The 144179-nt window shown below is 46.8% G+C and overlaps 1 protein-coding gene and 1 long non-coding RNA gene across 3 annotated transcripts; both read left to right on the top strand.

The window, feature by feature from the left end:
• Positions 1-33030: 33030 nt before the first annotated feature.
• Positions 33031-38371, top strand: LOC142556978 (uncharacterized). Of its 2 annotated transcripts, none has more exons than XR_012822689.1 (3): positions 33031-33445; positions 34198-34324; positions 36645-38371. It is a non-coding gene; the product is annotated as an uncharacterized LOC142556978 (long non-coding RNA). The 2 variants fall into 2 exon arrangements; XR_012822688.1 differs by having other exon boundaries at positions 33033-33445; positions 34198-34311.
• A 15715-nt stretch (positions 38372-54086) lies between these two features.
• On the top strand, positions 54087-142322 carry LOC142592808 (cAMP-dependent protein kinase type II regulatory subunit-like). The gene is made up of 10 exons (XM_075704491.1): positions 54087-54467; positions 104668-104700; positions 107130-107182; positions 110840-110923; positions 113126-113167; positions 118512-118835; positions 122043-122117; positions 126419-126484; positions 130062-130113; positions 136499-142322. The coding sequence occupies exons 1-10, from the start codon at positions 54194-54196 to the stop codon at positions 136696-136698; spliced, it is 1203 nt and encodes a 400-aa protein (XP_075560606.1). The 5' UTR covers positions 54087-54193; the 3' UTR covers positions 136699-142322.
• Positions 142323-144179: the final 1857 nt, after the last annotated feature.

Below are 144179 nucleotides of genomic sequence, written 5' to 3'. Positions count from 1 at the left end.
GTCTATTTGTCTGTTATTGATATTGTGAGCCCACTTCCTTCCAAACTTTTTATTCGTAACTCGTAACTTTATTCGTAGCTTAAAAAGACTGAAGGGGAACATGAAGTTAAGTAATGCCAGACTGGTAAATTGCACTTTTGAATAATCATAAATGCCATTCATACTATGAGCAGGGGTCTTTGTAAGCCAGAAAAGATTAAAGAAATAAGGATGTACTTGAACCTTTCATACCAGATCCTTGTGACATCATGAAATTCGGACAGTGGCTCTTTGCTTGGGATTTGTTAATAGTCTATCAGTAAACAAGGTTCACAGTGTATCCCAAAAAAACGAGGCTTTTCTGTTTAATATGTAGAAAAATAGTAAAGTAGGCTTTATTATAGTTAGTTGGGGTGTGGGTCCCAAAACACCAAGTATACATTACTTGGACAAGAACAGGAAACAAAACATGGATTTCAATATATATTTGGCTATCCCAAATCCTAAATACATTACTCAAACAAGAATAAAAGAAATAGAGAGCATGGATTCCAAGATGATTTCATATGTTGTGGTCACGTTTCTTAAAGGAGGCTCAGAAAACCCACTAAACTCTTTTGTCGCAATCTGTGGAGCCAAAGACTCAGCTTTGTGAGTTTTGAGAGCTTTTTAACAAAAATGGTCCTGACATACGGAAATAATTTGAGAGCCATGACATCGTACTAACATAACAGCACTGCAGCCGGCTTAAAATTCAAAAAGAAACATTGCTCTTCATAATAAGTATTCAATTTTTGCCAAACAAATTCAAATAAAGTCAGGAAAAGATACTTAGCTAACCAAATTAGTGTGGGCTCTAGTGGGCCGTAAACACAGTTGCCATGACAAAAGATGTCAGTGTGTTGATAGCTGTTGGGACCAATTGCATAATATGCTTGTACTGTAAAGACAGTGTAAAGTTTTGCAACAGGGCTCGTGCCGGTCATCATAGCACTAGCATCACAGGCTAGTGAGGACAACTGGAAGTGTTGCTTGCATAATTATATAGTTGACTCGCTAAGTGCATAATAAAGTGGAACATTTTGTCTCAAACTTCAGCCTTTACGAACAAATGAAGGCTAGATAACTAAATATTGCAAACAACTTTCAGGTGTATACTTTTGTCATAGAGCAATGATCATAATCCGTCTTGAGTTCATGTCCTTCCTGTGCCCCACTACTCTGTTGCCAGGAATGCTATAGGATGCTTAGTTACAACCACAGGAAGCCAACAGACATTAAAGCCAAGAAAATCATAAGGCAGGTAAAAAAAAGTGTTTATTGGTAAATTTTAACACAGGAATGAGAAATAATAAGGAAAGGAAAAAATGCCAAGTAGCAGGGAGCTAGGGTGGGATTGAGATTTCCTTCAGGGGTAGTTCGACCTTCCTTGAAATCGCCTCGATGGCTACCTGAACAGTTTGATGAGGTGTTTTGGTGAAAGAAAAAAGGTAGGAAAGAAACAAAGAAAAAGAAAGAATGGATACCATGACAATGCTGATAATCTTTGAAGAGACACTGCAACACTTTTTGAACAGGGTAATTAAGAAACATATGTAATCTGTAGACAATGCTGCCATGAACATTAGAGCCACATGTAGCAGGAAGCTGACAATTTTGCATAAAACCTTGCTTACTGTCTTGAAACTTTCAAGGCTTTCTCTTATTTTGCTGCCATTAGTGGTCTCGTAGACTGCATAAAAGCCCACAAACACCAGCCATCGGGTAGTTGTTGTTTATGAGCATTTTAGTTTCTCCCTAGTGGAAGCTCGTGTATGCAAGCCTACCTCTCCAATTTCTAGCAAACGAGGAAGTGAGAAAGTGGTGGTTGTTAATGTGCCCTGCTTACTTGCCCTGTCGCTGTTCCCTTGTCACTTCCTAGCACCTTTTCCAGACGCCAGCCTTGAAGGATTACCGCTTATGTGTGCATTGTATTAACTCGCGTTTGCTCCCTCACCCAATCTGCTCTTTTCTTATCCCTCAACGTTACACATGTCATTCTTCTTTCCATAGCTCAAATTGAGTACGACGCAACGAGCTATGGAAAGAAGAATGATGGGTGTAACGTTAAGGGATAAGAAAAGAGCAGATTGGGTGAGGGAGCAAACGTGAGTTAATGACGTCTTAGTTGAAATCAAGAAAAAGAAATGGGGGGGCATGGGCAGGACGTGTAATGAGGAGGGAAGATAACCGATGGTCATTAAGGGTTACGGACTGGATTCCAAGGGAAGGGACGCGTAGCAGGGGGTGGCAGAAAGTTAGGTGGGCGGATGAGATTAAGAAGTTTGCAGGGATGACATGGCCACAATTAGTACATGACCGGGGTTGTTGGAGACGTATGGGAGAGGCCTTTGCCCTGCAGTGGGCGTAACCAGGCTGATGATGATGATGATGATGATGATGATGATGATGATGGTGCATTGTAGAAAGGAGAAAAAGTAAGGAAGAAGCATTAGGTTGGGTGTTGACATCGGCATTGTCCGAGAGGAAACGTTGAGGAGGAATGGGGAAATAAAAATATTGTGCATTTGCCATCTCCTTAATTATTTGTTTCTTTTCAAAAAGCTTTTTCGTAATATAACCACTGAAAGCCATCGCACTCCTATGTGTTGTCAGCTTTGAAGAAGAGTTGTTGGCAGTGCCCCTTTAACGAGTACAGCTGTGATGGAGGCTAGTTGGGTAAACGTCATGGCTAGACTTGCTGCTTGAGGCGTAGCAAAGGGTTGGTTAGGGATGACAAGAAGGTAGACAAGGTGAAGATCAAACTTTATTTGACTTCTTATTGTCCTTAAGCAATCTGTTGTTACTCATTAGGCAGCTCTTCTAGCCGTGACCCTTTAAAGAGGCCCTCAGCCATCTCACAGGCTTAATGCACAAATTACCCAGGTAGAGCCTAAGGCTGTGAACATTTTGGCCAAGTTTCGTAGTTGTCCTTGGTGCATGGAGCTAACAGACTGCACCCTAAAGACAGCTCCCCCCCCCTCACCCCTTTCTTTAAGACAGGGCTCCTCCTCATAATGTTCATTAAACTCGTGGAGGTGGAGGGCTGGGCTAGTTTGTATATACTTGCGGTATTGAAGCACTTGTTTCTCGGTTTGCTGTGCATGTCTGCACTTGAATACCACAAATCATAGACTGTCATCTGGCTTTCCACTTGACTTCAGGTGGCAGCAGTACATACGTAGTCACTTGTCATTAGTGATAATTTTCACCACGCACACAAGCAAGCTTGTGCGCATATCCGGCCAGATCTGTTGGGGATAATCGCGAAACAAGAAAGCGAAGATCCACAGTTGATGTGTCTTGCTCATCCAGTTGCCACTCCTTTCTTTGCTCTTAGGCTGCTTTGTCCCAGGCCCATCCCAAATGGTTACCATAAATACCGAGAACGGAAAATGAAAAAAAAAAAAAAAAAGCCAGACAGGTTTGGCACAATAGGCCTGGCATCGTTATCGGCAGTTCCTGTGTTGAGAACAGATGAGTAGTGAGGAAACTGGGAAAGTAATTGTGCAGTCCTAAATTCTCTATTCATAGCAGGTCCTTTTCAAGTGTTTCTTTGGTACTACATTCAATTTTTTATAGAACTGTGAATTAAATTTAAGAATGTTATATAATTAGATTTTTTCATACAATTCAGTATTTGATATGATTTATTAATAATTAGATAAAATTCCAAAATATTTTTTGGGTATTGTGTGTGAAATGTGTTTTTCAAAGATGTTTCAGGGCCCGTTGAACTAGATCTGGTAATTCTCATTTGGCAGCATGCTGCAATGCTTGTGGCTGTGCACGAAATTTTGAGACCACCATCATTTTGTCTCTGAAACACTAAAAGATCATGAATTTGCTTTTTTTTTTTATGATCACATGTTGGGTTCCTTGAGCAGTGATGACATGTTGGCTTTCTGTTTTAGTGAACAATCTCGATTTTTTTATAGTTGTCCAGTGCCTGTGGTTGTATACACTTCACAAAAAAAGATGAAAAATACTGCAGATGTCCTTCATATCTTGATAATGTCCTTTGTGTCTTTATCTATAGCACTCACAGTTTTCTTCCTTTCTTTTTTTTGCCACGGTGCAAAATTGATTTAAGGTAGCTACCATATTTGGAAAATATTGCATTGCCTTTTAAATCCCGAACAGATTGCACTGTGCAAATCCACAATCTGTATCTGTTATATACTATGGAAGCACCGAGTTTCGTACAAGTGGCCAGTATTAATATTTCCAAAACTTCAGAATCCTGAAAATTATATGTTAAGCACCCACCGCTTTGCGGTCGCTACGACACCACTAGGGGCGATGACGAAGATATTCGCTTCATTGCAGTGGAAAGTGAAAGGCCGGTTTGGGGGAGGATAATGCAGATTGACAATGAACAGTCTTTGGAAGAAGACCCAGTGGTCACAGGGATTTTGTGAGATACAGAGCTTCCATGCAGCCGTTCTCACACTTCTCAAATCTGCTATCCGCACGATGCACTCCTACATCGTTGCTAGGAAGATTGAAGTAGTTGAGCTGCACCATGCGTCGGCAAAGACTCTGTGAGTGGGACTCCAAGTATGACGCCCTAAAGCACCTCAACTGCGGCAAGCACAGCTGAAGCGCGTCATGGATGGCGGGCCCGTCTTCAATAAAGAGTTGGATGATGCCCTCTTTGATTACCTTCAAACGGAACAAGATGCTGGCTGCACCATCAGTAACTCAGTGATAGGCTCCTAACAGGGGAAGTGCTGAGAATGGTTGGATGGCAACCAACAAATGCCTGGAGTAGTTCAGCCGCACTTGGGGTCCTAACACGGACGATGTTCGCCACTTACTCGTTATCAATGAAGTCCCCATCCACAAAATGAAGTCTGTTGTCGATGCAGCAGAAGCCGCCAGTACCGACATTGTGTATTTCCAGGAAGGTGTACAGGAATGCTGCAGCCTGCGGACATCTACTGGAATAAGCCATTCAAGGACTTCCTCCACATGTCATGGGCTGAATTCATGAGGAAGGGAGACCGGAAGCTTTTGCGCTAAAACGTGCTGAACTTTGTGTTGATAGTTTCGTCTGCTGTGTCTGAAAAAATGGTTGCGCGATCCTTCAAGGGCTGTGGGATCAGTGTCGTTTTGAACGACAGTGAGGACGGGCACTTGCATAACCGACTTGCAGGCACCGGACAACCCGTGGTCTATTCAAGTGGCGCGAGCGTCAGCGACAGATGCATTGACATCCTATTCTGCACTGACTAGGAAAAGTCATTCGCTGGGTCCAGTGATGATGAGTAGGCACTAGTGTACCCATCATTTACTATTTGAACACAAGCATGCTTTCTTCGATTCCATAGCCACCGTAGCCCTTCCTCAAAGTTTTTCGTTAGCCACAATCTTGGTTGTTACGGCTTCGACTGGACAAGTGCCCATATCTAGATTAAACAAATTTATGGTGAATGTGGGGTGGGCGCTTCGACGGTATTTTGTGGTAGTTATGTTGTGCTCTGTGGACCTTGCAAGCTAACTGTTTACGGGGTTATACACATTGCCCAGGAATTGAATGAATTTGACGTAAAATAGGGCCCATTGCTCACTGTGTAGACAAATTCATGACTCTTCGTAGTTGCTCTTCTTGTGTTTGACTTACGCAGCTTCTCTTTCCATTTTTTAATCTCATCGTTGATTGTAGCCTGATAGCAATACTTGTACTGATTGGGTGCTCAGCCTTTTTTAAAGCGAAGCTTTCCTTGCTTACCATCCTATGGTTCAGCCTTGGTCGGTTGGCGGTCTGTCACTCGGTTGGTTGGGTGGGTTCTCGTCATGTAGATTAAACCTCGCTTTAAAGAAGAAAAGTGCGTCTGGCCCCAGGATTTGAACCTAAATATACTTCTCTCGTGCTAGTACCCGCTCTGTTTTTAAGATAGTTGCCACATGTTGTTTATGATGATGACTTCCATACTATGGGCACAAGCCCACAATGGGGGATTACCGAAGAAGTGTTTCGCACATACTGTGACTATCTCTTTGACATGATCGTCACATGTTAATGATGATGATGATCGTTTTTATACTGTAGCACATACCCACATTGGATCATTGGCCAAGAAGCGGGTGGTACAAATTGTGCCACCTAGTAACTCTGAGATGATCACCGTGTGTTGATGATGACTGTGATTTCCTATTATGGCGCATAACCACAACGAAGGATCCGGTCGAGGAAAGTGTACCATACTATGGTACACACCTAACAACAGGGGATCAGCCAAGGAGCCTGTCTGTGCATTCATTATGATGATGTTTTCCATTTTATATGCCACATCCCCACAACGGTGGATCAGGCATGAAAGGCATTCACATGCTGACAATGATTGGGATGCTTTTCTTTACACCGAAGACGGAGGATCGAAATAGGCAGATGTATAGCATTTTATTCGCTGTGTCATGAAAGCTTTGCTTCACATAGATTCCAAGATGTGCGTTTAATCTGCATAATTTTGTGAAGCTGCTTTGTGTGGCAAATATAAAGTACAGTCCACCCTTAAAGGGACCCTGAAGCACTTTTCTAACTAATCATGCCTGACTATTGAAGGACGTTGTCTCGTGAATCTCCTGCCGCAGAACTTTTCTGATTCCTTCAGGTATAGGTTGAGTTATTGCACCAATACTAGGCCTTCTCCCTCTTTTCGTCTCCACTAGCATGCTGGAAGCTACAGAGAGGAGTAGCCAGGAGGGTAAAGCCTTACCCAAAACTTGAGTGTAAGAAGCTACACAGAGAAGTAGCCAGGAGGGTAAAGCCCACCCAGAAGTTGAGTGTCAGCATTGAGAGGGTAGACTAAGCTATGCAGCACACCGCTGCTGTCTCAGAGACCATGCACAGTAGACACATCTATACACAACTGTTGTGTGTAGACCAGCACTGCAAACATGAAATGACGTTTCTGTCATTTTGAGATTGCAGGCACATATATGTTCAAATGTACATTACTGAAAATGTTATTATCATGAAGTCAGCCAATAGCTGTTGGTAAATCCCACTGATTGCGAGGACGCCGCATGGTGACATTAAGGAAGCGATTTTTTGCTGCTTTCAACACGAAATTGCTAGTTTCTTGCTGTGTGCATTGCATTAATATTTGGCCCACATGTTCACAGGAGCTGTTTGTACAGATCAGCAATGCTTTCTTACTATGTTCAAAAAGTGTTCGAGGGCCCCTCTAAAGGGAAAGCCTAATTATTGTTTGACTATCAATCGCAGCTGAGATAAGAAACATTTTATTGTTCGATTTATAACGCAGCTGGAGAATAAGATTGATCGACCACAGAAAAATGTATACATAGGAATGGCTGGGCTCGTTCACGAGAGCCTTAACAAGCTGCTTCCTTATCACATAGGTTTTGCATAATTCAATACTGCGAATAGCCTTCAGGTAGACCAAGGGGCAAGAGTGTAGTATTTGACTTACATAAAGGTCACATAATTTTATTGCCATGTTAACACGCTTCCTTGTGTGTCCTGCAGAATTTTGCCCTGGTTTCAATAGCGCCGAGAACTAGAAAATGTTCAGGAATAAACTTGGATCATGTGCCTTTGCATGCTAGAAAAATATTATTGCTTTTGTTCTTTTTAATTGTGCAGCATTTGGAAGCTCATAGCCTGAGGGCGAACTCCGAATTTGAGCTTATCATGCATTGTTTTTATCAACGGACTACAATTATCAACCTTCAAGTGCCTCGTCCATTTAATAAGGCTTTCTTGGAGCATTGTTCTGTTCGCTTGCATTGACAATCATTGTCGATAGTTTCTGCAAAATTTTCGTTTACTAAAAAAACGAGACTTCAATGTCATGTATTTCATGTCGAACTACTTACTATAATGCACTTGGCAAAATCTGGAAAGTTTTTACCTAACCTTATAACCCCATCTTCTGAGGAGGCTGGCATGGCTACGCTGGATGCCACACGGCATCCGAAATGTCATATCTCGTTAAGCCCTTAAGGCAATTGTGGCGACCTTCCCATCATTCCCAGTTCTCCTTCAGCATCGCTGAGAGAAGAGTTGACTTATCTGGTCCAGCGTCTGAGGAAGTCTCCGCAAGGCCTGAAGAGCAGGCGTTTTCCAGTTGTCGAGCTTAACAGCTCTGGAGAAGCTTATGCGTGCAGGTGCAGCATCATCCTTCTGGTATTTACTTACTCGCTGAACGAAAATAGTATTTTCATACTAAAAAAGAAAAAAAAAGAACAAAAACTTGCTGACATTTACTTTCATTTAGACTAGCAGTTGCAGCGCGGTATACAACGCTGACCTTTGCTCAGGTTGCTTTGTGCATGCTAGCTGCCCTTCATAATATTTTAAGCCCCTGCGTACGGTGTAAATCATGCTTGTCTTGAGTAGTCAAGGGGCTGGCTGCGAACGTACTGCTCAAGCATCATGTGCAGTTATTTAGCTATAATATATGTACTGCTGTTACTGTTCTTGTTAAAAATAACACCAAACTACATTGTGTTATGTTTATGTCAAAATTACGCGGTTAGTGCAACCTTTGTTACCATGAGATAACTCGTCATCAGCAGTTGAGTGGTTAATTATGGAGCAAATGAAGACCAAACTGATATATTTTTTTAAATTTTGCACGCTGCAATGACTTCACTGTCCATTTTTTATCTTTTTTTCTTCGTATATTTGTAACTAGCAGAAGTTTGAGTCCTTCTCGGATCCCCTTATATTCTTGTTGCTCATCCCCTAGAGCTCGACATGGATGGCATCGATGTTGACTTCACGGATTTCACAGGATTTAATTGCATGTCTCCTTCTTGGGCTGAAAGACATAAGTAGGTTGCCGGGTTAGTTTTAACATGCAATATTTATACATGCAAATTAGATTTGTGTTTCTCTGGTTTAGCTCTGCGCCACTAGCTGGCTGCACCGTGCAGGACGTTCACGTTAACCATAGCCTCCTCTACTCTCATTAGTAGGTTAACGTCACCGCATATCCAGTAAGACGCCCAGTCTGCTTGCGTTTACCAGAATAACGTATTAACTCTGCCTGCCCGGTAGTTCCACGTCACGAACAGCACGCGCGTTATCAGCGTGGCATAGCAGTGTTGACAGGGAAGTGGCGAGCGCAGAGTTTTCACGAAAGGGAACGCGAGCAAGACGGGTGACGAGTGATTATTGTTTGGGGACAAGATGTTCCCTAAAGCGCGTAAACTGTCTTTAGAGTGCAGGTGCATTACCTGTGGCAGTGTTTGCACCGGACCACCAACCCGTTTCGAATTCCTCGAAAGGCTGACGTGGTCACCCGAAACGCGCGCTTCCTGCAGCTGAGGCGGCGTGAGCTCGGCGAGACACTCGAGACCGCGCCACTGACGTCGCTGCGCCTGTCCCCGTTTATTCCTCCGAGGACCCTCTAACGACAACGAAACCTGACCGTAATGAGGCAACTTAATCCCGGAAGCGAGCGCTTTCATTGCAACCGGTTCGTTCGGGTGGCTGCATGGGCTAGTGAGTTATGGCTTTGGAAAAAGAGAACACAGTTAAGCGGGCTCGAGATACGGTACGTGGCTCGCGCTGACGTCATCTTGGCCGTCAGGTTAAATGACTATTAGCGAGGGGAAAAGTAAAAGCTGAGCTTTTGTCCTAGCCGTTAAATAATTAGCGGAGTTTCACGACCAAGACCAGAGCGGCTAATTGGTTCTTCTAAAGTGGACTCGGCTCTAATGAGGGACATTCTAGATTGAGTTATTGATTGATTGATTGATTGATTGATTGATTGATTGATTGATTCATGCGTTGTTACGGCTTAACGTGCCGACGTAATACAGGGAGTATGAGAGGACACCATTGTTTCTTTCTATTCCGCCCCTATACAGAATGTGCACACGACCGTCCTCGTCATTATTATTTATATTTTTTTTACCATCCGTGCTCGTCGGAATGCGGCTGGGTACAAAAGTCACGACTTCGTGCTTAGAGCATGTCATGTACGTTGAGCCACCACGTCCAGGCCGGTATTATGTCCGCTTATTGAAGCCTGCTGCGCTTGCGTGGTGGTGGTGCTGCTACTGCTGGAGCTTATTTCTGTTGGTATCCTCTCTGAAACGAGGAGGCCGCAGGTAGTCATCTAGCCTGCTTCAGTTGATCAGGTTTTACCACATCTATCGCTGTCTAGCACTTTGCCTATCTCTCCTTGATCTTCTCTGTTTTCACGAAAACTTAAATCTACGCCTGTAACGAACTTGGATCTGTACATCTCTCCCCTGCTTTCATTCTGCCGATAGGATAAACGTTTCTTGCTTATCTCGAACGCTGACTGGCGAATGCTCCCATCAGCTTTTAATCCCAGCGCACCTGTGAGGTGTATGCGCACCTTTCCTGCGGGCCTTGTTGGGATAATATCTTGACATTCCATTACGATGTGCCTTGTCGTTTCCGGAATTTTGCTGCTGGATGGATGGATGGATGGATATAATGAGCGTCCCCTTTGGAACGGGGTGGTGGGTTGCGCCATCAAGCTCTTGTTACTATACTGCCTAATATCCTACCTAGGTTAAACAATGAAAAAAGAAAAAAAAAACAATATGAACTACCACCCCGAAATTTTCTGATCCCCTATTGCGAACTGTGCTTTTGTAAGTCTCCGTCTTTTGTCGTTTCCCTACTTCCACCAATTTTCCAGTCGCCTCTTACTAATGTCTAGTGCGGACATGTTTGCTTTACCACTGCTCCCTCTGAACCCAAGGGCTTCAAGGAGGCCAGTGGTGCCTAAATCGGCCGCTGGGTAGACGTCTTCACATTCTAATAAAACATGCTCCGTAGTTTCCCTAGCTTTACCACAGCAAGCACATGCTTCTTCTTCCTTCTTATATCTCGCTTTTTAGATGCGTGTTCTAAGGCATCCCGATCTCGCTTCGAAAAGTAATTAGCTTCCCTTTGAGTTATCATAAATGGTTTCTTGCCTTGACGGAAAAAGAAATCACACTTTTGGAAGAAAGATTAAAATGTTGTTGATTTGCAAATGTTTTTACGACTGATGTGCGCATGCCTATGCTGAAAAAGGTATAAATGTCCGGTGAATTTCAGATAAACTTCCAATTGGCAGTCAGCGCTTGTCTGTGGTATTTGTTTCCTTGTGTCCTCGTCTTTTTTCGCGCTGTTTCACCTCAGTTCTAGGTTTCTTTCCGCTGCAACAGACGCACCAAGCGCCACCTAGACGCCACGCATAATTCTGCCGTAAGCTTCTGCGCCGCTAGCGCTTCAAGGCCTGGCGGGGACGTGGCATTGCGCGCGCCCGAAGCTAAGCAGAGCTTGTGGTTCTGACCGCGGGGAATCCAGCACATTGCGAAGTGCTTAAAAACCTTGCAGCGTACGGTCTTCCACTGGGTCATAAACGTTGCCACGTCGTGTCTAGCTGTGTAGAAAGGCCACGTCGTGGCCTTTCTTTCCTTTTGGTTAAAAGAGAACGTCCATAGACATCATTTATTTCCTAGTGGTGAAGTAGAGGAACGCAGCGGCTATATACGTGCCTGGAGAGCACATTTATGACACCACGTGTGGATTCCGGTACGCACAGCAATAATCGCTGCATGTCGCGGTAAGTATATATATATATATATATATATATATATATATATATATATATATATATATATATATATATAAATATATACACACACACACACACGCAGTGAAGTAGACGCGCGTATGAAGCGGTTTATTGACGTTTCAGCCGGGGTCCGGCCTTCATCAGAATACATTGCATGGTGTCAGTACAGTTAATAACTGTACGAACCTATTTACCCGAACCCAGAACTGCTTTTTTTCATATATATATATATATATATATATATATATATATATATATATATATATATATATATATATATATATATATATATATATATATATATATATATATATATATATATATATTGCAGACTACGTACCACTACTGCTTCTACTACTTACAGTATCGACAATCGTCGCCCAACGTCGTGGGTTGGATTTCTTGCTGTGGTGGCAGGAATGCTGAAGTGCTCGCGTAATACCGACCGGCGTCCGTCATAGTAACCTTCTAGCCTCTATAGTCTCTGGGTCACCGTTTATAAAGCTGTGCTCTTGGCTTCACACGCCATCAACCATTATTATTATTATTATTATTATTATTATTATTATTATTATTATTATTATTATTATTATTAAAACTGAAAACTTGAATTCAGCTCAAGCAAAAAAAAAAAAAAAGAAATTGTGACGAAACAGGGTGGGTAGTCGGTGATTCGAGCGCAAATTCAGCGGGCACACAAATTCGAGCCGCCATAGATGTGGGAAAAATCTGTACACGGATGACAAAGTGCCTTTAGGTAGTCCTATTTTAAACACATATGTGCGCTTCAACCACGGTGTAAGAACCTATTCTTACACCGTGGGTTCAACGGAGCGCGGGCAGCTACGACACGGGTTCCGGTACATGCCCTGTGTACGGGAAGTCGTCGGGAGACCTCGGCAACAACAGGCGACAGCGAAGGAAGAAAACTCTTTTGCGTTACAAGTCCGTACGCGGAGAGGCATTCCGCCCCTGCGCTCTGCGTGGGATCATTCCGTGCAGCAGCGGCAGCCGCAATCGGAGTTGCTGTCGCTGACAGGTAGGTGCTTAGTCGGTGACGCAAGGAGCCGCCGCTCTTGGAAGCGGCGGTGTAGCAGCGGTGCCGTCTTGGCAGTCCGACGCAGTAAATGCGTGCAGCGGAGCGAAAGCCTTCGCTGTGCCTTCGGCCACCGAAAAGAGCGAGGAAGGAACACGGAGGATGCATGGCGCTGTAGCTGCTGGCGGATTCTATAGGCTTGCAAATGCATGCCCCGGCAGTTGCACCGACCAGCGTCTCCTTCCTCCCCGCCCGTTTGCTCTTCTCGAGTGTGGTACGACTGGCGATGCAGCGCAGCTGCTGCGCATGAGCCGCAAATGGCGCGGGATTAAGGTTAGCGGCGAACGTGCCGCGTTCAAACGCGCAGGGAAACGAAGCAAACAAATGCAAACAGACGTTCTGCTGATTGCCGCTCTCGAGAGTGATCAGCGGTGGGCGAACGAGGGAAGCCTTTGCCCGGCGCCCGTTGGTATCGACGAGGAGACTCGTCTTCGACTCCCCGACGAAGACGACCCGACAAGAAGTCTTGGCTGACGCAAGTCCTTGGCCAAGAGGATTGAAGAAAACTTTTCTGACCGACTCGCCGAAGACGGAACTCGACGAGGGATCTCGTGTGAGAAAGCCAGACGGTAAAGTGTTTTGTCTGAAGAAGTTCTTTGGCGTAGCCAAGTGAGAAAAGAAAAAGAAGAATGTTTTCCGAAAGTTCCTGCAAACAAGTCGACAAGGGAATCTTGCCTGACGAGGCCAGTTAAAATAAGTCTAGCGAAGTCCCCGAAGAGTCGACAATGAGTCGTGTCTGACGAATTCCGTTGATAAAAAGTATCGTCCGACGAAGTTCCTCGACGAAGGAAGGTCGACCTTGGATCACGAAGTCCCCGACGAGGGCAAGTCAACAAGTATCTTCTGACGAGGTCTCTGAAAAGTTGACAAGGGTTCTCGTCAGACAAAGACAGCCGGTTGATAAGGAGCGGTTTGACGAAGTCGCTTGGCTGTTGCGGTTATTTACTACTAGAGAGCGTCGATTTATACCTTTCGAGTGCCAATATGCACGTTACAAAAGTTGCCGTGTACACAGTGTTAGGAAGCACTGTGCGGCTTTTGTGATAGAAGCCGTGCAACATGCACACGCGAACGAAGAAAACGACGCTCAGTTCGCCTCTCGTCGTCGAGAACAAAAGAAACGGCAACTTGTTCGCGGAAAGACCGATTGCTCCTCACGCGCGGCGAGCTCTTCGGTTTCTCTTGGCAACGGCTTCACGCGCAGTGCGAAATGCATGTTCCGAAACCAGCCGAGTGCGCTCCGGTGCATTGTGCAAGGGAAGGCGATTGGCGTTAATTGCAGGCGCTGGATCTGTCAATCCTTGCAAAGGCACGCGGGCAATCGCTTCACCAGTGCGTTTCCTTTCTACTTTTGTGGGGCCGAGCGAGCCACAAAATTGAATGTGTCGCAATCACGTCACTTGTCATAAAGGGGACGCTAACGAGAAACACTAAATCAGTTTAGACTCATAAAGTGTTATTGAAAATTTTTTTTTCTCTCGTTAATTTCGCAATAACAGGCTCATTATTAGAAGAGTAAATGAAGGTCAGAGTTCCAGTTTCCGAATTTTGAGCAGGAATCCTGAAGGCGGTATATACGTCAGTGAGGCGTCACGGATATCAAAGTACGTTTTTTTTTTTTGCGTGTTGGGCCATTTTGGGCGGCGCTACAAGTTCTCTTGAAACTTACGAAGTTCAGTCATTACATTTTTTTGCAATACAATGCAGTCAGTCTTCAATGATAACGAATAAACTAGGCCCAAGCAGACGCTGTCGAAATCTGTGACGTCATGGCGAGCTTTCGCGGGGACTAGGAAAGTGGCGTCGCCACCCGCCTTTCGTTTCTCGTGCCTTTTCTGGCTCACTGAGCCTCTTTGTGCATTAAGAGTGACTTTTTTTTTTTTAGCATTGTAGAAGGCTAATTTACTAAGACCAATAAAGCGACGAGACGGTGCGAAGGTACAGGATGCTTGTGCTCCATCAGCTCCGCACCAAACCCATTGAGAGGTTGTCCTAATCCATGAAGCGATTGACTGTGTGATCAACAAGTACACTGCTCGCTCATCGAATCCGCATCTCTGAAAAAACTTCCCAGAGGCGAAGCATCCAGCTCCGGTAAGTCCAGTGCCTCTTCTGCGGGAAGGCTCATGGCCCACTCGACTGGTCGCTTTCTCAAGCGCTCTGTAGCGTTCTGACGGCGCACGTCGGGTGGTCGCCATCTAGCGCCCGGAACCCACTCGCCGTAGGTTCGTTCGTAGCGCTGCCCCCTGCAGCTGAGAGCTCTCGGAATCGCTCTGACCTTCGAGCATGGGAGCGCGCGACCGAGGGTCGGCGAAGTCCCGGTCACGTGACTCGTGCGATTGCTCCGGCCGAGAGCAGCCGAACGTTTGACCCGAGTATAGGCGATCTCTTCGCTCCGTCCTCGAGAAAGCTCCACATCGCTGCAAACTGTCGGCAGCGCTGTATAGGAACCAGTCGAGCGAAGCTTAATGTCTCGCGCAGAATCGCTCTGTACCTTTGAACCGGTCGAGGAGAAAAACCTGGGCTTGTTGTTGTGTTCATTGGAGTGTCATGGGTGCCAGTAACTGAGCATGTGTTGGCGGGCTAGTTGGTTAAGCATGATTACAAAGACGGCGCCGAATAAAACAACACACGAAGAAGGGGGACACGAGACAGCACGTAGTGCGCCTACGTGCTGTCTCGTGTCCCCCTTCTTCGTGTGTTGTTTTATTCGGCGCCGTCTTTGTAATCATTGGTGCCAGACAGAGCACAACAGAACGGGACGGGCAGCGGCGCTGTATGTGCTCGTATCTGAAAGACTGTGAAAACGACGCCACTTGGCTGGTCACTGTACGAGCTTGACATTTTCAGACAATGCGTATGTATTGTTCCGGCACAAAAGAAAGTGTCATCGTCATCGTCATCATAATCACTAATTTTTCCTTAAGGGCGTTTGTCGGAGTATTACGTACTCGGGCGGGGTTGGGGGTAACGGTACACAACGAATAGAAGCAAGACGTGGTTACGACTTTCCGTCAAAATTCAGGCTGTGACTACCTTTGAAAACAACAAGGAAGCACGGCGAATAAAACGCAAACGCGTATGAACAATAAGGCACAATATGGATCACTAATCACAAAGATGCTTCGAGATTTTCGGTAAGCAGATATTTAAAACGTAATGGGGTTGCGCCCGTTGTCAACTCTGTCTGACAAACTGTTCCACCGGGGAGTCGCGGAAGCTTACCACATCAAAAGCACGGTTGCAACTGTGACAGTTGCTCGTCAGTTGCCTTGTCGTCCAAACAGTTAAAACTGTCGGAATGCACGTGATTTTATACCGTCAATTTCTTTCTGCTCCAGATTCGTCACTTCTTGCCTGGGTTTTCGAGCACGCGCGAATGGGTTGTTTCGGACTGCCCATTTACGTCATTTCGACAAAACCCTTCAGCTCAGAAAGCGACAGTGTCTGTCGGCTTCTCTCGCTGCGTTGTGTTTGGTGCCCACGACACCACCGTCGCGGAGAGGGAGAGAGCCCCCTCGCTCTGTGGCAAACTCGGGGGCCCGTGGTCCAAATAACATATCCCATAGGTCACCGCGATCGTGACACTACGTACGCACTGCTAATTAGACAGTTTCAGTTTAGCGTTTGCAACCGAACGTAAAAGCAATACGTGCGTAAAGAAATGGCGTCGCCCTCACTGCGCATGCTCGGAACGTTATTGGGTTTCTGCAGTTTACGTGCGCTATGATAAGGTACGTTATTTGGCGAGTTTAACGTCCGTAATGTTTACGGACGCTAAGAAATAGCGTTGTCGAACATGGCGGCACCCATGGCTCCCGCTTCAGCGTGAATTCTCGTGATGGCTACGCTCTCACTGGCGCTGATTGCCGCTAAACAGCACGTCCATTTTGTGAGATCGTTCGGCGATTCTGGCGCCCGTACGCCTAACGAGACGTGGCCACATGGCAACAGCGCGATGGTTGCTAATTGATCGTCTTGGCTTGGATACGTTTGGCACGAGGCACCAGACGGCGCCCTGTTTTATGACGTTTTCTTCACGTTTATGGCTCCGTAAGGTAAACTAAAAGACTTGAAAGGACACGCGCCGTAACGTCCCGCAAGGGTACTTACGTCTACCGCACGTAAGGCGACAAACGCTATTCCGAAACTGTCTATTGACGGTCCCATATCTCGCGTCGCCAGGCCGCCGGCGTTTGGCGCTAACACGCGTTACTAATGCGCATTGTGTGGAAAGAGTGGTGCCGCGGATCGGCGAGCATTGATCGGGTTTCCCGCGTGTTTGCGTTAGCGACGCGACGACGATCGTGCCGTGCGGTTATCCTGACAAATGAATCGGGCGTGTATGTACGTGTGCGCACGTGGCTGACATTACGCTTGCCTGGGCGGGTCCGGCCCGCGTAGCGTAACCGCATATCGTCGGTCCCTTCTCGTTCGCTTCGTGTATCGCCTTACGTGCAGTATTGTGGATACGTTCCTGGCTTTCGTTTCGGTTTTGTACTTTTTTCCCCCCTTCTTTTGCTTGTTCTCTCCCTTGTCCCGTTCTCCGACTGACGCTTGCGCGCAGCTTCTTGACATATATAAACGCGGTGAAGCACAGATCGTGGCGTATCGTTATATTCACTGCGCGAGAGAACGCTCCGCTTTGACGCTACCTATTGTCCGTGAGGTTTAAGCAGAGACATACAGTTGCTGCCGTGAAAAGAGAATGATAATAACGAAAAAGCTTACCCCTGATCTGCTGTTGCTCAAATTTCTCAGCAGGATCGCATTTGATGGTCCGAGTCGTTTAGTACAAACACTTCGCAATTTTGCGCGCCTGATTTGTCAGGAGAAAAAAAGAAATGCGAATTTTCCTTCGTCGAAGTGAGCGATGTCCGAAACATGGCGGCTATATGACGCTACCTTGGATGCATCTGGCGTCTGCAGTGGGAGAAAGCATGACCTTCGAGATTAGTTTTCGTATTAATAAAACTTCTTGGGCAAGTTGGCGCGATTTGGAAAACATGATTTTAGGGCGCTAAGGTCACACAGGCAAGGGAGAAACGCACATTTCCGCCAACCGATTTATTGAAATAAAACAAGGGGGCAAGGTGCAATTCCTGCGCACGCGCAACACAGGCGATATGACGTGGCTAGGGTGGCTAGAAGGCCCTTCTAGTCACCCTAACGTGGCACTGAAGGATCTCTGCCGATACGTCAGTGTTTCAAACAAGTGCATCTCGATAGCATACAACGTGACTGAGACATCGCTCACACACGTGTGTCTCCGTTTCTCCCTTGCGTGTCTCTTTAGCGCCGTATACTTAGTTTGAATTCATATATCGTTGCTGTGCGTGTGGGGGAGGGAAGGTGAATAAGGGAGAGGGTGGGTTACGTGCGCGATATGGAAACGGAGAGTTGCGTCGACGAAGGCAGATGCGCATTTTCTTGACAATTCAGCCAAACAAGTAACAGTGCCCAGGTATTGAACGACCCTCATCATAAAATGAGATAGTGCTGCGAAATCTGAGTAAAACCGATGTGCGCGGTCAGGCGTTCAGCGATCGTATAGCGGCCGATGTGCTGTCGGCACGCCAGCTCAGATAGTCTGGTGCCGACTGTTTGTGCTCGCTATACCGTGTGTCACAGCTAACGTTAGCCAAGCTCTTGAACGAAAACAAATGTTTAAAAGAACGCGGTGCGAGACACGATTGTAAAACCTGCGGTGTACGGCCGTCAGAGATCTGACGACCAAACACATTCAAGTTTTGAAGTCGTATCTTGCACGGTGTTTTTTAAATCTTTGTTTTCGTTGAACAGCTTGGCTAACTTTAGCTGGGACACCCTAGACACCGCCATTTTCGAACACATTCGGCGACGTTCTGCAGGCATGACGAGAGTTTTGCGTGTCGCACGAGCACGATTCTTTTTACAGCGAAGCTGTAAATGGCTAGCCGATTCGTCCGTCCGTCTGTCGCCTGTACGCCGGAAACTCCTGCGGCGCAACCCCATGCGCGAAAAAAAAGAAAAGAGGCGCACGATTGGCTGCGCCAGTAGTGACGTCGTTGCTGTCCGTCGTAGCCGAGCGCGCGCAGCAGTTTCTGTCCGGCTCCAAAATGGATAGGCCATGCGTCATACGTACTCCTGAGGAGCAGGCAGGTTTCGATCAGCAAAGCCGCTAGCAAAACCGGGAACGAGTTCGCCTACGCCGCGCCGGAGCCCGGGCACAAAAACAGGCTCGTGCAGCCGAGTGAAAGCAGCAACTGCGCACCGAGAATCCGGCAGCCTACGAAGCCGTCGTTTAATGAACCGTCGGGATTAACCCAGGGATAAACACCGGGGCCGCACGTTTCAACTTCGCTGGTTAACCATCTGTAGGGGTGCTTGGGCGGCGATTTTTTTCTTTATTTCTTTTTGACGAAGAATATGTACTGACACCGTATCATGCGGGCCTACCTGCACGCACAAATTTGTAACGAGAGCGAGAGATGATGATGATGTGTGAAACTGTAAAATTTTATATCCTTGTAATTCTTTCACGGTACATGTACGTAGTATAAGGTCTTGCGCGCAGGCGTCGGCACCTTCAGTAGGCATCGGCTAAGACGCAGCGATTGCGCTTGGGAATCTGTACCGAAAAGGACTGCGTATACTTTCTTTAAATGCGCGTGTTCGTTTACCTCGAGGGCTTTTACCCTACAGGCTATTTACCGGTCGTGGTGGCCTAGTGACTATGACGTTGTTCTGCGGCTGCTGCTGTTTAGACATATTGCGACGGAGGCGGAATGTAAAAACGCTCGTATACCGTGTTTTTAATTCACATTTAAAATGCCCGATAGATTGTCAAGATTATTATGAAATACTGTAAAATGCCGTTTTGTCTCGTACTACATTTCATTTTCTTTTTCTGGTACTCTGCGGCCATAAAGATGATCAAATTTCTTCTTTCCGTTCTTTCCTCTTTGTTTCTTTTTTTTCTTTAACGTGGAGCACCACACGACTGATGAATCAGTCAACCAACAACTCATTGTGGGATACATGGCAACCCTGGTGCAAAGCTCTCTGTCGTTACGAATTGGGGACACACCGGGAAACGCCTCGCAGGAGAGGCGCAGGAACTTCCGATCGCTTTGCGCCCGCGTGTTTACAAGCAGTCGCGTCGCTTCCTGTTCCGTCTTATTTTCTCTCTTTCTCTTTCCTTCTTAAGAAGATATACCACTTACCCGCCGGAAGCCTCCGGGCGTTAAAAAGAAAAAAAAGGGCGATGTCTCTGTATAAGCGGAGGACCTCGGGGGGCCACGCCGCGTCGGATCGACTTGGCGTGACGGCGGCGACCATCCCCTCCCGCGGCGTATACTAACTGACCTACATGTTTCGAAGGAGGGCACCGGTGACGCAGAGGAGGTGTCGTCTCGTCTCCGATGACGTCATTCGGCGGCGCCCGCGTGGCCGCCCTCGCAGGTATAACACTCCACGGAACACGGGCGACCGACCGTCGCCGTACCGCGGCGCGGTTTTTTTGCTGCGGGTCGACGAGACTGGACTTAGGAGCGTAGCCGTCGAGGGCGGTCATTTGGTCAACGCGTGTGTATATATATATCGGGGTCACTTGTAGAGGTTGTACCCCCCTCCCAACACCCGCCTCGCGGCGGCAACGTAGCGGGCGCGGCCTGCCTGTACGCGCCATGCCGTAGCACCTCGAGCGATTGAAGCCGGCGGGTCGTGACTCTCCGCGGCGCGGACCATCCCCGCCCGGAGGGGTTTGCGAGGGCGATCCTTTCGGGAATCGTGCCGTTAACGCGCGCCCATGCACTGTACAGGTACCTGCGCGCACGCACACGCACCTGGCTTGTGCTACGTCGTCGTGATTGCGGGGAAAGAACGCGTCGGGCGATGCGTGCGAACCGGGTGTCACGCGAGGCGCAGAATGGAATGCAAATGAATTGGACAGCGAGGAAATACATAGACGACAGATGTCTCGTTGCAGAGGCTTAATTAACCTAGTTGAGGCTTATGCGAGACGAGAGACCTTAGCGTACATTTCCGCCTGCACGAATTCCTTTCCCGCGCAAGACGAGCATACCGATGAATGCTCCGATATTATCGCCCCATTGTCCTAAAGATGTGCTATAGGCGTGTGCATATGTTATACCCCTTGCGATGGCGTCACTGCCTATGTACGGCGTTCCGCAGCTAAACAAACACGAGGACGAGGGTACAAAATCGAACCGCAGTGGAGTACAACCATGTTGCATGAGGCCAAATGAAACTGAATGAATGAATGAATGAATGAATAAAAAACGCCCCTGCGTCGTTGTTCGTGTGGTCAAAAATTTATCCGGAGCCTGACCTTTTCGCAAGGTGCCTCTCAGTGTTTTGTTTTGCGACGTCACAATCAATCAATCAATCAATCAAATCATGCTGGTTGAACGTGTCACGAGATGTCGCCACCGATGCCCCGGGTCTCCGGGTCGCCGTGCTGCTGTCGGCATAGCGCAGTACGGTACCATTGTAACACGTGCGTCTTTGCCGAAAGTTTCGAAGCCACTTTGCGATAATCTGTTCGCCAAGCCTCGTTTCAAAGGAATTTCCGAGACTTCGCCGCAACGAAAGTTCTTCGGGAGCCCCGTAGCACCCGGCCCTGTGATCTGAGTGGAGTCAGATGTTCTCGGAAAAAAAAAAGAAAGAAAAGGGGCGGGGGGGGGGGGGGGTTAGTCGTAAACAGCCCCCGGTCGTCCACATGTTAACATATTCGAAGCGGTGCTTATTTGTCAAGAACATCCGCATTTGCCAGTTTGTTTTCTTCCTCTCTTGTTAACCGAGGCGAAACGTACTTTGTAAATTACCGGAACAGAAATATTGGAATTACGTATTTTGCCAGCCACTGTATACACTCGTAGTTGCACGTATGATCGGCGTGTGGCATCGTAGAGTGCGGTAATCATAAAATCTTGCGGTAGCAAGGACCGCGCTTGTACTTTTGCGACTAGAAGTCGGCACGCTGTGACAAAATTTACGGCGCATGGAGTTTTCGACCACCATGGGCGTTTTGGCAGGCCTGCTGAAGTTGTGTATCCAGCGTCGATTATTCGTTTATGTCCTATTCGAGTTGTCAGGTCGGCGTTTTAAAAAGGTTTGGCGTTAGAAATACTTGTCAGATGTAATCAAGCGTGGCAGGAGCGAGAAATGTGGAGCTGGAGGCATCTATGTGTATATAGCAGTCTTGTTTATTTTAAAGGGAGGAAGTTCCCTTTCCTGTGTACCTTACGCCACCTTGTGGGCTTCCGCATATTTTATTGGTAGTTTGCGCGCCGGAATGATGATGATGATGATGATGATCCTCACTTATGGCACGTAGCTACAATGAGGGGACAGTCTAAGAATCGGGCGGCAGGCGGTAGAGTAAATAATAGAATTTTTGTAATTAGGTAAAGTAAAAATGCGGAATACGCCTGAAAGCAATAGTATGCTCAAGTGCATCAACGGTTCGCCTAACAACCAAAATTATAAGAGGCGCTATAATGCTAGTTTTTCCATCTTCTGCGTCTTCATATCTTTATTGTAGTACTGAAACAAGCGGCTCGCAATTGGTGTGCCGAGATAACTTTGTTTTACGCGCGTCATCAATGCAAGGCACCTCGCAGTCTACCCCTTCCCCTTGTTCGCGCTTTCCTCTTTTTGACGCACCGGTATATCCGGAGTTTTGAGTAAGCGCGGTTTCTACTCACCGCGATATGAGCTGTTTTACTGAGACCTGCGCTGACGCCAGCTTGTGAGAGCGCATACGTGTATGTGAAAGTTTATTTAGATTGCGTTAGCTCGTTCGACGCGTGAGTCACCTCCTTCCCTCTTTCTTTCTTCTGCTATTTAGCTGTTGTGGACTCTTGCCTGGTTGAAGTTAGCGCTGCATTGAATGGCGCCAGAGCTGGGGAAAGCACGCGCTCTTCACTTCTTTCTTTTGCAGGAAGAGTTGTTATGGGCTTAACCTATGGCAGTCTGCTGCATTAGCACGAGGTCTTGGGTTTGACTCCCGGCAACGGTGACTTTATTCCCTTAGGGGCGGGGTGCAAGCAAAAACACCTGCTTACCGAAATTTTGGTGTGAAAATCAAGCGGTGCAAGAACGCCAAGCTTGGTCGACATTAGTCATCAGCCCTGTTCGGCGTTTCGTGAAGCCGAGTTTGTTACTTTGGCACTTTCAAATGAATGAATGAATGAATGAATGAATGAATGAATGAATGAATGAATAAGATGGCACATCACATGCGCCTCATGTTTATAGTTCTGTACGAGTACAACTTTCAGACGCCTTTGTACCCTGAAACTTGTTGAATTTGATCTTTCTTGTGGTCTCCGTCAACCGTGTTCCAGTGGTGATCATCTCTTTCGTGAAAAGCTTGCGGACCGAGGACAGAAATAAGACAAATGCTCTTGCAGAACGATTAACGGGTGAACGTGGGAGCCTCACGTGCCACTAGTAAGGACTATAGCTGTCAATTGACTGATAAGAAGTATTGACAGAGTGGTAGTCGGAGATCTCTGGGAGAATCCTTCGTTAGGTGCTGGACGTGGTTTAGGCTGCTTCTGCCGATGATGATGATGATGCACGACGACTCAAAAGCCCGTATGGACAGAAACAAAGCGAGAGTAACCAAGAAAAATGCAGGTTTGTTGGACCGATTTTCGGGTTCGCATAGCTGTCGCCGCATTTGTTTCGCATTGTTTCGATTGCCGTCTGTTTCGTTTGCCGCGAAGAATTCGGCGCTATCGGTCATCGGGGTGCTCGCTGACAGACGCGCATGCGCACTCGGAGCCTGTCTTCTGGCGTTGCACCGACTTTGCTCCCTGCATGCCGCGGAGCCGTGCTTGTTTTGCGAGCGAGCCTTCCCGTGCGCCCTACACACCGCAGGGTCTCGCTTTCTAAATTGAGGTCGCGAACTTGGCGCGTGCTCGCTGACTCAAACCAGCGTTGTTATCAGGCGACCAGACAAAGGTCGGCTGACGCACCGTCCAGGATAGCCGCTGGGTGTTATAGGTGTGTTGTGTGTGTGTTTTCTGTACGGGCTCCCGCTGACATTGGTTATTTCTGTCGGTCAGAGACGGCCAGGCACACTTGCTGGCGTTCTTCGTCCGGAACTGATGTGGGTGCTCGATATGCTCGCATTCCCCGGAGTTGTTGATGTGACAGACAGGCCGCTTACGAATAGAGCTGTTGTTGTGTGTCGCAGTTTGTCTTTTGTTCCCGGTGCCGCGTCAGCCAATCATGAATCAATCAGTCAGTCAATCAACATGAACGGAAAACTTTTTCTTTCTTCCATTTTCTCCGTTGGTAAAACGTTTTCGAACCGAAGGAATGAAGTTCAGCAAGGGTGATTCTTGGGCTAGTTGGTTTCGGTTTGCTCATAATTGCAAAGCCTTTAGCGCAATTCAAAAACACAGGGACGTAACAGAGACACAGGACAGCGCTAACTTTCAACTGAGGCAGATACAGAGGCAGATATGATTGTCCCAGCAAAACGTGCAAGCCAGTGTTCGGCGCATGTACAATGGAGGCCAGAAGCAAAGGCCGCTGCTTGCGTGAAATAATCGAAGCCCGGCTGATTCGCAAAAAGGGAGCAAACTGTGTTACTACACCTTCAGCTAATCTTTCGGACAAGGAAATCGCGTTCCTGGACGGTAATGGCGTGCGCATGCGTAGAGTGATTTATCTTTTGTATTTTTGTATCTTTCCATACCTGCTTCGCTGTATATCTACCTCTGTGTTTCAATAAACGTCAGTTGAAAGTTAGCGCTGTCCTGTGTCTCTGTCACGTCCCTGTCTTTTTGAATTGCGCTAAAGGCTTCGCCATATAGGAGAAGAAATGAAGTACACAGTCACGAAGAAATATATCACGAGCCTAATGTGAGTTTGTGTATCTCATTCGTGTTCATCTAAATAAGGCCCTCGCATGTAAATTACTGAGAGTTTCCAACGCCTTGGTTTGTATAGAGTACCCAAGGTGCGCTATGGGAAAACTGGATGGTGGGTTTTCAAGTAACGAGTGTATGTCTGACGCGCCACGCCGCAGCAGCGCTCTAGTAACAGAACAACAGCCGCTTTCCGGCGGCTATACGAAACGACCCGGCGTAGCAGCCTAGACGGCGTTGTATATCATTCTCGAAAGCGCCATCGATTTCATTTCGGCAAGAAAAAAAAAAAAGAACTTGTTATATACAACGAGATGGCATGACACACATATAGAGCTCCGCTTGTAAAATTGATCGCCGTCTAGTACAAGCGTTGCGTTATAACTACGATATCAATCAATGTTTTGTGTGGTTGGTGTATTCCTTGCACCTCACAAATTGCGGGTATACTTTATCGGACGTGAACAGTAGACGTCGTGCGTCTTCAATTTTTCTGCCGTAAGAACGGAAAGTGAGATCAACTTGTGTAACCTGTTTTGCGACTACCTTCCTGTAATTGAATGCGAAACCATTATGTGTCCCATGAGGCTGAAAAGCCGGCGTTGTCCGCAGCGAATGGTAAAAAAAATCGCCATCAGTGACGTCATCAGCGTCTTGTATGACATCAGTAGTAATACAGAATTAAAGTTAGAACAAGTTAGAGTAAGGTGATTTAATGTGGAGTAAAGACAATTAAGGGGAAGTAAAGTGATGGAGGTGGAATAAAGTGGATTAAGTTGTATTAAGGTTGTTACAAATAACAGCATGCAAGGTGGATTAGGGGGATTAAGGTTGGTACAAATGAGAGCAAGGTGGATTAAGACAGATTAAGGTTGGTACAAATTATATAACAAGGTGGATGACGTCACGTATCATGGACGTAAACAATTAGAGAAGTCATGCTTTCGCATTCAAATTGTGTATTAGGATACTTCAGTTACTGTGAATCCTTGTTACGGTACGACTGGACGCTTGTGTTCGCATATTAAATATTGTGCACCCTTTAGGATGTGACCTCCTTACTTAACGGTAATCGTCGCCATTCAATCACTCGCCTATGCATTTATTTCCTTCGAAAGGAAGCGCATACAACATTGTTAAAAGGGAAGCCCACACAAGATTGGTGACAATGCTCACAGTCATAGATCTAGTATAACTTAATCACCGTCGTGTAACAGAAGCGTACACCGTAAAGGGCGAAGAGTGCACAAAATCGGATTCATACCATAAATTTTCTCATTAAGATTCTTCGTAAGAGCCTCCGGGTCTCTTTGTTGCCTGCTTGAGGATCGAAGCGGGGGAGGGCAATGACGGGGCTGCGCGCAACGTTGGTTTACGTTCACTTCACTGCCTGTGGGCAGGTAGGGCCCTCTCGTGTGCGCAACGTGCATTAGCGGTGCTCGCAACGCGGGCCCCCGAGATCGGCCCCATTTCGCAGCTTCGCCGATCTTGAAAGCCACGTCCTCGCCGCCGCTTACGTTTTCTCGATGTCGTCCGGGAATCGCGCTAGGCCGCGCCCAGCGTCTAGCCAGAATCATTGACGATGCAGGGTCTTTAGACGGTTGCTCCGGTGTTCCACGCGCTTTGAAAGACTACTTTCGCCGCTTTTCAAGTCACCCTCGTGTGAGCGTTCTTTTCGGTGGCGCTTAATTTCACCCTTCCTTACGGTTTAGTGCAAATGCGAAAAAGCCTGTGACCCTTATCATCACCGGAAGTTTACCCCAACCGCTCAAGAGCCGTCGAAGCAAGAATGGTGATGCTTTTTTTGTGTTGCTTTTAACGCTACAGAAGCAACGTGACGCGGAAAGATGGAGAAAAAACTACTACAGTACTACTACTAGGGGCGTCTGCGTAAGCGGGCGTTTGGTGTGTTGCGACACCACGTGGCCGAGCGCATGATGGTTGGACCCTCCCGCGTGTAGGCGTGTCCGGGGAAAGGCGGATCCTGGGGGTTTAGCCGATGCCGGGTCATGGGACCTTTAAGGCACCCCGGTGGAGGCGGCACACCTCTTTGGCCTCTGCTTCACATAGATGGCAGCTCGAGACGCCCACCTGGAGGAAATCGGCAGTAGCCTTTTCCTGTCCCCTTCTTCAATCATTCTTTCTTTCTCCCTCACTTTTGCATCTTTCCTGTCTCATAGTCACTTCCCGCTTCCGAATTTCTGGGCGGCGAGGGGTAACATTGTCTGGGTGATCAAGCTATATTACAGCATATTCGGTCATAGCAGTTACGTACTGCTGACGTGTACACAGCTTACCCTTGTTATGCCGTCACGTCCCCTTGTTGGGCTCGGTGAGGGGTGGCAGGCATCGCCACCGAATTTACCAAGGCTTACATGGCAAGCGCTCGAATATCGAATTCGATATTCGAGCGCTTCGATATTCGATATTCAGTGTGCCCTAAATAGAGGGCACACTGAAGCAACTTTACAGTTGTTTTTGAAAACAAACGAATACCCATTTCCAAAGTAAAGGCAACACAACTGTAAGAATAGTGTCACCTTTCCTAGTATCCAAATGCTTAGCAAACACGATTGGACCTGGCTATAATGCCTCAAAGATGGCAAGCAGGGACCTTAATTCTCTTCGATCTGACAAAGAAATATGAAGTTGAAAAGATAGCTGAACTCGCCAGTGTCGGTGAGATTAACATGGCAATCTCTCCACATCGCTCGGTCAACACAAGCAGGGGAGTAATTTCAGATTTCCTGAACCTTGGTGACGAAGAACTCCTCAGAGCATTCCAAGATCAAAACGTAATTGAGTTACAAAGAATAACACTCCGACGAAAAGAGCAACAGAAACTTCCACGAAACACTCAAATTTGGTACCATTACTGTGCCCAGTTCACTTGACGCTGGATATTTGAGAATCAGCGCCCGACCATACATACTGAACCCGAGGCGGTGCTTCCAAGTGCTAGAGGTTCGGGCATGTGTCACAATCATGTGGAGGGAAAGAAACATGCGCGAAGTATAGTGCCAGTGACCGTGCTTCTGACAGCTGCAATGCTCCTGCACCATGCGTCAATTGCAAGGGAGCTTGCTCCAGCCTGCTCGCGGAGCTGCCCTTGCTGGGAAAGAGAAAAAAGAAATAATCTCAATCACCGCAAACAAACAAAAAATATTCGTTTTGTGAAGCGAGGAAAAGGCTTGGGCGCTTACCTCAAGTAAGCCATGCCAGTGTGACGCGGCAGGGGCCAGCGCCAGACCGGTTTCCGGTCCGCGCGCGGTATCCCTGTAGAAGCTCCATCCGCCCCTTTGGTGGCTGCAGCCAGTGCTGCTCCATCATCATCGAAGACGGGCCCGGCAGACCGCAGTGCCGCAGGGCCCGAAGTCGAACCGAACTCCACGGCCCGAGTCGCACGTCTCAGCGCCCGGCTCTCGATCATCCAGCGCCTCGGAGATTGCGATGAAGGTCGACCCGAAAACCCCGGCGTCATTGACGCCAAAAGATCCGCGCTCCTTGGAGCGCGCCAAGAAGGGCAAACTACTCTTGTAACTCTGCGAAAAAGGGACAGGTAACCTGATTGGTTACCTCTCCAGCAAGTACCACAACTCCCTTAACACATGTTACCTGTACCTTTGAATCCATACACATCAGTTAACATTCTCACTCATTGGAATTGCGGAGACCTGATTAAGAATTTAGGTGACATTAAAGACGTACTAAAAAACTCTCACCTGCAGCATTTTGCCTACTGGAAACAAGTCTAGACCCTAAAAATTTACAATTTCTTAAAGGTTTTGCTGTCGTATGAAAGGACCACGAACACTCCGGCCGTCTATCTGGAGGAGTCGCTGTTGTTGTGCAAGGCGGCATCTCCACAGGGAACGTTTTACTGAACACCGCGTACGAAGCTGTAGCCGTCGCCGTTTTATCACATCAAACCGTCTCCGTCTCTTCCCTGTACGTTCTTCCCCATGCCGATTTCACAACCCGAGACCTGGAATATTTAACAGACCAGTTGCCGGTGCCTTTTGTTTTAGTAGGAGATTTTAATACTCCTTAATGTACCCTTTGGGGCAGCGATTAAACTGAACAAAGATGGCAAGTTATCGAAGAGATCATTTTAACAACTAATATTTGTCTTTTGAACTCGGGTGCGCCAACATAATTTTCACCCAGCTTCCGTGATTTTGAGTCGCCTTAATTTAGCCTTTTGCTCACCTTCTGTCATTACCGATTTTAAATGGCAAGTATACTGGACACCTCATATGGCAGCAAAAATTTACCTGCTATATTAAAACACATCAACGCTGCCCATAATACCTCGTAAACCGAGCCGTTGGAAACTGCAAATGGCAGACTGATCTGTGTTCACGGAAAGTGCCAGGTAACTCATTTCAACGGAACTAAGCATTGATGAAATGAGAAGTTTACTCAGTGTATAATCGCCGCAGCTGAAAAGGCTATTCCTTAATCTTTTGGCGTTTTTCGGAAAAAGCTGAAACCCTGGTGGACAAACTGTTGCACGGAGGCAAAAAAGCAACATAATAAGGCCTGGGTCATCGTGCGTAGATACCCAACACATAGCAACTTCCTGAACTTCAAACAAGCTAAAGCGAAAGCCCAATACATCCGGAGACCAGCTGAAAGATTGTCATCCCTTATGAAAATGGATTTAGAGTTCCTTTAGAACTCCTAATGAGTTCCTATGGAGTCAAAAGGGACTCTATAGGAACTCGCGATCTATAGAGTAGTCTGCATAGAATCTCTATAAGAAGTCTATAGAAACCTTTCTATAGAAACAAGTTATTTCACACACAATAGATGTGCAATAGAGGGTGTATTGACGTCCTATGTACTGAATTCTATAAAGTAATTTTTATAGAATGTCTTTAAAACTTCTAACGCGACCTGTCTATAGAATGGCTCTCCATTCGTTCTCTATAAATGTTCTATAGAGAGTGTATTGATATCATATGTACTAAATTCTATAAAATAATGTCTATAGAAAGTTTTTAACACTTCTAATGCGGCTTTTCTATAGACTGACTCTCCATTCACGCTCTATAAGCAGTCTATAGAGGGTTTATTGTCATCATATGTACAATATTCTATAAAATAATGTCTATAGAAAGTTTTTAACACTTCTAATGCGGCTTTTCTATAGACTGACTCTCCATTCACGCTCTATAAGCAGTCTATAGAGGGTTTATTGTCATCATATGTACAATATTCTATAAAATAATGTCTATAGAAAGTTTTTAACACTTCTAATGCGGCTTGTCTATAGACCGACTCTCCATTCACCCTCCATAAATGTTCTATAGAGGTCGTATTGACATTTTATGTACCAAATTCTATAGAAAAATTTTTATTGAACGTTTTCAGAAACGTTCTATAGAGGTCGAATTATAGGTAGAAATAGGTCGAAATATAGGTAGAATTTGGCACATCTTATGTGCCAAATTCTACAGAAAAAATGTTTATAGAACCTTTTAAGAACTTCTAATGCGGCCTGTCTATAGAATGGCTCTACATCCACCATAATAATTCTATAGAGGTCGTGTTGACATCTTATGCACCAAATTCTATAGAAAAATTTATAGAACGTTTTCGGAACTTCTAATGCGGCCTGTCTCTAGACTGGCTCTCCATTGCCGTTCTAAAAATGTGCCATCATATGGCATATGTACTGAGTTCTATAAATGAACGTTTATAGGACATTAAAGAAGCTAAAGTGCGGCCTGTCTAAGAACGGCTCTATATTTTCATTCTATAAACAGTACCCAGTATCCAGTGCATCGCCGGATTATGGGTCCAGTGCCGCGCGCTGGATGCATGGGGCGCCGGGCAAGCGCGGCGTACTGGGAGGCGCTGGTTACTGGTGCGAAAAACAGCTTTAGCGCGTTAAATACGCGGTGCCTAGACACCGTATGTATTTTTTGAATAGAGAAAGCAACAGAGAGCGTTTTAGTGCAATGAAAAACGAAAAAAAGAACATGTAAAAACAGAAGTGCTCTGACCAGGATTCGATCGTCGCACCTGCAGATCCCCAGCCCGGATCACTACCGCTACGCCACGCCAGCATACGAACACAGGCGGATAATTTAGCATACCAAAATCGAGAAGCACTTTTAGTTTCACAGAGAGCTAGAAGTCTTGCACAGACGTGGTAGACGCGTTATCGCCCAGCAACTAAAACTCACGCCTGTACCACAAAGAAAAATTTGCTTTCCGTATTCAATAGTGTGCTCGGAAGTGCCATAACATCGACTTTCACTTGCGATTGGTATTTTAACTTCGAAAAAAGTCCTAAATGAACCACCGACCCTGGACGCTGCATGAATGGGCTGTTACTGCCGATTTCGATAGCCGTTTCTTGTTCTTCACGCGAGGGGTATGCTATGTTTTCTTAGTTCAGTGATGTCTTTCAGTCTACACGTCTGTCTAGTCATATATATTCGTAAGCGCAGGCTAGTGCTGGGAGCCTTCGGCGACAGCACATATACCTGCGTTTATGACGCGTCACATCGGCGCTCCTCACTTCTTGTGCTGGCACTGTAGACATGAAAAATTTGTTTATTTAAAAGCACCGATGCGAAATCTGAAATATAAAGTAATTTATCCTTGTTAGACTCCTTGATTCTTGAGGTTAGACGCGCCGATAGCGTGCAGACGGACTCGGCGGATACGCTATGCCTAAGCTTCGATGGGGACTGATCTCGGCGCGGGTAGCTGGCGAAAGCTAAAATGTGTGTATTTGAGCCTCAGAACTCTTTTTAGTACAATGGGGAAAGTGGAAGCGCACGAATCGCCTCAGCCTTGTTATCGGTGCGATAATATCAAGCAGCGGTAGGCTTCGAACTCGGGGTCTGTTCGAGCGCGTCTGAACGACTTCTGGATTTCATGTCCACTCCACAACACTGCGACAATGGCGATAACTCCCAATCATATGTTACGTGCGAACTACTAAAAAAGCGGCGTCCTCTGCGTTTGCATGGTTTCGTTCAAGAATTTAGCTATCTGCCTTGTCAAAAGGCAAAATGCAAAAAACGAAAGTGATTTTCATTGTCACATGTGCAGGAATAAACAAGGCAGCTCACGCACCTTTATTCCATGCTGCGACACGAAATAGTTCTATGACCCTAAGATATAGCGTTATTTAGGACAAGAGACTAGTATGAAGTGATGAAATTGTATAAAGCATTTAATATTCAGCAGCGCTCGTCCTTGCGTACTGGAGCCAGCGCGACACAAACACAACCAGCGCAGTTTCCAATGCGACCGTCTCTTCCAGTGTGACCCAGCATTGCCCAGCTCTTATCCAGCGTTCTCACTTGTCTCGAGTGAGTCCCAGCGAGCGCCAGCGTACCCAGTGCGATCCAGTGCTTAAAAAAAAAAAATAACAACGCGCTGATTTCACACTGGAAGGCACTGGAAGACGCTGGTTCTTGCAATCGGCATTTCCGAGGTTTTTTACTATGAAGTAAGAGCATCGTTAAAAAGACACTCATTGACGAAGGCAAACATCACACTAATCGAAATTAGGAAAACCAAAGAAATATAACGGAAGCGCGCATTGTGGTTTATATCGCATATGCAGGTAAATCACAAAGATGTATACCAAGAAACACTAAGCAAAACTGCGCCTTAGCAATCGCGTCATATCTATTTGCTGGCATGCAGTGACTGCAGCACTTGGGGCGGAAACACATCGAACGCCGCCGCACATTTCTGGCACACACCACTCAAATGCGACAAATGCACGCTGCAGAAACGATTTTTTTTTTTTTTTTTCAAGGAATCTTGAAAAGTCACGGACCACATGAGCGCGATCCGCGCATGATAAGCACATCGCCACGAAAGCAAGATAGGGAACACATAAGCGTAACCTGTGCCTCACGGGTAAAATTAAAAATCATCGTAAATAAATTATGTTGCTGTGCGACGGACACAAGCGCACGGAAACATCACACACTGCACATGTGTGCCTCCGAGGTTGTGTGGACAATTTCTGGGCTACATTTAAACGACAGCAGGAAGTTCCTTCAATGAGAAACGAAGTGAGGGCGCATGTAGTGCAGGTAACGGCTGCGCATAAAGTCAGTTAGGGTTTTAAGGCCAGTGACCGAGGTTGAAATCGTTAAAATCACACACCAGCAATAGCTTACGCAGGGTAAATTGTCCGGATCTTGAAGGCCATGCTTTTTGCTGACTACATGTGGCATAAGCGATTCAAAAGCAAGAATACTGCATGTAATTTATTTCTGCCCTAAACTATAGCACACAATATGAGCATGTAAATGTTTCTTCTTGTCTAGCAACATATGTATGCAGTTCGGCCCAAAACGGCACAAAACCTGCTGTAGTGGGTATTATTGTAGGAATCACGGAGGCCACAACAGCCGCACTATTATACAGACGGCGCTGGCAGCGCCGGTATTTTCGTATTCAACGCGACAGGTAGAATACGAAGATACGGCGTGTTGTAATTGCTCCGTCTTCAACGGTTGTTGTGCGAGCTGCATCGATGTGTTTGTTTGATCGTGTGTTATTAGGTTTGCTGTAATGAAATGAGACGTAGTTCGCGAGCACGAAAGTGCCAGAAGATGGCTTGAGTCTCGCTGTAAGCACGCCGTATGCGTGGCGCGCCAGCTAAATGTGGACCAACGATTTTCATGCCGTGGAGTGCGTTCCCTTTGTCTCCGCTGGTTGTCGTGGAAAGCTTGGTGGACGGCGCAAAGAAGTAATGCGTATTATTAGCGTGCCTCAGCTCGTCCACTACCCAGCGGCTTGTTTGCTGCAAGTAACATCGCAGACGCATCACTGGAAACTTGGAGAGCGCCTTTCGACCTCGCCGTACTGTTGAAACGGTAAGCAATCGTGCTCGCACACTACACGTGCGTTCATCCGTGTTGTGTGTGCTTCCCGTGTGTGTATAGAGTGCCTTGCGAACGTAGCAAGTGGAACACCCACGTCAACAGTGAACCCTGTGCTGATACTTGCTACGCGCTGGTTGTAAAAATTGTGTACGCAACTCTATTGCCACAGTGCGGAATTGATAATCCTGATAAGCGTTTGCTTCCGCTGAGAAAAGTTTCGGAAATCGTGTTCACCTTGTGCAGCTGTGCGTGAGCTCCCGCCTGTCTGCTAAAGTTGCATAGTAACGACCCGTCTACCTCTTAATCGATTCTTTCTTCAATGACGTTTCCTCACTTATAAATGCTTCGACGTTGTGCACAATCTCTGCTTACGAGGTTTTTGGCTAACGAACAGTTCTAGGGAAAAAAATGTAAGCCAATCACAGCTTGCTGCTAATACAGCTTTATTTCCAAGACGTGTTGACATAACTGACTTAACTAAACATGACAGGGGAACGTTGCCTATACTAAGTAATGGAAAAAACATTAAGATTAGATTGTAATCTGCTGCTGCGGCGCGTCCAAAACTATTTGATGTAGAGGTCCCTATTGTCATGACATTCGATAATTTGAAGCATTTGCTCTCTTTCTATATTAGTGCAGACATTGTTTTCATGACCTTTTTAGGTGCTGATTGCATGTTTTCACGATATCACAGCTTTATTGTGCCACTGCTATAAGCTAACATAGACCTCATTTTGTAGTGGCGAGACCGTGACCCACAACATAAACTACAAGATCGAGGAGCCCCCAGAAATGCAGACCCTGTGGATATATGGCTGCAGCAGCATGGCGTGTGATCTGGATGGTCACGTCAGGTGTGTATGAAATGTATGTGTTCCAAAAAGGGGGCTTGGTGTCATTCATGGTGAATTTTGTCAACACATTCCATACTGCAGCTTACTAAAGAGACTAAATATTTATGCAACCTTATTGAACTTGCTACCTATTTGTGTGCATAGCCATTATGCCCACATTATTGTGTTCTGTATAAAACTATACCTAACCTTTCCTGATGTTTAATATTTCTTTTGCGTAAGTTGCTTACCTGCAAGTTAAATATAATTTTTGCTTTGTACGTAGTGTATTTATGACTTTTTATTGTGGTTTTACTCTTTGAAAACTATTTCCTATGCTGTACCCCTTATTTGCATAATTTTTTTTCTGTTTGTGCTACAATCTCGTGCAGTTTTCTGTGCATGTAAGAATTCGAAGTGTAGTGGACTAAATATGTCACAGGTCTAAGCACGTAGTGTGCACACCTTTGTTTATCATTGATATCTTTACAGTTACTTCTCTGTTCCCTTAGTAACAGCCACTGCGAAATACACATTTAGTGAGCTTTAATTTCTTGAAAATTAATATGATGGTCAGTATTTCCTATGCTGCATTTACTTCAGTAGTACATAGGCACAGACTGATATGGATACCTTGTGACCTACACAGGATGCCTTTTTGGTTTGTTGCATTAAAAATGGCGGCTCACCCACATGTCTTACTATATATGTGGTATGCCTCATCGATTGCACTTGTCAATTTTTACAGTGGATGAAAACAGATGAATGTTTGTAATCCAACATGAAGCCCCGTTGTGGAAATGTACGGCCAAGTTGGATGACCATACTGGTCTTCCAACTTGGTCTCTTATACACATACGATACCGGCCAGTTTGCCCTATGTACACTTGACCACATGTGAAAGGGATACAGTATGCTGCCTGTGACACACACGCCAATTTTGATGGTATCTTTCACCGAGCAAGCCTCCCTTGCCTGCTTGCCTTTCTCAATTCTCTTGCACACTGCTGTGCATATAGGTACCCCGACAAGAAAGGCTTGCTTAGATACCACTAAATTTGTCTTGTGTCTGTCAGAGGTAGTGTAGTCTATTCTTGTGATCATGTGTATATTTGGTCAAATGTACATGCAGCAGATTGGCCGGTGCCTCAACACGTGCCTAAGACAGCACCATAATTCACTCCCCGGATCAGTATGTTCGTCCCACTTGACCATGCACCGATGGGACTGGGGCTGCACGCCAGATTTAGAGACCAACAAATTCGCTGAGGAATGCCACATAAAAAGACTGGGTCACAATCTGTTTACTGAATTGTCTGCAACCTTCGTAGGAACAAATTTGTTTGTTGCAACTAGTTTTAGGCACGTTATTTCTTGTTAAATTTTCTGCTTGACCTACAGAGCAGTTATTCAATCAATTTTCAAAGAGACATGATTAGTATAATTTTTGTTTTCTGTTTTTCACATGCCATGTTGCAAGAAGGACCCTTTTTAATTAAAACTGAATTAACTTTTCAATTGCAATTGGGAAGTCTTATCATTGCGTTTAGGATACATATATCAGTGTACATACCTGTACTAGATTAGAAACTAATTGTTTCAATAACTCAAAAAGCACGAATATACTGTGTCCATTGTATCTGACAGTGACACTGTGACTGTGTTCCAAATACCACTAATTGGCAGTTATCCATCATAATTTGCGAAAACAACTTAAAACATTATTGTTCCCCTTACAATGGATACTTACATGCATCATCATGATTGCTCAAGCTCCATGTGAGAAATTTATTATTGGCATATTAAGCATAGTACATACCAACTATGGCTAACAGTGGATGGAATATTAATTTTGTCTACCGCTCAGCAATAGAAGCCAGTAGGTCATTCCCTTCTTTTCAAAAAATTTGTTTCCTATGCACTGTGTGACGTCTGTATAGGACTCTTAGCTCATGGGTGTTCCTGCTTGCTTATCTTATAAATGGGGAATGTGTTGTCATTGCAAGATGAGATTAAGGTGTGACTAGGCTGTTGTCGTTTGGAAATGCTTTTTGTCATCAGCAATGATATTCTACTGCCAGGCACATTGGCCCAGTGCTGATGTCACAGTATCTTGGGAAAGTAAAGGTATTGTCAAAAATGATTCTCAAAAGAACTGCCGCTGTTTGGCAGAGTGGTGGGGAGGTGGGGTGTTCTGCCACTTTTCTGTTATAATTTTTTTCTGAAATACTGAAATGAAACTTAGCATAATGCTACAACTATATAGATATTTGTGGCATGTTTGTGCCTACTAATACATTATGGCTGAATGTTCATTACACCTTTTGAAAATTAATTTCAATTGTATTTTCCAGGCTCCAGCGTCGCCGTTACTAGATGGACCAAATGAGGCCAAAAACTAGCCTTTCCTCGCTCCTTTCCTGGGAAGTGAAATAGCAGGTGATCATGTAAGAATGAACTTGCAACATGTGAGCAGTAGCCAAAGCTCCATACAGGTCATGCTGGTGGTGGAATGATAAGACAAACCGCAATATTTATTTGTTTACTTGTTCACTTAATATTTATTTATTCATATCTCGTGAATACTGTGCAGTTTTTCAGCAAGGAAACAGATAAAATAAAGAAATATCATTGCATCAAAGTAAACATGTTATTTCAAAAAGCATAATTCACGTAGCACAGTACCATGATAAAACATTTTCAGACAACTAGTCTGCTTTTGATACGAATTCATGAAAACTGCAAATTTTGAAGAAACAGAGCAGTAAGGTTAACAAATCTTACTCATAACTAAAAAATTAGATCACATTTTTGTTGGACCTAATACCATAATTTAATCTGGCAAATTAGAGATACCATATGCTGCTCTAATATACAATCACTAATTTATGAGTAGATGTGCGAAACTCTCAAACATTGCAACAATTTCATGTAAGCTGTAAATTCATATATAAAGTTTGTTGACTTTAGACATAGCAGATGGAGTCTGCAGAACTGTGATATCTCTTTCTGGCACACAGACGGGGATTAGTAAGCTTCGTGGTGTTATTTTTCTTAAACCTGCCAAATAGTTCTTCCTGCAACAAGTTGAATTCTCAAGTGCCACAAACTTCAAATTAGTGCTGTGGTTGTCTCAAAAGTATTTCTGTATTTTGGATGTATTTGAGTAGGAAAATTTACAGAATTAACGAACTTGTGCTAGTTCTTTATTTTTTTACAGTTGCAAACTAAGTCCTTTTCCTTCAAGTTTTGCTATTTTCAGCAAATTTTAATAAATATTGATGGTTTTAATGTAAAACTATGATTTAAACATTTTTAAATGTATCAAACCTCATCAAATTTGATTCCATAGTTGCCGAGAAAAACTATTTTACTGTTTATGTGCATTACATAGGAGCTCCTGAGCTAAATCTCTTTTTTAGTCATTGCGTGTGTCGGTCTGGTTTGTATTTCTCACCCTAATTAGAATATTGGCTCTGATCTCAAAATTGTTTCCCTTACAATGAAATACAAGCTTTTAAACTTTGTACGATATATGCTGTACTGCTCTATGAAAACCACTGTTTGCCACATTTTTGCAGGGCCTGCCAGTGCTAATTTTACACATAAACATAGACTAATATGCTGTGTGGTTTCGGTATATGGTGTACTTATCTGTGAAAGCCATTATTTGCCACATTTTCGCAGCGACTGCCAGTGTTATTTTTGCACTTAAACAAACTAAAATGCTGTGTCGTTTCGTCAGGCTGACACAACATTGCAGTGCACATTCATATCAGTCTATTTTCTGGCTTTAGTATCCAACCGTTCAATGTGCACTGCTGGAACAGGCACTCCTTTTGCAGTTTTAATGGTATGGTTTCTTGTCCTAGTCAAGCCTGTTATTGCCAGGTGTCAACTGTAATCAAGTCTGCCACTGATTCTTTTACCTCATGTTTCGCGTGTTTGCACCACCAGCTTGACCTGAGAAGCATGTTGGCAGCTACAGTTTGCGTGTTGCAAGTTCTAGTCTGAAGCGTGTATGTCACATATATGAAGTATGTATCTAGTCTGAAGTGCAATAAACATTTCAAACTGAATACTTTGTGGTTGTAGCACCAATTATTTTGCCACTGCATTTACTGTAGTCCTTATTGCCTACAGTAGAACTTTGGTAAATTGCAAGTTCTTTACACATATCGGCCTAGCTTTTATGGGCATTTGCTTGTAGGTACTCGAAAGCAACTGCATAGAAATAGTCTATAGAATTTTGTCTTTAGCGTCTCTAAAGCAACTCGATAGAAATATTCTATAGAAATTTGCCTTTAGCATCTCTAAAGCAACTCGATAGAAATATTCTATAGAAATTTGCCTTTAGCATCTCTAAAAAAACTCGATAGAAATATTCTATAGAAATTTGTCTTTAGCATCTCTAAAGAAACTCGATAGAAATATTCTATAGAAATTTGTCTTTAGCATCTCTAAAGAAACTCGATAGAAATATTCTATAGAAATTTGTCTTTAACATCTTTAAAGCAACTCGATAGAAATGTTCTATAGAAATGCGTCTTTAGAGTTCCTATAAGAATGCGGTGGCCAAATAACTTTTGAAACTCTATAGGAAAATTCTATAGGCAATCAATATAAACACAATAGAGTTCTATAGAGAACATTCAAAAGACTTTCTAAAAAAACACATTAAAATTTTTGTAAGGGATGGCAGAAATACGTATCCACAATCAATAGCACCATGACATCCAAAAGGATATGGGAAGACCGGTCAAAAGGTTTTGGGGGGAGGGGGGAGGGTCTACTCATCATACAAAATACCCTTACACACACCTTCAGGCATCCAGACAACACCACAGGAACAAGCGAATATACTTGGGTAACACTTCTATAACGTCTCTAGCTCGGCGTACTATTCAAACACGTTCCTAAAATACAAACAGTAAGCATAAAAGGAGAAATTACCAGTTAGTGCATCAAAGGAAGAATATAATGATTCACTTTGCAGGAACTAAACACGGTACTATGTGTTGGTAAAAAAAAAAAAACCGCAGTAGGTTCTGACCGCGTTCACTATTCCATGCTCGCACACCTGTCCGAAGCATCGGTAGAGGCTCTCCTTGAATATTTCAGTGAGACGTGGGAATGTCGAAAAATGCGAAAAAATAATCGGTAGAACGCGATAGTAGTGCCGTTTCTAAAAACAGGTACATCCTCTACATCCCCGAGCAACAACAGACCCATCGCCCTGACAAGCTTCCTGGCTTTTCACGTACGGAAAGGGCGCAAACGCTGCACTCATCTCGATGGTGTGCCACAGGGAAAACATTGGCAGTGGCTTAGCTCGGCTATGCTCGGATATACGTAGCGAAAGCTAAGGCATAGCATGGTTAATCTTGATTGTAAGTCCAGGTTAGTCTGGTTGTCTAGCTATGTTGCGGCGTTTAGCCAGTCGTTCGGCGCGCTGTTCGTCTGTTTCCTGAGCGATTCGTTTCCTCTTCATCTCGTTCCGATGTCGATTCCAGGCCTCCTCCTGCTTATCAGAATTGCCGCCGTCCATGCTGCCTCCTCAACTGTGGTTGCGGCGCACGCGAGCTCCCCTTTTCAATCCTTCGACATGTTATCAGGCATGCGACGCAGCTGGCGAGCGAGCGGAGGCGAACGCAACGACGAGGAACGCGGTGTGACGGGGAACGCGGCGTGACGTCATGTGCCTCCTCAGAGCACGGCCACGGCGAAATCACAAGTTCGCGGCCAGTAAAGCTATCGCTTTAAAAGCATATTGCTACACATGCAAAGAAGAGACGCCGCGAACATGCACAACGAGCACTGCGGCGTCGGAAGCACAAACGGAAAGAACACGAACGCGGTGATTCTCTACCCCTCCAGGCGCTTTCCTCCTCCGGCGGTTGCTTCCCTCTTAGCGACAGACAATTATGCTGATTTCATAGACGGGGCATCCACGCTTTGGCGTAATGAAAATGGCAGCACCTGATATTCAATATCTGTCTGATAAAAACGTACCTATGCACATTTTCTCCACAGAGCTTCGTCTGACTCCTTTTGTTCCTTTAAACATACATAATTTTTGGAAGCTGTTTCAGTAAGCGCTTTGACGTCGACGTAGGTATATGCTACGCCATCATATATACACGTCTTGGATGTACGCTCGGCCACAAAAATCTGAGAAAAAGCTGAATGTTTGCGCCGCTTCACAATGCAGCCGAGTATTCGCATTTAGGGCCTCTACTAGTATACGTGAACAACATTGTGATGTTAGGTTTTACTGACTATTGTTACAAGCTGTTCGGAAAAGGAACGTTATCTATGATCCCATGGTCCGTAAACTTTTGTGGCCGAGTGTACTTTGTAGCGTCCTATGTTTTCTGGAGTCGCGATCAAGTAATCTCACCTGTTCTTACTTGCGTAGCCTAATGAAATTGCTCGCTTGCTGTGGTTGGTTTGTAGGACGTTGCATGTTTCCTAGCAGATTCTAAGCTGATTAACATTCGGCGTATTCCTGCGCGCTTGGAATGTTACGTTAGTAGTGTCATTCCTAGAAAAAAAAAAAAAAAACTGGAAAAGTGTTTGTCGGTAGGATGCCACTGGCTGCTCACAGCGTCGTGGAAGCGCACTTCTCCTTAAACACGGGAGCGTGCAGCGAAGGCGACTTCTTGTACCACTGGTGCTCATTGCCTGCTTGCTCGCATACGCCCGCAGCATTCCAGGCCTACCGAATTTTGCTGCTAAACCCGTGTGAGGAGTTTCCGGTGGTGCGAGTTATCTGTTGGTTCTTCTCGCTTTTTTATATTGAAATGTACTTTTAAAATATGTCACGTTATCGGTCGAAAGGCGAAACACCGACAGCGATAGCAAAATGCTGGAAAATTACAAAAAGCGCGGTTAGGAGTTGTTTACGCCGTATATATTGTAGAAAACATTCCTTGACTTAACTAAACTGGCATGGTGTCACGGGCGCATGGACATCTTTATTAATTTACTTTTGAGAAAGAATACGAGATTGCCATCTTGCTTGGGGCGAAAGGTTGACATTAGATAGTCACCTGGCTTGGCTTTCAGCACTATATTAGCATCAATTGCAGAAGGTATTGACCTAAAGGACTGACATTAAGGTGCGAGACGTACATGCCCAATTGCAAAAATAAGCGGATGTTGCCCACTACAGTGGGCACTGACACGTAACAGTAACAGAATATACAACCAGTATGCAACTACAATAAACAATTGGTAATGCTACTACAAAAATTCATACACAATGTCAGAGTCAAGCTAACATACATTCCATTACTTGCTAAATGGTGCTGTTGAAGAAGTGTAATTGAAGACAGTAATTGTGGGTTGGTATTTATGAGATTCGGAACTTGCCAATTCATTATACCTACAGCTACAGTCCACAATTAGTTCTTGCTTTCTTTAACTGATGCCATTCCTCGACCGCGCACACTGGCTGGTTCAAGGCTGGCGTCACAAGGTGCGCCGGTATATCGCGAAGCGCTCGGGCTCGTCCCAAAGCGAACCTTTCGTGCTGCCATTTGCTTCACCATTCCAACTCCGAAACTCGGGTGTACGCCACCCGCAACACTGCGCGCGGCAACAGTGCGCGCATCAATCCACCAGCCAGCCATCCGGGCTCGCCTCGAACCGTAGCACCCGCGGCCGGCGCGCTGGGCACGTAGGCACTCGGCCGCACTGGCAGCCACGGCTGTTTTATTAGCCACGGCTATTTATTAGGTAATGAAAGGGAACGGAGAACAGAGTGAGCGCTCACTCGGTTCTCCGTTCCCTTTTCATTACCCCTTCCACCTTCCTTTTTGCTCTTTCTGAGCTGCGCTACAAGCCTAATAAAAGTAATGACATATCAACTCGCCCAAACTGCCACGCTTTTGAGCCGCGGCTGGATTACAGGAGACGCTCTCATTCCCTATAGCCAGGCCGTGGGACCGCGCGTGTTCCGTCTTTTGGAATAACAAGTTTGACGACTCGTAGTCAACGCGGCCATTACGCAAGACTCGTTCACGATTATTTTCCACGGGACCACAAGATTTCGGAGCAGGAAGCGCGTGTCGCCCGTTTAGAACGACGTCTGGCTATCACGGTGAGCTGGCCTATGGGGGAAACTACCTCTCAGAGGCCGTGGCATGCCTTAATCTATACAACTAATCCGCGTACCTTCCCTTTTCCCGGCTTTAGTCATTGTGTCGGTTGGACGTCTTCAAGCGGGCTATGCGATTATCTTTACTGTTCCGCGTCGGCGCCGCCCATTTATTATGCGCTCGCACGAGTTGTGCGAGCGCATAATAAATGCCGACTGCAACGAAATTTAGTTCGGCGTTAAAATACCAGTTTCGGTTACCTCCGGCATTGAGCAACCGCCGTGCAAAATTTTACGTTTGAAATACATGTGGATGTGTCACGAAAAGCTCGCAAAAATAGACGTTCTTAGTACCGAAGGCGCAAAAAAAAAAAAAAGAAAGTGTCATTACCGTTCGAGGGAAGTGACGCATGACTCGGAACGTTGATAACTCGCGCGGGTCCTCGGCATGACCCTATACGAGATTAGGCGGAGCATGCGCGGCTGCGCACGGCACAATGAAAAATACATGGGAGGTGACGTGCTGGTTCGTATCTACTAACCACCTGCTGCTTGCTTCGTCTGCTTAGATGGTGATTAAAGGGTACTGATAAGAACATGATGCAATTACCAGTCCTGCAGCTTTGCGAAGATTTTGTTCAGTATAGTGTATGTACAACCGATCCATAAGCAGTTTAGCAAAAGTGAAATTTCGTCGCCTGTAGGCGGCCTTCAAGCAGAAGTGCGTATTGGCCCGTGCCTATAGTTATTTCGACAAGTCCAATCAATCAATCAATCAATCAATCAATCAATCAATCAATCAATCAATCAATCAATCAATCAATCAAAGGCGCAGTACGTTCACGTGTGTACAACTTCTACGTACGCGTAAGTATAGAAGTGCCCTCGCCATTTTGCGTGAGGCGTAAGCAGCGTTCTCCACGTCCCCTAATCGCCTGCATGCATCAAAGCACGTGCAATAAATGCACATTTTGGCGTTCGGCTTTTGCGGTATTCACGTGGGCACCAAGTTTTTCGCTCTGGCGCACCCTCTTCTACGGAAGACATCACGCGCGGTTCGTCCGGCGATCCTCGCTTTTCCGTGCCAACTGTTGCCCCCTGGCAACACTCACCGGACAGTCGGAGGAATGCACGCCTTGAGCAGAACGCTCTTCCGAGGCGGTTGCGGAGAGACACGCCATGGAACTCTGCAGCGCGATAAAGTATACGTGTTCGCAGCGGATTACGCGTGCATTCTCTGCGATCGCCAACAGTGTGACCTCAGTAAGATGTGTTGGGGCAATCTAGCGAAAAATGTGCTCACTTTTTTCGTCAGATATATAGTACGAATATTGTGTGAGGTCACACAGCCGAGCTCTGTTATAACGAGGTACGTGCTTGGGGCCTCCGAAATCATTAGCTATAGGCGTCGCTTCGTTGTGGAGGGGTTCAACTGCAGCGCAGCGCATGCGAAAGTATGTGGAACTTTCGCTATGAAACACGCACAAACTATCTATATACTTTAAGTTAATGTATACGAAGGTGTGCAGAAGTGGGGCCACATTCTGTTCTTCACCGCCTCCTCCCGCCGCGCGCGCGTCGACCTTTGTAAAAAGCCGACGCGGGAAAAATAATTTTTCGTTATCGAAACGCGAGGCGCGCGCGTGTGCGCTCTTAAATAATGAATGGATTAAGTGTGTGGTAATTTGTTACAGTAGACCGGCGTGACGCAAAGGTGTGAGTTTGCGGCTGGCCAGGCGAGGGGGCGCTGTGCATGGTGATACGTTACTCCGTGCGATCATATAATTAATTTGCCACGCGGAAGGTTGAAACCGGATAAGCCCGCGTGTGCTAGCAGAGGTGTCTTAAGTATGAAACGCCTTAGGAGCCGAGACCCTTATCGACTGTTGTGTAAGAGGCAGAGCATTCGTTACAGTTGAAAGTTTACTCCCTGCATATTTCTAACTCATTTAGCTAATGACCGCCACGTTCCAGAAAGAGCGCGCGGGCAAAAGTGATAACTCCCATGGCTCGAGTTTCGACTTGTCGCTTTTAATTGGCTGCATCGCGCGTTGCGCTGCCGGGCTAGAGGTCGTAGTTTCGACTCCCGACGGCAGCGTCGGCCGCACCTTACCGGCGGCAGGATCGAAGTATGCTCATGTAAAGTAATTAGGGGTGCAGTTAGGTTATAAAGAAACCGATCGAGGTAGTAAAAATTAATCTGGAGCCCTTCTCTACGGCGCCGCTCGTAGTCCCGCTGTTGCCTTCACAATTGTTGGACAATCAATCAATCAATCAATCAATCAATCAATCAATCAATCAATCAATCAATCAATCAATCATGTAGTCTTCCAACAGACTGGCAGAGCGTATATACGGTAATGATTCAGTTGTGGCTTAAAGTGCGATAGTTTATCTGCGATGGTCCACAATGGACTTACCAAAAACACTGAAGAATCACGGGACGAATTCACAAAGCTTTTCGCTCGCAAGTCATCTTTGCCACTGGCCGGTCACTTTCGCTAATATTACGTCCGGCATCACCATTGGCTGGCACCCCATCTTAACGAACAATTTGGATCAGATTGTGGGGCTCTACACGCCAAAAACCACTATTTGATTATGAGGCGCATGCCGTAGTGGGGGACTCCGGATTAATTTTGACCACCAGATCTTTAACGAACAGTTCTGATGTAAAGTTTTTTTTTTTTTTTGTGAATAGCTATGGCCCCTTGTTCTTAGCCGAGTGCTTTGTTTTCGAGACTCAAACCAACGCTCGCCTTCCGGGGGTCGACACCAGCGTAAAGAAATACTTTCTGTTGTTTCTTTGAGTTAAGCTGTAGCTGCATTACAATCACGAAATGTCACGTATTGACAGAATCAAATGAATAAATAAAAGAAAGTCGCATTTTCGCCCGAAAGGCGAAGCATCGATAGCGATAGCAAGTTAGTAGACAGCTATATATGAAGTAATGATAGTAGTTTTGTATTAACTTGCAGACGTTCGCTTACTAACTAAATTTACAAGCACAGTGTCACGCGCGCACAGGTAAACATGAACACGGCTCACTCGATGACTCCGGAAACCCGCTGTCAAAATGCTGGAGTAAGGAGGTGCGGCAGCAGCAGCGCGAGCGAATTGACCTTCGTGCTGCCTCTCGCATCGACGAGAACTAAGCATCGAAAGCACAGCGCGTACAAAGCTGCCAGCACTCGGGTACACTTTATCCACATCGCAGATAGCTTTCAAGATGAGGCGCCCGCGCTTCCCCGCCGTACGCAGCAGCCGCCGGAGTACAGTGCCCCCGCCCCCTTCTCTCCCCTAGCCCGGTCTTCCGCCGCGCGCGCGACGGAAGACGGTGTATTTTCGTCCCGCATTCCTCCCCTGCGCGCGCGAGGTTGAGCCGCGATCGCCGGGCGACCCTCGCTAGTTTCACTCGCACATGCAGCGTGCGGCGACGATGTTATCGTGCTTGGGCTTTATACGGGACATCACGGCGACGGCGACAGAAATGCGCCTGGAGTCTTCTTATCATTTCTATCGCAATAAAATAGTAAAATAAGCGCCAACATATGTGACGAGCACGCTCACGAAACCTGTTTCGCTGCTGCTTGTGCGCCGTGCTAGCGGTACTTGACGGAGAAAGCAGCCATCTTGCTGACGAAGGCTGATGGACTTTTGCACCGGTTATCCAGTGTAACCCAGCGGTTACACCCCCGCCTTTCTTGGCAGTCAATGTGGGCCGCGAGCAGGGGTAGTATATAGTTATAACGAAGTAAGTGCGGCTCCACCTTCACCATCGTTGTGGCGAGGTTTTACCTTGTCACTGCGTTGCAGTCCGCGAGCATCCCTTTATTTTGTTCTTTTATAAACCCACTACCATAAGTTTTTCGCTCTTACTGCGCAAGCATTATATGTGTGCGCCATATGGAAGCTCCAGCGAACGGGCCTGTATTAGTCCTGTATGGAACACAGGACTCGAACACAGGACTCGATATTAGTCCTGTATGGAACACAGGACTCGATAAAATCGAGGTACGCTCGATTTTATTTGGTAATTGGGTACACGTGCCAGTTGGGTTAATGCGCCCGTTTTAGCCAACGCACCTGAATGGGTGTGTGTAACCGTGGCACGAGGTGTATAGAATCCTTAAATGTTGCTTGATATACGTGTAATATGCTGTGCATACTGTCATCATCATTCTGTCCTCGACTATAGATGGTATCGTGCATCGCCGTCTTCCTCCTGACATATCTCGCTGCGTAGGCGACTATAGCACTGTGCGTTCACGTGATTTGGTGTTTGCACTTTGGCGCAGATTATGGGCGCGGTGTAGCGCATAAATATGAAAAATAGCGCGAAATCAAAGTTAATTGTGACCTTTCTGGTGCAAAACAAACATTACTCGAGGGGATGCACGCTCCGTGTAATTTGAAAATATAAACACGTTTCTACGCGTCGCGGTTAGATGCATATGATAATTGTATTTCTTAATCGCTTCTCAGACACCACCAACATGTGCGCTGGATCCGTTCATATTTCCTTTTTTCGTACTTTTTTTTTTTCGTGTGCCATGTCATTACCATTTTCTTCTGCGGCGAATATGTTTCTCGGACTTTTGGTTTCTTGTCTTCATCCCCTGAAGTAAACAACGTCGAATCAAGCGCCGAGTCGTTCGGTCGATTACGGAATGGGCGGAGGTAAGCGGGTCACACTTTCCTCGTTTTCAGCGCCGCAAGAGACAAGGTGAATGAACGAGCTACACAAACAGTCGCTACACAGTGCCGCAAAAGCGATGAGCAGTTAAAAAACACACACACACACACACACACACACACACACACACACACACACACACACACACACACACACACACACACACACACACACACACACACACACACACACACACACACACACACACACACACACACACACACACGTGTTAGTGGTTCAAACTATACAGTGTACCGCTGTTAGGGACTTCTTTTGGCCCCTTCGCTTAACGAGACTCATGCGGCCAGTCTTATCATTATTATCTCTTTTCTACTGTCTCTTTCAGTTAATCGTGAAACTAGCGTCGCGGCTTTATTTAACGGAGACGACAGCTATATCGCGCGCGGCTTTCTGACAACTTTAACCGGAAACTAGCGGTGCTCATTCTGGTTTAATGCGAATGGATGTTTCGTTAGCTGTTGAGGGCTATTTCGGCGAGCGCCGCTTTTTAAGTTTCATCTGTCCTTTGTCTGGTATACCGCCCAACGGCGTTGTCTTAAAGACCGGCTCTTCACGTAGCATAATATTTCCGCGTGTAATATTTTTTTTTTCTGCGAAGTTTGCCTTGTAACATAAACGTTCTGTTAAATAAAAGTGTGGATGTCATTCTCGTGCAATTGCAGTGGCGGCTTAGCGGACTTATCGTCTGTGAGTCAACGTCTGTAACAGTCAGTCTTTATCTCCGTTCGCGTATCTTGGCAGCCCCTCCCCCCCCCCCCCCATGTTGGTATATCTTTTCTCGAATAGAGACCTCGTTCCTGAGCGTAGCTACAGCAGGCGATGAATGTCCGTTGTAGAAGCTGTAGAGCAGCACACTTTGGACATGCTCACTGGGTACTCGGTCTCTCTCGTTTAAGTAAAGGTGTAAGGGGCCGGCCGGTCCGGCCGGTATTCTCTGAAAAGAAGGTTCCTCCACTTGAGAGACTGCAGAAAAGAATTTCGGTGCACGTTAAAGAGTCCATAGTAAGTCGACAATAATCCGATCTAAGACAACATTCTCTTCGGCATCGACAGCCCTCCCCCCCCCCCTCACTTTTGGTGAGTTAAGGTGATAGCTAGATAGCCGAAGAGGAAACTCCATGGTCTGACAACGCGGCGAATGCTATTCGCATTAACGCAACCTTTCGGGCTTCTCTCTAAACGATGACAATCTATCTTGCTTGCATTGGCTTTCTTTGACAGCTCCAGCGCATGCTACTTTCGGGTGTATGTCAACCCGATGTACACTCGTTTCATTCGTAACCTAAAAGTGGCGGGCGCACAACGTTGAAGATGGGGAAGGCACGCAAGGTAGATTACAGCTTTTTGGTGACGAGATAAGTCCCCGAGCGCGCTAATTTCTGCATTTCATTGTTTCAGTTATTTCAGTGTCGAGTTAACTATCGCTATAAAAGTGCTCATCCGACTATAGCCAGGTGATTTTCGTAACTAATATCTGAGCTTGTCGATTTATCGCTATCGCCGGGCTAAATATGTGGCTCCGCAATTGGCTTTCCCGCGGTCGAAAAGCCAGCCACCCGTCGAGAGTTGAGGAACCGGCGAAGACGACGCGGTGCCCAAGGCAGCAGCATCGAATGGGCAGCTCCTTCCCATTAATTGTGCGCTGCCTCTGCGTACATGCCGTGAAACCAAGCAGTTCATAATGACATGCCGTCGGGCCCTCTCTGGCAGGCGGTTTTGTGTGACCCTCTACTCTTGGAAGCGCAGTATTGATGGCATGTCCTGTATCCGACCTTCTGGGCAGTGTTCCTTGGAGCCTTATGTCCCCGAGCGAAGGAACTTCCTCGATTACCCGCGCGCCGCTCGGCTCCTGTACTCCGTGCCTCTCGCTTTCAGTCGGAACTGGTCTCTGAAAAATAGTACTCCTCTCCAATTGTTCGAGCGTGGCCGCCGCTACAACGCACAAGTACTCGCTGTTCGTTACAAAGACAAGAAATCTACGCAATGCTTGAATGATGTCACTGCGTTCACATCTGGATGACATCTAGATGCCACTACGTTGACATCTACGTTGCCGTCTACGTAAATTCCCATTACGTAGATGTCACTACGTTCTTGTTTGTAGTTGTTGGGATACCTAGTGACCAAAGCTGTCTTGTAGAAGAGGTTCATTGGGGAGCAGCACTTACCCAGTGGTACTCAATCAGTGGAACGTGCCCAAGTACACGTACACCCATGGGGACACATTCCCAGGGACACGTACCAAGTGACCTCATAGGTACATCGGCCGGCGTTTCTTAGACTGCACTATCTTCGGTATCGGCCCATGAAAGCGGCCAGATACCGGCCGTGTACCCGATATAGAGAACTGGGTTGAACTCGTCAATAATAGTTCGCGTCAAAAATAATTTATGGAAAAGTCGACATGGTGATACCTGCAAAGGCGCTTCTCCCTGCCACTGCTGCTGTCCGTTCGCGGCCGCCTTGGTTGGTGCAAGTTAGATGTGTGCTATCAGCTGCTTACAGAGTGTCCATTGTGTCGTTATTGGAGATTTCCGTGTGCTCGGAAGTTGCACTGTACAGTAATCGGCAGTAGTTTAAGATGGTAATGTAAGAGAGAGAGAGAAAGGAACAAGGTGGGGAGGCTAATTAGAAACCAGAGCAGGAAATTCTGTATGAATTCTAGACCGGCAGGGCAGTCGGGACAGTCGTCAGGGAAGTCCGCGGCAACCGCCTGATGTGATTATGCGTTTTCTGGTTCGCTCGTGTAACGACCACGGGCGAGTCATGGAGCGCCTATAACGAAGCGCCCTTCGCCGTCTCACCCCTGAAGCTGCAGGACCGGCCCCGGAACGTCCGGTTTCGATAAACTTTCAGTTCCCTCTCCCTTTGAATGCGGATTTCTACCCGCCGCGCCGCAGGCGCAGTGGCCGTGGCATTCTGGCGCGGGTTCGATCCCATGGCAAGGATGTGCCGTGTTCCCTATGGGGACGGAGTCCAAAACGCTCGCGTACCGCGTGCTCCGCGGATTTCACGGTGAAGGAGACCCGAGGTTGGAGTCAGAATTACCCTCGTATTCGCAAACGGTCCTCTACTCGAAGCTCTTCCTCCCTCCTCTCAACCCAGCTGACCGCAGTGCCGCCCCTCGACTGAATAAGAAACTACACTTCTTCGTAATTGCCATGAGCTGTCAATGAAGAGTAGTGACCACTTCTGTCGAGGGAATGCTCTGCCATCCACTTTCTCGAGTCGATGTATATATAGTGCGTGAGTATATATAGTGCGTATAGTATATATAGTTTCGGGAATCTCTCTCTCTCTCTCTTGTTGCTCGCGAGTGCCAGCTGTCCGCCCGCTGCAGACAAATCCCCCGTCAGTTGGGAGTACACGCATGCCGTGGGCTCGGCGCCGTCTCGCTTCGCCTGGCTTCGCGTCCATCCGAGCGAGACGTACCGCGCTGCCGTCGCCGCCGCCGCCGAAACGGCAAACGCACCCTTTCGTGGCATCGGGGCGACGGGTATCCCGTGGTGAGCAGCGGCATAATGCGGCCGTCATCCGGAAGGAAGCACGACCACATCACGGAGCAAGCACGTCGGCGCGTATGTGAGCGGCGTAGAGCGTACGGGAGGCACTGCGCCGCATTCATACCTTTCAGGCAGTTTCGCCTCTATGGTTACTCCCCCGTCGCCAGTTCCGTGCAGTGCAGCGAATGATACGGGGCTCGTGTCAGCCAATCGGTGAGGAGAACCGGCTGCGTGTCCCCTTCTGCGAAGCATGTGTCGCCCGGGTGGCGAAGAGAGGCGGAAAACGAACGGAGCTATATTCTACTGCATGGTTCTTGGTCCTGTTCCTTGACGCGACTCGTAGGCGCTGCTGCGCAGCACGCATGTTGGTGAGCTGGAGCACGGGCGTCAATTCACGCCCAGCGTTGCGGAAACGGCATTGGCCGCGTTTTCTGTGTAATGTTCATTCTGTAGAAAACGTCTCAATTGAATGTTTAACTGTGGCCGGGAGGCATAGACCTCCCCCCCGTTCTCGGCATGAATATGACCGGGGTAGCTTCGTTCTGGAACACAGCATGCCTTGTACATATATTTATCGTCCCTGCTTCCTTTTCTACGCTGTTTATGTCAACGCTTCTTTGTATGCGCACTTCAGAACTGTACCCGCCAAGCTCGGGTAATCCTTCTGAATCATCTCTCGTTCCGCAAAATAGGGGCTGTTTGGATCGCACCGCTGGTACGATCTGTTGGGAACTCGGCGCTGACGCCCGTGGTTGTACCTGGGTCGCAAGCCCCAAGGGTAGCGTTGGCCTGGCGGCCTGGGGTACAACTGGAAGCATCCGAAGGTCCCGGCAAAGCATGAGTCGACTGGTAACAACAAAACAACTTGTTTATTTTAACATCGCAAAGAGTTGGCGGTCAGGTTGACCGAAGTAGAGAGACGGAGAGCACTTTACTCAACAGAAGAAATCGGAGCCCTCCATTTGGCGTCCGGGGGCAGCTGTTTTTATACTCTCGCAGTTGAGGGCAAGAAGGAACCCCTCAATAGACGAGCACGTGAATGTACAATGGGCTAATGGTGACGCACACTGTCGTAGCGCTGCCGGTCGGGCACAATGACTGTAATGAGAGGGTGATCCCTGCTTTCGCATCGCCTGGTTCGGGCACAATGACTGGAAGGAGAGGGTGATCCTTTGCGGTCGCATCGCCGCAGTCGCGCCTGGAAACACCTGGCGGGGAGCGTTGCGGCGACGACGATCGGGCCAAAATGTCTGCCGCCCCGCCGCAGTCGCGCCGGCAAAACCACGTGTCGCAGGCGAAACGCAACAGACCGCCCCGCCGGGGAAAGGAGATCCCGATGGACAGGGGACTGCATCCGCTGTCCGGAGGGATGTCGCTCGATGATGCTCATAACCGAAGTCGGGCGTCCCTCGACGTTTCTTGAGCGCAGCGCACAGAGAAGGCCTCGTTCTCTCGTTCAGGTTCGCACGGGACACTGCAAAGTGACTTCGGGAGAGTTCACATTTTTGTTCTCGTTCCCGGCAAGCGTTAGAACTACGCTGAAACTCAACCGCTCAGTCAGCAAGCACGGCACAACCCTCACTAAGCCCTGCCAGGCTCTTTCCCCTTTTTATACCACTGCCTAGTTCCTTACAGTAGTCTAGCATCACTAAGAACGCGTCCACAAATTGGAAAATTGCACTAGAAAGCATATCATCACTTTGAAACACTAAACAAAAGCAATATGTTAAAAAAAATCCTGCCTCAGGAAGAAAAACATCAGTAACAAACAATTTTGAGGCTGATTCCTACGTTAGGGGCTTCGACTTAAGCCATCGGCGTTACCGTTGAGACTCCCCTTTTTGTAACGCACCTCAAAGGAATATTGTTGTAAAGCGAGGCTCCAGCGCAGGAGGCGGCCATTTTTGGGAGAGATGGTCTGCAGCCATTGGAGAGGGCAGTGATCCGTCTCAATGATAAACCTCGAGCCGGCTAGATAGCATGACAATTTCTGAACGGCCCACACGAGACACGCACACTCTTTCTCGGTGGCGCTATACGCCTGCTCACGACTGGTCAGCTTACGACTAGCATACAGGACGGGGTGTTCTATTTCTCCATTTTCCCGTTGGCACAGTACAACGCCCATGCCTCGCTCACTAGCATCGCACTGAACAATGAACCCTTTTGTGTAGTCGGGCGATCGTAGCACAGGCTGGTTTGTTAGGGCAGCACGGCACGACTCAGGCAGAGACGCACGGAAATATCGAGCGCAGACTTCCAACTGGTTAATTGTAATGTATGGGCGTTACAAAAGACAGCATTACAAGAGACAGCATTACAAGACAGCCCAAATGCGCAGGCGCTTACAAACCCGCAACTTCACAGAACTTTCTAATGCATCCGATTAATACGAGGAAGACAAAATAATTTAAAAAATGGATTTCATTAATCAGAAGATACTTGTCCCAATGCTTCTTATTCTCGTGAGGGGGCGAGAAAAACAAACTGATTTATCATACAGTAAAAAGCCAACAAACACTGACACCAAGGACAACAGGGGGGAAATTAGTTGTGCTTAATAAATGAAATAAAGAAACGATAAATTAATGGAGATTAAAGTAGATGACGAAACAACTTGCCGCAGGTGGGGAACGATCCCACAACTTTCGAAGGTTGTGGGATCGTTCCCTCCCCCTGCGGCAAGTTGTTAGTTCATCCACTTTCATTTCCATTAATTTATCGTTTCTTTATTGCATTTATTCAGCAGAATTAATTTCCGTCGTGTTGTCCTTGATGTCAGTGTTTGTTGGCTTCTTATTATGTGGCTAATAAAAATCGGGCTCCTCGGTTAACCCCCTTTCTTCTCGTTCAGACTGGTTTATGTGGCACTTGATTTAGGCTATCCAACACACTGTCACTTTCTTGGCGACGAAAGCTGCCTTATTATCCGCAAGAAACTATTAGGACGAACGCCTTGCACGCAGCCGATTATCTGCAAATCTGTCGCAGAAATCCGTGGACGAATTTCTTTTTTTGAACACAGAACTGAAGAGTGAGAGACATTGCTGAACTACCGCTCATTTTCTTAAATGAAGCTCATGATTCATTTTGTTTATCCTACAAGCGTCGGCGTTGTGAGTTCAGTGGCGTGCTCGTTTTTTCAATTCTGTATTGTCAAAAATAAGCACATGTCGACGGAATTCTCGGAGAGTATGAAGTGACGGTAATTTTACCTGAGGACCTCCGTACGCCTTACTATACTGGCAACTTTACCCCAGAGCTGATCTTGTGTGTGTGTGCGTGTTTTTTTTCTCTCGCTTCTTTCGCGTCCATAACGGTGCAGACAAGTCGGCCGGTTTCGCACCTCGAAAAAGCGCGCCTCCTGCGTCGTGCCGCGAGCGCTGACGGCGCGCGTCACCAGGTGGCGTATTGCTGACGTCGCCGCTGACGTCGTCGGCGCAGCCTCTCCGTCCACCGCGGCCGCGTGTCCGCGTGCATCGGCTCCAGACTCCCGTAGGAAGGAGTTGCGATCGCTCGTGCGTGCGTGTGTGTGCGCGTGTGTGTGTGTGCGCGCGCGCTCGCTCTCTCTCGGCGATAGCATGCGCCTGTTCGGCCGCAAGAGCCGCTCGTTCACGCTGCGCCCGGAGCCCGTCGGGCGCGGCCCGGAGCTCGGCACGGTGCCGGAGATACGCGTCGAAGCACCGCCCGCCGACGACGACGACCACCACCACCACAGCCAGCAACAACAACAACAGCGGCGGCAGCAGCAGCAGCAGCAGCCGGAATCGCAGCACCGCGCGTGCAACAGCAACGGCGACCAGCGCATCGTCGAGGACGAGCGGTCGGCCCAGTACGACGACGACGACGGCGAAGGTATGGGAAGGAAGAGAAAGCGGAACGCCACGCGTGTGACCCCGTCTCTCTTCGGCGAGGCCGGCAAACCGGCTCTGTCCGAGGAGAGTTTTGCGCCGGGCGCTCGCTGGCGCGTACCGTGTATGCTGGTTTGAAGCCTCCCCTCCCCCACCTCTCTCCTTCCCCTCAACCCAGCGTCGCTGTCTGGGGCCACCCTTTGACGCGTCACATTTCTGTGTCGTTTTGGTGCGATCGTGGTGGTGGTGTGGTGGCGACGTGCTCGGTTTTCTCGATGGAGGAGCTGGCGTGCAGCTGTCTTGGGCAGCGGTGTGACGTGACGATTCCCTTCGTCCGATTCCGTGCCTTATCGTGCACCGCTCAAGATAGGCCGAACAGGGCGATAAGGTGGGCGGGGCGCTGTCCGGGGCCAGTGACGAAGCGCGGGAAGGAAAAAAAGAGAATTGGGACACAATCGCTACGTTATATCCCTGCCCGGATGGCACGTACGCCACTCCAGCTGTTTGACGTTGGTCCGCGTAGTCGCCTCCTGCGCTTAATGCGAGAATCGCCAGTTTGCTGTGGAGAACCGCAGGTGGAGACCAAGCATCTAATACGTAGGGAGACATCTCCGGCGGAGGGTCCCTTTGGCACGTCTTCGGTCAACGTGTGTCCTTGGGTCTCAGGACACGAACCGTCTATAGAGGCGAACGGTTCCTCGGTTATAACCACATGTCTTGGGTGATCAGAAAGGGGTTTGAGTTTGTCGCGACTCGTCGCATTTGGTCGTCCCGGGTTTTAGCCCTCCGAATTCTTTCCCAAGTTTTCTTTCCTGCTGTTGTGATTGCGCCGCCCGTTTTATAGTTTTACGACCCGAGACGCAGAGGGAAAACGTTCGCTCCACGTGTGGTGAATCATTTCGTTGCGCAATAAAACATGCACGGCCCGACGACTTCGAGAAAAAAGAAAAAAAAAAAAACGATGAAGAGACGTCGCGGTTGCGGCGACCACCCCCCTCCCTCATTGACGTTCGCGATAAACCAAGGCGCGATCGGCTAGTTAGCGTACAGCCGTCGGCGAGATCGACATTCCGAGAAAGACGTACGCGTACAGCTCTCAGGTCTGGTGGTTGCGGTACGTTACGGGTCGCCTGCTTTGCCTGCTGGATAATGCAAGCGAGTGAGAGACGCGGGGAGAAAAAGAAAGAAGTCAACCGCCTGGCTCCTCTGGCGTCAGTCGATCATCTGCATATATATGTCGCGTTTTGAAAGCTTCCCAATCGTCAGTCGCATATGGAGGCATGTAGCTGCGACAGCTGGGGGGGTCTCTCCTTTCCTAAATCCCGTCTCGCAAGTTTTCTCTTATTTTTTTTTGTTTTCAGACCCAACTAAGTTTCCTTTCACCCGCACCTTTCTCTCGAATTTCGTCGCTGCGGTGAGTTTTTTTTTCTTCTTCTGAGGTACACGCGAGAAAGAGAGAGAGAGGGGGGGATGAGACTTAGCTAAGGGGGCTGCGGGCGTCCCACTTTTTCTTCCCCAGTGAGCGCGCGCGCGGCGCGTGCGATCACGCGCGTCTAAACCCGCCCGCTTATCCGGCGTGCGTCGACTTAAATGCCGGAATCCTTCCCTTTTCGCAGCTGGCATGCAGCGGCGCGCGCGCGACTCCCTCGCTATGTGTCGGTCGGGTCGCCTTGCCTTCGGCGGGCGAGAAGGCGCCAGCAGCTCTGCAGATTATTAATCTCCGTGCGCGCTCTCTCTCTCTGTCGCCCCCTGCCCATTGTTGAGGCGGCGTAGTTTATCTTACCCCCTTCCTTCCATTTTTTTTTTGTATTTCTTTCAGCTTCGTCTTTGAGGTAAATGCACAGTGGCGGCAGCAGCAAGCTTTGGAATGCGCCTGCCTTTCCCAACTCCGCTCGCGTACGTGCGCGCGATGTCTATCTGAGCGAGATATACACGCTCGTCTCTCGTGTGCCGCCGGCACCGCCCGTGCAGTCCGCAAAAAGAAAAAAGGCTCCAGCGTTGTGCGTCTCCCAAAGGCATCCCGCGCAACAGGTCCGCGCTTTTTTTTTTTTTTTTCCCCGCTGCGAACTCTCGGTTCGTCGCTCCAACGGAAAGCAGCGCGTGCGTTCGTGGGTGAATTTAAGTGTCGGATGTAAATGCGGCATATATTATACAGCCTCTATAGCTGGGTGTTGGGGTCTTGCGAAAATATGTCGCGTTTTATTTCGTGCTAGGCACCTGGCTTACAGAGCCTCTTAAGCGCGGCGCGTTTACGTGAACCCGACAAAAGCGGGTCTACGGTCCGCTTGTCGGATCGAGATTTGGCTGCCGCGCTCGTGCAAACGCTGTATAGCCGGTCGAGCTGAACGAGCGTGGAGTCGGGAGGAGCCAACCAGAGGAGACCCATTTGAAACGCATGCGCAGACGGGTCAGGTCAGTGGTCCGCGGCCAGCTGGGAGCGATTAACCGGACGTATTGTCTTAGCTCTGGCCTCGGCGCAGGCTCGTCGTAACCCGTCAGTAACGAGTTCACGCAAACGCTGTTGATTCGGGCTGTCTCTGAGCCCGACCTCCGACTCGACCCGCTCTCGTCGAGTTGACGTAAACGGGTATCCATTATCGCTGACAACATAAGAATACATTGTCAATTCAAGTTTTTGTTTTCTTTCGTAGGCACGCCAACCTTCTCTCAGTTTCCGTGACGTCTTGGTGGAGGCAAATTTCTTTCAACACATGGCGTTCCTCGGCAACGTGTGTTTCGGAGCGCGGAGCCACCGACGAAAGGTGCATTGCGGTTTTTTGCGGGCGGGGCTCATTCCGAGTTCTCACCCGAACTCGGTATAACATTCGAAGACGCGTCCGTATGAAACTGAGCTTTCGAGCTCTCGCAAGTTACGAGTCCACGTCGTCATCTCACCGCTGTGTATACGCTCGTGGCGCACACGCTCTGATCGCGCGCTCTCCGGCGACCGACCCCCGGGGGTTCACACGGGGTGCCGCGTATTCGCCAGCTCCGGCCGGCGCTCCGTGTTCCGAGGCCCCGCTGCGCGCGTGCGCCCACCCGGTCCCAGCTGTAGGGGGAGGGCGATCGAGGAAGAGAGAGGAGAGACCCTTCCCCCAGTGAAGGGTAGCAAACCGGACGTGCTTCTGGTTAACGTTGCTGCCTTTCCTGTCTTCTAGCTTTCTCTCCCTCTCTATCTTTTGTAAGGGGTGGCCGTTGGCGAAGCTCTCCGGAAGGAAGAGAGAACATCTATTAAGCTGGGCTTCGATACGACGTAAGTTTAAGCATTAACACGACAGAATCTGAACCTAATTGTTATACGACAAGGACGACCAAACGGTCGCCGGTGGCCACTAACGGTGCACCGCGGCAGAGGGAACAAGGAACCCCAGTTCTCGGGAAGCCGCGTATCCTTCGGCCAGCGCCTGCCGCCGTGCCAACTCCAACCCCCCCGCACACACACACACACAGTAGAGAAAATAGGAAGAGAAACAGAGGAATTAGCTAGACTGAGTCGCTATCGGAAGGCGCTGCCTCAGGACATCGATACGACGGAAGAGTGCGCTCGCCCGAAGAGCCGAAGTGACCGTGGTCCGGCAACGGACAAAGCGGGGCCGCCGCAGGCAGAATGAGGAACACTTACGGCGGCTGGGGATGTGGTCTCCTCAGGGGTCCCGTCTTGCGCACTCGTAACGCATACTGGCAAGACCCGTATCCCGCCAGAAAGTGAGCGGGACTGGGACGAGAGGCCGAGTGACAGGGTTTTGTGACCCGCTGCCATCCCCCGTCCGGACAGCGAGGCGAGGGACGTGGGGCATTGGGAAACGCGACGCAGCGGAATGGCGTCGCACAACTAATGCGAGCGCTCGAAAAAAAAAAAAATACCGCACAACGTGTATCGTGTACGCTGTCGGCACTGTGGCGCGTTAAGAGGAACAAGAAACGGGGCCGACGTGGAGGAATGTTCGTACATTTCTTTTTTAAATTCTTTTATATCTATCCTTGCTTATGCAAAGCTGAACCACCGTACTGTACATACATCACCTTGTCTATAATGCGTTCTTTCACATTTTTTTATTTACATTTTTTTTGTTATAACATACCACCAGGTTCTTGGCGTGTGCCCTCCCCCCCCCCAAAACACACACACACACACACACACACACACACACACACACACACACACACACACACACACACACACACACACACACACACACACACACACACACACACACACACACACACACACACACACAGTGGATTTGTGCCATTGTTAAAGAAATCGTCGTCATAATTTCATTTGAAGCATCTTAGGGAGACGCGTTCAAATTTCTCGGTCACTGCGTGTCATTGGGGACCGGGAAATCTGTCGGCGCTCGGCGAGGGGCTCCATACGAGATCAGAATCGCCGCCTACGGACGGCATTGTTTTTCGCAGAGGAAAGAACACCTTTGGTGCGCACTCCTTTCTTTCCTAAGAAAAAAGAAAAGCAGCGTGTACTGAACTCCACGACTTCTTCTTTCATTAACTTAATTTTGTGCTATTGTGCTGGCTAACACTCCCGGGGTTAGGATTCACGTACTAATATCCAGTAATCTCTAAAAGGTGTGGGCGTAGCCTCCGCCGTATGTATGATGCGATGATGTTTTCTAACGGCGTCACCTTTGGATCTGGGTGGGGGACGAATAGTGGCCTTCGTAAGCTACTTTCGTTCTACCAATGTGTCGTAATCTAGCGCTCCGCGTATCTGTTTTATCTCTCGTAAGGCCATCTATTCCTGTGACCTTCTTTGCCCCATCCCATCGGGCCTTTTCTTTCTTTCTTTTTTTTTTCTTCCACCACTACAACCGTCTCTTGCTTATCTCGACAGCTGCCCAGTTAACCTAACGCTCCCATAAGCTTTGAACGCCAGCGCTTCTGGGTGCTTCACGTTCCGTACGGTCCTGCCTCCATGGGTGCAATATATCCTGTCATCCCATTACGATGTGCCTGATGCGACGTCCATTGCGGATGGAGGCAGCTGGTTCAGTTTGTTGTTGCTGTTGTTGTTGTTGCCTTTCACATGTGGCTCATTCCACGGGCCACAAGTAGTCTTTTTGTTCACTTTTACTTATCATTTCCGTTCTTTGATGGCACGAGTATAATCACGAATTCAGGGCCCCCTCCACCCCCCCTCCCAAAAAATAAACAAAAAATAAACGGAAAGCTTTAGCTTATTGACAAATAAAAAGCTTGAGAGTATTGAGTGGTTGTGGCCATGCACTTCTCTTGTATGTGTCCCTTTCGTGAGTGTGCGCTCTACAGTCTAGTGATTGAATATGTCCGGTCGATTCCACAGAGCCACAGCTGCCGCGACATGGGGGCTCGTGGTTTTATCAAGCCAATATGTGAGGCTGCTTGCGTGCGCCACGTTAAGTCGTAGCCCGACAGGTACTTGTCCTTAGCTGTACAGTGCTTCTTGGCCTCTTATTACACGTGCGGAAAACCTTCTGTGGCACAGTACCCGCCGCAGTGGCTTAGTGAACGGCTATATGGCGTTTCACGACGTCGCGGGTTCGATCCCCGACCGCGGTTGCCACACTTCGATGGGAGCGAAATACAAAGAGCGCTCGCAATTGCTTAAATTTTGGTGCACGTTAAAGAACCCCAGTTGGTAAAAATTAAACTGGAGTAGTACCTCCACTTACGTCCTGCCTCATATAATCGTATTGTGGTTCTTGCACGCTAAACCTCATGATTTTAAGTATTTTTTTTTTCGTCTTTGCTGTCCAGCGCTTTTGGCAATTGTGAAGCCCCGTCTCATGTAGGAAGCTGCGCGCTAACTGCTTCGAGAAACCCAAACGAAGACAGCTGTCGAACTCTTGCACTGAGAAAAGGGAGGGCGAGTAAGGGCGTTCATTAGTGGTCCCAAATGATCCGCCGGGGACTAGTATTCCCGACTAGTGTTTCAGCACCTCGCCGGGGAGCTAGCGATACACTCTTCTGAGGAGGAGTTAGTGGTTGGTGGACTGCGGGTGTCTTGTTTGTACATTGACACGCGCATATTGTTTATAATTTTACAGCGACCGCCTTTTTATTTATTTACTTATTTTCTTTATCTTTATTTTTCACCGGCTAACCACTGTTAAAATTTTATCGCTATGTACGTACTATCACGCCCAGTATGAGCTACTACGCGCGACCGCTTTGTGCTTTAATGTCGTGATAACGGTGGTGTGGAACACGTCACCTGGTTGTGCTCGCAGTTTGTCGACAAAAGAAAGGCGTTGTTTCGCAGTCTGCAAAAAAAATAATGGTGTTACACACACGCGCGCTATCGAGATGTCCGTAGTGCGCCCTGAAGGACCCGCAGTAATGAAGAGGACAGTGCTACGAATGTTGCTTGCTTTTCTTCGAATCACGGAGTTGAGCAGAATCTGGTGACACATCCTTAATTTGCTTAAATATGCACGAGACGCAGGGCGGAACAATTGCCGGCTAAGCATGTCAGGCTATAACCCCGCCTGCTACTACGCCACCACCACCACCACCACCACCTCCACCGCCACCACCAACGAGTACATTATAGCATTAATGAACTCTGCCGGACTACTTGGCGCCGTAACACACATGCAGAAACACAAGGACAGAGAATGAAACGTCACATAGATCACGTGCCGTCATGTCACAAAATTCACGTTTAGCAACGATGCGGATGGACAACTCACGGTCAGTTTAATTGTCACAGTTTTTGATAAAAAAGACATATGCTTCAGCAATCTCCCCGCTTCTCGCGTTACTGCTGTGGTACGTATACAGAACTGATATCTGCTTCGTCTATCGCCTGATGTCGAACGAGCGCAGCGCCGATACCGATGTCGTTTGCGTCGGTATGCACCTCTGTGTCAACGTCCTCGTCGAAGTGAGCAAGGACGCGTACGGGTTCGGGGTTTCTGCGGCCGCTGCCGTAACTCGACGACAGCTGCGTTTTGCTCGTCAGTCCAAGCGAACGGTCTGTCACCTCTCGTGAGGCGAATGAGTGGTTCGGTGATGCTGGACAATACTATGTTCCTCGTTCGATTGAATAGGCCTTAGTTAGCTGTAGCGCTCAATTCTGTCTAGGTTTTGTGTGCGTGTCTGTTCTGGCTTCATTAGCATGAATCCATAATAATTGTCCCAGCTCGTCACTGCCCCGTACGAGACACGGCCTCGTGACATGCCGGTCGGACACAAAAGACATAAATCAAAAACAAAATCATAAAAACAAAAAATCATAATATCCACAGAGAAGCACGCTACGCACCGCTCATGGAGCCAAGCCTACGTCAAGCCTCACGTATATGTCGCAGGCGCCGTTTAAGATAACGGCCCGTACGTTCTCTACCCGAGGGAACCCTCTTTCCCTTTGCTTCCAGAGTGTCGGCCTCCGCGTGTTTCGTCAAGTATAGATGTCGCCGAATGTTCTCACACGGCGGGCAGGCGCGTTGGTGATGACTGACAGACCGAGCGGAACGGGCAGTCCTCTCGCGTTGACGAGATCGTGCTTCGCACTCAATGTCCTGTCTAGTTTCCGTCTCCTTAATATTCTTTTTTCTTCCTTTCGATTCGTACCGTCTGTCAATGTTTTTTTTTTTGTGCGCGTGATGGCGTTTTACCGGCAGCGTAGAGTTAGCGCGGTTGTGATACAAAGAGGGAGTTTTTTCGCATGCCCGGAAATGTTCGGAGAGTACGAATGATCGTGGCTTAAAAGGAAAATAATGGCTCCGTGAGCGGTGCGTAGCGTGCTTCTCTGTGGATATTATGATTTTTTTTTTTTTCGCGTTCGACAACAATAACTGCACTTCAGCCAACCTTCGTGGCGTTCGCCACAGCTATCATTATCATAATAATCATTCATCATCACAAAGATTTCTCGGCAAGAAAATAAAGCTATGACCTGAAGACGAAGCTCTGTGTTCTTCATAGATTTGGACCGGCCCCCATCACTTTTATGTCGTTTCTGCAGTGATAGCGAGTATAAATATTTTCTTTTATCATGCAACTGTTTTACTGTTCAGAGAGAGAGAGAGGATAGGAGAGGAGAGAATGAAAAAGGGCATTTTTTGGAATGAATCCTTCCGAAAGCTGGACTTGAACTTGCCTCTCCGGGTAGTCCTTTCCTGCTAACCGTCAGGGCTTTACCTTCGGAGACCTCTGTGCTCTCTGCAATTTCCTATGTGAGACATGCTAATGCTTTTCTTTGTTTGCTCATTTTAAATAAATTTTCATGTTTAATTACTGTAATATTTAGGGACTATTAACTTTATATCTCTACCAGTTAAGAGTTAATTTCACAATTCTCAGTTAGTATAATTACGTTTTAATTTATCTCCAAATTTGTATTTTCTCGTGCTGTCGTGCGGCTGGATTCATGGCCGATCCCTATTGCAGAGGAGGGTTGCGCATTTCACTCAGAAACAGCCAACCAATCAACCTCCAGAGCATAATTCACCCCCCCCCTCCAAAAAAGAAAAAAAGAAAAAGAAGGTTAACGCGTGGGTCTCGTCTTGTTTTTGGGTGATAAAAAAAAAGTTAGAAGAAAATTTTGAGGAAAACTAGATGTGTTGCCCTGATGTCATTTTAGCCGCCATGTTGAAGCACCCACTGTAAGGGAGCTGCGTCAATTGGCATCTCGTACGTGTTCGTTCAGTCGCGGTTTCCTGCGCGTACACCGGCAGTGTTGTTCCGACCGCGTCTCAATGACAGTGAAGCTGGTTACGCCGCGGAAGTGAACACGATTCACTGCCGCCATCCTGGCCGCCTTATTGGTGGACTGCAGCGCGTTGAGAAGCCGCGTCCGTGACGTCACGTGCAGGCTATCTATATCGTCCGCCTTAGGAAAGAGCTTGCTATACCTGCTCAGAATAATGGGTAGGGGGGTGACACTGAGAGCTGTTATCTTCGGCCGTTTGCTTGCTCGCTTGTCCTCAAAATGGTCTAACTTTACCATATTCGCGCACTACTTCCTGTGGGGATACAAAGTAAAGTTAACTTGCAAGTAAGAGAGCTTCAGAGTTTAGACTGCGGGGAAGAGAAGGCATAGCACCTTATTTACAGGAAATTAGGGTAACATTACACCTCTGACTGTCAAACCTGTCGCATTTTCCCGTCTTTCTCTTCCGCCTGTGGGCAAATGCGAAACTGTCGCGCGTGGGAGCTGGGCCGATTGCCCCTCAGTGTCTGTTCTAAGCATAGAGTTCCATACAGCAATTGCTAGAGGGAACTCTGGCGCTTGTGTCTACGGGAGCTGCATTGGGAGTGGTTGTAGTACCATCATGGGAATTATGGGAAGTACAATGATTTGCCTAAACTTCGTCCTTCTCTCTCCGAACGACTTTCTAACTTTCTAAACTGATGACTTTCAGTAAAGTACTATCTAATAAATAATTTAATACACATTAAAATGGCGCCCAACGGCAGGATTTGAACACTGGACTTTTAGCAGAGAAGCCCGGCAGTGAAACCATTACGCCACAGACGCATGCATCGACAAGCGTCATATAGAACGCTCTACAAGTTTCTCGCGGGCAAGCCAGCGCTTTTGTAGACTCTTTGCGCGTTTCGATTCGGCTACCTCGACAGACTGAACCACTGAAATTAGTAGCAATTTTGCGTGTTCGTGGAGTCTCCTACACTAAAAAAAAAAAAAAAAAAAAAAAAAGAAGAAAAGCATAGATTGTTTAGAAATTTAGGACACTGAAGGCGGGTGAAGCGTAATAAACAAAGCCGCAAGAACGTCTGAATCCACAAGCACGAAGATAAAGACAAATACATGTATACTACCTGTCGTTCCCTCGACGGCAGAACGATTGCAGCACCAGAGTTCCTTCTTGTGATTATTGTACTAAACTCTATGGTTCCAAGAAATCAAAAGCGCTGCCAAGCGCTGCCGGACTACTTGGCGCATTAACACAGGTGCGGAAACTCATTCTCCCCTGTAGCTTTCTCTTCGTTGCCACATATATCTGTAGGCGAGTATAGCCACTACGGGGTTTTAGCCAGGAACCGAGCTGTCCGAACCGAGCATAGAAAGCGGGCGGGATGTAGACAAAAGCTAGAGATGAATTATGTAGAAAGAAAAAAAGGGAAACGTGAACGTAAGCGCAGTGTTTCGTGTGACCTTGAGCGCTTTGCACTTCTGAACCTGCGGCCTCGCATGGGTGAACCGGCGGGTGATCTTACACTGTGCGCGGTTCCTAATTACCAATTTCGCCTCGCCGTTGGGTCACGTGGGGCTCAAGTGTAATCCGGCTGCTACCCGCGCTGTCAAGAGTCCCTCCGGAAAGATCAGCCTGGCTGTCCCGACACTGCCAGAAGTTATATTCGCTCGCAAAACAGACCGGAACAGAGGTTTACTTCTGAAAGAGAAAAATACCGTCCTATTTGCATAACGATATAGCGGTTGCGACTTCGGCATTGAAAAGCTTTAGAGTAGCGGAGGCAAGCGACGCTTCCCCTAGTATAAACCGAAACTCGGGCTGGGTATTAGGGAGCTTTCGAAATTGCGTATATATATCCGAGCAGCTTAGCGTACGCAGGGATTATAGTATCGGCGACAGTGCGCAAAAATCTAACTAGGATTCTTTTGCAGGGAGTGAGGTTAGCGTGTGCTAACTTTGGGTTGAAGGAGTGTACTGACATGACTTTCTCGACTTGCCACATTTTTGCGTTATGCAGACAAAGGTTCAAACCCCCCTAAGTCCGAGGAAGAATGCTTGTATATATAAAGCCTGAATAATCTACCACGATACTCCTCTCTACGCACTTGGGCCTGTAATGTATTCACAAAGCTTTCCGTTCGCAAGGGCTCTCTGCCATTGACCGGCCGCCTTCGCTAATGATATGTCAAGCATCAGGATTGGCTGGAGGTTGCTCTTACGAACAATTTCAGCGCAAGAGCTTGGCACCCAGGCGCTTTATGTGCCGTGACGTCATGATACGCTGGCGAGCTTCGTTCCTGCTATCGCTGTGACTGTGCACACGCGAGCACGAATGGATGTTCACCTTTCTCTTCTTTTTTTTTTTTTTTTTTGCGGGCAACATCGTCGTTGCTAGGCGACGCCAGAAAATCTTGCAATGTGTCGTGACGTCGCTATAACGTCGATGACGCCAAGTCCGGCATTTAAAAACAAAAACAGCCTTAGTGTCAAAGTAAAATATTTTGCGCGTGCTTCCCGTCCTTCACACTTGCCGAGCGTCATCCTGTTATGCTGGATTCACATGACTGACGTGATCGCAGACGAACCAGTCACCCGACATGTGACGTGCATGCATCGAATCGCTCCGCAGATATAGCGTTCACATGACGGGCTCAACACCCCCCCCCCCCCCAGCGCGGACAAAGCACATCTATATTCTCGCTCCGACGGCGCCAACGCGACGGAGCCAAAGTCCTGATTTAGCCTTGTAGGAGTTGGCGGTCGTAGTTGTAGGGAGGACCTTGACTCTTCGTCGGGACTTAGGCGTGCAGGATTTATTTACAGTATTTACATTTAAACAAGAGATACATTCGACAGTCTAGCGTGGCTCTCAAATGGAGCCCGCAATACGAAGCATACAGCATACGAGCACGAAGCTCCAAACACACTCAGCACACTGCTGGTCGAGCACGATGACGAGCACGCAGCTCACGAGTACGATCACAGAGCTCACCTAGCAGCCGACAAACAGCCGCTTATAAACACTCCGTGTTCCCTAGATCCCTAGGTGAGGGAAACGTTCGAGGCATCGTAGCCGGCCCGCCTTTGAGGGAAGGGGGGAGGTGGTTTACACGCACACATTCCGCACAGGTGTCAGTGCCCCCTCCGAGGTGAGGCGGGCCCCTCAGAACTCGGGGCTTACGCCTTGAAAGGCGTGTCTTATTCCCCGAGCTGACCACCGCAGCGTGGCCGCCGGTTGTCCATTGTCTTGCGTCCTATAGTCGCCACGAGTATCAGCAGACTGTGACGAATCCTGGGGCCCACGTACCGCGAAGCACCCTTTTGTTAGGGAAGCTCTTCTTGCTGCAGAGAGACCATATCGGCGGTGGCGGGTTCAGTAACAATAGTTGGTCCGCCGATCGCGTTTAGTCACAACGGCGCCGAGGGGGTGTTGAAGCGGCACCTCGAGGTCCCTACGAAATGAGTCACCGCAGCAATTGTGATAGGCTTCCATGGTTCTCTTCGGGGAAGCTCGCAACGCTCGCAGCTGCAGCTGGCTGAGAAAACTTGCATGTTGCCACCTCGGCAGGCCATTCCTAACAGCCTTCCGTCATTATCGCGAAGCGGTTCGCGCGGACCCAGTGAGCAACGCGGGAACGGCTGACGTAACGATCGTGTGAAGCGCAATCCGTGAGTTCGAACGGCGACTTACTCCGTCGTGTGCGTACAGCTTCACGCGGGAGAAGCTTGTGGCAGTCTTTCTGCAACTGTGAACACGTATGCACCAGCACACTCCATTTAAGTATACGATAGCGTACTTATAGAATGCGATGATTGGGACGGGACTCGACAGTTGCGCACTCTTGTCAAAGTGACGTTTCTGTACCTCGCATCTCTTTTTTGAGATGATGCGCGCAACCTGACGCTCTCGCGTACGTTCTACGCACCACGTGTTCTGTGTTAGATGCATCTCCAAAGGGGGAGGGAAGTACGCCTATACTGTTATAGAAAAACTCGCTACCGATGGTAGGATCGAGCCCTCTTGTTTTCCAGCACGGCAGCACAATGCTCTTATATACCAACGTTCGCACTTATGCTACAGTGAACTACACTGTATACACTGTATACGCGAGCTTGGCACGAGAGAAGCATCAGTATGCTGATGCTTCTAATAATAATAATATTTGGGGTTTTACGTGCCAAAACCACTTTCTGATTATGAGGCACGCCGTAGTGGAGGACTCCGGAAATTTTGACCACCTGGGGTTCTTTAACGTGCACCTAAATCTAAGCACACGGGTGTTTTCGCATTTCGCCCCCACCGAAATGCCGCCGCCGTGGCCGGGATTCGATCCCGCGACCTCGTGCTCAGCAGCCCAACACCATAGCCACTGAGCAACCACGGCGGGTATGCTGATGCTTCTCTCGTGCCAAGGTCGCGTCTGTCGCGTTTGTCACGTGCCACTTTCTCGCATTCTTCCTTCGTGACAGCTATATATGCAACGCTTTGAGAGGTTCTGTTGAAGCGCGTTGCCTTCGGCATCGGCCCGTATGTTCTTCCCTTAAATACCTCCAAAGTATGTGAAGTTGGCCAAATTTTTTTTGTATTGCATAAAAACGGGCAACTATAGTCCGAGGCTCGGGCTAGCAGGATCGAATCCCGGCCACGGCGGCGGCATTTCAATGGGAAGGGGGAGGGGGAGGGAGTGCGAAAGCACCCGTGTATACTCAAGATTTAGATGCACGTTAAAGAACCCCTGGTGGTACAATATATTCCGGAGTCTCCCTCCCACTACGATGTGCCTCATAATCAAATCGTGGTATTGGCACGTAAAACCGCATAATTAAAAAAGAAAAGTCTAGAAAGGTAGTCGGGGATCAAAGAAAAGTGCTTTCAAGGACAATAATGAAAGTGGGCATTCGTTGTGCGGTCTTTCAATAATAACAGCAACAATAATAAAAAAAATCGCATCCGCTTTTCGCAGGAACGACTCGCTCGCCTCGTCGGCTATGCGCGACCGCCGAGAAGGCGCCTCGGCGCTTCATCTTGGCGGCGCCGCCGCATGCCGTACATCCTTCATATACGAAAAAAAAAAGTAAATACACAAAGAACGCCGGTGAAAAAAGGAGGCGGTGGATCATTGGTCATGCGGACCGCGTCGCGAGATTCGACTGCGCGTGGACGAGGAAAAGAAAGAGAGAGAGACAGAGAACAAAAAAATAGCGGACGGAACTGCGTAAAACTCGCGCGAGCCCGAACATGTTGAGTGTAGTACCCGCCGCTGTGAGCTCACCGTCTGCCCCGTCTACACAGGGGCTCGCGTCGTAACGCCCCGCGGGCGACAGACGCGTGATTCCGCAGCTGCACACTCTAAGAACAGTTTGCACCCTTTTGGCGTGCCCCTTCTGCCAACCAACGATAATCGTCATCTGCCTTGATGCATTTCCTTTCCTTATCGCTGCGAGCCCGGAACTTTCCAGTAACGAACGCCACGCGCGTTATCAGCATTGAAGAATTTACACCCTTTGGAGTGCCCCTTCTGATAACGCGCGTGCCGTTCGTTACTGGAAAGTTCCGGGCTCGCAGCGTTAACGAAAGGAAACGCATCAAGGCAGATGACGATTATCGTTGGTTGGCAGAAGGGGCACGCCAAAGGGTGTAAACTGTTCTTAGATTGCAATGCCTGCGCCAAGGCGAACTCTCGATTCGCGCCTGCACCCGGGGGCGAATGTGCCTCCTCTGGCCGGCGGCGTTGCCTGCTTCCAGTGAATCTCGCAGTTGTGTGTGTGTACGTGCTGGGCGGCGCGATAACCCCGGTGCTGTATTTAGTGTTGTAGCATGCAGCTGCGAATACATCCCAAAGGGTGCAACTGTTTTGGCACTCTATAAGAAAAGTTTACACCCTTTGAGTTACACCCTACTTGCCACACGACAATAAACGTCGTCTGTCTTGTCCGCATTTCCTTTCTTTAACGCTGTGAGGTATTTCCAAGTCACGAACGGCATGCGCGTTACCAGCATGACAGGGCATTGCTGACAGGAAAGTAGCGGACGCGGCGTTTTCAAGAAAGGAAACGCAAGCAAGGCAGATGTCGATTGTTGTGCGACAAATATACATCTCAAAGGGCGTAAACTTTTTTTAGAGTCTAGAACAGTCGCATCCTTTGGGGTGTATATTTGTCCCACAACAATAATCGTCATCTGCCTTGCTTGCGTTCCCTTTCTTGAAAACTCGGTGCTCCCTGGGGGCTTTTTCCTCTCACGAATAATCTGTCACGCTGATAACGCGCAAGCCGTTCGTGACCTGATAGTGCCGGTCACGCAGCGTTAAAGAAAGGTAATGCGGACAAGATAGACGACTATTACCGTTGTGGGACAAGATAAGCCCCGAAGGGTGCAAACTTTTTTTAAGAGTAGATTTCCGCATTTACATTTACTCGCGGGACGCTGTGGAGCGATAGGCGTGTAAGCGTAGCGTTAAAATACTTGTTAGTTGGGAGCAGCGCATACGTGTTTGCCTTTCGCTCCTACTCGCAGTCCTCGTCTATACTATCACAGCGCTGGCAAAGGAACTCCGCGTGGCTGCAGAGACTACTTTTGCGCAACTAACGTTCCTGAAGTCTATGGGCCTTCGTGATAGACTTGTAGGACGCCGCCTGCTATGGCTGTATACTCTGCGCGGCCACGTTGTCTCGTCTCTCTCTCTCTCTCTCTAGAAGAGGCGTGTCCTACTAAGATTTCTACATGAAACCTTAACATTTCATGTCTCAAATATCTTGAAAGCACGTCGACTTCTTAATGGAATATGGTGAATTATATTTCACGGATTCTTTGATTTACTTTTTCTTTTATGCCATTCGGTATGGGCCACTGGGAATGCGACCATTCTTAATTGGCCAATTTTCCAGAATGGGCATATACGTCCCAACGTTACACACGAGGTACAGAATCAAATAAGTGTTGCTTTATGCGTGTCGTATACCTTTCTGTGCAGGCAGCTCTCATCACAATTCTTCCTTCAACAAGCATCGTACACCGCCGTCGTCCTTGTAGAGATGTTCGACATTTTTCATTCGTTTTCATCGATTCATTGATTAAGCGAAATTTTTGCTGGGAACCTCAAAAAGGTTGAAACACCGTTATCTACTTTTGTAGGACCCCATTTTAATGTTTCAGAGGTGGGACCAAGTTAGAAATACAAGTGTATAAGCTTTGATAAAGAATAATCGTTGATTTGTTAAATTCTAAAGAGAATTGGCACTAGTGATATTTAAAAAAGATCAACGATATATATTGTAAAATGGCACTTAGAGCAGAATTAAACAAGATGCATGACACTGGTGAATCCCTGTACGGTATAGTTAAACAAGAAATAAGAAAAAACGGCAAAAGTGAAACGCGAAGTCCAACTAAATATATGCAAGAAACTGCAGTACGCACAGGGGAAAAAGAAAATTACTATTTTAATATTTTAAACCACATGCCCTTTTCTACAGAGCGAAGGAATGTCGATTGGCTGGGGCGTTTGGGTGAAACCGACACCTTCCCTGAACGGCCACACAATCAGCATGCGAGAATAGATTATAGAAGCTGTAGCTGAAGATTTGCTTGAATCTTCGTGAACTCCATCGCTGCGTCAAATACTGCTCCAATGCTGTGCCACGTCCTTAGTGGTCTGAGAGTGACACGACGATCGACGAATGGGTCACGTGTCTTAAATTGCGAGGGCATTTCAAGCTTCCGGCTTCGGGCTGCGCGGTGGTGTGCGCGGTGGGGTGAGGGGGGGGGGACGCTGAGGGGGAGATGGGAGGCGCTCGGCTTGGCATCACTCGGGACTGGGAAGAACAGTCGACAGACGTCGCTCTACCATAGCCGTGTAACAACAGTCACTGCTCGCGCGCCGCCATTACAGTACAATTCCAAAATGTTTGCGCCACTCCTTTCAAACCCTGGAAAGCGATTAGTCGAACAGGTCTACTCGATTAAGTCGGTTGAATGAAAAGTGGACATAGCTGAAGATTGGTCGTTTCGCGGGACACCTTTAATCGGTTAATCGTTCATCGATATTACCAACCCTACGTCCTCGTAAAGTCGCCACGTGTACCTCTCGCACTCTGCATACGCCTTAATAGAGAGCTTTAGTTTAGGGGACACAAGCGGCTTGCGTACGCATGAACCAGGGCGACGATGCTGCGCATGCGCAGACGCTGACGTAGGGGTCTGCTCATGCGCAGTACCGTCGCCCCTAGTTCTTGCGTACGCAAGCCGCTTGCGTCCCCTAAACTAAAGCTCTCTCATGGCAAGGAGTTTGCGTTTCGGAATAGCTTGCGAACGCCATGCAGTGCGTAAACACAAACCATTGCGCGACAACAAAGTTGTAACGTTTGTGGGTGTGTAAACATTGCACATGATAAAAGTACACACATCCCTGCGCATCGCCATTAGTCGTTCGATGAACCGCCTTTATTAAAGCCTCGCTTCACGCGAATTTCAGCGTGTGAGCTGCATTTGCTTGTTGTTTTTCACGGGTGCCTCGACTCTTGGGCGCAGCGACGGAAATGTTTACGCAGCCATCCATCGTTTTCTTGCAGGGTCAGTGCGATTCGAACTGTAAATTCAGGTCCGAGTTCCCTTTCCTTTCCACCAAATTGAGTTAAATTTATTTTATTTTATGTCTTAGGTTTTATTTCTATTCCTCATTTCCGCGAGTTCATTCTCTCCTAGTCCATCTCCATTTATTGCAACCTACCTGTTCTCACATATTCTTTGAATTCTTTCACGTTTCTCCTTTCTTTGCTTCATTTCGAACTATGCCCGGTTCTTGGTCCATCCCCCCCCCCCCCCCCCCCCCCGCAGAGCCGGTATACGTATACCGCCAACTGCGCGACTGTGCATCTACGGCCTGGCGCAAAGCGGACGCGCGGCGTTAGGCAACGCGTACGAAGCCACGTTGTATTATCGCCAGCACCTGTTGCGAGCGCATACTTTTGCAACGGCCGGACGCCCCCGTGCAAATGCCGTTGTTTTCGTCCAGGAGACCGTCGAGAGCGCGGGCTATAGCTTGAGCTTGGCGACGTGCCGAACTTCCTACGCGCGCCTTATGTCGCGTCGCGGTGGTTGGTGGGAGGTTGGGGGGGGAGGGGGGAAAGGGAAAGGGGGCGGAGAAAACGAGCGCGACATTAGCGCGAAACAGCCGGTCTCTCCACGACCGCGAGGTCATCATCATCATCGATAGCTGAATGAGAAAGAAAAGACGCGTCGTTTTCGGGCATGTAGTGTTTCCTGCGAAAATTACTGGATGCAACTGCATGTCGTTGTTGTCTACGGGATCGAGCTGCAAGTACGAGGAGATACGTATTTCGCTTAATATCTTCGAAAAAAAAAAACTATGAATTTTGCTCTTGCCGCTCCACGGTCCTTGCTCATATTTCGCAGAAACATCGCATTTGAGGGTGTACGTCGCTCAATGCGCGTAACACTTGCCAGAGTTGTCAGGTTTTTTCAAAAGACAAGGAAAACAAACAACAAATTGCTATAGAAATTGAAAAAAAAGAAAGAAAAATAAAGAACAAGAATTGAAAAGGAAGCTCGGCATACATTTTTATCCGGTAATAATTAACCTTTTCTTCCACACACAAAAAAAAAACAGACAAAAAGAAAAAGGGAGTTCGACATAATGTTTCACCAGTCTACCTGATTTAACCCTGACTGGACGCTACCTTCAAGCGCAGTCGCTTCGCCAGGCATACAATCGGACAGCGGTGATTGTTGTTTGTAGCGTTGAACTCGGAACGCGATCGCGTGCATCTGTTCTTTTGTTGCAAACTTATATCCTCTCGTTTATTACGGTGAGCTTTGCGGTCGAGTTAGGCGAGCACACCTGTTGCGCCGCCGAATTCCCTGAAAACGGTTTGAGCTCGCGCTCTGTAGCGCTGTTGCACGAATGAATGCACTGCTGCGCAATTGTATTAAAAAAAAAAGTCGGGTGTCCAGCTGTACAAGTGGCTCTTCGATCACTGCTGCATTTTCTTTTTCTAATTAAAACTGCAGGCACAATCGTTCTTCTGTTTTCGTTTAATTCGTCATAGCTTCATTCTTTTCGGGAGGTATCGTATTGCTCTGGTGGGGCTAATGTATTCTTTATTTCATACTTACTTTAGCTTTCTTTTTAACGCTGCGTGGGCGAGATGTCAAACTGCTCGAGGATGCTGACTTCCGCCCCAGGATTCATTCGTGCATTTTGTAGATGCGGCAATATTGATAAAGCAGCACACCATATTCTAATTTTAAAAAAATATTTAAGCGGCATTAGTACTTCTGTGCTTCAGTGCATAAAATAGCGGTTTTCATCAAAAAAAAAGACCTGGAACGCCAGTGCATTTCGTGTGACACTTTGAAAATTACTATCTCTGAACTGGTGCTGCCCAGGTAATTCGTTCCAAGTGGATGCGCCGTGCGAACTCGGCGGCTATAACTCGTAGCTTGAACTACGTGGCGTAAAGTAATCAATTAAAAAGCTAACTAGCGTAATTACGTTAATTATTCAATCGGACATTTTGATTTCTCGTAGAAGTAATCGCCGCCTCATCGAGTTTTTTAGATCAAGCGTCAGAATTGTGCTATCTGCTATAGGCAATCCTCTAAAAATTTGGCGCAGCTAAAAAAAAAAAAAGAAAAAAAAAGCGCGCGCACACACGCACACACACACGCACACACTATGTATGGGTGCGGTCTAGTGTGCAAGGTATTAGGCGAGACAGCAGCAGAAGCCAGCAGCATCCACGTTCAGCCAATTCAGGGAGGTTCCGTGAAGAAAGCTTCGCTTTAAAAAAAAGACAGGCGCGAAAAAAAAGGAGTTAATGATCAAACCCCTGGTGACGCTTCAAGTGGGATGGCGCAACAGGACGCGTCCGCGCCCAGGTCGCTGCACCTGTGGAAAGGCGTGCTTTTTTTTTTCCATTATGGAAGATATACGAGACGTCCGAGCGGCGTCGCCCTTGGTCTCGCAAATCCTCCGGACACACCTTTATATCTGATTTTTTTTTTTTTTGGGGTATGACGGGTGGGCCCACGCTTATATGGCAGCCAGATCCTCGTTGCGTGGAATTCGGAGCGCGTCAGGGCAACGTCACGGGGCTGCCGTCGTCTTGGTAACGTTGTCCAGAAGTTGCGTCACACGGGGGCTCGCTTGCGAGGCTTGAGGTGTGTGCCACGTCTGGCTAGCAGTGAAGACGAAGTCTACTTGGACTGCTTAAGAGGTCAGTGGTTCGAGTCCATAAAAGTGGAGTGATGCATTTAATGGGAGTAACGGACGACGTCCTTGCGACATGACCCGCCACCTCATTCGACAAGAACATCGCCGAGAGAAGCACACAGTGGCGCTTTATTTGAACACATTGCGTGCATGAGCCCATGAGAAAAAAACAACAACGAACAAACAAACAAAGAAACCTTACGCTATTAAGCGCATCAGAAAGCTTGACTAAGTTTTTCTTGGGTGCAGAGGAACTTCCTGTCGAATATCCAAACATTGTGCAAAATGTCCCCTTAGGTTTTGGCTTCCATGCCGCCTTTCTTGCCGGCTTCGTCTGAATTGCAACACAATACTTAAGATGGCCGCTGTGCGCTCTGCTGCCTATATTTATTCGTCTACGGCGACTATATTGCAAAACAGCGTTGGTCGTGCCCGAAATGCTCAAGAACGTTGCTATCAGCTTACCGGTTTATTGACATTTATTTCTCTTTCGTGTGTTTCATTTCGCCGTTCGTGCGGTGTGTTTTCGAAGGAGACAGTTGGCTTCTTGCGCAGAATGACTTTCAGGACTTGCGAAGTAGGCTCATTCCGCCACGAGTTTTCTGCAAAATTGTTTTACTAAACGAAATTTTGGTGTTGCGATGATTCAGCTCCCTCGTAAAAAATTAATCGCGGCATTCAGTTGTATTTTAACAGATTGAGTATTGTATTGAGATTGTATTGAGTGATGAAAAATATCAACCGAAACTAAACGGAATTTCTGTGACGGTTTCTGTAAGGGCTAGCTACTATGACAGTGATGGGTACGTGGATTCGTTTAATCTTCGCGCCTGTGGCTTCAGACGTTCTTGTGGATTTCTTTATTGTGCCTAATATTTATAAGTTTACGAGACATCATACTTTTCTGAGCAAGACAAGGCAGGAAATACTTGCGCACACGAATGATCGTTGGGAATTGTTACATTTATAAGGTAGTGCTTTGTTGAAAAACGTAATTACCAAAGTCTCAAAGCCGTTCGAAGTCCGCCCCCCCCCACACACACACCTATACAAAAAAAAGGGGGGGGGGAGTTTAGGCAAATCTACCTTCTGTCCACCATTCTCGAACTGAATTGACCCTAATACTTGCAGCTGCTGTAGGCTGTAGACATTAGCGCCATTAGCGCCTCTAGCGGAATTTGCAGTAAACTCGTATTTCGCAACGCAACCGGCTACGTAGTACCTCCCTTCTATAAGGAGAAGTTTAGGCTTTGTATATTAGACGACTTTGACTTTGTTCTTACGAATGCTGAAGACTGTTTATAAACGCAAGTAGAGAAAGAAAGTTGTTAACAAGCCTATTTATTTTGATCCGTTTATAGCCTACAGTTTTTAAAAAAGCGGTTGTTCATGCATAACACCCACATAAAAGAAAAGTCAGGGTGTAAGACCGATATATTTACATGCTGCTTCTGAATTTCATGAAAATCATCCATGTACTTTCCCAGACAGCTTAAACATATATCTCTGTAGAAGCTACATGTCCTGGCCTTGGAAGTCCATAAATTGAAATTTAATAGGATGCCTAAAAATATAGTCAATTGAAGTCTATGGGAACTCAGTCCAAAATCTACAGGATGTTAACGAGGATTATTGTAAAACGAGCAATACAGACGGTATATGTTAGTACCGCTGGGCGCACTTATAACATGTGGGTACAAGCCGGTGAGACGCATTGCGAAAAGTGGAGGGGAGGGGAGAGGGGGAAGCTGAAGAATGTTGTCTATTTTGCGTGCGTTTGATCCTCGAATCCCACGCCACTAAATGGCACAGCGAACGTGTATGCATCGATGCACGCATGTCTGAGAGTCAGTGTGCCAGGTACGTTGGGCGTTCCGCTTTTCTCGAACTTCGCTTTATACGAGCGCCGCTAGCTGCGTTCAAGGTCGAGCGCGTGGTGAGCGCACCGCGTCGCTCTCGGGCGGCTGACCTTGATCTCGAGGCGTGTGTGTATACGTGGAAGGCGGGCGCGGACTCGAAGAGCTTACAGCTTACTCGCAAGCCTCGTCCGCGTACATGCGGCCCGGACGAAGGTGTGTACAGATGTGCCGCCACGCCTGTACGTGTGTACTCGTTCTGTGATCGAGCGCTTTGCGATGGTGCGCTGAGGCGTGTTGGCATGTTTTCTCGGCGCATGTCGCACGCATTGGCGCACGCAGGCGCTGCTCCGTCGTGACGTCAGTCAAGGCTCTATATCGCTTTTCTTTTTAATGTGTTGCGCATTACGGGTGTATATATATATATATATATATATATATATATATATATATATATATATAGACAGGACGTGTGTCCAGTGAGCTCCTGAAGAACTCCTTGCAATGCGTTGAACGCAGTTAAAATCGTGGATCTGGCACCTAGCTCCAAGAGGTGCGACGTAACGCTAACGAATTTCCCTCGCGTTGTCCGCTAAATGTTGTTGTTCTTCTTTCGTTTTTTTTTTTTAAGCGAAGCCCTCTTAATTGAGAAACATGCTGGTTTTTGTTGACACTGGCCGTGCCTGTTGCTACTGCTGTCTGGCCGCGTAATTCACACGTATAGAAAATAATTACAGGTCCGCAGTGTGTGCGACAGCGCCTCGCTTCTTCCCGGCACAAGAAACAGCCGTGCATGCTCCAGTCGCGAGCCGTCGGTCGCTCAGATACTTCTCTCGCGCCAACTGGGTGGCAGGCAGACCCCTGGACATTTTAGTGAGTGCCCCACTAAACTACAGTTGTAACACTTCGAAACGACTGCTGTGTGTGTGTGCGGCACGTTGGACAGCGCGCGCATCAGGTTCCGTTATTCCCCGGACGTGTACACAAATCAGACCGGCGAGTAAATAGGCAACTATAGCCGACCTTACCAGAGTTGCCACTGTCTCTCGCGCGTCGTACTACTACTCTCTGCACGCATCTGTCCTCGTCATTCTTCGACGAACCAATTGAGTTCGGCTGTCTTCGCTGCATCACTGCATGGGCGTTTCACAGTGAGAGCCTTCGCATGAACTGCTGTCGAGGTTTCGGCCATAGTTTTTTTTTTTTTTGAACGCGGTACAGTACGTAAACGTAAACATTGTGTGTCATTGAAGGTCTGATATGCGCGGTGTCGAGGGGGGAGGCACTCTTCTTAGCTCTGTGTGTGAAGCTTAGCGTATAAATATATTTGAGAATTTAAATGCACCATCAAGTTTTTTTAATGGACATTTATGTGCTACTGCCCCGTTTCTAGGGGGATACTCACATCACCATCATCGTCGTCGTCACCATCATCATCATCATATCATCATCATCATCATCATCAATGTAAGGTTAAGGGCTTCGACTTGTAAGTTACATCTCTAATGTTTACTACACAGCGTGGAACCAGGCAGAGGACGCAAGAAAGGTGCCGTAGACGATCTTCGACTAGCCTTGACGTCCTTTCTATGGTTCCACACTGTTTAACAAGACGGAAAATAAGTTAGCCCGCGGTTTCGAGTTTCGCCATGTTGACGAATACGATAGTGGCGGCATTTCGAACCAATCGGAGAGGTCCACAGCAGCCACCTGATTGGCTCAAATTGCCGCCATTACTGGATTCGACAGCACGGCGGAAATAGACCGGAATACCCCCCCCCCCCCCATCCTCCCCCGGGCTCATATCCTGTAGCACTTTACATCAATACGTTAAGAAAAAAAAAATGCGCATAGTGCAGACCGAACAAATCAGGTACTTATTAGTTGCTTATTAAACTCTATGCTTCGAGCGTTGCCTCCGGTGCACGCCGCTCTCTGAGGCCATGCTGCGTGCTCGTCTGCGCGCGCTGATTCGGAGGCCCGTTATTCGGAAACTCGCGTGTCGTGGGTACACGAGGGAAGGTGCGCAAATGCGCTCGAAGGAGATAAAGCGAGGGAATGTTGCGAGGAAGTATTTATATATAAGCGCGCGTTTGAGGGGAAGATGTTATAGGGCGATAGGGGGCGCGTTGTTCTGGAAGGCTCGCATCCTGCAAACTGATACAGCAGCCGAGGCCACCCGGAGGGGACCCGCTCGAGCGTTTAAGAAGTAGGGCAGAACCGGAGCTGCTTTCGGCGACGTCGTGTTTCTGTAGCGTTTTGTGTATACAGATCGTATATCTCGGCGCTGCTGCTTATCTTTTTTCTTTTTCCTCCCCGCGGCTACCGAAAGGGCAGCACGCCGGCAACATGAGGAAACGGAAAGAAGAGCACTTAGTGCGGCGAGTCCGAAGACGCTTGGCCGCGTATCTGGAGTGCTTGTCTCTTTTCTTGTCTGTCCCGCATCGGACGCGTCCGGTGCCGCGTGGCATGCACTCTTGTGGGAGTCGGGCTGCCGTTCAACTGTTGGGTCTCTGCGTTCGATCGTGTTGACGTGTCACGGCGATTCGACAGGTTGTTCCGTGGTTTCGATCGATGCCGGCCATGGCCCGGACGTCGCGGCGTTGTGACAGTGCGACGAGCCGTCGGTGTTAAAGGAGTGAACTACTGGCACACGTGTAGAGGTTCTGTCGCGCGCATCTTGCTCGTAGAAAGAACAAGAGGAAAGAAAAACGTGCCACCTATAGCTAGTGCGAATGCGGGGAAAACGTAGGATACGTCCATATCCAAGATGAGGCGACTGCTCTCTCTGGGCAACCGAAACGCATCGCGAAGGCCGTGCTTTTGCTGATTGCATGCGCTGGAAGCAATGACACCGTGTTTTGAACACCATCTAGTCGATGCTAATTTAAGTTCACTTCGAAATGCGGAGCCTGACCTTATGACACAGAGCAATGCTTACTGACATTGTGTAGCAATAAGGCTAGCTTAAATAATAATAATAATAATAATAATGATGATAATAATAATAATAATAATAATAATAATAATAATAATAATAATAATAATAATAATAATAATAATAATAATAATAATGATGATAATAATAATAATAATAATAATAATAATAATAATCAAGAGCGTTGCGCACGCGTTTTCTTCTGACCACGTTTGCCTGATGCAGAAACTGAGCGAGCCGGTGTTTCGTGCCGTCGTGACATTCGCACCTCATAGATGCCGAAACGGAAACCGATTCGTAGTAACAGGCATTACTGCACGTTATGTAGGTCGTTCTGACGTTTGTCGGTACTGTTTTCTTCTATGGCTTCAGGCTTGGATCATCGTTAAAAGAAAAAGAAAATTATTGAAAATGTACCGTTGGTACTCCTTTAAATGGATACTAAAGAGCAGCGCCACATTAGTTACGACTGGTAAAGCGTTCTTTACCAGTGTTTACTACTTTTGTAAGGAGCGATTAGCTGGTTAGAGCCATACCGAGTCTCACCGGAAGAGATACTCGGCTGCTCCGCGAGCGTTACTGGTGTCATTCTAGGAGGCCGCGTCGCATAGTTTAAAATCAAATTTGGTGTCGAAGCTACAATCTGATTACGACGCACGCCGTATAGACAGGGTTGTGTGGCTCCGGATTAATTTCGTCCACCCGGGGTTCTTTGAGGTGTATCCAAAAATGCAAGTTCACGGGTGTTTTTTTTTTTTTTCATTTCGCCTCAGTCGAAATGCAAGAGGGTCGCCGGGATCGAACCCGATACCTCGAGCTCAGCAGCGTATAACGCCGTAGCCGCTAAGCTACCGCCGTGAATGCATATTTCGGCTCGTAATCCCACGTCTCGCTACAGGCGCCCAACGTTGTGCGGCTTCTGCGCCTGGATAGCGGCATCCGTAAGTCTAGTCCGGCTGGCCGTGGTGAAATTCACGCCTGTGTGAGGGAGGGAAGGTGTAGTATCCTTTTCTTTTCTTTTTGCCACGTACGAAACTCGGTCACAGCCAACTGGCGCAACGCAAGGCACGCCGCAGCGTTCCTCTCGTCTTCGCTTCGCGTACGATGGAGGGGGGTGTGGGGGGGGGGGGGACGTGCATGCTCGTTCTCAGTTCGTGTGTACGTACGTGTACGCTTGCACGAGGGTGAAGGAAAACAGCGGCAGGCCACGTGTAGCAGCTCATCAGCTGCCGCGAAGCGTAGCCGCCTCGTGTGTGCCCCCCCCCCTCTCTCTCTCTCTCTTTCTCTCTCTCTCTCCCTTCTGTGTACTTTGCACAGCGCCGAGCTTTGCTAGCTCCCTCAAGGGCCGCAGGAGGTAGCCTTTCCCTTTTCACGTCGAACCACTTTTCGCTCTCCCACAGAAGAAGGGCTGCGCGCGTTCCGATGGGGGTACGCCCGCGGCGTTCCTCGTCAGCAGCTCGGGAGGAAGGGACAAATATTTGCGCCGAAAGGGAACACCGCCCTCCGGAACGGCGGCGACGAAGAACGGCGTCGTGCTTGTACAACGCGAGCGGGTGCGTCCAGCCGTGACCCGTCGGAGGCGCGCGTGGGTGTGCGTGCGTGCGTGCGTGCGTGCGTGTGTGTGTGTGTGTGTGTGTGTGTGCGCGCGCGTGTGTGCGTGTGTGTGTGTGTCGGACTTCCCTGTATGCATGCCGGCCGATGCACGAGCATGCGAGTTGCGGCAACGGCGCGAACGGCTTTAATCCGCGGGATGGCTCTCTGCCTGCTTCCGGAAAAAAAGAAAAGAAAGAAGATTGGTTGCGAGAAAAGGAGGCGGGCTTAATACTCAGATTACAGCTGTGCTGTATGTATCTATGCGCGGCCATATCTTGCCGAGATTTGCAATGCCGACGTCTTAGTGGGGGTTGTAGCGAGCGTCGACAAAACACTCTACTTCGACCTTTCGTTGTTTGAGCCGTACATTTCGGAAGTGCACGAGGCGGAAGTGCTACCCCGCGTTAAAAAAAAAAAAAAATGACTGACGTGATCCGTTGTGACGTCAGCACGCGGGAATCCCGGGAGTTCCGGGTTCTTCAATTTCCTAATCGATGGTGATGAATTTGACACTGAAAATCCCCATATACGTGCTTCTCGCAGGTCAAGGAGATCCTTCTGCTCCTTCTGGTATTGACGGTGTATGTAGCAGTCGCTCCGACCCTAGTCTCTCAAATATACCCGCTTCTGGACGTCGCGTTAGATGACATCAAGGTGTCACGTGCCGTGACGTCAGCCTCCCAGGAACCCTGACAGGCGATAAATGTGTGACGCCGGCGTCGCTTCGCGCATTGATTTTATGCGAGGAGGTTTTCTGTGCTATAGGCGCGGGCCGTCTCACAGATGACGTCGTGTCACGCGACGCGTGGACTGCGGGAGGTGTCGCTCAGTCTCGTGCCCGTTTGTGTCCCGAGATATTTCACCCCTGTCGCGTTGTCAAACTCGCGACAGGATCGAATGTCGGCCTAATCGGTAGTTTTCAGTGGTTTATTAGTGCTACACGGCCCACACGCTCAGAGTAGTGACAAGCTCTGTTACCCTTGAAAGTGGTGTTACAAAGGCACCTTCGAGTTTCTGTGTGTTCGTGATTTTGAGGCCTTTTTTGTTTTCGCCTTTGTATATTCGTCGTGACATGTGCAGCACACGCGGATTGGCACGCGCAAGGAAAGCAGCGAGAACCGTATACGAAGAAAGCGGACAATGAAGTCAACGAAAACCAGAGGGAGATGAACCGTCATGTTTTAACTGAAACGTAGAGTTAATGAGGAGAGGTGAAATGAAAGTGGACGCAAGGGCAACTTGTACCACGTGCGAACCGAACCCAGACCTTCCGTCTTTTGCGTGCAGGTGCTTTATCAATTTCGCTACTGTGCTGTGCGGTGGCAGTATGCGGCGACAGTGACCGATTGTGATTGTATGTCTGTGCTCCTTTCTTTCTTCATCTCTTTACTTTATTATCACTTTACCTCCCCCTCCCATCTCTCCCCAGCGTAGGGTAGCAAACCGGATCTTCCCCTCTGGTTAACTTCCTTGCCTTTCCCCTTTCCTCTGTCTGTCTCTCGCTACCGCGGCGGCCGCCCTCTTGGGTGTTTACATACGTATACTATATGTATGCACCTGGGGGGAAAGGAAGGCCAGCGCTGCCGTGACGTGACGAAAATGTGCGGCGCTTTCGCGACGTATGTCTGCTCGCGGCTATCGCGCGCACACTGATGTTTGGGGGGACCCGCCGTGGTTGCTCAGTGGCTATGGTGTTAGGCTGCTGAGCACGAGGTCGCGGGATCGAATCCCGGCCACGGCGGCCGCATTTCGTTGTGGGCGAAATGCGAAAACACCCGTGTACTTACATTTAGGTGCACGTTAAAGAACCCGAGGTGGTCGAAATTTCCGGAGTCCTCCACTACGGCGTGCCTCATAATCAGAAAGTGGTTTTGGCACGTAAAACCCCATAATTTAATTTTTTTTTTTGATGTTTGACCTACTGTGTATCACAGCAAGAAGGAAAAGAAACTTGTATTCGTCGTTTGCTCTATACTGCGCGAACCGTCATACTATATGTCGTTAACCACGAAAACGGAGTTCGATGTGTATACATATTTTACTTCAAAATAAATTTAGCTCCCCGAACGGCAGGATCGAGAACATCGGGTCCGTGCGCGTTCTACAGCTTTGACAACTTTCCGCGGGAGCTCGTTCTCGGCACTCTCTGCGTTTTTTTTTTTCTGGTGCTTGTGATTGCCGCTGTAATCTCGGCAGTCGATCGCCAAATTCCGCGAAGTCTGGCGTAGTACATGACAGCACTCGCGGATGTTCATCACTGGGGATCATGTCGAGCGTGCACACTTTTCATGTCGCTTGGCTTGCCAGTGAACGATGGAACTAATGGCTTTCAGCGCCGCATTCGCAGCCTTCGGGTTCGCTCAGTTACATTTCTCTCCTTGGCGTCCATACGAGCTAGGGACTGGGGAAAAAAAGAGCATCTGCACAACGTGCTGGCTAAGAACGGAAATTTACGCTAGCCGATCGACACACGCGCCACCTATGTCACGTATTGAAACGCAACTATAGTACATAGATAGTACAGTGGAGGTCGAGGGCGCGTCTAATTTATCGTCGTGCGAAGCCTGCAGGCGGCGCAGAGAGGTGTTCGCTGTCCAAAAAGAGAAACCCGTGTGCGGTGTTTTCCGTATTGGCCCCCTTTCTGTCTCGGCTGATTTACTGCGCAGTTCGTTCCGAAAACGCTCTGTTGCTCGGGATGTATTTTGCGAGTTTAGTCAACAAGCCGTGTATGGCGGCATTTGCGTAAGCGTCCAATCAGCCGAGTTCCGGCAGCGAAGCCGGGCCTGGCAACAACGAAATTTGGCCCTTTTGTCGCAGGGAAAGAAATACGGGACGGCGGTAACAATGAAACATAATTAGCACGCAAGTTTAGCCTTCTCGCTCGCTCGCTCGCTCGCTCGCTCGCTCACTCACTCACTCACTCACTCACTCACTCACTCACTCACTCACTCACTCACTCACTCACTCACTCACTCACTCACTCACTCACTCACTCACTCACTCACTCACTCACTCACTCGTCTTGTTCCACTCGTCTCCTTACTTAAAGGGGCATAAAAGAGAAACATTAACCCAACTGAGGCTAACAAAGTGCCCTTTCAAAACTATATTATCGTTAATTTCACGGTAATAGGTTGGCTGTTAGGAGATAGAATGAAAGTCAAACTTTAATTTTGCAATTTTGCGCCAAGTCACAGCGCCGGCACGTCGGCGTGTCGTCATGGATTTCGAAGTACTTTCTTGTATTGGGACCATTCTGGCTCAGTAAAAGCTTTTGAAGCTTGCCGAGCTCTCTCGGCTATTTCTTTAGGGACACTATGCTAGCTCAGTGCAACTGCAGTCCATCTTTGCCGGTAAAACGGTAACTATACAGACGCGGGCACGCGCCGTCAAAATCCGTGACGTCACGTCGAGCTGCCACGGGAAATTCGAGGTGGTGTCGCCACCTGTCTTTAGCTTCTGCGTATTTTCTGGTTTACGAAGCCTCTTGCGCTGTGTTCAAAATGGGCTTTTTATTTTATTGCGATAGTAATTATATGCACATTCCAGGTAAATTTTCCCCGTCGCGGTGGATTCACCTTAAATATTTGCTATATGTTCACCGATACCACGTATCCGCTAAGTAGATACCATGCTATTCAACCGCCAACGTTGCAGATACCACGTCTGTGGTTCTTGACTAAATTATCCCTCGGAATTTTCGGCAACTGCAGCGCGCAAACAAAAGTCGCGAAACATTCCGTTCACAGCGCCAGGCCTTTTAGCTTAAATCTTCTCAGACTGTAAAAAATAAAGAAATCCTTTGGCGCTCACAACCTGAAAAGTGATGTAATTTCGTTAGCGCCGCTCTTTACGGGCAGCGCAGTGTGCACCTGCGCGCGCTGCTGTTACAGGTCCTACACGGCCTTTAAGGGTGCGAGAAATTTTGGCGCACCCGCGTATATGTCGCGTCACGTGCATGGGTGTATATGCACAAACGGCGTTGCCCGGGCAACGCGCCATGTTGGTGCACTCCCCAGCGGGGAGTGCACCAACATGGCGCGTACCACTTAATGGCGCGTACCAACATGGCGGTACGCACTTAATTGTGCGTACCGCCGCTATTAAGTGCGCGTAGAATAAAGAAATGGTGTGGTGTGCTGTCGTTCGTTGCAGAAACCGCTTCAAAGTAAAATAAGATAAGCCAAAGATGAAGTAAATGGCAATGTGCCTTTTTTTTTAAAAAGCATTTTCCAAGGTGTGCACATGCACTTGCAATAAGGATACGAAACTTTCCGAACGGCGATGGCTCGATGGATCAACCGTATCAACATGCGTGGATCAACTCGCTATGGATGCGTATGCATATGCATGCGTGGTTTGTTCGCGGCACTTTTTAGAAGGTATGTACTTACGTGAACCATCAGTTGTTAGACTACGCATTCTTTGTCCCGTCATGCACATTTTTTTGCTGTAGTTTTCCAAGCGGGCTGTGTGCGCCGTGTATACCACTTTGTTCACATAAAAAAAAAAAAGGCGCTAATATCGCTTCTAGCTTGCACGTGTAGCTGCTCGCTTTCTACGTTTCCCTGTTGTAGACCGCCCGTGGGAACTGTTCGATGACTGCAATTAACCCCGACATATGGAATCCATCACGTCACATATGGCGTATGCGCTGAATTCATCCGCCGCGGAGCAGTCAACAAATGTTTGAGAGTTGTTGACCTGAATTTAAAAAAAGAAGAAGAAAAAAGATTGTCGCGCATGCAGTCGGGAGGATCTGTAGATATGGAATTATTATTCGTGTACGCCAGCGCTGACGACATACGCGTTGCGACCCAGCCCAGTGGTGTTTGCATCGAAGAGTTCTGACCGGTGGCCTATACAGCACAAAAGTGTAGTATAAAGTGGAGCTTCGTTTACATGCGGCCTGTTTTCAAATTAAGGACTGTGCAGCGACACCTACAAACTAGAAGTGATATTAACGCCAATCTTATATGTAAACAAGATGCTACGTCTGCGCATACGGCCCCGCTTGGAAAACCACAGTGAAGAATATGCGTTAGTGTGATCCGGTCCGCTTGCACGGGACAGATACGCGCCGTCTAACAACCGATGGTTCACGTACCTGCTAAGATGTGGCGAAAGCAAACCCCGTATATCTGTAAGGATTCACAGCGAGTTGATCCGCGCGTGTCGATGTGGGAGATCCATCGCCGTCGTCGCTCTTCGGAAAGTTCCCAATTTTTTATCGCCCACGCGTGTGCACACCTTGGGAAAAATGCTAAAAGATAACGCACAATTTCATTTACTTCGTCTTTAGCTTATTTTACTTTGGAACACTTGCTGCAACACGCGGCAGTGTATCACACCATTGATTTGACGCGCGCTTGGGACAGTATGTACGCGCGTGCTTCTGCTTGCTACCGAGTGCACCAAAATGGCGCTCCTGCCCGGTCGCCGCCATTCGTGCGATGCATCCTATAGTTGGGACACCGCGTCGAGCAGTTTAAGCGTCGCGCTCAATCTTGCTGTCGCTGTCAGTGCTTCGACCGCCGGGGTGTAACTGCCAGTGTTTGGCATTGTGCAATTAACCGCTTCAGATAACCTTCCTCTTTAGTGTCCCTTTAAGTGGCCATGTATTATTTCACCTCTGAGTACCGCGTAACTCTATACAGGCGACCACTTCGCCGGATGCATTGCCATGTTTTAGGGGACATTCAGTCGTCGTGCCGCGCTCAGTCCGCAACGGCCACAAGAGTCATTTTTCCCTACTCGTATAATGGTCGCGGACAACAAGTACACTTGCGCATGCGCGAATTCGAGCCGGGATTCGATTCTTCGTATTCCTGTAGCAATTATGCGTGGACACTACAAGCAAATTATTCCCCGTCGCCGTGAGGTTCCGTATATATATTTATACAGGTGTGTGTATACGCTGTATGCCATACCGTGCCATGTGACACACGGTATATGCGGGTTACATTGCCACAACACTCTGGCACTAAAGTTGTTCGTATAACATATCGTGCACGTTCCTGACAAACTTATTCCTCAGAATGTTGAGAATACACGGCCCGCAAACATATGTCATGAAACATGACACCGTGAGCGCATTCCTTTTTATCCTATTCTCCGACCTAAATGTTGCAAGTGCGAAACAATAGCAGCTCTAACCTGAAAATGATGTAATGATATTGGCGCGGTTCTGTGCTAGCGCCGGGATCGGCCCGGGAAAGCGGTTTGAAACGTACCCGATACGGAAGAGAGGTGGTAAAGTCGCTAAGAAAGACGTTGGTCTTAATTAATAAACGCAAACGAAATTGTCCGATGGCAGGATTCAAACAGAGGACCCCTAGCACAGCAGCTCGTTTTTACTTGGCTCACGTTTACTACAATTCATACTGCCACTGCATCTACGAGTCTCGCACTTCGTGTCATATTCTAACAATGTTGCTATCACATTCTTTGCTTCGCCCTTATGACGAAAGTGCGATACTTCTTCATCAACAAACGCTCAGCACGGCGAACCGCAAAATAAATGGGTATTCGGCTGCTCTCTAATCGCGATGACTCACTCGAACATGCACGAAGAAAGCATCGCCCTGTCCACCTTGACTCGTTTTTAAATAGTCTCCGGCACCTCGGCTCATAATTATGCAAATTTCGTTCATTTATCTACGAGTCTTTAATAGTCCGTGACTAAAGGAAGGTAGACTGGAAGTGCGAAGGTATCGAATGCCGATGAGGCACGCGTAGCAACGGCGGCGGTCGCATAACTTTGCGACGCGAAATTTGAAGCTGGGTCATTTCGAACCTGTTCACGCGAAACGTACACATAGCCTGTGCGCCTTTTTTTTTTTTTAGCTGCGTATCTTAAAAGAAAATCATATGGTGGAGAATCAACGGCACGAATGAAAGAAAGGCAGTATATATATATATATATATATATATATATATATATATATATATATATATATATATATATATATATATATGATTATAATTGATTATGTGATATTATATGATTATATATAATATAATCATATAAAAGAAAAAAAAACACATCACGTCTCAAGATTTTGCTTTGCGTGACGGCACAATAATAAGCTTTCTGGTATGTCTTTAGAAGTAGCGGGATATACTTTTAGTGTAACGTGGACTTGAGACGTCGTCGAACTCGGCCAAAGTCGTTTGAGGAATTGTACCGAGGGCAATTTACCGGCTATTTGCGTCACTAAATGAGTCGCAGTATACAGTAGGAAGAAAGGCAAGGTTGTCGCTATATAGGGTGACTAGAAATTGGCTAAAGTTCGCGACTTCTTAGAATTAGCTTACCGCGCGGGAAGCGGGTAATTGGAGGTCGCTTGCAGGGCGCCGTCACCTGGGGCAGCAGACGTTACAAATGTATGCTGGTGCTGACGAGGTTCAACGTGGTTCCCAGTTAAGGAAGGACGCGTGCGAGCATATCTGTACACGCTTATAATCTTTTTGTACTTGAATTCCGGCGATAAATGAAAGATTTGTGCTCATATTCTTCAACCTAAATGGAAGGGCGTTCCACATAAAATTGCAGAATATATGGAACGGCGCTGCAAACATTCGATTTTTTCTTTGTTTTCATTTTTAGATAGGTCGAACAATACATGTGTGGCCGCTGTGTTTCAGTGAACGATCCATTGTTATCCGGGACAGTGTTCTAACGTACGCGTACCTTGTAGCCCGGAATATCGTTTAGACCCACTATTGGCCATGGAACAACGCTGAAGCATTCAGGACGTCATCCCACGTTCTGAAACGTGGCTTGCAGGGAAAAAACGTCTGCGGTCATTTTCCAGATTATAGCTACAGCGTACGTAAGTGGAGCAAGTGTGTCGTCTGCTACGTATATCGCTTGCGTGCGCGCGCAGCATGTCGTTGACCCCCTTCGATTCAACATGCCCGTGCCCTGACCTGCCTTGTATACCCGTCCGGAAAAAAAAGTTTATTCAAAAGTGAATGTTATAAATCCACGTCAGCGTCGCTTGGTTTAATTATACGCTGCAGCGGCGATGGATTGAGGGCGCACAAATGAATTAAATCTTGGCGCGGCGAGTGATTTGCAGTTTGTGTCGGGGACTGCAAATCACTCGCATCCGGCAGGCCACAACAACGTATGGCACGCAAGAGAGAGAGAGAGAGAGAGAGAGAGAGAGAGAGAGAGAGAGAGAGAGAGAGAGAGAGAATTACCTCTGAAGAGAAGCAGATGGCGGGGTAAAATGACAGGTGCATGAGCGGTCGTTAGCTCTGTCCGATAACTATATATGCATGGGCGTTCGAATGGTGTAAGTTGCGAATCACATCGAATGTTCGCGAAAAATGAGCTCCGTATATCGAGTCGAATATCTTTTTTTAAATTTCGGAATCAACAGCAGACATGATGTTTGCGTGGAGTCCGCGTTTGCTAAAACACACACACACACACACACACACACACACACACACACACACACACACACACACACACACACACACACACTCACACTCACACTCACACACACACACACACACACACACACACACACACACACACAGACAGATAGACAGATAGATAGATAGATAGATAGATAGATAGATAGATAGATAGATAGATAGATAGATAGATAGATAGATAGATTAAGTTAGGAGGATGTAAATGATGAGCGACTGCTTTCAGTCGTCTCGGGCACAGCGGCAATATGACATCAATGAAACATGAGAACAGCGGGTTAACAGACGTAGTACGTAGTACAGTGTTGTGTTCGCTGAAACAGAGAAGTGTGATACTACAGTACCGAACATTGAATTTGAAAGCATGCAAACGGAGTGGGAGTTGCCAAATAATATAAACCGCAACAAGATCGTGTATAGTATACATAAATTGGATGATGGGGAAATTATTAAGCATAGGTTATCTGCCCCGTGCGTTCGTTCAGGAAAGGGTGCCCCTAAGCAACAAGCGCAGTTATCCTGCAGCGGGGATCGTTCGGAACTGTCCTCACACCCATCGTTGATTTTCCTCTCGATAGTATATGCGTTTTTGTCCCTGGTGTATATTGGAAAGCAACGATCATTCGACAATTCCGAATATTCAACTCTCGAATAGAATGCGGATCGAATAGCAGGGACTATTCGCTTCGTATTCAAAATTTCGAAAATTCGCACACCCCGACAAATAAGAGAATGAAAGTAATAGAATAGACGAGCTCGCGTTGCGACGAACAAGAATGCAAAAAAGTGAAAAAGTCGAGAAAGATGCACTATAGGTGTTATCAATGTTATCTGACTTACAAGAGGAAGAAAAAAAAAAGAAAACGAATTTCGAGCTTGATATGTTTACATGGTTGCAGTTATTCCTTCGAAATTTTGCCACTGTGAATGTGGACTCCTAAGCACAAGGGTGATGGGGAGGTTGTGTGTTCGTACGCTGCCACAAGAACCGGCTCCAACGAATCGTTCTACATAGCGCGGTCGCTGTGAGAGATTATTACGAACAGGAGGTTTATTTAGTTCTGTACTTGGTAATATGAATTTCATGCGACTCGTAGCGAGGAAATGATCCACATGCTGCTGTTTCGCGTGTTAAAAGGGCAAAATGTTGAAATGTTGATCTATGCTTCACGTACATACTTTGGAACGCAGCTGGAATGGCATTAAGCGCTCGAATGACCCTAACTATATGTAGTTAGCGTCTATACCCCGTTCTCGCCAGGTCTTAAACTGGTTTCGTGTTGGACTCGTCGTTTATTACGGAGTAATTTTCGCTCCATGTGTGCGATTACTCAGCTGCGCGCTGTCGTCCTTCGGATGACAGAAGAGCTTGCCCCCTTAAAATATTCACGTATCGCCGGCATGCATTATAATATTATCATGCAGAATCGCCATAGAGAAGTACAGGTCCAATCTGTACACAGCTTCCTTGCTTTCGTTGCTGGAAATGAGCCATAATTATGGAGCCGTTCTACATTATTCATTTCAGTATCATCATACTCGTGCCGCACTTTCTTTGTTTCTTTCTTTCTTTCTTTCTTTCTTTCTTTCTTTCTTTCTTTCTTTCTTTCTTTCTTTTTGCAGCTCATATTTCTTGCGTTATCGTCTCTGCATGCATCAGCAGATAACCTTTAAAATTACACGTGTTTGCAAGGAAATAGTTTCTTTCAGAAGACGCGTCGTTATATAGGATGTCCTAGCCAGCGTTAGCCCAGCGGTAATAAAGTGGGAAAAAAAAAAGAAAGAACAAAAATCATGGTGTAAGATACGATTACAAGACCTACAGTGTCCGGTCTTCAAACCTGTTACGAACGAGCACCGTAGGTTTTTGTAATTGTGTTTTGCGCCGTGTTTCTTCTTTCTTCATTTTCTTTTTTTTTTTTTTTTGTCGTATAACAGCTTGACTAACGTCAGCGGGGACACACGGCAGTTATTTCGCGTAAGGCTGACAGACGCACCGCCTATGTAAGATTTCTTTATAGTTAGTACATCATATGCCAACGTTTGAATCAAAATATACGTTAATATTTGTACGTGCACGTTTCTTCGGAAGTTTCCCGGAAACTAAATCTTGAGCTGTTCTTCGGCGTTCTATCTTTAGGGGTGCTTTGCGCCGTTCAAGGACATTTACATTTAAGTGAGAATCTGCATCGGCATCAGGGGGAAAAGAAGCAAGAAAAAAAAAAAGCGTGATGGTAACGGTCGTCGTATTGGCTCAAATTTAAGCCTCCGCGACGCAAACGTGACGCAACCGTGACGCAAAGCATGTGTGTACTATACGCGAGAAACTACGGAGGCGATCCATCTTGCCTGAACCACGATTTCACTTGCGTGCTCCGGCACTAAAAATAAATAAATAAAGGCAGGTGGCGCGGCATTCGAGACTGAACACCTCACGGAAACGGATTCAGGTTTTCAGACGTCACAGACAGGTTTACCTCTGTACTGACATATAAAACCTCACGCATGCTTCATATGCATGCACCGCTCATGCATGCATGCATGCATGCATCGTGCGTACATACAGTCTGCGCCAAAAGTTCACGGCCCACGTTGTACGTTGCTACATTCTGGTACATTCCGAAGCGAACCTATTGCCAAAAGCAGAACGTGGCTTACTTCAAGATGGCACGACCACGTGTTCTTATGTGCAAGCTTCTGGGGCGGCCGAAGCTTTCAGACAGGCTGCTCAGCCGCCATTTATGTGAACTAGAAGGGTAGCCTGCGTCATTTCTTTTTTTTCTAAAATTCCGATGTCATCGCTAAGGTGGCTGTCACTTCTGCCATCTCGGCAAAATTTCGCTATTTATTTTGTGACGAGGTTTATTGGGGGGGAGTCGTCGAGCGACAGCCCAGAAACGCGGCGGCGGCAACGACGGCCCGGCTGGATGTGGGCGAACAGGCCCCACGGCACGCGACGGCGACGGAACGTTCTAGTGGCGTTTTTTTCTTCCTTACAGCTTATTTATTTACGCGGAGTACATTTCCTCGCCAGAATATAACATTTATGCACAGCAATAAATATCGAGCAGTTCTTTAAGAGAAACAGAACGCAGAAACCCTCCTTATGACGACTGAATAGGCGGAAATCGGAGCGATTCCAAACATGGCCGCTGTCCAATTTTGCTGTCTGTTTAAGCGTTTATTTGGCGGCTATTGGAATACACTTCTGCTTACACCGTCGCTGCACACCTTTGTGAATTCCTGCCTGCTGCGCCTTTGAGCCGGTTCGAGTTATCGAGCCGGAAATCGGTAAAGTCGGCTCCGTCGTCACACCAGCCACACATTGGCGGCGTGCGTCGCATTTCGCGCGTACTTTACGTCTCTGCTACTTAAAAAAACATTTTTTTTGCAAAGCGAGTTAATGCAAGTGCGTCCTACAAGCTTCCCTGAATGGCGGAAGTAGCAGCTGATCGCGCGTTGCTCCTTCAGGATGTGCCTGTCGCAAGACGTCTGGACGGTGTGCCCGTTGCAGCCGCCTTCTGATTCTGAGACATGTCTGATTGGCTCTGAAGCGTGTCAGGATATTCGCTCGAGAGAACGGAGAGAGAGGGAGGGGGGAAGACGCGCGTTCGCGTAGCAGTACAACTCTTCGTCGTCACTTCTGTCTTTTTTTTTTTTGTCTCCCTGAATATGGCAGCGCGGTGCGCAGTTAGGCTGTCTGCGTCATCAGGTCTCTATTCTTTCTTTTTTTCTTTTTTGCTGTGTAGCGCAGAATATCAGTGCGTTTCCGAAGTTTGACGAGCGCCGACACATGAAAACTTGAAATCCTTTTTGACTCTGAAAAAAAGAAAGAAAGAAAAAGAAAGGGCTCCAATCAACGCTGTGAAGATGGTTGTGCGGCGAAGCTGTGTTGTCACCTGACCCGATCGATAGACCAATGTGACGTAGCCTTGGACTACTTCCTGGCGAGCCTGAACACGACGCCGTTGTGCATATTGACGTTGCTGTTCCCGTCACCGCTCATCATGTTCATGCGGATCTTCGGGAGTCCTAACTGTGCGTGGCCAACCCGTAGCGCTGTCACAACACAAATGAAATCAGTTGCTAGCCGGGTTCTTCTTTCACATATGAAAGTGTAGTGACGTCACTCTCTGCTTCGTATACTACTGTTCCCGCTTCCCGTCAACTGCAGCTTATGCGAACGTATTTTTTTTTTTTTACCGGGAAACGCTTGCCGCGAACGCTGTGCTCGAAGGCGAGCTTTCTGGTTCTGTTCTTTTTTTTTATTTTTCCCCGCACTGCCGGCGCCGCCGCCGCCGCAGATGCGCGGAGGCGAGCGCCATCTCGTGGTGCTTTAAGGAACCCAGCGGCGCGCGCCTTTCGCTGTGATTGGTTGAGTTTTTGGCTACAGAGAAGAGAAATCCCGAGATCCTAGTCATGTACAGCTTCGATGTACAAGAAAAGCGTCATTTTTTGTCTTAGGTACGGACAGTTACAGCCATATCAAGCGAGATTCTAAAGGCCCGCCATTCGATCTCGATCATTCCATTTCCTTACTCTCTTCCTCTCTCATCCATTCCTTCCCATCCTCTTTTCCCTCCGTACGTAACGAGTGACGTCACGCTCCTTCCTAGTTCATTTCCTTTTCCCTTGGACGAGTACTTAAATAGCTTTACGCCGTGGACGTTCATGTGCGATTTTCCTCTGAGAGCCAGTTGAGGCGTGGTTCGTTTGGGTTCGTTTCTCGAACCCCACGTCGCGATATGTCGCCAGCAGCGGCTCCGATGCTGGTCTTGTACACGTTCCGGCATTCCGGCTTCCCTAAACTCTCCGATGGGAGGTTGTAGCCGCTGATACTTACCACCTGTTATTCGCTAATAGATCAATAAATCTGTTGCACTTCAGTAAACAGTCTTCCCTATCGTGACACTATACAGCTGCTTCGCGTTAAACGTCATTGTTGATTTCTCTATACGTAAAAGTATGGCAGATCGAATCAAACTTGATGCGACATCTTTTACCTGCTCCTTCTTCCTCCTCCTGTCGCTACTTTCCCCCTCTCCCTTAGTAGTTATCGCAACAGCACGAGCTGAACAGTCACGTTCACTGTCACTTTCACGAGCTTTCATCTACATGACCAGTCGCTATGCAGCAGGCGACACCTTGCGGTAATTAAGTGCGTGGCTCGCGAAGAGGAAGGCGTTATACCGGCGCGGTGTTGTCACGCGACACCTGTTTATAAATAGCCCGTCGCTTTCGGCCCGGTATCCTACTTAGTGACAAAGGTGCCCACGTCGCGTCTTGAGCCCAGCCCTCTATTTCCGTTACAGGCACGCGCCGATGTTTTTTATTGTCGCACGTACTATACACGCACGTTTATCGGCGCAGCTATAAATGTCTCGCCTGCACCCTCGCGCGTCTTCCGGGTGCGAAACGGGCCAGCGGCGATGTACGATGGCTATAACTATGCACACACCGGGCCTTGGGACGCCCTGCAGGGGCTTTGGCAGCGACGTTGCTCCGTTTAGTCTCGCATGGCTTCCCCTCGTGTGTAACCTGCATCGTTATATATATATATATATATATATATATATATATATATATATATATATATATATATATATATATATATATATATATTATATATATATATATATGCGTATGCGCTCACTGTTACGTAGCTGTCGCACTGTTGCGCTTTTGACGCGACACGTTAGCATTGGGGCGGGGGGGGGGGGGGGAGCTGTCAAAATGGAAGGTGTGGGAAGCCGGTCACGTGATAAGATATATGATGTTTTGACCACGAATGAAAGTAAATATTTGCCTAATTACCGAAGCTTTTTAATTCACCTTTAAGCTAATTGCATTAAACCGCATTTCGCAATTTACGAATTGTAGCCGGTGATTAAAGTTTTTGGTCGTATCCACTTGAAACTAATTCTATAGGGATAACACCAGTTTCGAGATACGCGTTGCCCAAGTTCGCGACGAAATGCATAGGTGTTCCAGTAACTTTTGACCTTCAGTGCATACAACTTCTCTCTTTCTTTCTTTCCTTCTTTCTTTCTTTCTTTCTTTCTTTCTTTCTTTCTTTCTTTCTTTTGGGCGTTCCGTTATTCGGGCATCCCGGCGCTCTGTGCCAAAGCTCTCGAGACGCGAATACAGTCCGATAGAAATCTCCCCGTGTTCGCGGTCGGATAACATTCGCGTCGGACTAATACAATGCCTCGATTGAAAAATCGAGGAATGCACGGAGCCGCGACGTTGTTAACGGCGTAGCGGCGTCGGCCAAATCCGCGCTCGAATCCCGTCGGCACGCGTTTTCCCCCCGCGTGCCTGCAGAGCGCGTCGACTTCGGCGAAAAAAAAAAATTCTCTCGATTCCCCGTGGCTGCCGTCGAGACGAGCTCGCGATGCGAAGAGCGGGCATTTCGGCCTTCGCATTGACAGCCGGAATTCGGGACAGCTCGAGAGCAGGTAATGAGAATGTAGCGAGTACCTTTTTTTTTTGTTTTTGTTTCGATAATGACGGACGGCGTCTGTCGTGACGACCAGATTGGGATTTTTTTTTTTTTTTTTGCACCGATCCGCCGTGCTGTGGGCAACAGGTTAGGAATTTACGGAGCCTGTCAAGCTGCCGCGAGCAGCTCTCACCCCTCCCCCCCCCCCCCCCCCGGCCCCACCCACCCCCGCCAGTTATCTTCCGTACAACTTGCACCAATGTACGGAAGTAAGCTTAAAATCAAACTCTCGCGAAACTGAACTAAAGTTCGCTATAGGAAGCGCAGCAGATTGATTAAGCCTGGCGGAAGTCGCGGTGATCGGCGCAATAAGTTGTGAAAGAATACCGCCGAGGATGACATCGGAAGCGCGGATGTCGCACTTATGAAGAAAGCAGTACTTGTAGAGAAAATTGCGCTACGCGTATTTTCTTTTGTCCTTTGTTTTTTTTCGTCGTCTGCTCCGGTTTGTGCGTTCAACCTTAAAGGTGCATAGCACAGTCTTGGCTGAACAAAGAAAAGGAAGGTTATTTAATCTTCTAATCGACAGATCGAAGCGCAAGTAATGTGGTGAAATGCAGCAGCTATAGAATCACACGCACACAGACAAAAAGAAGAAATACAGACGGTTGGAATTCGTCTTCGCTACGCGCTGTGTATATGCGGTCACGCGGAAGGGCTTCCAGCGCACAAACCGTGACTGCGTGTTTTCCTTGGACTGGAAGACGGAGCCGAGACGTAGTCGCTTTCCTAGTCGGCTCCTGTTACCGGCTGTATGTGAACAATCTCAGAAACCCATCTGTTTTTCGTTTTCATGCTGAAGCCGGAATTTCCTGGAAAGAAATTTTACACGCACACACACACACGCACACACACACACACACACACACACACACACACACACACACACACACAAATCATGTTGATGCTGCCACCTGACCCTTTCATGTCAACTTGCGATATTCGAAACCCACTTGACAAGCGATTTTCGTCATCTGAGAGGACAGTAACGTCCAGATCACATTAGCGTCAATGTTTCACGAGAGCTAACAGCCAACAATATGACCAAACCACTGTCATACATAACTGCCCGCGTCTGACTTTACATCCGGGTTTGATTATATTACGCAGTCGCTTCCGGGTTAGTATAATTGCTACGGGTTGAATTCAGTGTGCGTTATAATGCATAGAGGGGGTCGCACCACTATATATATATATATATATATATATATATATATATATATATATATATATATATATATATATATGATAACGAGAAGAAAGGGATTTTAACCGAGGGGCCCGATTTTTTATTAGTCATATCATAAGAAGCCGACAAGCACTGACGCCAAGGACAACATAGGGGAAATTACTTGTGCCTAATAAATGAAATAAAGAAATGATAAATTAATGGAAGTGAAAATGATTGAAAAAACAACTTGACGCATGTGGGGAACGATCCCACAACCTTCGCATTACGCGTGCGATGCTTTACCAATTTAGCTACCGCGGCGCCGTTTCCCCGTCCACTTTCTTTGGTGGACGGGAAAGCGGCGCCTCTATTATTATATATATTATCATATATATTATTATAATAATCTCTGTAATATATATACACGAGAGAGAAAGGCAGTGCAGGGCGAGCGCTTTCAACGAGGAATGTAGGTTTTGTGGGGAGAAGGCAGACCTTTACCATATGGCACGGGCCCGCCGAAATAATCAGACGCTATAGATGCCGTAAATCAGCCAAAAACTCAGGGGTGCGAGGCAGCTCTGTCCAGCTCAGACCTCGAGAGCCGACAAGAACCCATTCATCGGGAGAGCACAGGCAGCAGCGGCCTTCGCAACAACAGGGGTATACCGACCACGTCAACCCTCCTTTTCTTTCTTTCTTTTAAATAGACGTCAATAAATATTTTTCGTCATAATCATATGCCAACTGTCGTTGCAGCGCTGTCGCGACACGTAGTGTATAGGTCTTCTGCTGACGTGATCGTATTCCCCCCCCCCCCCCGAAGAAAAAAAAAAAAAGATCCGTGGCATTTGTATGTGTGCGTGGCCAGCTCGGCGAGCAGTGATGACGACATTATAAATTCCGACTGACCTCCGCATATGCTCTTGCTCTCCTCATTAAGTCGTGGGCTTATGTACTTATTTTTCTTTTCTTCCTATAGACAGATGACTGGAATTCGTCACGGGGAATTCATTTCGTCGTCGGCTGGTTTGCTTCCCTCGTGATTTCCTTTTTTTTTTTTTTCTCACCAGGCGCGCTGTGCACCCTGCGGTGCATGATATTGTGCAAGCGGAACGGGTGACCCCTTGTATTATCGTTCCGTATGCGAACGCAGGAGCTTCTGGTGCGCGAATATTGACGTTCGTGTACAAATCGAGTGTACCGCGCTGCGTTTTGATGCCTACTTTGTTTGCTCTTTTCCCAACGTTAGCTTTAAAGACACTTGTATGACGCGCGCATGGCCGTCTCATATACCGCCCGCGCCGATGTGTGTGTGTGTGTGTGAGTGAGTGAGTGAGTGAGTGAGTGAGTGAGTGAGTGAGTGAGTGAGTGAGTGAGAGAGAGAGAGAGAGAGAGAGAGAGAGAGAGAGAGAGAGAGAGAGAGAGCACATGTTTTAAAAAATCGGTGCATTACTTGAATATGTGTTAACGCCCCAGGAATCGTGATATCCTGGTACCTGATTAAAGTTGTTTACCGGTACACTTTCTAAATTATGTTCATTCTTTTTTGACATATGGCAATTGCGAAATCGAAACCTGGCGCGAAGTCCTGTCGCTTTAGTGAAAAGCGGCAAGACTTAGCATTACGTTTTGGAGATGTAGTACGTCTTGAAAACTTGCTGCGAAGTGCGCCGATTTCGGCTTCTTCAACATGCACACGGACTGCGGTACGCGAACGTTTCCTTTTGCAGTCCGCTGCTGCTTCGAAATGCAGCCGCCGCTGTACGGAATCGAACCGGCGACCTCGTGCTCTGCACGAGAACGCCGTATCCGTGCAGAGGAGACATCCGCGGAGTCCATTCCGCGCGCGCCGCTTCGAAGCGGCAGCCGTGGCCGATTAAGAAGTCGGAGAACCTGTAAATTTATATGGCAGCAAAAGACGGGCGCTCGCGTATGCACTGCGTCACCGATATAACACGTGACCCCTTACAGCTACTCTCGGGGTACACTGGCTCTCAGGGATTAGGTGTACTTAGGGTGCCTCGATGCGCGCGCCCTCTCGGCGGCGGAGGGGATCGAGGCACCCTAGGTTGGATGGATGGATAGGATGGATATTATGAGCGTCCCCTTTGCAACGGGGCGGTGGGTGGCGCCACCAAGCTCTTGCTACTATACTGCCTAATATCCTACCTAGGTTAAACAATGAAAAAAAAAAACAATATGAACTACCACGCCCAATTTTTCTGATCCCCTATTGCGAATTGTGCTTTTGTACGTCTACTCCGAGCTGCACGCCCCCTTACGCCGCTACTCTAATTCGTGGTGCTGCCGTGGAAAGCATACAGATGCTTGCCGTTTGCAAAGCATTGTCACGCCTTCTGCCGAACGTCTCGTTTTAGCTACCCTGGCTGACTGTGCACTAAGCATCCGTGCTTTCACTCGACATGAAGAAACGACGCTCCCATCATTGGACACGTGTCAGCAGCGTTTAGAGAGTTTTGGAAGGCCTCGGACGGCTCGGCGCTGCGCGATACAGCGTGGCGGCGGTGTAGGTGCGGTAGACAGGCAGCACGCGCGTGCGCACTTGACTCCTGTATAAAACAACGAGTCGCGGTAAGCTAAATCTCTCTAGTTTCTCCCTCGCTAAAATTCGCTCAGGGCGGTCTCCGCCCGCGTTCTTGCCCGTGTACGCCGCGTACGTACAGCCATAGAAGCCGTGGCACCGAAATTCGGATTGTTTTAACCAGCATTGGCGTTTTTTTTTCTCTCTATAGTATCCAATAGTGAGACCCCATGTGCCCCTAATTATTTTAGTGCATGCGTTCGTGTGGTAAGCGTATGCCAGTCTGTCACGACTATAGTATAATGGTTCGGGATGCGGCCTGTTGCATGCGTCAGAACGTGGAGCTTCTTTAGATCGTGCAAACACAGGGGTCGAAAGCTTGCTTGCGTGGCCTTCACAAATTGTAGCTACCGCGCAATCACTCATATGTAACGCGAGATGGACATCACGCCGGCGTAAACATCGCATTGGATATACTAGGTGTCTTTTTTTTTTAATTTATAAAAATTAAAAAAAAAGACGAAGAAATCGCATGTTGCAGATAGCCCAATTCTGACCCTTGAGCTGGATTTGTTCGCGCAGGCGGGCACTATTTATTTGCACAATAAATCGACGCCCAATATTGTCTAGTTAACGAAATTTGGCTAGTCAGCTTTTATCGAATTACTTTTTAGGAACATAATGAAATTTACTAATCGAAGCCATTGACTTCGTATAAAGTTGAGTTGTAGCTTATAAGACGGGCGAGGCGAATATTCTTTTTCTCTCGTAGTTGCGAGTGCGTGGCCGTGGCACGTACAAATGCGGTTATACGCGAGTCCTCACGGTATCTTCTTAATTGCCTGTCCAAACGATGTGCGCGCGTGGTGGAGATTCATTTATAGACGCAGTGATTTTCTTTGCGCAGGTACTTCAGCGATAAACTGGCACTCCTCTGGCTGATGCTACTTTTTTTTTTTTTTATAAGCTCACGCCGAAGCCTTATTTAGTACTTCGCTCGTATCGCAATCTGGGTTGGGCGTCTTCGTCATCGTAAGACAATTACTTCCGCTGCGTAGGTGATGGTCTCGATCCGCATTTAGCGGATTCCGACATAGAAAGCTCGTCTGCTCGCTTGTACGCCGATTCACTCCCAACCTTTCCTTGGTTGTACGATATATTAGGATATACCCGCCGTGGTTGCTCAGTAGCTATGGTGTTGGGCTGCTGAGCACGAGGTCGCGGGATCGAATCCCGGCCACGGCGGCCGCATTTCGATGGGGGCGAAATGCGAAAACACCCGTGTGCTTAGATTTAGGTGCACGTTAAAGAACCCCAGGTGGTCAAAATTTCCGGAGTCCTCCACTACGGCGTGCCTCATAATCAGAAAGTGGTTTTGGCACGTAAAACCCCAAATATTATTATAATATTATATTAGATATATTAGGATATAGCTAGACTGACGTTATATTGTGTCTGTGTGCGTGCTTGCGTGTGTGTTTAAAGTGAACTCGATACACTACTCCGAGGAGTGCTCCCGGTTTATTTTTTACTTTTCTATTTTTATTAACGCGCGTCAGCTTCAGTATCATAATCGCTCCACCATCATTTTCTTCTTGTCTTAACCACGCAACCGTTGAAGGTCCAGGCCTAACAGAATAACTCAAACCGACTTCTCGGTTTTTTTCCTTCGAAACAGCTATACACTATACCATATATGCGAAATCTGCATGTATAACAGACACAAGAATAAAGAGAGAAATAGTAGGCACATGAAATGCGATTTCTGACCGTCCACACATATAGTGGGTGTAGACCACTGATCCTGAGGTAATCGTGATCATCGCCATCGCCGCCGCCAAGTCGGAGTCGACTTGGCGACTGCAGTAGCGTTGAACTTAATTTTGCGCGACATCTTGCGTGTGTATGTATTACGCATCCAAGATATCGCGTAGAATGAAGAATTAAGATTTCGCACTGTACAGTGGCGCTGCCTCTTAACTGCAGTGAACGATCTTCGGTTTGGAAAAGAAAAAAAAAAAAGAAGAAAAGAAAAGCGTGTGCATCGACGATGAATGTCACCGTAAGCAAATAGCCGAACGCTTCTAGTAAGCTATTCGCTTTTTTAAAGCAGTGATGGGATTGAAGGCGTAATATTTGTTTCGGTGAAGACATTTAGATAGCTCGAGGGCTCGAATCCCGGCCACGGCGGCCGCATTTCTATGGGGGCGAAATGCAAAAACACCCGTGTACTGGGGTTAGGTGCACGTTGGGCTATGGTTCGAAACGTTAAGCAGTGCCCCAGTGCTGCTAAATAATAACAACGCTTAGGCTGTGCGATTCCTTAAAAAAAAAAAAGCATGCCATCATATTCCAAAAAATTGTTTATATACTACTCGACACATTTGAGTAAAACCACAAGGTAAAAGCAGGAGCCAACGTTTCGACAAATGGACTTGTCTTTTTCAAGAAAAAGACAAGTCCACTTGTAGAAACGCTGGCTCCCGCTTTTACCTTGTTCTCGTTTTGCTCATCGTCTTGAATTTCCATCTGCCGCCTTTCCCGTGTTTTCCCTTGACACATTTGGGTGTCTGGCTTTTTGAACTTACAAGTCTTTATCGCTCACTCTTCGCTGGTACGAGAGATGGGGTAAGCGTGTGGCACCATTTAGAGTTACTGCATATACGGAGCCTCTTCTGCAACGTCATTAACTTGCAATTAGACCAGTGCAGAAAAGCGCAGGAGCGACGTAGAATCCGGGGTGAAGCTATCAGTCTTACCGGCTCTTGATATTTCTCAAGGCTATGGTGCGACGCAGAAGGGAAACCCAAAACCTGAATCGCATTATTTCCAAATGCACTTGTAGACTGTGCGGAAAATGAAACTGTTCATAAACTCGTGGCGTACTTGAAGGCCGGCGTGGTAGGTTACTCTAGGGTGCCTCGATGCCACGGCGCTGACATCAAGGCACCCTATGGTAGATAGATACACTGCGCCCTTTACCATCGAACCATGAGAGCCCGGCTTTGTGAAAGGAAGGAAATCAACTTTATTCTAGGTCCTGCAGGCCACGAGAGCTTTGGGCTCTCATGGAGTGGGCGTCTCCCACGACGGAACCGGGAGGTTGAGTTTTGTGTTGTTAATATCTGTGACGTCACAGGGAACTCGCGCGGGAATTTCGAGTCGACGTCGACAGCCGCTCGTTTCGCGCTCGATCCGTCGGTTTCAGCCGCACCATATGCTCATTGCGTTTCTGCAGTGTGGTCTCCTAGCCCGGTGCAACGTGGCGATTCTTTTTCTGACGATTCTGTCCCAACTGCTCCTGGGAACGTTGAAGCTCAACAAAGAATAGAATTGAAACAATATATTTACACTATTTCGGCCCTATGAGTATAGTTCCTGTTTCGTACGCGCAGCCTGTCACCGTAGCTCAGTGCGTTAATAATATATTGCAGTGTCGACCTTAAACAGTCGACGGTCAAAGTAATGTGCTGAAAAAAAAAAAGAAAAAGCAGGCGTAAGAAACTGGACTACATATATGCGGATTCGCAGAAAATAACGTGGGATTTCGTGGTTGCAGGCAGCGCAAGGTGACGCCATAGAGGGTCCCACACATCCATCCGTCCATTGGGCGGCCACCTGCTGACTGCCCGTTCGACAATAACCTCGTTTCGCGGCTGCGCATCAGGTTGTCGGCATACTGTCCAGCCCGTTAGTGAGTGTCGCCGTACGTTCCGGATTCCCGAGTCTCGAGTCGCAGGGGCGACAGGTTCGTTCTTGGGCATGCCCTCCTCTACTCTCCCGGCGCGCGTAATCCAAGCGAGGCGCTTACGCCGTTAGTGTGCGCGCCCCACATACAGCGAGTGCATGGGTACAAAGGAAGACGAAGCGTTCCGTCATGTCTAAAGGTGAGAGCGGGCTGCGATCTTTCGCGACCAGGGCCACCCGACTGACCGCCTCTGTTTTGCCCCTTTTCCCATCCGGCCTTGACAGGAGAGAAGAAAGGTACGGCCCGTCGGGGGGGATCCCGTCGCCGCGGTGGCGGGACACGAGTCCCGCCCCATATACGCGCGCTTCGTAGCTGACCGCCTGTCTTTTTTCTGTCTTTTTTTTTTCTCGTCGTCCACGACAGGGAAAAAACGTAAGCACCGACGTTCCCAACTTCTCTCTATCGCTTCCGCGTGCTCGTGATGACGCGCGCTGCCTCGCCCTGTAAGTATGCGCCGGTCGAAGACGTGGCCGTCGTCGTCCCGACAGCGGCTTCGATCCTTTGCCGTTTCCTTCGGCGCGCAAGTCCCGTGTCTGTTCCGGGCCTCCACCGCGCCGGCGCGCAACTCCACGTGGGGGCGCCGCTGTCGCAAGCTCCGTGACATCGGCGGAAGTCGCTGTGCGTGACGACGCCACTGCGTAACCTGGAGGGTGGGAGTAGCGCCTGCGGGCGACTCCCACTGTGGCGGGAAAGAAAGTTGGGCGAGTTTCGTACGCCGGCGTGATTGACAGTTACTGCTGTGCGGGTTGCGTGTGTGTGCAAGGTGCGGAGTCCTTGTGTTCTTGTGTGCGCCCTAGGTGTGTAAACTGTCCTGTTGCTAGTTGGTTAGCTCCGGGTACAAGGTGAAACTTGTATGTGAAGCAGACGAGCTTGTTTGGCTGTGACAAGCCATGGAACTGTTATGCTATGTTCACCGTGATGCGCTGTGATTTGTCTTTGTCCTTGACAGGAAAATTTTGTTCTCAGTAGCAGAAAAAAACTTTATGCTTTATTGCAAGCACATGCATGCATCTTTAGAGTTGAAATTCTATGGAGATTTGTGCTTGCTCACATCGTACGGAAACTGCATTTGTAAATTAGTTCAAAAATATGACCAACCTCGAAAATATTAAACTGATGTGTCTTACGTTGAGCCACTTTCCTCACTTTTCTTTACCATAGACATAACATGTACATTCTTCTTTAGTTATGACCACCATTACTTGCATCAACTTAGGTTGGTATAAAAGGACACAAATGTGTGCTGAAAAATATGTTCGTGAAGCTTTGCTGGCATTCTCTCACTGCATATTACAGCAACTTCTCATGGCCCTTACTGCTGTAAGGATATCTGAATATGACACTGCTGTAATAACTTCAAAATTTGATGCATGTGCATTGGAAGAGCAATAAGGAAATTGAGCAAAGGGGAGCGTCAAATTTTACTAATTTTAGGATGCTGCATGTTGCCGAGTGGTGCTGTCCTTGCATGTAATTCTCATATGTCCCCCCCTCTCTCTCACTTTTCAGAGCCACCCAGCCGGTTTTCAAGGCGCAAGTCTGGTGAGTTGCGGCTTTTTTCATACGTCATAAAATACTAATGTGGCTGCATGGCAGTTGGGCCATGCGTAGGGATGCTGCTTTTGGTGCTGGCCTGGCAATGTTACTTGCACCAAAAGTTTCTTTGAAATGCAGCGCAATACACAAAAACATAGTACAGAAGTTAGGTCAACTTGCAGCCTACCTATATTTGGAAAGATTGGATGCACTTTGTAGATGATCACAAGGAAGAAGAAGGGACAGGTGCAAACTAACAACTGAGGTTTATTTGAGGGAAACACATAAATATCAGTTCATGCCAGCGCAGGTGCATTAGGGTATCAGTAGCAGATAAGAGGAGAAAAAACACAAAATCAGAAAAAACCAATGGCGTGGCTGAGCTAATCACATTTTCTAGGAAACATGCCTCCCTATTGTAAAGTATGATAGATGTGTTACTGATGCATGCTTGTCCCTTCTTTTTTATATAATATGCCTCTAGAAGTAGAAACCAGCCACGCCATTGGTTTCTTCTGATATTGTGTTTTTTCTCCTCTTACCTGCTGCTGATACCCTGATGCGCCTGCGCTGGCACGAACTAATATTTAAGTGTTTCCGTCGAATAAACCTCAGTTGTTAGTTTGTGCCTGTCCTGTCTTCTTCCTTGTGATCGTCTACAAAGCGCATCCAATCTTTCCAAATACAATGAACCAACTTGCCCAACAACGCATTCTGCCAACCTACCTATGTTGTGAAATTAAAGGGACTGACAGCCAATTTTTATGGCACCAACTTCTTTTAGTGCAATGGAAAGCTTAGTAGTCAGAGTGTCTAATCATCAAGTGCTAATGTGGGAAACGCGGTGGAACATTTTTTATCTGAATTTTTCTATCTGCAGTGAAGATATAGTCGTTCACTGAAAGCATGCTGAAAACGGTGATAGGTGAGTGTGATAGTGATGATATGCTGGGATTAGTGGGAGGAAGACAACAAGCGTGGCTGCAACTGTAACAAAGTATGATTTCGTTCATCGAGTCGATGTTCCTGCGATTCATGTTTTCCGAATTGTTAAATTATTTCTGCAATAATAGCTACTTGTTTTCAGGGTTTGCTGTCTAACTGATCTGGTATTTAACCAGTCAAAACAAAACCAATTGGATTGAAAATGAAATGACGTCTTTACACGTGATACGGAGTTCAGGGTGTTGCCATAGGCATGCGTGTGTTTTGGTTTCCAAAGCATAGAATAGTGTACAAGTGTCTAATAATACACCAACTCCAATTTTAAGCAATAATTAGGCTGTACTTAATAACAGTTGACTTATGTACAGTAATCTCATAGAATACATCTGAAGTACCAAGATTTTACCTCCAGCTCTTGCCACTTACCAGTTTTTGAGACTTTCTTTGTCAATTAAAAATTATAATTCCTACTAAATTACCAACAGCATGCTGGATTCTATCACTATAAATTATGGTAATTTAATTTCCATCATTGTCTGACAACACACTCTGGCCAGTTCTCAGTCCTTTTAGGAATGTAAGCGCTACCAGATGCTTATCAAATGTGCCAAAAACCTTCGTGACCTTTCATGTCTATGAATGATTCCAATATATTGACTTCCTTTCAGTTCCATTGCACAATGTGAAGCTCTCACTAACAGTTAGCTTAATAAAAATGGCATTGTCATTGTAATATTGCTCTTTGTTGTCTACTGGTTCTGGTAACTTGGTGCTGCTATTACTGTGTGGCATACCACCTGTGTACAACACCAGTTTTCTGGTGCAGTCTAACCTCATTCTAACGTGCATGGACATAACAGTTTCCAAATATAATGCAGTTAACCTAAAATGTTTCTTGGCAATATTTGCATGTAACAAATACAGGGGGGGTCGGTTGGTATTCTGTAAGTATCTACAGAGTGGATTGTCCATTTCAAACATGCACTGACTGGCTAGAGTTTGAGAGCCGATGGTGACGATTGGCACCTGCTCTGCTGGCTTCGAGTTCTATCCAATCAGTGCATGCCTAAATGGCCCCAGGTTTGTAACTAATATTGGACGTAAAGAAATTAGTTTTGTGATGGATGCGGCTTCATTATAACGAGGTTCATCTGCGCATATTTATCTGCACACGTCAGCAAGCACCTCGGCTTCAAGTTAGTGCTTGCATATCTGCCTACGTGCTTTGCACAGCCGTGAGCACTGAAAGTATAATGCGTGGGAATTCTATAGAAATGCCTGGCAAGGATGGAAAATTGCCAGAGTATGTTGCTGCAGAGTTTTGCAGTGAGATGAAAATGTTATTGGTGTTTTCGGAAGACAACCTAATTGATTGAAGTGGAACTGTTGGCTTTACTGGAAAGTACACATAGTGACTTCTTCGCTTGAGTGATGATGTGTGATTATGCGCCAAGCCCGCGATGCTGAGGTTTCTCTTAATGTGCTTGCAGTGTTTGCCGAGCACTATGATCCGGCCGAGGATGATGACGATGAGGGCGCCAAGGTGAGTTAAGTGAATTGTGAACATCTGGGCAATGTCTCATGTGATCAGTGATAATGGGAAACATTGCGACACATGAAGTGGAAAGCATAATACATTGTATTACAGCTGAGTTTCATTTGGCAGTTTAGGTGAAGGCATGGAGCAGATGACATCATAAGAGGAGACGTGGCAAAAAAGAAAAAAGAAAAATGCTCTGCAGTCAGATATCATTCTGAGTCAACATACTGAAGCTCATAAACTTACTGACAAAGTAATTTCTTCCCAGATCACACATTTTCAGCATTTATTTATAAAAACAAAATTTTCATTGTTTGAGCTCTGCGTTTGAATGTAACTGCATATCTTTATTTTGGAACATGGTGGCACATATCACTTTGCGTTATGCCATGTATACATTTGGTTCTTTAAGTACATGCAGAGTGTTCATTTATTGTCACATTTATACTCTTTCCTACCTGAGCTGTCTACATTGGAAGGGGTGTTTAAAGGAATACTAAAGGCAAATATTAAGTAAAGGTAAAGTGATACGTCAGTACTTAAAAACGTCTCTAAGGCTTCAATACTCTAATACAGAGCTTTAGTAAGTGAGAAATTGAGGTGAACTTAGGACATGATTTGAGGCTGTACCAGGACTTTCTATTTCTAGCCCCATGATGTAGCAACTCCTGATGATAAATCTGTCACAAGTATTCAACCACTGATAATAAAAGGATCGTTTCATTGCATTGTAAGGCAGGAGAAAATGCTACTTGTCCTGTTATATTAAATTCTTAGAAAAAGGAATTCATCTAGTTATTGTTAACGATGACGCAGCAGGGGGTCAAAAGACTCATTTTTTGCTCGACCCCTCACTGCCTGCATCCTCATTTTGGTAGTCTGTATTGCGTAGTGCTGCACCTATTTCGCCACCTTGCGAAGCTCATTCTAGAGAGTCAACCACATGCACGCAATATTCAAGTGACACGACAGACCTGACGCACCTCGACATGGGGGCAACATTGCGAAAAAAGTAGCGACAAACATGCATTTGTTGTCTGAATACATATAATCGTATGTCCATAAAAAAAAATCGAGAACCTGCAGCGAGGCCAACATTTTAATCGGAGGGTACTAGATATAGCTTCAATATAATTTTAATTTAACATTTGGGGTTTTACGTGCCAAAACCACTTTCTGATTATGAGGCACGCCGTAGTGGAGGACTCCGGAAATTTTGACCACCTGGGGTTCTTTAACGTGCACCTAAATCTAAGCACACGGGTGTTTTTGCATTTTGCCCCCATCGAAATGCGGCCGCCGTGGCCGGGATTCGATCCCGCGACCTCGTGCTCAGCAGCCCAACACCATAGCCACTGAGCAACCACGGCGGGTAGTTTCAATATGACGTCATTGCCAGTGAAAGTGCATCGCATGTCGACAGTGGCAAATGCTGTGGCGCCATCTGATGGCTAAAAATCAAAACGCTTTCGGGACTCCATGACCTCAGAGATTGTGCGTGTGTAAGTAATCTGAGATACCTTGTACTTGGTGCGAGATGAGACAAAGTGCAGGTACACTTTACCATTTATTTCTTGCTGTAACGGAGGAGAGAAAGTAGCAAGAATGAATTTGGATCGAAAAAGACGCACTGGTTTCTGTAATGTTGTTACTTATCACGAGGTAATGGGTGCGCCACTGTGTGAGCTTCTGGGCAACAAGCGAATTTTGCTAGAAGTAGCAAATGCCACATCCATATGATGTCTTGGGATGCTCTGTCGGCTGTGTCAATGCTCGGTTTTTGGCCAAGCTGTCATGTTTATGGAAAAGAAAAACAAAAATGCAGTGCTGGCTCTCGGGTGCCGTTTTACTCACCAATGCCAGCAAAGGCCGGTGATAGTGCATGCAGCGTTACACCTCCGCACTCGTGGCAGATGACTTGAATTGCGCGAGAGGAATGTCAATCCTTCAGATCCTTAAACTGAGCGTGTGTTTACTTGGCACATGACAAACGATGTGAGATTTTCAGGGTTGTATTTTAACAGTCCACTTTGACATAATATTTGTCTTTAGTGTCCCAGGCTATCTCAAAATGCATAGGAATGGAGGAGTTGAGATATTTGAGTGATTTCTTTGGCGTGACTAGACTCAGAATGGCAACTGTATAAACTGCTCACGCTGTTCCACTTAAGCAACTGTTTAACAAAATTAGCTTAACAATTTAATTAGGGCAGCTACACAGTGTCTTGCTACATTAAATTTCTGCCATGTCTTCTGTGCAACTACTTCCTTCATAACTACTTTCATATTTGAAGAGAATAATTCTGTTAAGGGCTGCTTCTTGTTCAAAAAAGACTTGTGCGTTCAAGTTACATTGAAGGGGCTTCTGCGCTGTTCGGGACAGTTTCATTGAACAAATGTGTGGTTGTGATTGTTTTAGTGATCTGCATACTGGGGAATGCATAAATTTAAATGAAAGGTTATTCAGCGTGCCTTCCAGTATCTATGGCAAGTCTTCTTGGTCATCACTGATGATGCCGTGTGTCAGTGAGCGACGGTCTTTGGGACAGTGTTTGCGTGGCTTGCACTGCAGCTGATAATTATTTACTTCGATCAATAAATTCTGTTCATTCATTCATTCATTCGGTCTTTTGTTAACAAAGGCTATGACAAATTTTGTTTTGTTGAAGGGGGAGCTAGGTTTACCTACCCTTCTCGCAACACCATTAATTGCAGCACCTGACCCTCACCATGCCTTGTTGTGCAAGGCAGTCTAGACCAGAAGTGAGGTCAAACAAGCTAGGTGATACCAGGAGGTACAGCTGTTCATTCTCCAGTTTGTCAGTGCAGAAGGTCACACAGCTTGTCTGCCTGAATTTATTTGTTTGTTGTTATCTTATCAACCACATTTTCCACTGTACCTTGTTTTCTTATGACATCTGAAGTGCATCCTGTACATTCTGATTAATGCTTTCACATGATAGCATTTCAGTTGATACCTCGCTATCTCCTTCTGTCTTTTTTTTTAAACTAAAGGTATGACAGAAATTTGTTTTGATGAAGAGGGTGGTTTACCTCCCTTTCATGCAATGCCATTAATTGCACCTCCTGCTTGTCACCATGCCTTGTTTTGCAAGGCAGTCTAGACCAGAAGGGAGGTCAAATAATGTGGGTGATACCAGGAGATACGGCTGTTCATTCTCCAGTTTGTCAGTGCAGAAGGTCACACAGATTGTCTGCCTGAATTTATTTATTTGTTGTTACATTATCAACCACATTTTCCATTGTACCTTGTTTTCTTATGACATCTGAAGTGCATCCACTACTTTTTGATTAATGCTTTCATGTGATAGCATTTCACCTGGGATCCCACTGTCAGTGCATTTTGACTTTGTTGTGCTGTAGATACGTGGTGTTCAGGTTCTCGCTTTTTTTTTTTGCCTGCATTCTTATGTCAGTACTGCAGTTGGTGACTACTCTTAAGTTTTCTTCATATTGTGGTGTCACGTTGTTCTTGTAGTTCTCTTTTTTCTGCCTGTAATTGGCAGAAAGCTTAAAGGTAGAAGTTCTGTAGATATTTAGAAGTACTATGTTGACTGGTGCTGTAAAAGTGGAACAACGTGGTTCTGAATCGAATAAGGTGTAACAGTTTCCGTGGTGCACTGCTCACATTTTATCCAGGTGGTGCATCCAAAATCTGATGTGCAGCGCGAAAAACTCGGCGAGGCAGTCAAGAACATCCTGCTGTTCAAGTCCTTGGACGTGGTCAGTACATCTTTCAGCTCTCTCACAGATGTGTCTAGGCAACTTTATGTCTTTCTTTCTTTTCTTTTTTTCTGTTACCCACTTACTCGACCAACTCTTTTTAATTAAAAACCCTTGCTACCCTCGGCATTGGCCCAGCATGCTGCCTATAGTTGCAGTTCATCAATAAACACTGAGCACAGTTTATTAACTTCCTCCTCCCCCTCTTTCTCATCATCATCTTTTACGTTCACACTGCAGGATGACTAAGGCCTATCGCAACAATCTCTAACTACCGCTGTCTTATGTCTGCTAACTTCATCCTATGCCTGCAAGTTTCATCGTCTCTATCAGATCACTTAATTCCCTGCAGTCCTAAACTGCATATGCTCCTTGTTTGTAACCATTTTGTAACACTTCACAGGCTTTGGGCTACCTGTTCTATGTGTTGCATGATCTGCTTAACTCCTATTCCTCTTAATCTGAACTGTAATATCAACTATGCCCCTCTGTTCTCTGGTACTCATGGCTGTCTTCCAATCTCTTAAGTAATGCATTTCATTTTCCTTTCCATCGCTTGCTATGTGATCCCTAGTTCCTTCTTAAAATTTTCTTGTTATCCTTCAACTTTCAGTCCAACAGTGTAGTACTGGTACATTGCAATGATTGTCCACTTTTCTTATCTCTAAAAGCAGTAAGCTTTGGTGCGTGACTTTAGAGTGTCTTCTGAATGTATCCCCATGCATTCTGATTATTGTGTAGATTTCCTCCAGGACACAGTAATGAGTCGCTATTCCCCTTACAAATTTTACGTTTAACCCTTTAATAAGTGCCATGTCTTAGTTGATCACATTTTTTTTTTGCAAGAGGTGCTGAGGATGAAGCTGGCTCGTTGACCTGTTTGGGTGCCCTTTCAAAGTGCCAGTAGCGAGCTGGGCTCATTACCAACACTGTTCCCTTTTTAGCCGTTGGAGGGCCTAATGAGTCTGTTCATCCGGCAAAAGGGACGGCTTTCAGTCATGTGTTACCGCATTCATCATGAAAGCACAAACTTCAATTGATTGAGTCATCAAGCGACGAAGATTTGCTTCTCCATAAAAGCTTGACCGTGATGGTAGTGTTCTCAGTTTTCAGGAACGTGCCTCTAAAATTAACCTGGTAATGTCTAGGGCATGCTACAGAACTTCCATCAGCTCTGAAATGTCTAGTCAATGTACATGGTTTTCATCATTGGGTATTAGTTGTCCTTACTACCCACATGTTCTGTATATTTCGAATCTGCAAAGAATTCACTATCCTGATGTGCACTAAAAAAAAATTGCTTAACATTCTTTTCTTGTTAATTTTTTTTGCTGGCAGTTACAGGTTCAACACAAATTTATGTGCGATCAGTCGCATCAGTTCCCGAAGGGATGTGCTGCCAATGTGTGTTTTATACACTCAACACCTACACACAGAGGGATTCATGATATAATAAACAAGATGTCAAAACACATCAGTATTCCCATCGGGCGCTATGTGCACAACTGTGTACGCAAAGCTAGTGCATCAAAACCAAAAGTACTGATTAAAATTACATTTAAAATGTGTCACAAACATCTTGAAGCATTTATGATTTGACCTGTGCTACAAATTTGAATAACATTTGTAAAGTGTTCTAATAAACTGAAGTGGAAGGTAGACGAATAGATGTTTGCCTTTAGTATCAGTTTGTCTTCATGTAGTAGGTTCCCCCCTTCTGTCATGGTGGTCACAATATTTTCCATCGGGCATATATTTCAAGTGTCTCGGTCGGTGATTTCTAAGTATGCTAGACATAAAATAGTTGTTATTCTCATATCTGATGTTTTTGTTAAGAGTTCTCGCTTAGAGTCCACATTCTGTAAATGTGACAAAGCCACTGAAGAATTGGTAATTCCTAGTTTGCTCTGCAACTGTGTGGTTTTCGAGATTCTGAAGGTACAAGAAATGTGATCAAAGTAAATTTTCAATGGATAGAACTGGCACCTAAAGAAGGTATAGCTTGGCTCTCTGCAGCACATTCCTTTACCAAATGGTTAATTTAATTTCGAATACCTTTAATGCAGCTCGGACATGAAGGAAGGCAATGGATGTGTGTCTAAATGAATCAACAAACATGTTAAATGAGTGATGTGAACATTTTTGGTAGTTTGTAATTTTGATTCAAGTCTTGCTTTAACATTACTTTTTCTTACTTTGCAGGCTCAGATGCAGGAGGTCATAGATGCCATGTTTGAGCGGAAGGTAAGTGGATTTCTTGCTCCAGCAAGCACACATTCATATGTTGTTGTGATTTATCGCAGGGATCAAGGGAAATGAAATCGATCTGATTAACGGTGAAGCAGGGGGAGCGCGAGCATCAACAGCAGTCTCTGTTTTCGTCTTTTGCTGGTGTTCGTATATACTGTCGACTCTCGTTACAATGCACGCTGATAATCCGTCAAAAAATGTTCGTTTTATCCAAAATTTGTAATATCTGAAATAACTCACTTCCCAAACTTTCGTCGCGATGTCTAACAACATTATTGCAAAAAGTGAGGGATGAACTTCTAAAGTAAAAACAAACAAAAACAGCCACAGTTTGGGCGAACGATTGCATAGGCTCTGAAAAGGCAAGCTCCACAGAGAATTGTGCCACTTCCCTGCAAACAAACTGCTGTATTTGCTGCAGTAGGGTAGTGTAGTCACCAGAAACATCACCAATGGCGAAAAACGAAATGCTGGTTTTGTCAAAGATAGAGCACCGCTTGGAAATGCGTTGTTTCCACAGCTCGTCGAAACTTTGGCAGAACTGAATGACATTGGCGACCGTATGGGGGATATTGAAATGAGCGTGTGGAAGACATCGTCCTCAGTCCCCCCTTCACTATGCCTGATTTTGTCAGCTTTTGACATAGCAGGGTTGTTGTGGTGGCAGAGGTCAATGACATCTTCATTATACATGTTAAAGGTATCGCCCTATTGCTGGGTGCGACCATGCAAGCTCTGTTCTGCACGGAGCTTGCGCACAGCAGGTTGGCCGAATACTTCTGCAAAGCCGACCAGTTGGCAATGTCAACTTCGTGTTTGTGAAACCAAAGATGGGTTACATCGCTCAAGTAGAATATGACATTGTTTAGTTTGGCAGCGTCATCCCACTTGTGTACACTCACTCGTTCATAGGTCGTAGGAGGACAGCCAGTCCTCTACATCATAGTCGTCGGTGCCGCTGAACAGGGTCACATTGTCTGGGAACTTGGTGACGCGTCGTCAGACAAAGTAAAGGCCGGAGGTACAGTCCAAGTACGGACTTCCAGGATGAAGAGGGAAACCAGCAACTCTATCAAATGCGAGCACACGTTTATATGTACAGTCACCGACCGATCTTCCGGACCTCGCTTGGACCGAAAAATAGTTAGAAAAATCAAACAGTTCAAAAAACTCTTTCAGCTAAAAAAATAACATTTATTAGGCCTAGAACAGGTTAAAAAAAATCTCTAATAATGCCCTGCCTCATACAACGCTTGGAAGCGATCAGATTTGCTTGAGTTTGCTCAAGAGTGGCGTCGTCTCCGTATACAGTCTGAGAAAAGCGTCACCAGGTTGGTGATCTCAGCTCTCCATTGCCGGAGATCGCCATGGAGCTCGAAGAAACTAGTCACGTTTCTTCGCACTACTTGGCTCTTGCCAAGGCACACGAGGTGGTGCCAATCACACAAATGTGAAGCCACACAAACACACAGAAAGATGCGACGTCCTCTCTGAGAGACACCGGCTCTGTGGACGGAACATGTGCACATAGCAACCAATACTTCAATATAAATAAATAAATAAATAAATAAATAAAAATGAATGCCACAGTAAGGGGTCATGACAATAGTGATGACCAAAAGAAGAAATAATCAAGAAAAAGTGCTGTCTTCTAGAGCATTTTGTCAGCCAAGGAAGAGCAAGCATGGTCTCAGAGACTGGCAGACGTCGCACGCTCTCTATTGAAAGTGTGCGCATCCCAATTTTGGAGGCTATAGAGCGGGCCACTGGAAGCCAAGCCTGGCCAAGCTAATGAAAAATCCAAATTGACGGCTCCCAAGACCGGGTAGCGCACTCGGAACGGGCAAGTTAGTCCAGAAAATCGAACTTTAGGGCCTAAATTCGTCCGAAAAATGGTTGCGAAAATGCTTTAGCTCTTTGGGAACCCTGACGGTGCATTTATACTGATGTACTGATGGCACATGCTTGCAACTTATGTCAGCAGTATTTGCCATCACCTTGCTCACTGTGTTTACATTAATGCGACAGAAGCGCAATGCAGGTCATGTAAACAACGTTATTTGCTTAAAAGGCAAATAGCATCACATGTGCAAAACAGGGGTAGCTTGAGGTGAAAAATGCTTATGTCAGCGGCACATGTAAGCAGGAGCATATCGTATCAGGGATGATGGGAATGCATTTGTTGCGAGATGACAACTGGCCAGACAATTTGCAGCCGCTGCTGCCACACTGTAGAACATCAAAAGAAACATGGCGGCTGGTAGAGCTGGGCAAGCACAATTTTCTTTTAGTCATGAGTATGTTGAGGGCATTTGACTAGTGTCTTCTTTAGCAATAATAAATTAGGTGAACCTCAGCAAGATCCTTCATTATTAGTGTAATCTTAGCCAGGTTCACTTTGAGAAGATAGAAGCCAAGTGCTCAGCTGACGCTGGTCATAGCAACAGTTGCATATCCGCTGCGAAATTACGTTTCTGCAAAATAAACAGCACTTAAGTTTGCCCATGCGGACAAATGAAGGAGAACCTGATGGAATGTTGCTGATGCCCCGCAGGTACTTTTGCTACATTTCACAACTCAACAACAAAAACAGGTTCGTCTCAAGTGAAAGCACTAACTTTCAAGTGTAGGTGACTGTAGGTGTCGTCACGTCAGCTTGCTGGGCAGCAAAAGGCGCATTCATGTAACCGGGGATGTATGGGTAATATGCCATGTGATAAGAGAATGCAATGTGCCTCTACTGTATCGATGTAACTGTGGCTACTGCTGTGCATAGGGATGAGGCTTGTAGCCTTGAGCTTTATTAAAGGTTACTGGAGCTGGTTTTGTTTGCTCAGATGCTGTGGCGCATTTCGAGAGGTCATTTCCATGTAGTTGTGAAATAGCTCGAAGAAGGTTGCAAACGGATGCTAAAGCCAGTCTTGTTATACAGTTAATCCTCAACATAATAATGTCAATGAGATCAGCAATTTGATCCGATATATTGAAATTTTGCTATATTGAAATTCAGCTATTTATGCAAATAAGTACAGTCACCAATAGATTTTTCTTATACAGAAGGGGCCATAAAATTTTTTGAATTAGCTGGCAATCGGAAAAGGCAAACATGGATGAGAAACAAAATCATTTTGTGGAATCTGAGAGTCTGCGACGAAAGATAGTTTCGTGCCATGTCGATGATGTCTCCACATTCGTAGCACAAAGCGAAGGCAGCTGCGCTGTTGTGTCCACTACGGCCCGCAGTTCGTAGCGCGGTACAATAGCGGGGCGACACTGTTATGAAAATTGCTGGCGGCGTGGAGCGAATGCTTCGCCTGCTTCTCTGACACTCAAGATTGTGCAACCTCCAGTACCAGACACGCGGGAAGGCAGTGAAAATAATGCCCCGCCATCTTGGCACACCCACTATTTGCAGATGTTGCAGATGGCCTCTAAAACGGGGTGCATGGTCTGCACATGTGTGCTAGCAGCCATGCGCTGCCATGACCGCACTAGAAAGAGACGCGCACCAACCCTGCCCCCCACTTCCCCGCCTCCCCTCAGGTGCGCTTGATCGCGTTACTGCAAGTTCACTCTCCTCCCCCTTTTCCCAATGCTCGCACGAGAAGGCTAGGCTCATCAACCCGCCGTCCTTCTCGGCTCGCCCTCGCACCCAAAGCATACAGCATAGGGGGTGCGACAGGATCTTGTTGCACTTGGACTTCATACGAAACGTGATGGTTCTCCCCCGGCAGTCTCTCTTAGTTGTGCGATTTCAGAGGTGCATTCGCGAGAATGCAAGCGACTGCTTGTAATTCAGCCACTTGACCATCTGCATCCGCAGAAGTTTCCATTTATTTTCTTTGTATTTTATCATGGCAGCAGTGAAAGTTCATTATATAGAAGTCCTTTTATCATCACACTTTGTTATATTGAGGTTCTAAATAGATGGTGTTTTGTCGCCAAACGTTATAAAAAGTTAAATACTTGGTCACAGAGAGAGTTTCGTGACATTGAAGTTTGCGATATCAAGGTTTATTTGTATATAGGTTTGCATTGACCTCATTGTGTCTGCCATCTTGGGTCACTATCACATTAAGAAGCTGCGTAAGCAAGAAACTTGAAAGCACAACATGTGCATTTTGTGTCGAGTGACAAATATAATCCAGTGAAAAATGGTCGTTATCAAAAAGCAAAACAATGATATGGTGCACTGACATCACAGTGGCTTCTATGTTTGATGCTAGCACGGTGACCAGCGTTGCCATTTTAGTAATCTTGCCACTAGATTTAGCAACCTCTTGTCTTGTGACATGAAAGAACAATTTTGTGACATTTTAGCAACCTTGAAGTTCAGAAAGTTGCTTCCAAAAGGACTTTCTAGAGCACATTTTATTATAAAAAAAAACTAAAGTAGGCAGCTAAAACTGGCTGTAGGGAATACTTTACGCAATTTCCATTGCCATGTTAACGTGCCGAAGTACTTGCCACACAATGAAGTTCTTTTGTGAGTGCCAAACACTAGAAAACTTGCAGACATAACCCGAGCGAAGTGCGTTTTCCTGCTGGAAAAGCTGTTTTATATGTTCTCTTTCGAGCTGCACTGTATTTTTCGCCTTACCATCTCAACCTAAGCGTAGAATTCGAGCTGGGATGATGTGTTGTTTTCACAGGTATCAGTAAAATAAGTGCTTTCCACACTCTATGGGTAAATTCACTGTTTGAAATTCATGACGTCTTGCTGATGTACTGGCACTGGAGTCTCGGTGCGAAATAAGAAGATGTAACTGACTTTCATTTTCTATTGTGATGATCATCCTCTAACGAAGACATTAACAAAAATAGTTTCAAATGTATAATTTATCAGTCTAAGCTGGTTAAGCGTTTCTCTTTAGCACCCTTTAAGAGTCGATGACTGCATACATGTTCAAAGCAGGCTTCCGGCAACATTGCCAGCTAAATTTCAGCTGTAGATGGGGGGTGTCCATTCATCTTGTGATAAGCTGAGTGAAAGTGAGTGCAGCTAGTACTCACTGTGTACTGAAAGTGAGTACACAGAGGACACGCCAGACAGGACGGAGAAGGCACAAACTACCGACTGCTTTGCGACCAGTCGGTAGTCATAATTGACTTGGTCGCAAATGAGTCATTATTTTGTGTCTTTTTGTCCTGTCAGGTGTGCTCTGTATTAGCAGCAGTACTCAGTTTCTCTCTGCACATTACAAGATGAATGAATGCCCCAACTAGCCCATTTCCCTGCTCTACTCTAGATGGGTGTCATCAACTGGTGGAGTGCAGGTAGTCAGAGGATGGCCAGTTTCCTGTCCGCTCCTTTACCCTCATCGTCACTTCCACACAGGTCAAGCCGGGAGAGGTGGTGATCAAGCAGGGTGACGACGGTGACAACTTCTACGTGATCCAGACCGGCACGTACAACATTTTTGTGAACACGGACAGGGAGCAGGACAAGCTGGTTGGCAAGTACGAGGGATCGGGCAGCTTTGGCGAGCTGGCCCTCATGTACAACATGCCACGAGCGGCCACCATCACGGCGGTGACAGAGGGCTCCCTGTGGGCCATGAACCGACAGACCTTCCGGCGCATCGTGCTCAAGAGCGCCTTCAAGAAGCGCAAAGAGTACGAGAACCTGCTTGAGAAGGTGCCCATGCTCAAGTCCCTGAATGTGAGTATGGAACTTCCCTCTCAGTTTGTCATTTTTGTAAATCTGTCACACACTGTGTACTAAAGGCTCACTGTGACTGTGTAACATCTCTAGTGACAATGTGCCAGTGACTCCAAGTGAAAATATAGTGTCACTAGCTATGCTGCCACAATTCGCCACTACTGTACCATCAGTACCTGGTGACACGCACTGTGACTATATAACTTGTCTAGTGAAAAACATGCTAGTGACTCCTTATTACAATATAGTGACTAGCTATGCTGACACGATTCACCACTAGCATAATGTCACTAGCTGGTGACACTACATTCGCCACCTGATGATTCGGACCCAACAGGGACTGCCAGAACGACCGAATGATTAGGACTCCCGAATAGCACATTCACCCCAAAATGAGTTACTTATTTTTTCACAAGTGACTAAAAAAGCTGTGCCATAGTCTTGGATCATCACTTTCAGAGTTCCTTAAATTTTCCGTGACTATAATGCAGGATGCATCGGTGTCTAGGGGCGACTTCATTCTTGGCACGGTGCCAAGCACACTATCTTATGACATATGATTATCAGAAACGCTGCTGCCCATCGGTGCATCCGGTGCTGGTCACATGAAATAAATTATTTTTTGAATGGGATGGTTCACGAATACAACTCAGGTTTGTCAACATGTGTTGCTGCACACACATAGGCTTGACCTCGGCCTAGACATTGTGCAGCCATGATATTTTAGCAGTGCCTTTTATGCTATTTCTTTCCTGGTCAGAACGATGCTCCGCATGCATTATTAATGGGATCAGCAGGCCATGAACAGTAGATGATAAGAGTGGCATAGAATCGAGCAGAAGGTGTCGCTACAAAATCGCAGCCCGTATCTCAACCATTGTCATGCTGTTGCTACAGATAGACAAAAGTGCAGTCAGTGCATGCACCAAATTCGTTTTAGCAACTGCTAGATCAACTAGGCTTGGCTAGTTTCAGTTTCGCGGAGTTCCGCTGTCACGGTCGGCAACCATGCCATTGGCGTCTCAAAACGAAAATATTGGGGTTTCTGCTTGACTTGGCCATATTAGCACATGGTCGTACAGTCCGAGTCTGAATGATCGCACGACGCACTGTAAGGTGCCCAAATTTTGGTCGTCCTTATCTATGGGGCTATGGCGGCGCTGAAGGGCTGCCCAAATAATTGATTGTTGGCTGTATATCGCACACACAACAGGAATTGCACACAACAGGCAGTGCGTCATGCCCCAGCATACAACATTATGGCAGCCATAGGGTGTCTGGCAGGTTACGCTAGATGTGCATTGCTCACTAGAAAAGCTATAGTGATGCATCATGCTAGTGATCCATACACCATCTGATGCTATTGACGTGGTGGTGATGCATCACTAGAATAGCATCGTTAGCAGGTGACAAATAACAGTTGAACCTTGCTGTAACAGTGTCACATCCAACACAGATGCGTACCTTAATCATATTCAGTATAAATTATAAGCATATGCAGTAGACATCCGTTGATTCGATCTCGGCCAAAGGTCCCAGTTGGCGCCTAAGCATTTCTATGGGCCCAAACTTTGCTATATTTGAATCCTAAAATTGGTATTCGCTGAATTACTTGAACTTGACCACTCAGCACACACACACCTGACCAGTCTCGTGACCCCAATAGTGGCCTCTTTAGTGGCCGCATCGGTCTTGGTGGAGCCTGGACAGTGAATGCATTGAACATACATCAACTCCCATCGAAAACACCTATTTTTGGCCTGCCTAGGAAGGTTTTCATTCAATAACCGTAGCTCCCAATGTCTGATTATGGTATTGACCCAGTTCCAACACAAGCCTCATTTTTCAAAAAAAAAAAAAATTATGCGGGGAATTGTCTGCGCAGTGCAACGGGACACAGTATTAAGCCGCCTTCGTGGCGTTTGTATGCTTTACCACAAGGCGCTTACGTATTGCGGCGAAACATTAAAATACTATGCAGTGAAGCTGACTTTAGGAAACTGACTGCCATTATGCAATGCATGTTATACTTCTGCGCATTTTCCTTTCTAAAAGATTGGATGTGTGTTAGATTTCTACTTGGCCTATGAAATTTAATGTAATTTCTACATTAGTTTTCTATTTCAGATGCATTGAAAGCGGGTACGAATTTGATTCTAAGGCATGTTAGAGTCGGGAAAATAGTGCCGAATGAATCAGTAGTGCGTTTCAGTGTTTCTTCTGCATCTTGTTTAATTCGACCCGCCGGATAATTCATTTGACTTTGCCGGTACCGTAAGGGTGGAATTGAAGGAAGTCGACTATATTCATTACATGCTGACATCAACGAAAATTTTTTGTATACAGTAGACTCGATAATTCGACTCCGGTTGATTCAATTTTTTGGTTAGTTTGATCTCTACCGAAGGTCCCGGCTGGCTCCTGTGAATTTCTCTCAGCCCAAACATTCATTAATTAGATTCTAAAATTGGCCTCTGCTGGATAATTAGAGCTTGACCAGTCAGCATGCACGTGCCTGACCCCTATGTGACACCGATAGTGACCCCTTTTGTGGCAGCATGTCTCGGCTGTGCTTATTAAAAGACGATGAATGCGTTGAACACACATACTTTCTCATCGGAAGTGGCTATCTTTGGTCTGCCCTAGCAAGATTTTCAAGCAATGTTTGCTTGAAAATAATGGTTGCTGAACTTACCCAATTCTAACATATGCTTTTTTTTTTGCTGAAAAAATTGGGCCAGAAATGACCTGTGTGCTGTAATCACATACTACACTAAAACTTCATTAATTTGAATTAACAGAAGTCGACTGTATTGTGACATCGAATCACTAGTATGCTGTTTGTCATTGTGTCGCTAGCGATTCTATATAGCTAAAGTTTTGCTAATATGCAATGGATCACTAGGTATGCTATGGTGTCATAGCGCATCACTGATACACATAGAATGACTAGTGATACTATATTTGTGATTGTGACAGTACTGTCACTAAACAGTAGCAGTGCGCTATATTATTGACATAATGTGGCAGTGCAACTCAACTAGGTAATTACACTGTACTACTGACACATTGTGACCATGTTGCATCACTAGCAATGATGTACTATGACACGGAGTCGCCGACTAGCCCAGCAGTGCATGCTTTTAGTGGCAGCGAAATGGTTTGCCCATGGACAGTGCACTCATTGAGTTGGTCTTTTCTGCACAGCACTACGAACGCATGAACCTGTGTGACGCCCTGATGCCGCGGTCGTTCAAGGATGGGGACCTCATTATCATGCAGGTACGGCCTTGTAGCGAATTATTTTTTCTGTGTGGTACGCGGTGTGCAGGTTGTTTAGGTGTGACACGTGTAGAGAAGCTGGCGCACCGTGCATTGCTGATGTGCCGCCATAACACTCGACGCTCATTTAAGCGAAGTTAAAGGGGAAGCCGAAATGACTTCATGTATGCATTGCTTTGTTGTATTCATTTTTGTCCTTTACTGCAACGTGCCCAGCCGGATGCGCAATTTTAGCAATGCAAAGAAGACAGCTATGTGACTCGCAGAGCTGCTACGCAGCCACATACGCAATTAAATTTTGATAAAGCACCAAGACAATCTTCGGCCCATGCAATGCATGACTTCTGAGCGCCTGACGTGACACCATTTATGATAGCTGCCTTCTGTTCCAATGTGACGTTCCTTCTCTTCCACTTTACGCCTGGTTCATCCATATTGTTATGAAACTGGGGAAACGCCAACGCAGTTGAAGAGAACAGCTTGCATGCTGTGTGGCGAACGAAGTCTGTCATGGTCGAGCAGCATGTGGCACCAAACACGGTGAGCCAACTACGCTGCTGATCCAGGCTGATGCTCTCCTCTCGTGCTTCCTCGCTGTGCGTTGGGAGGCTCCAGCTTGGCTTGGCCTCACCAGTCGCACCAGTTTTGGCTTGGCCAGTTCGGTGCCTCCAAGATTTCACCGGTTCCGATGGAGACCACGCCTATGTACTCCTGTCTGCTCGGCGTGCTGCAGTAAGAGAAGTGCAGATATTTGTACAGGGAGAACATTGATTCACAGTGGAGGAAAAGAACTAGGAAACTTACCAGCAAGTGTGCAACCGGTATGGTGAGCAACATGGCAACAATGAATGTCAGAATGTCAAGCGGAAAGTCGGAGAAGCTGAGTTAACCTCATGGGTGGTCGCAATGCAAAAGAAGCCTGTTACGAGTAACTACTTAAGAGGAAAAAACGAAATCGGGAGGGAAACAATTTATGATAACTCAAAGGGAAGCTCATTACTTTTCGAAGCGAGATCAGGATGCCTTAGACAACTGGAAAGAAGAAACATCTGCTTGCTGTGGTAAAGCTAGGGTAATGATGGAGCATGTTTTATTGGAATGTGAAGATATCTGCCTAGCGGTCGATTTAGGCACCTCTGGCCTTCTTGAAGCCCTTGGATTCAGCGAGGGCAGGGGGAAAGTAAACATGTCAGCAATAGAAATTAGTAAGAGGCGATTCGAGGATTAGTGGAAAAGAAGCAGTCAAACGACAAACAGCTGAGGTACGCAAAAAACAAAGTTCCCAATAGGGGTTCAAAAAATTTGGTACAAGAGCTTGGTGGCGCAACCCACCACCTCGTTCCAAAGGGGACACTCGTAGCATCCATCCAGCCATCCATTCATCCATGGACTGGCTGGTCTTTTGCATCACACCAGTTGCCATCACACTTGTCTCTCTTCTTACTGCAGGACGTCGAGCAGGCTGGCAAAGTGAGCTGTGCTCCCTGCAGAAAATAGGGCTTGTTCTTCTCTACTACAATTTCTTTCTCTCATAGCCTCCAAGATTGCACCGGTGCAGTGTTGGAGGCAGTGCCAGCCTCTACAGTGTGCCACGCTGTGATAAGCAAGATGCCGCTGAGCTTGCGTGCAGCTACAAGCGGCGGTGGGAAAGACCATTGTTGCTCGATAGCATATTCGGCAAAGAGACACAGGAATTATGAACTGTAGTGCCAAATGAGTGTCAGTACCCCTGGAAAGCGGTACTCGGTGGGTAACGGTCGAGTATTTTTGGTTTCAGAAAAGAATGTCATTAGTTATATCCATTGAAAGGTAATATTACTTTGTTAAAACGCAGTTTTAAATACATAAATCTATGTGGGGATTTCAAGGAGAATTTCATTTCCATCATTACGCAGTAGACCCATTAATTTGTTGATGGTTAATTAGACATTTCGGTAAATTCGATCCCGCTCTTAGGTCCTGGCTGGCACCCGTGCATTTTCTGGGCCTGGAACTTAGTAACTTCGATCCTAAAACTGGCCTTCGCCGGATAATTCGTACTTCACCAGTCAGTGCCTGACCCCTATGGTGGCTCCAAAAGCGATCTCTTTAGTGGCAGCATCTGTCTCGGGAGAGCTTAGGGGACAGTGACTGCTTTGAGTTCACATCATCCTTTGTTGAAAATGTTCATTTTCGGCCTGCCCTAGGAAGACTCGCGAATCTTATGTTATTTACCCTATTCTAATGCACCTTTGCCGCCTCCCACCCCCTTCCCTTTTTAAAAAGAAAATTGGGCTGAAAATTGTTTGCACAGTGCATTTGGACACGAAATCAAAACAGTCTTTGCAAGGTTCACCTGCTTTGCCGCATAACATGTAAGTACTGCGGCGAAGCTGATTTAAAACAAACCATATGGCGAAGTTGACTTTAACAAACGGCTCCTACTGGGCAACAATATTTCTTGCTACAAATTCGAGTACATGTTAGATTTTTAGTTCATTCAGAAGCTTTAATTTCATTTCTGTAGTAGTTTACTACTTTGGATCCATAGAAAGCCGTGCGTTTGATTAGGAGGCATGTTAGAGTCAGACAAATACTGCCAAACGAATTAGCTGTGTGTTTTGGCGTTCTTTCTGCATCTCGTCTAATTTAACCTGCCGAATAACTCAAGTAATTTTGCCAGTCCCATCAGGATTAAACTAACGGAAGTCGGACTGTCTTCATTATTTTATTATGTCCTGCTTTGTTACAATAAGGTTCGAGTGTAAGACATGAACATTTTACGCGAGTTTCTACAGTACTAACAGTATGGACCAGGACGAATTTTTCTTCAACTGCGAGGCTTTTCTTTCGAAGAACCCGCATCGGTTTCCTTTGTAGCAGCTGCTACGATTGGGTGGATGTCTCATTTCCGCTTTATTAATTAACTGACAGTATGTGTCAGCACTCTTTTAAGAGAGTCGAGTGGATGGCTGAACAGCTTTTTTACTCTTTTGTGAGTCCATGTTTTGAATTATAGATACAGATATTTGTATAAGCACTGTCCTTATATTAAAAGTTGGGACCTATGAAATGTTCTTTACTTGTCTGTCTTCCTGTAAGAACTGAAGATTCTGTCACCTTGCAATTGTTTTTGGCTTCCCAGACAGAAGATTAAAATGTGGGACTGCTATCTCCATTTGCCCATTTTTCACTCCTGATAGCAAGTTAGTTAGATTGTAGGCAGTTCCTAAATGCAGACCGTCTACCTTTTATTGCAAGTGGCAGTGATAAACTAGTTGTGGCTGACCAGCAGAGCAGCTTAACGTCAACTTGGCTCTATCAGTAGGAAAGTTCTCCTGTAGTTTGCGCCCAGCCAATTGTTGTCTTTAATGACGGTGATTGCCTGCTTTCGCTTGTAGCGCTGGTAAAGATCCGACTTAATTCCTCACATTAGCAGTGGAACATAACCCCGCTTTGAGCCCTGTGCTTATAGTACCAGGATTGTTTTCTTTCTTTTTATTTCATTATATTATGTTGTGAAAAATTCTGATATGGAAGTATTTAATCAGCTGTTCACGGGCTGATTTGCTGCTTGCTGTCATGTTTTCCCCCTTTTTCACTGTAATGCTTGTTTTATGCGCTGTGAGTAAAATGAATGAATGAATGAATGAATGTGCCTGTGCAATGGGGCCTGTCTCCTTGGCTGGTGGTTTCAACATGTACCACACTCATGGAATGAAGCCCCACAGGGAAATTTTAGTGTAGTACACCAGATAAGTGCAATTTACGTTCGAGAGCATCTGGTCGCTAAAGACTATGGCAGAACTCTGATCTCAGTGCGAGAGCCGAAATTATGCGATCTAACATGAACTCAAGGCAGTGGAAACAAAGGTACATGCATTAGCCTTAAATTTATACATTTTGTTCCATGAGAATAGTTGCTTGTGTAGCACCAGAACTCTTATAGTCGTGTAGGGACCCGACGCTGAGGCTTTCTGGCCATCTTTTGATAGCATTTGTGATGACACTAGTTCTGGGATAGGCTGTTGCCAACACTGCAAATGTAGTTCTGGTTTCATACCAATTTTGAGTGATAAAATCTTCAGCACTCCCCTTTCCTCCCTTTCTTTTTTAATGAAAAGAAAGTTCACATTACAATAGGGTGATATGTGTAAAGTACCTGCTACTTTACCTACTACCAGGGAAATTTATGCATAGGACGGCAGCAGCAAGGCTGCACGTGTCGCCTGGGATAGTAATTTAGCAGTGGCCACTGTGGGTCTGACTTGAAAATTTTTGGCCGAGTTCCTGGTTGATAATTATGTTTGCTTCCTTTTCAGGGAGATGCTGCAGATGGTATGTACTTCATTGAAGATGGAACGGTCCGCATCTGCGTCAAGAAAGACGTGAGTGGTCACATGATGCCTTTCACTGTGTGCTGGTGTCAGCTGTCAAACTTGCGTTCATTAACAACACCATGTGGACATGATCTAACGCATTTTTCGCACCCCGCTGCTGGAGCCGCTTGAAAAACGAAATCGTCCTCCATGCGTATGCATACCTCCCCCACGAAGCGGGAAGCCTAGTCGAAAAAGCCTAATAGAGATCACTAGGAGGATCTATCATGCATGCTTTGAAATTATTAAAATTTGCAGAAGGAGCTTTAGGTTGTCTTTTTTTTAAATAAGAGGCAAATATAGTTGATTGCTACTGCAATCACAGACATGCATTCAAGGGAAGGGCCTTCAGTTTGGTCCCAAAACCCGTTGAAGAGGGGTGCATAAGTTGTCTCGTAGCATCTGGTCTTTCAGAGAACAAGCAGGTGACAATGAAAAGCAAACAGTTTAGCTTTCAGTGAAGCAGTTTAGCTTTTAGCGAAACAGTTTAGCTGTGTTAGTGAAGTTAAACACATAGAGTTATAAGTGCAAGTTTCTTCCTTATTTCTTGTGATAAGCTCTTGTTTGATTCCACCTGAGGCATTGGGCCACATTACAGCTGGTTGTTGTGGGGAAAAACTCGAGAGGGAGGGACATTCATGAAGACAAAAGCATGATGGAGGCTTTTGAAGCCTTATTGTTGGCCTTTCAGAATAACGAACAGTTTGTCGCGGTCCCTTGAAGTTTGTTATATTGACATTTCACTGTTTCACCAAAAACATGAAAGCGGACCTCTGCGACCACGGTGACTTCCAATTAATGGCGTTGACAAACCTCGGCACATTCCACTGGGCTACATAGTCGCTTGCAGGATAGACCCTGACATCACTCCTGGAAGAGCCGGCCCTTTTTTCACTCAGAGCTGAGTGTGCCTTCGCAATTTGTGTCGCACTGACCAAGTTTTTGTTAGAAATAGCAACCAGCGCATAACCATGGTGTTGAGACAGACACTCCAGTGACGGCTTTCTCTGAGTAATAGATGCTAATCTCGAAGGCCATGCATTTGCTGGTAGCTTCAGCCAGCAGCGATTGCGGGAGCCGGAACAAGTCATGGCTGCCATGTTTTGAATACTCCACATGCCTTCCGCCTTGCTACGCACAGGTTGTCCAAGTAACAGGGCAACATTGCCTTCAACCTTGCAGCCGCGAGTGATCACACTAGCATCGAGGTCACTAGCCGAGCTACAGAGCCACTCGCTTGCAGTTGCTCTCCTGCCCACTACTACTTTGTTGTGGCCTCGCGCGAGTGCAGTGGATAGGGAGCTTTTCTTTTCTCCTCACATTTAGGACGCTGTCAGTGACGAATCAATGTGGTCACAGCGTAATAATTGTGGCTTTAAGTATGACGATTGGCTCTCTTGAGCAGGCGTAATCAGTCTACACGCTGCGACCAAACAAGGCCAGCATGTGAACCCACAACTTAGCCTTAGCGAGATCGCGGCTTGACAAGGACGCTCGCTTCATGCTTGTGTGAGAGTGAGACATGCATAGACACATTGTCACTGCCAGGCATCTTCTAAAGTAGGGGCAGTTGCACATTCCACACTTGAAGTTTCGGCTTTCCAAGTGAAATTGCAATTCATTACGCTGCAGAAATTAGCTGTGTCAACTTTTTGCATGACTGGAAATAGTTATGAACTTCTTATGTGATGGAGTTTGAGTCTCGCATTAGGATCAGTTGTCTGGTTCGTTGCCAAGCATACTTTCTTGGCATAGTACTACCAGTAATGCTGTTGCCTGTAAATGGCAACGTGTCTGGTGCTGTGTCACAGGAAAGTGATAAACTGAGACCATTACTGCTACTATTTTAGAAAGACTCTATATGGTCTATGCATAGTCTGCAAGGTTCCGTTTTCATGATTTCACTTATCTAGAAACTTTTTGCGGTTTTTAATGGTTTTTAAACACACGTGAAAGCCGTGGACCTTGGGTGTTATTAATTGCTGTACTGTGAAAGGGAAAACTGTCTACCATGTGAGACTTAAACAGAAGTATAAAAAACTCATATCTGCATCTCTCAAAAATGAAGCTCCTCAGATGATGGAAATCTTATGCTTCTCTAGGGATCGAACCCAGCACCAACAGGGGTGGTCGTTTCTAGGCGTAGGTGCCCTACCGTCTGAACAAACAAGGAGCTCAGTCGATTGCAGAGTGGGGCTGCATTAATTGGCAACTTGGAGACACTTGTGCAGTCGAAAGTCACGTCCTACACAGAAATATACCTTCATTGTACCTGATATTTGTTATTGGCACATATTTGTTGCACGCTAATATTGCCAAGAAACATTTTAGATTTTCTTTGTTATACAGTTGAAACTCGATTTAACGAAGTGATGACCACGCTCGAATTGTTTCGTTAAATCTGGAAGTTCGTGAAATCGAGAAAGGAATTTTTTGGTCCTTTCAAAACCTAAAATTGTAACGTAGTGACACGCAAAAGCTACTACAGCATTGTATTTGCTGCTAATCCAGCCATCTGTTGCATAAACTGGGAAATAACAAAAGTAGCCACCGCCACCCCTACCGAGGCGTGTTGAGTTCGCAGTTACGTGCATAGGTGCAGTGTGCAGCCTCGTCAAAATAAAGCTAAGGCAGTGAGTGGGGTGCCTAGATGCTTTAACACGATAGCTTTAGAGCGCACGCTCGAAGAAAAGCCATCTGTGTCAGAATTAGAAAGTAATTGCCGCTTTTTTTTGCTAATTTATTTCAGGAAAAACTTTATTCAATTGAGTTCGGCCAAGTTAGTTTCGTTAATTCGGGTTGATGACAATGTTTAACCCTCTGGGTACCTGCTGGGAAATGGAAATTTCTTCGTTAGATTGGGAACTTCGTAAGATTGGGTTTCGTTAGATCGAGTTTTAACTGGATCTCATAATCTTGTTATATGTTGGTGTTCACTACGTAGAGGCTCAACTGCATGGCTTACATTGTAGCTACATGCTCCTAATGCATGGATGACAATTTTCCCAGTCGTGAAACTTCCTCGATCTTGCAGTTTTTTAGTCGAAGGGATTTACCATAATAACTGCTACACTCTGTCATATTCTGTAGTCTGATTCATTGTGGGTTAATGTACCACGCGGTCTTAATACAGTAAATGAAAGGATGTCGAGATTTTTATTTCAGCGTTGCTTTAAGGCCTGTAATGGCTTGCGCCCGTAAACAGCACACAAAATGAGGAATGACAGCAAGATGTACACACAGCACAAAGTGCTGTGTTGTGCATTTTAGACTTGCAATGTTAGAGTGAAGTTGAAACTGATTCAGGCATGATGTGCTTCCTTATGTAGAAGGCTGTCAAACCTTGCTGTAACCAAACATGGATATAACAAATTATTGAATATAACGAAATAAACAAAAACATTTCTAATTGCTATCACAGTTCAGCACATATACGTATCTTTATAATGAACATTGGATGTAAGGAAGCTATTTTTGTGTCAGGTGCAACTTCGTTTCAATGAACTTCAACTTTATAATGAATTTGTGAGTGGGTCAGATGGTGGCGTGCGCCCATTTGGTGAAGTTCTCACTGTGTTCTATGCAGGGCGGAAACGAGACAGAAGTATCGAGGATCGGCAAGGGTGGCTACTTTGGAGGTGAGTCGTGGACACTCGCTGAACACTTCTGTGCTGTACACATTTGGCACACCTGCCGTAATGTTGATTGGTTCGTGGTCAAAAGAACCGAAATTTGGGCAAGTTGGTTGGTGGTTTACGGTTATGGAAACCACGCACAATGAGGATGAAGAAAGAAGTCACAGAGGACAATCGCTGAACTTTGTTTGCATTTTACTAACGGAAAACACTTTGCCTAAATACGAGAAGAAAACACGCAAGCCCGGATGTTTCACGCCAAAAAGACAGCAGAAAAGAAAAAAACAAACTGCGAGAATAGTGAAGGCGTAAAAATATATGAAAACTTAGATGTGGATGCCAGAGATATCAGATCCCTTTCTGTTGTCTTCTTGACGTGTGATAGCTGGGCATGCAAGGTTTTCTGTTCATACTTGAACAAACGTTTTTTCAGAAATAAAATGTAGTTCAAGTTCAGAGTTTATCCTACGTGATTTCTTTTTCCGTGCTCGTGGTTTACACTATTTGTAACAATGGTTCATGCTACACCAGTCATGTAGTGTCTTCATTATAGTCCTTCCAATTGCATTAAGACGTACTGGTGGGCTATTTGGTTAATCATGATCGAATGTGGCAGCACACACTTCAAAACAAGGACATAACACAGAGTGAACAAACATGAATGGTGTAATTGCAGCGGGCAATTTGAGAAGTGTAATTAACACCTACAGAGATAGCAATGCGTGAAGCTTTTTTCAGAAACGGTTCTGTTTTAAAACAGCGTCAAAAGGAATCTGCTGCTTTAGCACACAAATAGTAATTTCAGGGTGCCTACCAACCGGAAAAACCGGGAAAACTGGGAATTCTCGGGGACCTTGAGTAGTCTGGGAAAACTCCGTGAATTTGTGCCTCTATCAGGGAAAATTAGCTGTAATTTTATTGAAATTGTCTAAAGTCACGGTAATGCTTGCTCGAGTAACAGACAGGAATCGTAATGAATCGTGTTTGACGCCCTGTCGTCGGCTGGAGGAGTTGCCAGTGTACAGTCAACGACTGACTTTCTGGATTTCCTGATAATTTGGATGGCTTCGTTGCACCACCACGTGGTGCCGCATACATACATACACTGACCCCATAGAGTCAGTGTACCAGATCGTCTGAAATTTCGGACGCGCGAACTCTTCGCCGACCGATTTTCAAGACGTTTTGCCGTGACCGCAGGTCCGAAACGGCATTAATCAAAGCCACCACCGCTGCCATTTTGATTACCTCGCTACCTCGAACCAGCGCTCTCACACTGTCAGGATTGGGGGCTCAATCCCATCGCTCGTGATCCATTGTCAAGATTGGAGTCGGGCATGAATTAGAAGGTAGCTGGCCCATGCCGACGTCCAACTTATCCACGCTGAGGACATTGATGAAGGGAAGGACTGCTTCTCATCGAGAACGAGGAATATGGGTTTATTTACAGTATTTATATCAGTCTAACATGACTGTTTGAGAGAGTGCATCAGTCTAACATGACTGCTTGAGAGAGAGTGCCCAGAGCGGTTTTTAAACACTCGGTCCTCTCCCGATACAAGGTGATGCGAACGTTCGTTTCGTCATCGCAAACTAGCCGCCTTCCCGCAGGACAGTCTACACACACAAATGCACACACGTTCGAAGGTCTGGAGCCGACGTCAGAGGGGCCCCGTAGAACTCGGAGCCGTTCCGGGTAGCACGTTGAAGAGTTTGGGAACAATAGTTGGCCCGCCGAACTCATTCCGTCACAATGGCGATGAGGCTAGAGGTTGGTGGCGGTTTCAGCACAAAGCCTGCTTCATCGAACGCATCCTAGCTGAAGCGACGGAGAGTGGGGGATGCCCGTATTGTTCCCCAACGCAAAGTCGATTTAGTCACGCTGTGGCTAGAAGTTGGCGGCGACGCTCCCGGAATGTTGCCGCCATAGTGGTAACTGGGTGGCAAACTTGCACTGCAGCTGGCCATTCTTAACAGCGCAGGAATGTTGCTGCCATAGTTGTAACTGGGTGGCAAACTTGCACTGCAGGTGGCCGTTCTTAACAGCACGCAGATCCACTGGCAGCCATAGCCACCACTGCGGCAACGCTAGGCCTAGCTGCTTCAACATTCGCTATGAAGCTTCTTGCCGTTGGGTGCCGTGTTTTTATTGAAAGAATTCGCCGCTGTCAGCAATGGCGCGGACTCCGCCTTTGTGGTCCTTGCGATTGGCTTAGAAGCTTGGAAAGCATGTAGCGTTGTATAATGCCGGTTCCCGAAAGTCAGCTTCGCCTCTGTACAGAAATGTTACTTGGTGAAGCATACACAAAAGTATTGCTGTGAAGCATAACAAACGTGGGAAGGGGCTATGCTACGGGGCACAGTACGTATTCCTTAATTATACACGCATGCACCCGCTATTTCCTGTGACAGTACGAGCATCGATATCCCTAAAACATATACCGACAGGCCTTCAGAGCGTTTTTGAATGTGCCTGTGGCGGTTTGAGCCTGTGAATGACATGCATTTTTTTTTTCAAGTGGCCAATTTTTCGAATGTTTGTGCGGCTCCTAGGGAGTTCGAAAAATCGTACATAGACTGTGCGACTGACCAAGAAGATGCTTCAAATGGTCCGTGGGGCAAACGAGTGGTGGTAGGAGGACAAGAACAGAAAGGACCTACGCACTGAGGAATGAATGGGAAAGGAAGCATGCTGCCGCCGTTTTTGAAGGAGCTTGAGCTCAAAAATCAAAGTGTTGGTTGATGCCGAGATGCAGGTGTCTTTAAAGCAGTGAAACACAACACTGAGGCGACATGCGCGGGATGAGAGTATGTCAGGACAGTTGAGGTTGACTTACGAGCTGTTCAGAGAGAATCTCAATTGTGAGAAAGTTCGGGCCTCATACCACTGAGCTTGCTATCAGTTGATAGAAAGAGCTCATATTCGAAAATATTTCCTTCTGTATGCATCTCCTTTTTATTCGTATTAGGGAATGTTCGACTCGATATGCTTACTGGAGAGTGACAGCATCTGGCGATATGGCTTCAGCCCATCTTGACATAAAACATAGTTCTGCATCACTCAGGGAATTTTGCAAAGACCCTCAGGGAAAACCTGGAAAACTCGGGGAATTTGGAAATGTCAGTTGGTAGACACCCTGAATTTGCTGTGTTGAAGCACCAGATTTCTCTAAAACAATTTTTACAGTCTGCCATCTGCTAAATATTCAAATAAGTATTTTATGTTGAAATCGCTATATGTCTTCTGGAAGCCTGCATGGAAGCCTTTATACAAGCAAAACATATTTTTATTAGTAACTGATACGACATGAATCTTAACATCTTGGACCTACATTTTGACGAGTTGTTTTTCGTTTCATCACATCTATGATTGATGCTTCTCAGCCCTTAAAAATGCTGGTTACTAAGCTTTCTTGACTTTATAAGCTGTTAAGTGCTATTGTACTGAAATTCTTGCAAGAAAAAGATGGAAAAAACTAGTTCACTGGAACGTGAATGCCATAGTCGAACAGATGCGCCAATTGCACCAAATTGCACCAAGAGCAGTGCTCCTCACTACCATGCTCCACATGGGGTTTTATCAGGAAGTTGCGCCGAGCCTGTGCCAAAGGAGCCTAAGAGCGAAAGCCTCTTCCTATTCATGCTGCCTGGCTAGTAAAACTGAAGTCAGAACCTAAGGCACACACTGTCGTCATCGTCATTGTCTACTACTAATATCATCATCATTGTCTGCGACAATGGTGTTAGTGTTTAGATGACAGGGATGATAGCCGATGCCACTGGTCGTCCTTCATTTCCTGCATTGTGCTCTGGCAGCAACTGTGTATTGTGTGGTCGTGCCCCGTTGCATGGAGCGTATCCTGAGCGAGAGAGAAAACATTTATTGTTAATGAGGCGGGGCTACTTCCTCATAAGGTGGAGCTCTTAGTTCAGGGCCATGTTGACACGCACCACCCTTCATGCCCGCTGGATCAGTCGTCGCTGCTCTTGCGGGTCTAAGCTGGTCGGCGAAGTCTCCCAGAAGAAACGTGAAGGTGAAGGAATAGGGGAGTAGCTCGGAGGGCGTGGGCATTCCCAGGTGCAGTGATATACTGTGGGCTTTGCTCCACAGTGGGGACAGTATGAGGGCTATTGTGTGGGGTGGGAAGAGGGGGAGGTAAAAAAAACCACGGGAATGAGTCTGTAGCTCTCACCACACGACAGCATCTTCTCGGTTAAGGGAATGGTGCGGTGTGGGGGAGCATCTCCTGCTATCTTTGTAGTATTGTAGAGTTTCAGTGTAGTTCAATGGTTTTGCCGGTGCGTCGTCTGGTTGGACAGCTCTTCCAATGACACCCGGTTAGCGAGCCTCGGGCTACTGAAGTAGCGCATTCATTACCATGGAGAGAGGCATGTCCAGGTGTCTAGACAATACCCTGTGTAACGCTGTGGGGTGTGAAGATGAAAGGATGTTGTTTGTGTAGGGTGTCACCTTCCCTTGCGCCAAAATCCTGCAGGCGGCTTGTCAGTCAGTGACCACTGTGATGGGTACATCCGGTGCCGGTATAGTTGAAGCGTGCCTGATGGCTAGGGCAATAGCAGCCTCTCCTGCCATGCCACTGCCCACAGTGTTGAGCGTGGCCGAAGCCCTCAGTGTGTCGGGGCTATCTAGTACGACTAGATTCAGAGCAGGTCTCTGTGGGTTCTAGGCCACATCGGTATATAGGATCAGTGTGTTGGATGTGTCATCTTGAAAGCGATCTGCATTGGGGACAGGAGCTAGGTGCGCAGATGGCTCATACCATTGTGGGTGCTGTGTTCTCACCGCTCAGTTTGTACTAAAGCGATAGACAGCACAAAGGTCACTTTGTTCGCTACTGCTGCCACGCTTTCCCACACCAACATTTTGACAGCGAGTGTCCGCAGTCATCGTGTGTGATGTGTTCATGTTTTCCTGTGCATGCTGACACCATGCTTGTTAATTTAGGTAATAAGCGGGTGTTCACAACTTTATACGGGTGATAAAACTACTATTCTCACTTTGTATAACTGTATACTAATTTGCTATCGCAATTGATGCTTTGGCTTTCCGGCAAACCTGCAACTTTTTTTTTAAATGTAAGAATTAAAAGAAAATTGTGTGCAGTTCACCACTACTCATACTTCTCAATTTTTCCTATTTCTTGGCTGTTGCATTTCCCAGCTCTTACGTTTTTATTTTTTTACGGCCCACTGAAAAACGTATCAGCAGGGTTCTACTGTATTTATTTATTATTTCAGTTAATACGGAGACCATATGGCATATACAGATGTGCATTCAACATTTCACCGATAGGTCAAATGTCTGTTTCACCACTGTGAACACTGGGAACATGTTTTAGTGTTTTTCATATTGGATGACTTGTATGAAACAGGAACCTTTCTAGTTCATCATAATTGCAACAGTACCACAGGATGTCACTACTGGTTTTGCTATACCAGTGTATTCCTGCACTTGTATGTCTGCTACACAGCTTTCTTTAGTTGGCTTGCTTTTTATTTGCAGTATTTCTTTGTTTATAAATGCTTTGTTGTCCTACCCCTCATTGTAGGTGGGCCGCATTGCAGGTCAAGCTTCATATAAACATAAAAGTAATGAATTATCGGATGTAGCGAAGTAAATCTAGAATATTTATTGCCAATATCAGCTTATGTGCTTATAATGAATACTGCATGTGACGAAGATATTCCTATATCTAATGCAACTTTGTTACGCTGAATTAGGACTCCATGATGAAATAACGAATGTAACAACGTAGATGTAAAGCTTGACTGGCGATGCTTTACTTCATTGAGTATTGTGCTGCCACATGGCAACACCAAATATACAGGATGTGAGACAATGTCGATTACTGCAAAGCAAATAACATTTATCTTCCAACACCAGATACTTGTTCTGGCAGCAAGAATTGTCAATTACCAACGAACTTTAAATGATGCATTGTGGGTGCACGTGTGCGTCTTGGCCAGTGGCTTAGTTTAGTTGGCCTGCACTTGACAAGTCAACGTGATGATCTCTGCCAATTTCATGGTTGCACATTAATGACCATGCAGAAAGCGTGCTAAGAATTTCTCACGACAAGTGATAAACAGGCCATCAAAAATAAGCTTTTCAGGGGCGTCATACTCACATTTCTCTCTTTAGACCCGACTGCAAGTTTTTTTTTTCTTGCATGTTAGCGGCTACTTTTATAATGAACATAGGATATTGGGAAGGTATTTTTAGTGCTGAATGCAGCTTTACTATAGCAAGGTTTGGCTATAGTTGAGCATGCTCCATGTGGTTGTTGTCTTGCGAAGCTGGTCATGTGCTGTTGCTGTCACAGCTCTTGTAAGCACTGTCATTGCGGATGTCACTGCGTCCATGCAGAGCTGGCACTGCTTACCAAGAAACCCCGTGCCGCCTCGGTGTACTCGGTGGGGCCCGTCAAGCTCGCCTTTCTCGACGTCTCGGCTTTTGAGCGGCTCCTGGGGCCCTGCAAGGAGATCATGATGCGCAACATCGACCAGTACGAGGAGCAGATGGTCCAGGCCTTTGGTGCCAAGGTCAATGTGGCCGACCTCCGATGATGACCCTGAACACGGCCCTAAAATTTACCACCACCACCACCACTCCTCCCTTTATCCCTCGTCACTCCCTCTCCCGTACATCTCCCTCTCCCCATCCCCCCTTTACTCCCGTTAACTAGTCGGTCGCGGCTTGCGCAGCCCTGCTCCCTGCAGCGGCCACTGCTGTCGCCGCAATAAAAGAGGGGCGCACCGAGTGTCGCCAGAGCGCCGAGAGCTGTGTGGAGCTCACGACGTGTGGCGTCTGCACTGTGTCGCTCTTTCTCATGGGTCAACAACAACAGCAGCAGCAACACCAGAGCTGTCGTGGCGGCCACTGGCGTGCGAGACAGAGGAGAGAGAGAAGGCGCCGGGGCAGCCGGTGACCGCCTCGTTGCTGTTATCATTATCGTTACTCTTACTCTGTGGATTTTGAGTGAGGCGGGCGAGCGCGCTACCGAAGCTCAGTATGACAAGTGCTTCCACGTTGGGGGCAAGTCGCACTCTGTCCTGGTGGAAATTTGCGGGAACCGACAGCAATGGTGTCCCCTCCCCTCTTCCAACCTCACGAAGAAAGAGGGACATGATGCAGCCTTTGCTGTCTGGCTCCCCTTTTGGTTGCTGTTGTTTGCCTTTCCTTTAAGTCAGTTGCGGCGGTGGTGAACTGCCCGTTCATACGTCGCCCGCAAGACCATGGTGTCGAGTGGGTGCCTTAGCCAGACTGGCACTGACTGAAGTGTGTCAGAATGGCAAGCATCCTTTCTGTTAAACACATGAGTTGCAATATTGCCGCCCCTTGTCACCGGATGGCTTATCTGAGACAGCCTAATAAGCCCTTGACCATGGTCCTTGGGTGCTAGAGTGCTCGCCTCACTTAGGCATTTATAGCTCGCTCAGCGGCGCCCTCTTGTCACAGCCATGCTTCCTCATAGGGTTGATTGGTGTCTGTACACCTCATTAATATAGTTTGTGGAACGAACTGTGCATAATGCATAGGTCATTGTGTTTGGTGACGTCACCAGTATTCTTTGCACCGACTAAGGCTGGTGCAGTCAAGTGTGCGTGCCAGAGTCCTTTGAAGGCATGCTGTTTCGCTGGTGTTTCATGCAGCGTTGGAATGGTAGCGATGACTGCGCTGCATGTTTGATGCTTTGCCTTTGTTCATTTATTGGCGGAAAATGCTGGGACTTTGTATTTAGTTCCCTCCTCATTTGGAGACACCAATGTTGTAGGGCTGTGTTAGACTAAGCAGAGCTTTGGGGTCATGCTATCAACCTTTTAGTCGCAATTAAAAGTATGAACTGCACCTCTTCTCGTGCTGCCAGGGATGTAAGAACTCATCTAAGCAAGGTTTAGAATGATGCATGCCCTCATAAAAGTTGCAGTGGTGTCGCAGCGTTCAATAGATGATTGCGTCTCTAAAGATAGACCGTCTCTAAGTTCTGAACTGGCACACTGCTCAGCAGTTCTAATGGGCATGCTGTGGTTTTTTAATGAAGTCATTTTGGTTTTGCGTTTTGCTAGTTTAAGTGGTGAATAAGATGAGGGTGGTTGTGCTCATTACGCTCTCTGTGCAGCCTACAGAACTGGCAGCGAAGTAATGTCGCAGGAAAACGAAAGGATGCCAGAGTTGGTTTTGATTCGCAGCCAGTGACCACAGCACCCCTTCATGTCGTGTACAAATGGATATTGTCGCGTTTCGATGGTGTGCAAGCACCAGATGTTGTGAATAGTTGCTGCGGGAGAGACAAATTGTTACCTTTGCTGGTTGCTTCACCCGTTTCTGTGCGGCGTGTTATTGGAAAAGAAGCACAGTTGATAAGAGCAGCGTTTCCCGCAGTTGTCGGAAGTGCGACCAGTGGCGTGCTCTCAGGTTTACCTAGCTGCATAGCAACATATACTGCCTTTAGAGGTTAGGGTGGAAGCCAAGTACGGTCGTAAGATAAGTGCATCCTGTTGGGGGTGTGGGCTTTGCACCTTTGCTTTACTGTTGCACGAAATTTGCATCTGGGGGGGAGGCAGCCGACACAGTCGAATGCTGGAAGCATCTCGAAGCACACCCCACTGGCAGGTTGCAAGAATGATGTTTGATTGCTAGAATTTCGCTGATCTGACATTGATTTGGTGCCGGTTCATTCACGAAGCCTTATGTCAGCATGTAGTGGACCGTCTGCTAAAGATTTTAGGTGGTCCAGAGGAAGCTATTAGAAAAGCTTTGACATTTTTTTGTGTGTGAAGAAGGCTACGTACGTATCCTGGCTGTGTATGTATCATGTTGTTCCCATAGAACTACAAACCAAACTTGGGGACACCATCAGTGAAAAGGATGCATTTCTGCCTGATAATACGTTATTTTATTGGTAGCTGAAGTCTTCTCCGCAACAAGCGCAACAAGTTGGTCTTGCACAATTGTTTGATAATAGCATTAATAAGAAACCTTATGCTAACGAATCGGTTTGTTGGATGTCGTAAGGTAACAGTCCATTCTTTAAATTCAATTTGGTGCTTCCAAGTTGAAAGGAGAGAGCAGCTTGCGATTGTTTTGTGACTCTGGTTGTCTAGTTTAAGCAAGAATCCCTAGTCAGTTGAAAATTTTGCTTCTGGTTTGAATACTGGTCCAGAGCCGTAGTAGAGCTCGCAGTTGGCCTAGAGTTGCTCCATTTGGATTTCTACTGATCTGCACACTGGTTTCGGATTGTAAGTAATGCTATTTGGCAGAGAGATGTTATTTTGCTAGTACTTAGAACAATCCTAGGTTGAAAAAAAAAAAATCGGCATTTAGAGGCTGGACCAGGGAATGCCCATAAATGTCTGTCGAAAATGGCATGCACTTGGCATTCATTAGCACTTGCTTCGGTCAGTACGAATGGTGTGGGTAGGAAATGAGGAATACGCACTTAGTTATAAGTGTGTTGGCTCATCCGGCGCACATTAGAGAGCTTCAGCCTGTGTGGGATGTAATGCAGTTGACAGAATACTGCAACACTGGATACACAAAGCTATGCGACAACACTAATGGTGCAGTGGGATGCTGAATTCAATGAAAGCACACACCACTATAATTGCAACAGCCATGTTTTAGCTTTTTCCATTTTATCTAAATTGGTGTCCGTCTAGATGGTAGCACAGAGCCACAGGATGCATGCTTCGAAGCTGAAAAATTCAACTTGGTCTGAGACTTAAACTCTGGACTAACGCCTTAAGTCTCTCTACCATCTATGCTAACCCTGTGGCTAGCAGATTGCAGGGCGAGGCTGAATTGATCAATATACGTGTAGGGACACTAACTATTCACCTTGCGGGCTGCTGCAAAACCGTCTTGCCATATTTACCTATTACAAGGCATTGGTACTGACAAGTATTGACACATAGTGATAGTGATTCTCCATCTGCGAGTACAATACGTACAAAATTGTCTCCAAGGCACTGTGGTTGAACAACGTGGCACATTATGGTGCAACCAAACCTGCTGCAGCTGCCATCAGCGTCTGGTGTTTGCAGTGTTCTGTTAACTGCATTACGGATGGGCCAAGACTATTTTGTAATACCAACAGATGAACTAGTTAAAGTGGCACTAGAAATTATAGCAAAATGGATGATTAAGTGAGTTAATGTTTCTTTTTAATATGCTCAAAGGGAACCAAAGGCACGGGAAGAACCACACAGTACAGACGCTGGAAGCACAGTTGCCAAATGTTCATCGGTTTATTGTACTGGCGGTTGTGTGCGTCGGGATGCTTCCCGAAAGATGCAAGTTGCTGGCAGCAGTTGAGGTTGCGTACCAGCCTTTTTGAGCGTTCGCTTTTGTTAAGGCTTAGCTTCGTCGGAGCACAGAGCGATCACTGGCGATCTCCACAGTAGTGCTTTTTTTTAAAGAAATAATTTATTTGAGCCAGCATCAGCAGTAGCAGTTCACGGAAGCAAAAAGCTCCGCTCGGCGCCTGTGTGCGTCGCTGCGGGGCTGCATTTTGTCTCTCTATATGGTACAGTTGAATTGTTGCGTTGTCGTTATCTTATTATCTTTTGTTGACATGTTTATCATATTTTTGTTCAGCATGTGTTTTTTTTTCTCGGGCATTCATTTTCCCGGTGTGTTTTCTTGCCAACACAAGCTGGTGGGGAGCTCAAGCGCCCTCTGTCCTCAGCACTTGACGCATGTCCGACAACCACCTCCCACCTCCATGCCCTTCCAGTTTTCTCACTCCCCCCCCCCCCCTTGTCACCTCCTCTGCAAGTTCCGGGGCACACGCATTCCCTCCTTTGGTGGGGATTGCATTTTTTTGCTGTTTTTGGATGTAGAGACGCCCATGCGTAGCTAGTTCAACGATGAATCGGGCAGTGTTGGAATTTTTTGTGGGGGAGTGTTATGACGAACACCGTTGCCTGTCTCTCCCGCTATGGGTGTGTAATGTTGCCGGTGTGTGTGTGTGTGTGTGAAGAACTGTGTTCTATCATATTATTTTTGTTTGTTCTTCTCTTGTGTACTGCGCAACGTGCACTGCTTTCTTCATCCTGCTGTCATGGATGTATGCATTGTTTGTCGTCATGCCTTTTTCGACCGCTTTGACGCGGGAGACCACCACACCGGACTGTTGTCATGCCCGCCTATACTGTTCAATCTCTATCTCTTCGTCTTAGTTGTCTGTCCGCAGCGGGCTGGGCCCTCTTTGCCAGCGGCCACGCATGCACACAAAAGCGGGATCGCTTACCTGCCACCTCAGCCTCGAAACGCTGATCTGGACACTTCTCAAATATCGCCACATTGTCACTATGATTGGCTCGGGGGCTAAGGACTCTCTGACTGGCTCGAAACTCTAACATGGCGAAATTTGAGTGTCCATATTGAGCATCTCCGCTGTTCTGGCCACGTCGAATCGGCGATTGCCTCAAGGATCCGCTGTCACTGCGGGTGAAATAGTTAAAAATGAAAAGGATAAATGCAACATCTGCTCTTAACTGCCTCACTGATTTTGACAGTTTCTTTTATCCCTCGAACTAGGCTGCATTTTTGTATTTGAAAAAGTGCATGAAGAAAGCGCACAATGAAGCACCGTTTACCGCACAAGTATGTAACCTGTACGGGATAGGACACTGCACGTGTGGATTGTGTCAATTCGCCTATGTTCAAGACTGCAGCTTTTAGTTGCGTCAGCGAAATAGAAATCCTGTTGTTATCTATGACCCGCCACGTGGCGAGACGGTCAACGCACATGCACAGTTGGTGTCCCTTGAAGTCGTGCAGAGAAGCGTGGGAAACTAACACATGTCCTCCGAGATCGGACAGCGTGCGGGTGATAACGGCGCGCATGAACTCAAAGAGGCGGTGGCTAGCATTCGTGTGCAGTTTGTCAGTAAGCATTAGTATTTTGACCCAAATAGCGAAGGTTAACTTTTGAATGGAAGTTCTTTTTTCGAGGGAAGCTGAGCTTGGGGGGGGGGGGCGAGGGGCGATTCCGCAATGAACTTTCCAGTCGTGCTTGTGCGCATGCGCGGTCGCTCGACCCTTGGGTGCCCGTTCGACCACCGAGCTCATTCCAAGTGTTCTTTCTCCTGTGTTCCTCACGTGTACGCGTCTGTCTTGCGCACGCTGGAAATAAAAAAGAATGAAAAAAAAATGGCTGCCGCTTCTCCGGCAGCGGGACCGAGAACCCCTGGTGTGTTCATTTGGCGCTCAACGAGCATGTGGCGTCGACGCACGCTCTGCTCAAGTAGTCAAAATGAAATAAAAAATAATGAAAACCGAAACGGCAGCATCCGTGCCTTCCTACCAGCAGAGGTGAAGCCAGTGCTTGCGCCAACCGCAGCCTGCGCTTTTTCTCCCGCTGTATATGCTAGGGCAATCGTAAAGTAATGCTTGTATTGGTTGACTAATTATGGTCTTTCACTGAATATGCCTGGGTGTCGGATAGAGAGAGAGCAAAGAGAGGAAAGGCAGGGAGGTCAACCAGACGAGCGTCCGGTTTGCTACCCTACACTGGGGGAAGGGAAAGGAGGAACAGAAAGAAAGAAAGCGGGATAGAGGGAACACTGTATGCACACAGCAAAGTGCCTTGAAATCAGTCAGTTCCAAGCAAGTGCTCCGCCGATATATTAGGCTGCCGTCATTCTGCTGTATAAAGCTAATCTTGGTGCTTCCCCATAGCTGGTGATACACGTTGAAGTCGCCCGTGATGACCAATGAGCCAGTGGCCATCGGCAGTACGTTGCAGTACGTAGCAGTATATTTTTAAGCTATAACCCCAGTCGTTCTGACTTCAGTGCGAATAGAATGCTGCAGGTGAGCCATGATGCTTACTCAACACTTTGCAAGTACTGAATTGAGAGCATCCCCCCCCCCCCCCCTCCCAGCACTTGCATTGCACTTCACGCTGACGGAGTGTGCAGGTCGTTGGAGTTTTCATATCGAGTCCTGTGCCTAGCTAGCACAAAAGAGATTACATCTCTACCGATCCACCAAGACGAAATGATCAAGCGTTTTGTTTTTAAATATTCACTAAAAGTGCTTCCAGACGTTGGGGATATCACGGGCGCATTCCACCACCTGCATGATACGCGAATCAAGCGACCCAGAGGATAGCGGTATTGACAAAAAATTCGGGCAGAACCCGTCTCATGATGAATGCCGACATTAGTGGGATTAGCGTTGAAACAATGTAGCAACGTAGCAATGTATTGCCACCCACCACCAAAACCAGTCTATAAGGCGTGTGTGCAGCCGGATGGACTCTTCGAGGTGCTTTTGACAGTTGAGCCGAGTAGAGATAGAGATATGTAATTTGTTAGAAAGGTTGGCCTGAGCTAGAGTGCTCTGGCCTGCTACTCCCCAGTAGACTCTCATATATTACTTCTGGGGCACAGCAGATAAAATGTGACCATATACATTTACATTAGTATTACAGCGCACAGTAAAAGTACGGACATGGAGGAGAGACGAAACAAGTGCACGCTCGAAGTAGTAATGCAGATGTACCGACTCGCCCAGCTAGCTACTGTACTACGTATAGTTAAAACTCGATATAACGAAGTAGGTAAAATCGGCCATATGCTTCGTTGTATCAAAATTTGGTTGTATTGAAATTCGACCTTTTATGCAAATAAGTACAGTCGCCAGTCGATTCTTATTGCAAGGAAAGGGGCCGCAGAATTTCCAGAATTATTGGGCAGTCGAAAGAAGCAAATTTGAAGGAGAAAACAGTTTATTTTGATGAATTTGGGAGTCGGCGCTGAACGATACGGTTTCATGCCACGTCGACAAAAACTTCACATCAGCGGTACGAGTTAAGTGAAGCCAGCCATGCTTTCGCGTGCACTCCGTCCCCGCAGCCGATAGCGTCGCCCGCACTGGGACGACGCTGTCGTGAAAAAGCGCCGGCAGCGGGGAGCGAATGCTTTGCCGGCCTATCGCTGCAACGGTTCACCGAAACTCGAGATTACGCAACCTCCCATACTACTAATGGCGCGGAAAGACAGCTAGCATGATGCCACGCCGTCGGCGGCATTACATT

This window comes from Dermacentor variabilis, chromosome 9 (assembly GCF_050947875.1).
Source record: "Dermacentor variabilis isolate Ectoservices chromosome 9, ASM5094787v1, whole genome shotgun sequence".
Taxonomy (NCBI): Eukaryota; Metazoa; Arthropoda; class Arachnida; order Ixodida; family Ixodidae; genus Dermacentor; species Dermacentor variabilis.
Note: the sequence above shows the minus strand (reverse complement) of the source record. Positions and strands in the feature narration are given on the sequence as shown.

Excerpts from the sequence above, each read along its gene's own strand:
- LOC142592808 (XM_075704491.1), top strand. The coding sequence starts at position 54,194 with ATGCGCCTGTTCGGCCGCAAGAGCCGCTCGTTCACGCTGCGCCCGGAG. Across the intron at positions 110,924-113,125 it reads TGTTCAAGTCCTTGGACGTG|GCTCAGATGCAGGAGGTCAT; the intron begins GTCAGTACATCT and ends CTTACTTTGCAG. Across the intron at positions 113,168-118,511 it reads ATGCCATGTTTGAGCGGAAG|GTCAAGCCGGGAGAGGTGGT; the intron begins GTAAGTGGATTT and ends ACTTCCACACAG.